The 142,368-nt window shown below is 47.3% G+C and overlaps 3 protein-coding genes and 1 non-coding gene across 7 annotated transcripts; all 4 read right to left on the reverse strand.

Moving 5' to 3' along the window:
- Window positions 1-15,256: 15,256 nt before the first annotated feature.
- C5H12orf57 (chromosome 5 C12orf57 homolog) lies at window positions 15,257-17,882 on the reverse strand. The gene is made up of 3 exons (XM_075352207.1): window positions 17,674-17,882; window positions 16,013-16,189; window positions 15,257-15,487 (listed from the first exon to the last, which is right to left on the reverse strand). Exons 1-3 carry the CDS (start codon window positions 17,738-17,740, stop codon window positions 15,345-15,347), a joined length of 387 nt encoding a protein of 128 aa, XP_075208322.1. The 5' UTR covers window positions 17,741-17,882; the 3' UTR covers window positions 15,257-15,344.
- A 1,326-nt stretch (window positions 17,883-19,208) lies between these two features.
- On the reverse strand, window positions 19,209-19,264 carry LOC142313585 (U7 small nuclear RNA). The gene has a single exon (XR_012754572.1). It is a non-coding gene; the product is annotated as a U7 small nuclear RNA (small nuclear RNA).
- Window positions 19,265-30,479: 11,215 nt separating this feature from the next.
- Window positions 30,480-97,784, reverse strand: ATN1 (atrophin 1). Of its 4 annotated transcripts, none has more exons than XM_075348289.1 (10): window positions 97,463-97,784; window positions 53,667-53,814; window positions 53,285-53,425; window positions 53,091-53,201; window positions 49,349-51,057; window positions 49,027-49,219; window positions 48,029-48,836; window positions 47,797-47,940; window positions 45,718-45,898; window positions 30,480-36,683 (listed from the first exon to the last, which is right to left on the reverse strand). In XM_075348289.1, the coding sequence occupies exons 2-10, from the start codon at window positions 53,691-53,693 to the stop codon at window positions 36,650-36,652; spliced, it is 3,348 nt and encodes a 1,115-aa protein (XP_075204404.1). In that variant the 5' UTR covers window positions 53,694-53,814; window positions 97,463-97,784; the 3' UTR covers window positions 30,480-36,649. The 4 variants fall into 4 exon arrangements, with proteins under 4 accessions (XP_075204404.1, XP_075204405.1, XP_075204402.1 ...); XM_075348290.1 differs by having other exon boundaries at window positions 53,285-53,422; window positions 53,667-53,818; XM_075348287.1 differs by having other exon boundaries at window positions 53,667-53,818.
- Window positions 97,785-113,880: 16,096 nt separating this feature from the next.
- On the reverse strand, window positions 113,881-120,504 carry LRRC23 (leucine rich repeat containing 23). The gene is made up of 8 exons (XM_075348292.1): window positions 120,424-120,504; window positions 117,923-118,075; window positions 117,694-117,806; window positions 116,282-116,538; window positions 115,946-116,076; window positions 115,696-115,832; window positions 115,396-115,615; window positions 113,881-115,304 (listed from the first exon to the last, which is right to left on the reverse strand). The coding sequence occupies exons 2-8, from the start codon at window positions 118,073-118,075 to the stop codon at window positions 115,290-115,292; spliced, it is 1,026 nt and encodes a 341-aa protein (XP_075204407.1). The 5' UTR covers window positions 120,424-120,504; the 3' UTR covers window positions 113,881-115,289.
- Between the last annotated feature and the right edge of the window lie 21,864 nt (window positions 120,505-142,368).

Genomic DNA, 142,368 nt, shown 5'->3' on the forward strand with positions numbered 1-142,368 from the left:
AGGGGCAGTATTATAGTAGATATATTCTTGTACATAGGGGCAGTATTATAGTAGTTATATTCTTGTACATAGTAGCAGTATTATAGTAGTTATATTCTTGTACATAGGAGCAGTATTATAGTAGTTATATTCTTGTACATAGGGGGCAGTATTATAGCAGTTATATTCTTGTACATAGGAGCAGTATTATAGTAGTTATATTCTTGTACATAGGGGCAGTATTATAGTAGTTATATTCTTGTACATAGGAGCAGTATTATAGTAGTTATATTCTTGTAAATAGGGGGCAGTATTATAGTAATTATATTCTTGTACATAGGGCGCAGTATTATAGTAGTTATATTCTTGTACATAGGAGCAGTATTATAGTAGTTATAGTCTTGTAGATAGGAGCAGTATTATAGTAGTTATATTCTTGTACATAGGAGCAGTATTATAGTAGTTATATTCTTGTACATAGGGGCAGTATTATAGTAGTTATATTCTTGTACATAGGGGCAGTATTATAGTAGTTATATTCTTGTACATAGGGGCAGTATTATAGTAGTTATATTCTTGTACATAGGAGCAGTATTATAGAGGTTATATTCTTGTACATAGGAGCAGTATTATAATAGTTATATTCTTGTACATAGGGGCAGTATTATAGTAGTTATATTCTTGTACATAGGGGCAGTATTATAGTAGTTATATTCTTGTACATAGGAGCAGTATTATAGTAGTTATATTCTTGTACATAGGGGCAGTATTATAGTAGTTATATTCTTGTACATAGGAGCAGTATTATAGTAGTTATAGTCTTGTATATAGGAGCAGTATTATAGTAGTTATATTCTTGTACATAGGAGCAGTATCATAGTAGTTATATTCTTGTACATAGGGGCAGTATTATAATAGTTATATTCTTTACATAGGGGCAGTATTATAGTAGATATATTCTTGTAGATAGGGGCAGTATTATAGTAGTTATATTCTTGTACATAGGGGGCAGTATTATAGTAGTTATATTCTTGTAGATAGGGGCAGTATTATAGTAGTTATATTCTTGTACATAGGGGCAGTATTATAGTAGTTATATTCCTGTACATAGGGGCAGTATTATAGTAGATATATTCTTGTACATAGTAGCAGTATTATAGTAGTTATATTCTTGTACATAGGGGCAGTATTATAGTAGTTATATTCTTGTACATAGTAGCAGTATTATAGTAGTTATATTCTTGTACATAGGAGCAGTATTATAGTAGTTATATTCTTGTACAGAGGAGCAGTATTATAGTAGTTATATTCTTGTAAATAGGAGCAGTATCATAGTAGTTATATTCTTGTACATAGGGGCAGTATTATAATAGTTATATTCTTTACATAGGGGCAGTATTATAGTAGATATATTCTTGTAGATAGGGGCAGTATGATAGTTGTTATATTCTTGTACATAGGAGCAGTATTATAGTAGTGATATTCTTGTATATAGGGGCAGTATTATAGTAGTTATAGTCTTGTACATAGGGCGCAGTATTATAGTAGTTATATTCTTGTACATAGGGGCAGTATTATAGTAGTTATATTCTTGTACCTAGGGGCAGTATTATAGTAGTTATATTCTTGTACATAGTAGCAGTATTATAGTAGTTATATTCTTGTACATAGGAGCAGTATTATAGTAGTTATATTCTTGTACATAGGGGGCAGTATTATAGCAGTTATATTCTTGTACATAGGAGCAGTATTATAGTAGTTATATTCTTGTACAGAGGAGCAGTATTATAGTAGTTATATTCTTGTAAATAGGGGCAGTATTATAGTAGTTATATTCTTGTACATAGTAGCAGTATTATAGCAGTTATATTCTTGTACATAGGAGCAGTATTGTAGTAGTTATATTCTTGTACATAGGGGGCAGTATTATAGCAGTTATATTCTTGTACATAGGAGCAGTATTATAGTAGTTATATTCTTGTACATAGGGGCAGTATTATAGTAGTTATATTCTTGTACATAGGAGCAGTATTATAGTAGTTATATTCTTGTAAATAGGGGGCAGTATTATAGTAATTATATTCTTGTACATAGGGCGCAGTATTATAGTAGTTATATTCTTGTACATAGGGGCAGTATTATAGTAGTTATATTCTTGTACATAGTAGCAGTATTATAGTAGTTATAGTCTTGTACATAGGGCGCAGTATTATAGTAGTTATATTCTTGTACATAGGGGGCAGTATTATAGTAGTTATATTCTTGTACATAGTAGCAGTATTATAGTAGTTATATTCTTGTACATAGTAGCAGTATTATAGTAGTTATAGTCTTGTACATAGGGCGCAGTATTATAGTAGTTATATTCTTGTACATAGGAACAGTATTATAGTAGTTATATTCTTGTACATAGGGGCAGTATTATAGTAGTTATATTCTTGTACATAGAGGGCAGTATTATAGTAGTTATATTCTTGTACATAGGGGCAGTATTATAGTAGTTATATTCTTGTACATAGAGGGCAGTATTATAGTAGTTATATTCTTGTACATAGGGGCACTATTATAGTAGTTATATTCTTGTACATAGGGGGCAGTATTATAGTAGTTATATTCTTGTACATAGGAGCAGTATTATAGTAGATATATTCTTGTAGATAGGGGCAGTATTATAGTAGTTATATTCTTGTACATAGGGGCAGTATTATAGTAGTTATATTCTTGTACATAGAGGGCAGTATTATAGTAGTTATATTCTTGTACATAGGGGGCAGTATTATAGTAGTTATATTCTTGTACATAGAGGGCAGTATTATAGTAGTTATATTCTTGTACATAGGGGCAGTATTATAGTAGTTATATTTTTGTACATAGGGGGCAGTATTATAGTAGTTATATTCTTGTACATAGGGGGCAGTATTATAGTAGTTATATTCTTGTACATAGGAGCAGTATTATATTAGTTATATTCTTGTACATAGGGGCAGTATTATAGTAGTTATATTCTTGTACATAGGAGCAGTATTATATTAGTTATATTCTTGTACATAGGGGCAGTATTATAGTAGTTATATTCTTGTACATAGGGGCAGTATTATAGTAGTTATATTCTTGTAGATAGGAGCAGTATTATAGTAGTTATATTCTTGTATATAGGGGCAGTATTATAGTAGTTATATTCTTGTACATAGGAGCAGTATTATAGTAGTTATATTCTTGTACATAGGGGGCAGTATTATAGTAGTTATATTTTTGTATATAGGGGCAGTATTATAGTAGTTATATTCCTGTACATAGGGGCAGTATTATAGTAGTTATATTCTTGTACATAGGAGCAGTATTATAGTAGTTATATTCTTGTACATAGGGGCAGTATTATAGTAGTTATATTCCTGTATATAGGCTGTAAGTGTATTGCACAGGCTGAGGGGAAGATTATGACAGAAGCTCATTGTTGATCTATGGTTCCAGCTCAGGTTTCGCTTCCTCGGTACATAACATATCTGTATCACTTTATACTTCTTTATCACACTTTGTGTCTATGATTAGTTGATCTACACGGTTTATTTTCAGATAATAAAAATCGCTCTTAGCCACAATAAGTGAGAAATTCCTGCACACTGATGGTGTAAACTCCTCAAATCCAGCACCTTAGCAGTTAAATCAGCTGCACATGGCCCCGGCCAGCTTTGCCTTGTATCAATATGAAGCCATTGTGATCTCTGTGGAGAGGGACGGGTGTGTCAGGATTATCTCGCCAGTGTATGAAAATCGTAGCAGAACAGAAATTGTTCCACATAGATGTCTATGCAAATGACCAGACAAGACCAGACAATTGTCTCAAATGTCCTCCATCTGCAACCCCCAGTTCTCTACCGAACTATAAAGGTGGTCTATGTCGCTGCTATATGGCCAAAGGGTAGGGATGAAACTAAATTTAAGTAAAAAGTTTGGTTCGGTACCCGGACTTTTCTCCGGACCCAATATAAGTCAATGGTAACCAGAACTTTGGTGTTCTAAAATGATCGTAGTAAGGGCTAGGGGGCTGCAAAAGGAGGAAAAAAATTGTTTAAGAGCAGGACAATTGCCCTGTGAACAAATAAGGATAGGTAAATAATTAAAAAAAATAAAAGGGGTAGGTCTCCCCTATTTTTGATAACCAGCACAGGTAAAGCAGACAGCTGGGGGCTGGTATTATCAGGCTGGGGAGGCTCATGGTTATTTGGCCCTCCCCAGCCAAAAAAATAGCAGCCTACAGCCACCCCAGAATTGACATCCATTAGATGCTCCAATTCTCGTGCTTCACCCCGCCTCTTCCTGATTTGCCTGGTGCAGTGGCAATCGGAGTAATATTTTTAGGGTTGATATAAGCCATATATAGTCAGCTCGCATCACGCCCAGGGGTTAATAATGGAGAGGCGTGTATCAAACACACCCATTACCAACCCGTTAGGTGTAAAGTAAAAAAAAAAAACAACACACACATAGGAAGAAATAGTTTGAGTAAAGACACCCCCACACTTCCTCGTTCACCAATTAACTTAAAGAAGCTACCCAAGTTCCGACGTATTCCAGTGGGGTAACGTCCTATGACATCCATTGAATCCTATGGAGCTTCATTCTCTCAGTCACACTTGTGAGAAATTCCGTGCTACCGCTGACCGCGAGTGACTGATAAAGCATCGTTCTCAGAACAAAGCTCCATAGGAATTGATGGGTGTTGTGGGACATTACACCATTAAGGCCCTGTCACACACAGATAAATATGCGGCAGATCTGTGGTTGCAGTGAAATTGTGGACAATCAGTGCCAGGTTTGTGGCTGTGTACAAATGGAACTATATGTCCAGGATTTCACTGCAACCACAGATCTGCCAAAGATTTATCTCTGTGTGTAACAGGGCCTTTAGACGTGTGGGGGGAGTCCTTATTTGAATAAATTACTTTTCCATGTCTGTTTTTTTTCTTTACACTTATCCGGTTAGTAATGGGGTGTCTGATAGACCCTCTCCATTAATAACCTCTGGGCTTGATGTCAGTTGACAATTCACATATAACATCAACCCCGAAACCATTACCCTGATTGCCATCACACCAGGGTAAAAGGGAAGAGCCAAGTACAGCGAAAGAATTAGAGCATCTAATATGATGCGCCACTTCTGGAGCAGCTGTGGGCTGCTGCTTTTAGACTGGGAAGGGCCAAATCACTATGGACCTTCCCAGCCTGATAATAATAGCCCCCAGCTGTCTGCCTTTCCTTGGCTGATTGTCGGCTGCTACTTTTAGACTGGGAAGGCCAAATCACTATGGACCTTCCCACTCTGATAATACCAGCCCCCAGCTGTCTGCTTTTACTGGCTGATTGTCAGCTGCTACTTTTAGATTGGGAGGGCCAAATCACTATGGATCTTACCAGCCTGATGATACCAGCTCCCAGCTGTCTGTTTTTCCTTGGCTGATTATCGAAAATAGGGACTCCACACCATTTTTTTTTAATTATGTTTTTATTTTGTTCCCAGCAGTGTACAGGCCCCATGCAGATAAGCTTGTTGATTGGCTACACTGCAGCCTTTCAACAAGCTTTATTCAGCATCCGAACTCCACCACTGACTTCTGTGAGATGTCTGTGTTTGAGCCCCGGGAACTAAGTGTCCGGTATAAACCCCGAACTTTAGAGTTTGAATTTGCTCATCCCTACCCAAGGGTTTCCCATACTCGTCCACATGCAACAGATAGCAAAGGACAACACTAGCTTCAGGGCTTGTTCACACTGGCCGACCTGTGATGGTAACTGACCGATCGGCGGTGGATTCATATTTTTTTTTTTACGATGTGCACAGAATGATCTAATTCATTTTGCAGATCTTACCCAAATGAAAGGTGCAGATTCCAGATATAAAGTAAAAAAAAAATGCCAGAAGGGTGGGGGTTGTCATGCTGTAATCTCCAGCAGTAGTCAGCCGTCTTGTTTGTGCTCGTGCCTGTTATATTTACCATAGAGAAGTAGAAGCCACTCACATGGTTTGAGGCTCTAGCCACAAATGTCACAGAATATACCAGGATTATTCCTGCACCGTCCACGAACTGTTCGAGTGTTGGACTAAATACTCAACTAAAACCTTTTAACTGAGTTAAATTTCCTGCAGCTTGTAAGCCTCTTGAATGACTGAATGATGCCGTCAATTTTCATGCTGCTTATATAGACATAAAATTCCCAGGTTAGTTTGATCAGTCATTCCGATTGCAAAATCATCAAATCTATATAATTAAACTTATATATACTGTTAAAGTAATAAACTCAGAGTTCCTTAGCTTTTTGCAGAATAAACAGACGTGATTGGAGGAAGCGGACGTGATTTTCCGATTCAGCTCAATAAAATTCATAAAGATCACGTTACATTGTTCCCGGCAGCGCCTGTGCACACAGGACGATGTGCTGCCGAGAATAATGACTTAAGCTGCTCCATGTGCATTTACACTGCAGGATTATCACCCCGAGCATGGTAGTGCCCACTCATCACTAGTTACGAGTACTGAGCACCCGAGCATGGTAGTGCCCACTCATCACTAGTTACGAGTACTGAGCACCCGAGCATGGTAGTGCACGCGCTCATCACTAGTTACTAGTACTGAGCACCCGAGCATGGTAGTGCCCGCTCATCACTAGTTACTAGTACTGAGCACCTGAGCATGGTAGTGCCCACTCATCACTAGTTACCAGTACTGAGCACCTGAGCATGGTAGTGCCCGCTCATCACTAGTTACCAGTACTGAGCACCTGAGCATGGTAGTGCTCACTCATCACTAGTTACCAGTACTGAGCACCTGAGCATGGTAGTGCCCGCTCATCACTAGTTACTAGTACTGAGCACCCGAGCATGGTAGTGCCCGCTCATCACTAGTTACTAGTACTGAGCACCTGAGCATGGTAGTGCCCGCTCATCACTAGTTACTAGTACTGAGCACCTGAGCATGGTAGTGCCCGCTCATCACTAGTTACCAGTACTGAGCACCCGAGCATGGTAGTGCTCGCTCATCACTAGTTACCAGTACTAAGCACCCGAGCATGGTAGTGCCCACTCATCACTAGTTACCAGTACTGAGCACCTGAGCATGGTAGTGCTCACTCATCACTAGTTACCAGTACTGAGCACCTGAGCATGGTAGTGCCCACTCATCACTAGTTACGAGTACTGAGCACCTGAGCATGGTAGTGCCCGCTCATCACTAGTTACTAGTACTGAGCACCTGAGCATGGTGGTGCCCGCTCATCACTAGTTACCAGTACTAAGCACCTGAGCATGGTAGTGCTCGCTCATCACTAGTTACGAGTACTGAGCACCTGAGCATGGTAGTGCTCGCTCATCACTAGTTACGAGTACTGAGCACCTGAGCATGGTAGTGCCCGCTCATCACTAGTTACGAGTACTGAGCACCCGAGCATGGTAGTGCCCGCTCATCACTAGTTACGAGTACTGAGCACCTGAGCATGGTAGTGCTCGCTCATCACTAGTTACGAGTACTGAGCACCCGAGCATGGTAGTGCCCGCTCATCACTAGTTACGAGTACTGAGCACCTGAGCATGGTAGTGCTCACTCATCACTAGTTATGAGTACTGAGCACCCGAGCATGGTAGTGCTTGCTCATCACTAGTTACCAGTACGGAGCACCCGAGCATGGTAGTGCCCGCTCATCACTAGTTACGAGTACTGATCACCTGAGCATGGTAGTGCCCGCTCATCACTAGTTACCAGTACCGAGCACCTGAGCATGGTAGTGCCTGGTCATCACTAGTTATGAGTACTGAGCACCTGAGCATGGTAGTGCCCGCTCATCACTAGTTACCAGTACCGAGCACCTGAGCATGGTAGTGCCTGGTCATCACTAGTTATGAGTACTGAGCACCCGAGCATGGTAGTGCCCGCTCATCACTAGTTACTAGTACTGAGCACCTGAGCATGGTAGTGCCTGCTCATCACTAGTTACCAGTACTGAGCACCTGAGCATGGTGGTGCCCGCTCATCACTAGTTACCAGTACTAAGCACCTGAGCATGGTAGTGCTCGCTCATCACTAGTTACGAGTACTGAGCACCTGAGCATGGTAGTGCTCGCTCATCACTAGTTACGAGTACTGAGCACCTGAGCATGGTAGTGCCCGCTCATCACTAGTTACGAGTACTGAGCACCCGAGCATGGTAGTGCCCGCTCATCACTAGTTACGAGTACTGAGCACCTGAGCATGGTAGTGCTCGCTCATCACTAGTTACGAGTACTGAGCACCCGAGCATGGTAGTGCCCGCTCATCACTAGTTACGAGTACTGAGCACCTGAGCATGGTAGTGCTCACTCATCACTAGTTATGAGTACTGAGCACCCGAGCATGGTAGTGCTTGCTCATCACTAGTTACCAGTACGGAGCACCCGAGCATGGTAGTGCCCGCTCATCACTAGTTACGAGTACTGATCACCTGAGCATGGTAGTGCCCGCTCATCACTAGTTACCAGTACCGAGCACCTGAGCATGGTAGTGCCTGGTCATCACTAGTTATGAGTACTGAGCACCTGAGCATGGTAGTGCCCGCTCATCACTAGTTACCAGTACCGAGCACCTGAGCATGGTAGTGCCTGGTCATCACTAGTTATGAGTACTGAGCACCCGAGCATGGTAGTGCCCGCTCATCACTAGTTACTAGTACTGAGCACCCAAGCATGGTAGTGCCTGCTCATCACTAGTTACGAGTACCGAGCACCCAAGCATGGTAGTGCCCGCTCATCACTAGTTACGAGTACCGAGCACCGGAGCATGGTAGTGCCCGCTCATCACTAGTTACGAGTACCGAGCACCGGAGCATGGTAGTGCTCGCTCATCACTAGTTACTAGTACTGAGCACCTGAGCATGGTAGTGCCTGCTCATCACTAGTTACCAGTACTGAGCACCTGAGCATGGTAGTGCCCGCTCATCACTAGTTACAAGTACTGAGCACCCTTATGCATAAGCCACCCTGCTATTATCTGCTCCATGCAACTGTCACTCAAAAAGATGAATTTCTAAACGTCACTTTCTTGGATTTGAATAGCTAAACATCCGTGCTGCCCACTAATGGTATGTATAGACTCAGCCTGATAGCTTATATACGAAAATCCTGATAATCGGTTCCCTTTAACCCCTTAACGACCGCAGGCAGTAATATTACATCCTAGCGGTCATAGTGTTACTGCCTGTGGTCTGCCGCCGGCAGCTTGCCACGATCGGCGCACATCTCAGCTGATTTTCAAAGCTGAGATGTGTGCCTGCTAGGCACAAGCAGAATCCTTATCTGCCCGTGCCGTTTAACCCCTTAAATGGCGCTGTCAATATGTGACAGCACCATTATAATGGCATGGGCGCCAAACTTTTACTTATCGGCTGATACCGGAAGTCCCGTGACATGATCACGTGACTTCCAGTGATTGTCATGGTAGCACAGGGTCATGTGATGACTTCTGTAGCTCACATGAGTTACTTTCGGTTTCACCTGGCCGCGAGCTGTGTGAGGCAGAAAATGAGCATATCTGCTGTTCACAGCTGTGTAGCAGTGATCAGCAGATATTGCAGAGCTGATCAATATAGCCCCCTAAAGGGACTAGTAAAATAAAAAATAAAAAAAGTTTTAAAAAAATTAAACAAAAATGAAAAAAACCTTAAAAGTTTAAATCACCACCCCTTATGCACCATTGAAAATGAAAGGGTTAAAAAAATAAACAATACACCCATTTGGTATCGCCGCGTTCAGAAATGCCCGATCTATAAAAATCTAAAATCAATTAAAGAAGTTGTCCAGTTACCAAAACTGATTTTTTTTTTTCTGATAAATCTTGCTAATATGTGCCCCTCAACACATCTATTATGTTTTTTCAGCAAAATTACCTTTCATTGTGCACTAGCAGCACATGCTCATTGCTGGCTCCAGCTCTGATGGGGTTAATCTCTCCTCTGACTTCCTGTGTTCAGTTCCTACAAGTCCCAGAATTCTTTGTGGCTCTAGGGCGGTGTCTGGCTTATCTAACACACCCATTGTGTCTAATACACCCACTCTGCTCCCACCCAAACCCTCCTCCCTGCCTCTTCCCAGTGGATGTGCACTCAGAGAAATCACAGATACAGCAGCTCTGCACAGCCAGGGGAAGAAAGTGTGTGCGCGTGTATATACAGTGTGTGTGTGTATATACAGTGTGTGAGTGAGTGTGTATGTGAGTGTGTATGTCATACTCACCTGTCTGCAGGGTCCGGGTGCCATGCCTGCTTCCAGCCCCTGTCTCGGTCCCGCCGCTTCGGCTGTGTGCAGTCTCCCCGGGGCAGGACCTGGCCGTGGATCACCTGATGCAGTCACCTGACGCATCAGCTGATCGTAGTCTCGCCGGCTTTTTCTTGCCCGGCCGGCTATCAGCTGATCCTGCTGTCAGGGGACTTCATCAGCTGATTACCGGCAGCTCCTGCAGTGATGGGCCAGGATCAGACTCCGCTCCAGGAGCTGCCGGTCATCAGCACAGACGTGAGTATTTATTTATTTATTTTTTTTTTTTGCACTGATGCATCTGCTGATTGTATAATCGGCTTTTATACAATCAGCTGATGTGTGATGTGATTCACATCCTTTATCCTGACACATCATCTGATCGGTATGCCTTCCAGCAAACCGATCAGATGATATTGGATCCGGATTGGACGGCGCGGGACCCTGACCCAGGATTACTGCGGAGGGGGGTTTATTTCAATAAAGATGGAGTCACTAATTGTGTTGTGTTTTATTTCTAATAAAAATATTTTTCTGTGTGTTGTGTTTTTTTTTTTTTTTATCATCACTAGAAATTCATGGTGGCCATGTCTAATATTGGCGTGACACCATGAATTTCGGGCTTAGGGCTAGCTGATAATATACAGCTAGTCCTAACTCCATTATTACCCGGCTAGCCACCTGGCATCAGGGCAGCTGGAAGAGTTGGATACAGCACCAGAAGATGGCGCTTCTATGAAAGCGCCATTTTCTGGGGTGGCTGCGGACTGCAATTCGCAGTGGGGGTGCCCAGAAAGCATGGGCACCCTTCACTGTGGATTCCAATCCCCAGCTGCCTAGTTGTACCCGGCTGGACACCAAAATTAGGCGAAGCTCACGTCATTTTTTTTTAAAATTATTTCATGAAATTCATGAAATAATTAAAAAAAAAAAAGGGCTTCTCTATATTTTTGGTTCCCAGCCGAGTACAACTAGGCAGCTGGGGGTTGGGGGCAGCCCGTACCTGCCTGCTGTACCCGGCTAGCATACAAAAATATGGCGAAGCCCACGTCATTTTTTTTTTCTTTTTGGGTAAAAAACTACATACAGTCCTGGATGGAGGATGCTGAGCCTTGTAGTTCTGCAGCTGCTGTCTGCTCTCCTGCATACAATGAACATTTTGAATAAGGAAATGACATCAGACCTTTTTTATTTTTTTCATCAACAATCTTTAATGGCATTGTGCACTGATTAAAAACGCAGTGAGCAAAAACGCAGCAAAAAAGGCACCAAATCGCGGCAAAAACGTGACATGCAGCATCCGGTCACCTGCACTACAAGTGCCAGAGTGGAGAAAGATAGTGACATGCAGCACACTATGTGTCAGAGCAGAGCATGTCACTGTCTCCACTCCGCTGACCTCACAGCCCGTACACGCTGCGATGGATGCAGGGGGACACAGAACAAGTAATCGGCCGACACTGGAGTCATCTGATTACTTGGGATGAATTGAGCAGTAAAATGCTCTGGTGCTCGATGGGCGAAGCCCATGCCGTTTTTTTTAAAAAAAAATTAATTAAAAATAAAAAATAAAAAAAATCACATTGTTTGTGGGCTCCCGCTGCATTTTCTGTTGCTAAGGGTAACCAAAGCAGCTACTGGCTGCTAACCCCCGCTGCTTGGTGTTACTTTCACTGGCAATAGAAATGCAGGGAAGCATTTTTTTTTTTTTTTATAAAGGTTTTTCCCTGAAAACGTTTTTAAGAAAATGACGTGGGCTTCGCCATATTTTTGTATGCTAGCCAGGTACAGCAGGCAGCTACGGGCTGCCCCCAACCCCCAGCTGCCTAGTTGTACCCGGCTGGGAACCAAAAATATAGAGAAGCCCTTTTTTTTTTTTTTATTTCATGAATTTCATGAAATAATTAGAAAAAAAAATGACATGGGCTTCGCCGAATTTTTGAGTCCAGCCAGGTACAACTAGGCAGCTGGGGATTGGAATCCGCAGTGAAGGGTGCCCAAACTTTCTGGGCCCCCCGCTGCGAATTGCAGTCCACAGCCGCCCCAGAAAATGGCGCTTTTATAGAAGCGCCATCTTCTGGCGCTGTGTCCAACTCTTCCAGTGGCCCTGGTGGCAGGTGGCACGCTGGGTAATAAGGGGTTAATACCAGCTATGTTTTACCCGCTGGTATAAAGCCCGAGATTCTAAATGTCAGGCCAAGGTTGACCTGGCCATTAAGAATCTCCAATAAAGGGTTAAAAAAAAAAAGACCACACAGAGAAAAATACTTTATTAGAAATAAATACACAGACACAGTAGGGACTCCATGTTTATTACTCCCTCTCACCCCTCCACGATGGAGAGATTTCTGTACTGACCATGCCAGGAGAGAGCGAGGGAAAAGAGAGCGAGCAAGGGGGGGGAGGAAAAGAAAGCGAGCGGGGGGGGGGGAAGAGAGCGAGCGGGGGGGGGGAAAAGAGAGCGAGCGGGGGGGGGGGGAAAGAGAGCGAGCGGGGGGGGGGGGAAAGAGAGCGAGCGGGGGGGAGAAGAGAGCGAGGGGGGAGGAAAAGAGAGCGAGGGGGGAGGAAAAGAGAGCGAGGGGGGAGGAAAAGAGAGCGAGGGGGGAGGAAAAGAGAGCGAGGGGGGAGGAAAAGAGAGCGAGGGGGGGAAAAGAGAGCGAGGGGGGAGGAAAAAAAGAGAGCGCGGGAGGAAAAAAAGAGAGCGCGGGAGGAAAAAAAGAGAGCGCGGGAGGAAAAAAAGAGAGCGCGGGAGGAAAAAAAGAGCGCGGGAGGAAAAAAGAGCGCAGGGGGGAGGAAAAGAGAGCGAGGGGGGAGGAAAAGAGAGCGAGGGGGGAGGAAAAGAGAGCGAGGGGGGAGGAAAAGAGAGCGAGGGGGGAGGAAAAGAGAGCGAGGGGGGAGGAAAAGAGAGCGAGGGGGGAGGAAAAGAGAGCGAGGGGGGAGGAAAAGAGAGCGAGGGGGGAGGAAAAGAGAGCGAGGGGGGAGGAAAAGAGAGCGAGGGGGGAGGAAAAGAGAGCGAGGGGGGAGGAAAAGAGCGAGGGGGGAGGAAAAAAGAGCGAGGGGGGAGGAAAAAAGAGCGAGGGGGGAGGAAAAGAGAGCGCAGGGGGGAAGAGAGCGAGGGAAAAGAGAGGGGAGGGGAGAGAGGGATAAGAGGGGAGAGAGGGATAAGAGGGGGGCAGAGAAGAGGGGGAAGAGTGGGGGGAGAGAAGAGTGGGGGGAGAGAAGAGAGTGGGGAAAGAACAGGGGGGGGCAGAGGTGCTCTGTCACCAACTGTCTCCACTCTGTGACTTGTGGTGCAGGTGACAGAGTGCAGACAGTTGGTCCCATGCAGCAGGACAGATGGCAGAGCACAGCGGTGACATGCCTGCCAGTGTCTTGCTGCTGGGAGGAGCAGATGATCACACTGCCCGACACCGGCCGCTCTCCTGACATCGCAGCAGAGCGGGCGGGTGGACAGTGTGATCACATACTTACGTGCAGGGGGGGATTCAGCTAAAGACCCCCCCTGTACTGCACCCTGGCGCCCCATGCCTCAGCCTCTCTGCAGGACGCCGGCTCCACACAGTGACGTCCTCCGGCTCCTCCCCTCGATGCTGGGCTGTGATGTGCAGTAGTTACCGCCCACAGCCCTGTCACTCAATCTGAGTGGCGCCGGCATCCTGTGACGTACCCATCTTGTTTGAGAGCCCGGAAATGCCGGGACGTCAGAGGATGCCGGCGGCCACAGCTCCAGGGGGTCATGTGACAGGCACTGAGCGTGCAGGATAGCGCCGCTCAGTGCCAGAACTGGAAACAGAAGGCAATGGAGAAGACGCCTAGAAAGGTAAGTATAGCTCATACAGAAAATAAAAAAAATGGGTGAACCACCCCTTTAATCCGATCGGAAAACGGCGTAGCGGCAAAAAAATTCCAAACGCCAATATTATGTTTTTTGGTCACCACAAATTTTGCGCAAAAATAACAGGCGATCAAAACGTAGAATCTGCGCAAAAATGGTATCGTTAAAAACGTCAGCTCGAGGCGCAAAAAATAAGTAGTCACTGAGCCATAGATCCCGAAAAATGAGACCGCTACGGGTCACGGAATATGGCGTAAAACGTGCGCCACTTTTTTCGGACAAACGTTTGATTTTTTTTAACCCCTTATATAAAAGTTATGGCTCTCGGAAGAAAATTGGCAAAAAAACCCCAAAAATCGGAAAGCGAAAAATTGGCTGATCGTGAAGGGGTTAAATGACCGTTGATCAGTAACAGTCCTCCGATTAGCAGTAATTTAGTGCCACCGCTCTGTACCCCTAAATGTGCTCTTGGGCTTTTTGTGTTTTGTTCAATCCTTTCTTTCCTCCAGAGATAAGTGTACCCGGCAGCCCCTTATATTACCACTTACTGACAGCATACACAAGGAGCAGATGGAGGTCATGTGAGCTGAAACGCTATTGGTTGGGAATTTGCCTAGACCTGTGAAGATTAATACAATCTTTTGTTTTCTGCTATCAGCCACTCCACTTATGACGCTCCTGCACTGTTCATAGACGTTTTCAATCGCGATTCAGTCAACAAGCGGCCGCCTCATCTAGTGACAGGTCCACTGCAGCAAAGTCTGACGGCAATGACAAATTATGTCACAAAACGCACGACTTTTCTTCCCTTTTTACTATGTATAAAGGGTTTTCTAATAGAGCAGCGCCATCTAGAGGATATTTGTGGTATTACATGTGCACAGGATGCAACTTGGAGCCTATCAGTGAGATCCCTCCTGCAAACGAATTAATGTATGCGCCCCTCAGCGGCTGGTCATACTAAATTATTAATACAAGTAGCTCCCTACTAAAAACGGGGCAGCGCTATGTGGATGATAATAGCTCAGTACATTTCTATTTTGGTAGAGCCCCCCCTTTAACGCTCCCCTACATTACCCTGCACGCAGCGTTTCCCTGTTCTGCGCTGTTGATGTTCGGGAGGGAACGTTGGAGATTTCATACCATCTAATACACAGACACCTTCGTAAAAAAAAACAGAAATACATTTAATATTAGACGATATAACAGCAGTGCGAGACGTGGCGGCACAGTCCTGTGCGCGGGGGAGCGGTCCTATAATGAGGGGATGGGCAGCCCGGCGTGAGGGGGCAGAGGCAGGGGCGGAAGGAAGAAGGATTTCAGCTTGTTGGACATGGCCGCGATCTCCGGATCCTGGGACTCGAAGGATTTCACCAGACGAGCGAAGCGGAGGACACCTGTAACAAGACCCAGAGCGGAAGTGAAGGAGTCGACTCCACCATGAATTAACCCCTGCCTGGCCATGAGGTCGAGACGCTGCTCCCCACAGTTCATGGTCTTCTGTGGTGACATCATGCAATCAAGTGACATCATCAGTAGAAGATGGGGGTTGTCTAAGCTCAGATCAATTACTTTACAGGCGTTGGATAATAAATATATCAATACGAGATCAGTGGGGGTCTGAAACCAGCACCCCCGACCAATCAGCTGCCTGCACCCCCTCTGCGGTTGCCGATCAGCACAGGACCGGACCCCGTATAGTTGCCGTTCTCGGGTATTGCAGCCTAGATCATTCAGTTTAATGGGAACTGAGCTGCAGTAGCAGGGAATGACCACTACACGGTGTCCGGCGCTGTCCTGCTCCATTGTACATTGCACCCCAGTAATCTGATACTGATGACCGGTCCCAAGAGAAGATCCCCCTATCTCAGTCCAGCACAGCCCCTCTGATTGATTGTTCTTCACCCCAAGAAGACACGTACCCTCCCCGTCTGGGCTGAATCCGTAGTTCTGCAGCACCTCTTGTTGGATCTGTACCGCTGCGGGGAGCAGAAGCTGCAGCACCTTCCCCAGGTCATTCCCTGAATTCTCTCTGGCTTCTTCCAGGCGGGCGCTGCCGGTGGGAGACTGCAAAGCGTCCAGCACCTCCCCTAACGCCTCTGCAAGGGAAATAAGAGTCAGTCAGGGGGGGAAGGGGGAAAGAGAGGGGGGACAGAGACCGAGAGGGGGGACAGAAATGGGGACAGAGGAGGGGGGCAGACACGGTGAAGGGGATAGAGACCGAGAGGGGGACAGAGAAAGAGAGACAGAGACAGGGACCGAGAAGGAGAGAGGGGGACTGAGACTGTGAAGGGGACAGAGACGGGGAACAGAGATGGAGTCAGGGACAGAGACGGTGGGGAAAGAGAGAGGGACCAAGAGGGGGACAGAAAAAAGAGAGGGACAGAGAGAGGGGGGAGACTGAAACAGTGAAAGGGACAGAGATGGAGCCAGGCACAGTGAGGGGGACAAAGGCCAAGAAAGGGACAGAGACAGGGGACAGAGATGAAGCGAGGGACAGAGAGGGAGACAGAGATGGAGCGAGGGACAGACTGGGAGAGAGATGGAGCGAGGGACAGAGAGGGGGACAGAGACGGAGAAAGGGACAGAGACTGGGGACAGAGATGGCGCGAGGGACAGAGATGGAGCGAGGGACAGACTGGGAGAGGGACAGAGAGGGGGACAGAGATGGAGCGAGGGACAGAGATGAAGCGAGGGACAGAGAGGGGGACAGAGATGGAGCGAGGGACAGACTGGGAGAGGGACAGAGAGGGGGACAGAGATGGAGCGAGGGACAGAGATGAAGCGAGGGACAGAGAGGGGGACAGAGATGGAGCGAGGGACAGAGATGAAGCGAGGGACAGAGAGGGGGACAGAGATGGAGCGAGGGACAGACTGGGAGAGGGACAGAGAGGGGGACAGAGATGGAGCGAGGGACAGACTGGGAGAGGGACAGAGAGGGGGACAGAGATGGAGCGAGGGACAGACTGGGAGAGGGACAGAGAGGGGGACAGAGATGGAGCGAGGGACAGACTGGGAGAGGGACAGAGAGGGGGACAGAGATGGAGCGAGGGACAGAGATGAAGCGAGGGACAGAGAGGGGGACAGAGATGGAGCGAGGGACAGACTGGGAGAGGGACAGAGAGGGGGACAGAGATGGAGCGAGGGACAGACTGGGAGAGGGACAGAGATGGGGACAGAGATGAAGCGAGGGACAGAGATGAAGCGAGGGACAGACTGGGAGGGAGACAGAGAGGGAGACAGAGAGGGAGACAGATGGGGACAGAGATGGAGCGAGGGACAGAGAGGGGGTTGAGGACAGATAGAGGAGATCTAGATTTTTTTCATTTGGCTTTCATTAAAAATGTGACACTGCCTTCTGTATCTTATGCGCTGATGGGATATATTGCTGCCTATAAGGTGAGGTAACTGAGGACACGTCAGTGAGCGTCTTCTGCTCGTCTGACAGATTGTTATTTTTTATTTTTCTGATCTGGGAGGCGCTCACTAGACTCCCCAATATTGGAAACGACTGATGGCGTCACCCCCAAAGCAGAGGGGCGGCCACACGCCGATACGCCCCATCACACGTCACCTCACCGACCTTTCACCTGCTCCAGGCTGAGGGTGACATTCTGTGCGGGGGCGGCCGGTCTCTGCAGGCTGGACATGGCGCTGCCCTGAGGACTGCAGCCGCTGCTGTGGAGATCTGATGGGCGCTCCAGCTTATCTCACCCGCCGGCTCTGTGCAGTGTGTGTATACCGGAGCGGCCCTCAGCTCTATGGTGTCACAACGACCGGGGGAGACGCAGCGAGAGAGCGCCCTCTAGCGACAGGAGGAGCAGCTGCAGCTGTAAATAGCGACAGAAGAGAGGAATGTGAGCGCGCCCTCTGCCGGCGGGAGGTGGAGCTGCACCTGTAAATAGTGACAGAAGTGAGCGCGCCCTCTGCCGGCGGGAGATGGAGCTGCACCTGTAAATAGTGACAGAAGAGAGGAGAAACGTGAGCGCGCCCTCTAGCGACAGGAGGAGCAGCTGCAGCTGTAAATAGCGAGAGAAGAGAGGAGAAACGTGAGCGCGCCCTCTAGCGACAGGAGGAGGAGCTGCAGCTGTAAATAGCGAGAGAAGAGAGGAGAAACGTGAGCGCGCCCTCTAGCGACAGGAGGAGGAGCTGCAGCTGTAAATAGAGGAGAAACGTGAGCGCGCCCTCTGCCGGCGGAAGGTGGAGCTGCACCTGTAAATAGAGGAGAAACGTGAGCGCGCCCTCTGCCGACAGGAGGAGGAGCTGTACCTGTAAATAGTGACAGAAGAGAAACGTGAGCGCGCCCTCTGCCGACAGGAGGAGGAGCTGCACCTGTAAATAGCGAGAGGAGAGAGAAAGGTGAGCGCGCCCTCTGCCGGCGGGAGGAGGAGCTGCACCTGTAAATAGTGACAGAAGAGAGGAGAAACGTGATCGCGCCCTCTGGCGGCGGGAGGAGGAGCTGCACCTGTAAATAGTGACAGAAGAGAGGAGAAACGTGAGCGCGCCCTCTAGCGACAGGAGGAGGAGCTGCAGCTGTAAATAGAGGAGAAACGTGAGCGCGCCCTCTGCCGACAGGAGGAGGAGCTGCACCTGTAAATAGTGACAGAAGAGAGGAGAAACGTGATCGCGCCCTCTAGCGACAGGAGGAGGAGCTGCACCTGTAAATAGCGAGAGAAGAGAGGAGAAACGTGAGCGCGCCCTCTGCCGGCGGGAGGAGGAGCTGCACCTGTAAATAGCGAGAGAAGAGAGGAGAAACGTGAGCGCGCCCTCTGGCGGCGGGAGGAGGAGCTGCACCTGTAAATAGTGACAGATGAGAGGAGAAACGTGAGCGCGCCCTCTGCCGGCGGGAGGTGGAGCTGCACCTGTAAATAGTGACAGATGAGAGGAGAAACGTGAGCGCGCCCTCTGCCGGCGGGAGGTGGAGCTGCACCTGTAAATAGTGACAGAGGAGAGGAGAAACGTGAGCGCGCCCTCTGGCGGCGGGAGGTGGACTCAGCACCAGTTGCGGGATGACGTCACTCTGCTGCACATCACTGCGGGGAGAGACTGTAGAGTCAGACGCTTGCAGCAATCATTCATATTAATGGAGAAATGCAGTTCTATTTTTCACCAGTAGAGGGCGGCTCCTGTTTCCAGGAACCTTCTAGACAAATAGCAAAAGAGCTATAAAACCTGCAGCGCCTGCTACAGGCCGCGACCCAGGGAAGGACACCACCTAGCTAAGCCGCGGAGACTGCACATTAGGACGCGGCTGTCCATAGAGGCTCCCTCACTGTCTCTATGGAGCCGGCCGCCATGATTTCAATGATAAATGTAGGAAGAAATATCAAATATAGGGTGAAAAATTGCTGCAGAATCATCCGGGATCATATGCAGATTACTAAGCGCTCATTGGCTGTTCAAAATGGTGGGCGTTCCTGTCTGTCGGCCGAGAATGCAGGCGTGTCTTCTCGTTCTGTTGCTAGGAGACGGGAGCAGGACCTCCTGCGGCAGAGGGGCGGGGCCTGTCCTCGCGTGACTTGTCTCCGCCGGCGGCTCCTGAGCAGATAGTGTCACTGCTGAGCACGGCCCGGAGGACTACAACTCCCAGCATTCCCTCACTCCTGATATTACACTGTTCACTGGAGAACAAGTACTCGCACTATGCTCCACAGTGTAGATAAACAAGTATGATAAAATGACTCGGGCCAGGCATGATGGGAGTTGTAGGTGCAGCAGGTTGGAACACAGAGACTTGAGGTTCACTGAGACCCCCACACTCAATAAGGGGGTCCCACATCCCCTACTAGACCGCATGTTATAGGGGATCTGTGGATGATGCTCTGTTATGGGGGATCTGCGGATGACGCTCTGTTATGGGGGATCTGTGGATGACGCTCTGTTATGGGGGATCTGCGGATGATGCTCTGTTATGGGGGATCTGTGGATGACGCTCTGTTATGGGGGATCTATGGATGATGCTCTGTTATGGGGGATCTGTGGATGATGCTCTGTTATGGGGGATCTATGGATGATGCTCTGTTATGGGGGATCTGTGGATGATGCTCTGTTATGGGGGATCTGTGGATGATGCTCTGTTATGGGGGATCTGTGGATGATGCTCTGTTATGGGGGATCTGTGGATGATGCTCTGTTATGGGGGATCTGTGGATGACGCTCTGTTATGGGGGATCTGTGGATGACGCTCTGTTATAGGGGATCTGTGGATGACGCTCTGTTATGGAGGATCTGTGGATGACGCTCTGTTATGGGGGATCTGTGGCTGACACTCTGTTATGGGGGATCTGTGGATGACGCTCTTTTATGGGGGATCTATGGATGATGCTCTGTTATGGGGGATCTGTGGATGATGCTCTGTTATGGGGGATCTGTGGATGACGCTCTGTTATAGGGGATCTGTGGATGACGCTCTGTTATGGGGGATCTGTGGATGACGCTCTGTTATGGGGGATCTGTGGATGATGCTCTGTTATAGGGGATCTGTGGATGACGCTCTGTTTTGGGGGATCTGTGGATGACGCTCTGTTATGGGGGATCTGCAGATGACGCTCTGTTATGGGGGATCTGCAGATGACGCTCTGTTATGGGGGATCTGTGGATGACGCTCTGTTATGGGGGATCTGCGGGTGACGCTCTGTTATGGGGGATCTGCGGGTGACGCTCTGTTATGGGGGATCTGTGGATGACGCTCTGTTATAGGGGATCTGTGGATGACGCTCTGTTATAGGGGATCTGCGGGTGACGCTCTGTTATGGGGGATCTGCGGGTGACGCTCTGTTATGGGGGATCTGCGGGTGACGCTCTGTTATGGGGGATCTGTGGATGACGCTCTGTTATGGGGATCTGTGGATGATGCTCTGTTATGGGGGATCTGCGGGTGACGCTCTGTTATGGGGGATCTGCGGGTGACGCTCTGTTATGGGGGATCTGTGGATGACGCTCTGTTATGGGGGATCTGTGGATGATGCTCTGTTATGGGGGATCTGTGGATGACGCTCTGGTATGGGGGATCTGTGGATGAAGCTCTTATGGCGGATCTGTGGATGACGCTCTGTTATGGGGGATCTGTGGATGACGCTCTGTTATGGGGGATCTGTGGATGACGCTCTGTTATGGGGGATCTGTGGATGACGCTCTGTTATGGGGGATCTGTGGAGGACGATGTTATGGGGGATCTGTGGATGACGCTCTGTTATGGGGGATCTGTGGATGACGCTCTGTTATGGGGGATCTGTGGATGATGCTCTGTTATGGGGGATCTGTGGCTGACGCTCTGTTATGGCGGATCTGTGGATGATGCTCTGTTATGGGGGATCTGTGGATGACGATCTGTTATGGGGGATCTGTGGAGGACGCTGTTATGGGGATCTGAGGATGACGCTCTGTTATGGGGGATCTGTGGATGACGCTCTGTTATGGGGGATCTGTGGAGGACGCTGTTATGGGGATCTGTGGATGACGCTCTGTTATGGGGGATCTGGATGACGCTCTGTTATGGGGGATCTGGGGATGACGCTCTCTTATGGGGGATCTGTGGATGACGCTCTCTTATGGGGGATCTGGGGATGACGCTCTGTTATGGGGGATCTGCGGGTGACGCTCTGTTATGGGGGATCTGCGGGTGACGCTCTGTTATGGGGGATCTGCGGGTGACGCTCTGTTATGGGGGATCTGCGGGTGACGCTCTGTTATGGGGGAATCTGTGGATGACGCTCTGTTATGGAGGATCTGTGGATGACGCTCTGTTATGGGGGATCTGTGGATGACGCTCTGGTATGGGGGATCTGTGGATGAAGCTCTTATGGGGGATCTATGGATGATGCTCTGTTATGGGGGATCTGTGGATGATGCTCTGTTATGGGTGATCTGTGGATGTTGCTCTGTTATGGCGGATCTGTGGATGATGCTCTGTTATGGGTGATCTGTAGATGACGCTCTGTTATGGGGGATCTGTAGATGACGCTCTGTTATGGGGATCTGTGGATGACGTTCTGTTATGGGGGATCTGTAGATGACGCTCTGTTATGGGGGATCTATGGATGACGCTCTGTTATGGGGGATCTGTAGATGACGCTCTGTTATGGGGGATCTGCGGGTGACGTTCTGTTATGGCGGATCTGTGGATGACGCTCTGTTATGGGGGATCTGTGGAGGACGATGTTATGGGGGATCTGTGGATGACGCTCTGTTATGGGGGATCTGTGGATGACGCTCTATTATGGGGGATCTGTGGATGACGCTCTGTTATGGGGGATCTGTGGCTGACGCTCTGTTATGGGGGACCTGTGGATGACGCTATGTTATGGGGGATCTGTGGAGGACGCTGTTATGGGGATCTGTGGATGACGCTCTGTTATGGGGGATCTGTGGATGACGCTCTGTTATGGGGGATCTGTGGAGGACGCTGTTATGGGGATCTGTGGATGACGCTCTGTTATGGGGGATCTGGATGACGCTCTGTTATGGGGGATCTGGGGATGACGCTCTCTTATGGGGGATCTGTGGATGACGCTCTCTTATGGGGGATCTGGGGATGACGCTCTGTTATGGGGGATCTGTGGATGACGCTCTGTTATGGGGGATCTGGATGACGCTTTGTTATGGGGGATCTGGGGATGACGCTCTCTTATGGGGGATCTGTGGATGACGCTCTCTTATGGGGGATCTGTGGATGATGCTCTGTTATGGGAGATCTGTGGATGACGCTCTCTTATGGGGGATCTGTGGATGACGCTCTCTTATGGGGGATCTGTGGATGACGCTCTCTTATGGGGGATCTGTGGATGACGCTCTCTTATGGGGATCTGTGGATGACGCTCTCTTATGGGGGATCTGTGGATGACGCTCTCTTATGGGGGATCTGTGGATGACGCTCTGTTATGGGGGATCTGTGGAGGACGATGTTATGGGGGATCTGTGGATGACGCTCTGTTATGGGGGATCTGTGGATGACGCTCTCTTATGGGGGATCTGTGGATGACGCTCTCTTATGGGGGATCTGTGGATGACGCTCTCTTATGGGGGATCTGGGGATGAACCAAGTGTGGGGGTCATTTTATGTTTTCATGTGTGCATCCTGATGGGTTTTCTTCTTGATCTGGATGTGCCCTGGTCCTTTATTTTCATTAGTCTTAGTATAATTATTCTGTAGCCGATCACCACCTCATTACATAGTTATATATGATGAAAAAAGACATTGATCCCATCCTTCCATTAACCCTTTTTTCACCAGTTATACATTCTTTATCGCTAGATTATATATAACCCATAATGCCATTTCTTGTGAGAAGTCGCTGCTTCCACTCGCAGTGAGTGCCCCCTGGTCCTTAGTATCGTCTTTGGAAGGAATAAGTCATGAGCCAGTCCTTTTTATTGACCGCACATGTACAAATGAGATCTTCTCTGAGACGTCTTTTTTCTAAGCTAAACAAGCTCAATTTTTCCAACCTCTCATCATACGGGCGGCCTCCATTCCTCATCATACGGGCGGCCTCCATTCCTCATCATACGGGAGGCCTCCATTCCCCATCATACGGGAGGCCTCCATTCCTCATCATACGGGAGGCCTCCATTCCTCATCATACGGGCGGCCTCCATTCCTCATCATACGGGAGGCCTCCATTCCTCATCATACGGGCGGCCTCCATTCCTCATCATACGGGAGGCCTACATTCCTCATCATACGGGCGGCCTCCATTCCTCATCATACGGCCGGCCTCCATTCCTCATCATACGGGCGGCCTCCATTCCTCATCATACGGGAGGCCTCCATTCCTCATCATACGGGAGGCCTCCATTCCTCATCATACGGGAGGCCTCCATTCCTCATCATACGGGAGGCCTCCATTCCTCATCATACGGTAGGCCTACATTCCTCATCATACGGGAGGCCTCCATTCCTCATCATACGGGCGGCCTCCATTCTTCATCATACGGGAGGCCTCCATTCCTCATCATACGGGACGCCTCCATTCCTCATCATACGGGAGGCCTCCATTCCTCATCATACGGGAGGCCTCCATTCCTCATCATACGGGAGGCCTCCATTCCTCATCATACGGGAGGCCTCCATTCCTCATCATACGGGAGGCCTCCATTCCTCATCATACGGGAGGCCTCCATTTCTCATCATACGGGCGGCCTCCATTCCTCATCATACGGGCGGCCTCCATTCCTCATCATACGGGCGGCCTCCATTCCTCATCATACGGGAGGCCTCCATTCCTCATCATACGAGAGGCCTCCATTCCTCATCATACGGGCGGCCTCCATTCCTCATCATACGGGAGGCCTCCATTCCTCATCATACGGGAGGCCTCCATTACTTGTAATAATCTAGTTGCCGTTTTTGAACTCACTAATGTCCCAATATTATTTTTAAAATGTGTAGCCTAAAACTGGATCCCATATCCCAGATGTGGCCTTACAAGTGATTTATAGAGGGTAAGAATACGTTGGGATCACAGGATCTAATCTCTCTTTTTATTCATGCTAAAATCTTTTTTGCTTTAGCAGCTGCTGCCTGACATTGAGTGCTGCAGCTCAGCTTACTTATAACCAGATGCCCCCGGTCTTTCTCCTGTTCTTTAATCCTGAGTATATTTCCATGTAACGTATATGCAGCCATACACCTCATCAGTCAACTGTTTGCCCGTGCAGATATTTTATCTAGATCCTTTTGTAATATCTTACAATCTAGCTCAGTTTGATTATCATACATAGTTTTGTGTTATAAGAAAAGGCTGACACTACTCTCAATCCCATCCATAAGGTCAATAATAAAAAGATTTTAAATATTCAGACCTAACACAGATCCTTGTTGCCCCACTCCTCCCAGTATGGATCCTTGTGGTCACCACTGCTCCCAGTATGGAACCTTGTGGTCCTCGCTACTCCCAGTATTGATCCTTATGGTCCTCGCTGCTCCCGGTATTGATCCTTGTGGTCCCAACTGCTTCCAGTACTGATACCTGCGGTCCCCACTGTTCCATGTACTGATTCTTGTGGTCCCCACTTCTCCATGTACTGATCCTTGTGGTCCCCACTGCACCAGCTACAGATCCTTTTGGTCCCTATTGCTCCCACTACTGATCCTTGTGGTCTCCACTGCTCCCAGTATGGATACTTGTGGTTGTCGCTGCTCCCGGTATTGATCCTTGTGGTCCTCGCTGTTCCCGGTATTAATCCTTGCGGTCCTCGATGCTCCGGGTATTGATCCCTGTGGTCCCCACTGTTCCATGTACTGATCCTTTGTGGTCCCCACTTCTCCATGTACTGATCCTTATTGTCCCTATTGCTCCCACTACTGATCCTTGTGGTTCGCACTGCTTCCAATACTGATCCGTGTGGTCCTCAGTGTTCCATGTACTGATCCTTGTGGTCACCACTACTCCAGCTACACAAGCTCATGGTCCCCATTACTCCTACTACTGATCATTGTGGTCCCCACTGCTCCAGGTAATGAACCTTGTGGTCCCCCAAAGCTCCCAGTACTGATCCTTGTTTTCCCCCACAGCTGGCAGTATTGATCTTTGTGGTCCCCATTGCTCCCAGTATTTATCCTTATGGTCCCCACTGCTCCCAGTACTGAACCTTGTGGTGACCACTGCTCCTGGTACTGATCCTTGTAGACCCCCAATGTTCTAGATACAGACTAGTGATGGGCAGTCGGATCTTTTTGTTGATCCGGCTCACATGGCTCTGTTCACCAAAAATAGCCGGTTCTTTTGGCTCCTAAATGGATCCTATATTTAAAATGATATTAATGACACCAAAACCTCACCCACCAGCTGCTAAACCCCTCCTACTCACAATGGACCAATTCAATTGTTGAAGGGGCGTGGTTTCGTCCACTGAACACCCGACTTTTTCGCCCAGTGAGAACCATTAAGGGAATTTAGTGGCTGTCACTGGGGTTCAGGCTGCTATCAGTCACAGCAGGAAGCCGGATCTTTGTGTTGGATCGTTGGCGACCAACACATCACTAAAACGGACCCTTGTGCTCCCCACTGCTGCCGCTACAGATCCTTATGGACTCTACTGCTCCCTCTACAAATCCTTGCCATCTCCACTGCTTATATTACTGACTCTTGTGGTCCCCACTGCTCCTAGTGCTAATCCCTCTGGTCCCCACTGCTTCGAGTATAGATCCTTGTGGTCTCTAATACTCAGAGTACTGATCCTTGTAGTCACCACTGCTCCTGGTACTTATTTTTGTGGTTTCCACTGCTCCCAGTACTGATCCTTGCGGTCAGCAAGACTGCTGGTACTGATCCTTGTGATACCTACTGCTCACAATATAAATCCTTGTGATGTTCAATGCTTGTGGTAGTGAATCTATTAGTCCCCCTCCACCACTCCTAGTACTGATCGTTGTGGTACGCACTACTACCGTTACTGAACCTTGTGGTCCCCACTGCTCCTAGTGCTAATCCCTCTGGTCCCCACTGCTTCCAGTATAGATCCTTGTGGTCTCTAATACTCAGAGTACTGATCCTTGTAGTCACCACTGCTCCTGGTACTTATTTTTGTGGTTTCCACTGCTCCCAGTACTGATCCTTGCCGTCAGCAATACTGCTGGTACTGATCCTTGTGATACCTACTGCTCACAATATAAATCTTTGTGATGTTCAATGCTCGTGGTAGTGAATCTATTAGTCCCCCTCCACCACTCCTAGTACTGATCGTTGTGGTACGCACTACTACCGTTACTGAACCTTGTGGTTCCCACTGGTCCCAGCACAGATCCTTGTAATCTCCACTGCTCTCAGAACTGGGCCTTGGGGGCCATACTACCGACTTTAGCCCATTTAGAGAATGTACCATCTTCCACAACTGTTTGTTTCCTTTCCCCTTAACTATTTTTTTACTCATGTGCATATAGTTTCTCCTAGTCCTTGCTTCTGACGCCTCAGTATAAGGCTACTATGTGGTTTAGTATCGAATGCCTTTGCAAGGTCCAGATAAATCACATCAGCTGCATTACCAATATCCAAATTTGTACTCACCTGCTCACAGAAACCAGCATGTTGATCAGACACGACTTATCTGTCGTGAACCCATGCTGATTGATAGTTATATTATTCTCTGCAATATATTTTTGCAGATCATCCCTTATAATGCCCTTATATATGTTGCACACCACTGATATCAAACATACTGGACGGTAGTTGCCTGGATCCACCCTCTTACCTTTCTTAAATATCGGTACCATATCAGCAATCCTCCAATTCTGAGGCACCAACCTTGTTACAAGAGAGTCTAAGAAGATGAGACACAGCAGTCTGTCAATTACTGAGCGCAACTCCCTCAATATCAGTGGATGAGTGCCATCTGGTCCAAGTGCTTTGTCAATGTTTAATTTGCTCAGATGCAGCCGTACTTCTACTTGTGTTGATTTAGTTATAGTGGATGATGAACTTTGATTTCTGTTTTGTTGAACGATCCCTGGTACAGTCAATTTATTTGTGATGAAAAGTGCATGTTTAATATCTCGGCCTTTTCTTTGTCCTCTACAATTCCATTGCTATGAACATCTTTTAAGGACCCGATGGCGTCCGATTTTTTCCTTTTTGGCATTAATACAGTGTCGGAGGATTGGAATAATAATTTCAGAAACTAAATTACACATAAAAAAAAACTCACCACATATAGAGTGTAAGTGCCTTTTCACTTTATTCCAACCCCCCCTCCGCGCGTTACAACGGTGGCCGTGCAGAGTCATCGTGCAAAGGCGCCAGAGGAGGCGGAGAGTACAAAAGGGGTGGGGCTTGGGTGGATGAAGGAGTGTAATATCCATATATATTTGTACAGTTATATTCCATAGGCTCTCACTCTCCCCCATCTCTCTCGCAAACATATGTACATATACAAGGCCACACCCATATGTACAAATACACACATGTCTCTCAGATATAAATACAGGGTTTACAGTCACGCTCTCTACTTACATACGTCATTTATAAAATGAGGAGTAGAGAAGATTTATGTTTTACTTCATAGCTGAATATATGAAAGACTCTCATCCATAGGTGGAGATGATGAACAACGCGCACTTATATATGTCCAAGCTCTCGCCATCATTTTTCATCTTCATACATTTGTGCTAAAGTAAAAGAAAGTACATCTAAGGATCAAAACATGGACGACTGAACTTCTTTTTGGTAATTTTTAGACACTCTTCAGGTCCTATAGAGGTGGCCCCTTTTCAGAAAATAATAGTCTAATAGTCTGCTCATTTTATTTATATATATATATATATATATATATATATATATATATATACATATATATATAAAAACAATATAACAAAAAGTGCTTTAGTTCCCCTCCCCAGGTCCAACACTGAGTCTCCACTGCTGCTCCTGGTGTCTTTTATTGTCTGCAGCCAATCAGTGAATTCAGTGGCTATGCCCATGAACCCCAAAATGCAAGACTAAAAAGAGTGACACATGTGGCCCCCTCTCCATTCACAGAGACGCAAAAAAGTGCCGCATTCTCAAGACAAGTGCCTCTCCCAGATGTATGACCATTAGAATATCCTTTTATCAACTGTGTTGCACCAAACCACCACATTTGAAAAATTTAGGCAACACTTTCCCCCCCCCCCCCACCCCAGCAAGCCATAGCTGACAGTGGAGGTCCAGATTTAAGGACCTTCCAAAAGACAATCCCTTCTGCAATATGAATACTGGTGAGGTTTTTCTTTAAAGCAGATCAGACACTTCATACATTATTAAACAGATCTCATTGACCTTATGAGACTGGTGTACTTACTATGAAAATCCCTGTCAGAATAGGGGCTTTCAATAAAGGTAAGCATTTTAGGAGTCCAGCTAGATCTGGACTCCTAAAATGCTTACTTTATTATCAGGCAGGAAGCTTTCACAAAGGATTATGGAAGCCATTCTGACATGGATTTCCAAAGTAAGTCCACCAGTCTCACCAAGTCTAAAAGATGTTGTGAAACTGAAATGACAAAGAAGGGGGTGCAAATGGTGTCTTATCCGGTGGTACCAGAAAGAATTTTAAAGGTGCACTAACCTGGTGCAGTCCACCATAACCACATGTTGAGGAAGGCTGTTGCAGAACCCAGGTAGATGGCGTTGAGGAGATGGAAGAAAAGGATCTATCCGCACTGCCCGAAGAAGATCACTGAAGATCAATGGGGATTAAGACATTGGATTTTATTATTCTACACGTTTCAGAGCTGTAAAACCCCTTCCTCAGGAACAAAAATCAAGGGGATGTACATTATTGATTTTTGTTCCTGAAAAAGGGGTTTTACAGCTCAGAAACGCGTTGAATAATAAAATCCGATGTCTTAAACCCCGTTGATCTTCAGTGATCATCTTCTGGCAGCGCGGATAGATCCCTTTCTTCCATCTCCTCCAATGCCAAGTCTAAAAGATCATTTGATAATGCGAACCATTTATAATGTGAAATCCAATGACAGATAGAAATTATTTTTCCCTGCCGCTCATTATTAAATTCAATAATGCATAGGGAGGTCTTTAATCACCACTAATAGGTAGCCTTTATAGTTACATACCGTAGGTTGAAAAAACACAGGTCCATCCAGTTCAACCTTCCTCCACCAATTATACATTTTGTCACTAAATAATGTATGACCGACAATGTTGTGTGTACTGAGGAAATCACCCAGCCCTTTTTTATTAGTTGTTATAGTATCTGCCATTACTACCTCTTGTGGTCGGCATTCCACAGTCTGACTGCTCTAACTGTAAAGAACCCTTTCCTATTTAGCTGCCGGAATTGCTTTTTTTCCACTCGGAGTGAGTTCCCCCTGGTCCTTAGTATTGTCTTTTGAAGGAATAAGTCATGTGCCCGTCCTTTGTATTATAATTACATAAGATGATAAAGGGCTTATTAAGGGCTAAAATATTTGGAAACCTGGGGATGAGGTCCTTAACCAAGACCTCATTTCCCTACATTTCTATGTAATTTCTTTTTTTTGTCCACCATGTAGTTACTGTTGGTGGGGATGCTTTAGAATCCACACACACATATATGTATATGTATATATATATATATATATATATATATATATATGTACATATATATATATACACATATCTATATATATATATATATATATATATATACATACATACATACAGGGTGGTCCAAAAGTAGGTGGACAGTATGTGTAATAGGGTTATGAAGGGGACGATTTATCAAGCATGGTGTAAAGTGAAACTGACTCAGCTGCCCTTAGCAACCAATCAGATTCCACATTTAATTCTTCTAAGACTCTTTGGAAAATGAAAGGTGGAATCTGATTGGTTGCTAAGGGCAGCTGAGTCAGTTTCACTTTACACCATGTTTGATAAATCTCCCCCTTCATAACCCTGTTACACATACTGTTCACCTACTTTTGGACCACTATATATATATATATATATGCACTAAACCCCTAAACCCCTCCCTTTTGTCAATGAGATTACAGAAAAAAAAAAAAGAAAATTAAATGAATACTTAAAAATTAAACTTTACTAAGATAATATGTCCTCTACCACTGAACCACACACATCATGGGGGGGGGGGTACTGGTTCTCCTTGAAGAGATGAAGGTGGCGTTGGAAGTCTTACTAACAATGCTCAGTGTGAAAGTATGCAAATGAGGTCCCCTGTAATAAGGTATTAATATCTAGTGTTGTTACCCCTACCTATTAATTATGATAAAAGTGTCATGTCCCTTCCTTCAGTTCCTCTTTAAAGTCCTAAACCACTTCATGAGGGTTTGGACGTTTTTGTTGTTCAATATTTCAGATCTCAAACTTGGAGATATAAATTCATCAACTTCAGAGTTTTCCACTGATGGAAAAACCAGAGCAGCGGTTATTTTGTGTAAGCACCACTCTGAGAATTGGACTCGTAGATGTCAATTTTCTTGTGAATTAATAAAAAAAATCTGATTACTAACACAAAATCAGATAAGGAAAAATTTGGAGTTAATAGATATCAAAATATATTTCCCAATCTTTACTGTTAGACACTGCTAATCCAGCTTTGAGGTTCACGCCAAGAAACACCATTAATTAGATTTTGGTAAGAGTATTATTAATGATTAGAAAAATCTGATTAGTAATGCAGAAACAGAACTGAGATAGACTGGGAGAGAAGGATCGCAAAACCCACACTCTACATTACTTAGATATTATGAATAGTGATGAGCGAGTATGCGTGTTACTACTCGGTACTCGCACGAGTATCAATGTACTCGGGCTACTCGGCGGGGACCGAGTAATCTCGCAATACTCGTGCTGTACTCGTGGTCTTCATGTTGGCGCTCTTTTTACAGCCATCCCTTATGCAGGGATTGGCTGGCAGACCACTGCAATGCCACAGCCCTGTTACTTGTTGAATTGCAGTGATTGGCCGGCCCGCACAGCATGACCGTGCCTTTAGCCCGACACTTCCCCGCTCGGCTACGGCCCCTCCCGCACTCCACTCCGCGTGTATATATATATGCACGCTTACACACACACGCACGTTTTTTTTTATAATTTACAGTTTTATGGTTTCTACATGCTGCCGGGGGTCATTTCAGAATAATACTCGGGTCTCCCATAGGATAACATTGGGCTCGGTGCTCGGGCCGAGTACACGAGTATTTTGAGATGCTCGACCCGAGCCTCGAGCTCCCGAGCATTTTAGTACTCGCTCATCACTAATTATGAATTATCTTTGACCTGAAAGTAGGGAATGGCCAAGCTTAGAATAATCTGATTAATAATTAATAAAGAGATAGTGATCTGAGACAGAATGGATATGAATCCACAGAATGGATATTATCCAAGCCTTTTATCCGTTCTTTCTTAAATTACGCCAATATTGAGCAGAATTGACTCTGACCTGGGAGCAGAGGAGCTTGACAGTAATCATACCACTTTTCCCTCTATCTCCTGGTGCCCTATAATTCAGATTTTAGTAAAAATACAATTACATTTTAGAATAATCTGTATAATAACACAGACAGAATTGGGAACCTGAGGTAGACCGGATGCTATCGATATACTTCCAGCCTTTTATACATTCTTTATAACATTACTCAGAAGAGCAGGGAAGGGGCCAGGATTCTTCATAGTAATCATACCACTTTTTCATTCTGCCCTATTAATCAGATTTTATTAAAAATACTACTCATTTTATGAATAATCTGATTAATATTACCAACAGAATTGGGCACCTTAGATAGACTAGTTGCTAGGAATACACGTCCATTGATTTATACAGTCCTTATATTACTCAGATATTGAGAAGATTTGCCTCTGACCTTAGAGAAGGGGTCAGGGTGGCACGGCAGTAAATATACCATATTTGCTCCTCTCCTGCTGCCTTATTAATCAGATTCTGGTAAAAACACAATTCATTTTTTAGAATAATCTGATTAATAACGTAGAGAGAGAGATCTGATAATTATCTCTAACTGGAAAGAAGAGAAGGGTAAGCTTGGCAGTAATCAGTAATTATACTACCTTTTTGTTTCTATCCATTGCCGCCTTATTAATCAGATTTTGATAAAAACAACTAATTGTTAGAATAATCTGATTAATAATACTAATGAAATTAAGCACTGAAGACTGACCAGATGTTACAGATACGATTCCATCCTCTTACACAGTTTATCTCACATCACTAAGGTATTGAGTACATTTTTCTCATTTTTCTTTCACCTCACAACATGGCAGTAAAGATGTCATATTTGCCTTCATCTCCTGTTGCCCTATTAATCAGATTTTGGTATAAACGCAATTCATTTTTGGAATAATGTTATAATGGAGATCTGAGACTGACTGATTGCTATGGATGCACTTTTAGGCTTTTATACATTTTTCTCTTACACTACATAGGTATTAAGTTGAATTATCTCTGACCAGAAAGTAAGGAAGGGGCAGGGAAGCTTGACAGCAACCATGTTATTTTTTTTCTTATTTGTTGCTGCCCTATTAATCAGATTTTGGTAAAAAAAAAATACAATTAATTTTTTAAATAATCTGATTAATAAGGCAAACTGAGATGGGAATCTGAGACAGCTATGGATGCACCTTTAGGCTTTTATCCTTTTTATCTCTTATACTACATAGGTATTAAATTGAATTATCTCTGACCAGAAAGTAACGAAGGGGCAAGAAAGCTTGACTTCAATCATGTTATTTTTTTTCTTATCTGTTGCTGCCCTACTAATCAGATTTTGGTAAAAAAATACAATTGATTTTTAAAATAATCTGATTAATAAGGCAAACTGAGATGGGAACTTGGAGGCATTGGCAGTAAAGATGTCATATTTGCCTTCATCTTCTGTTGCCCTAAATACCAGATTTTAGTAAAAATGCAATTATTTTTTGGAATAATCTTATAGTGGAGATCTGAGACAGACTGATTGCTATGGATGCCCTTTTAGGCTTTTATACTTTTTATTTTCTCTTACACTACATAGGTATTAAATTGAATTATCTCTGACCAAAAAGTAATGAAGGGGCAGGGAAGCTTGACAACAATCATGTTATTTTTTTTTCTTATCTGTTGCTGCCCTATTAATCAGATTTTGGTAAAAAAGTACAATTGATTTTTAAAATAATCTGATTAATAAGGCAAACTGCGATGGGAACATGGAGGCATTGGCAGTAAAGATGTCATATTTGCCTTCATCTTCTGCTGCCCTAAATACCAGATTTTAGTAAAAATGCAATTATTTTTGGGAATAATCTTATAGTGGAGATCTGCGACAGACTGATTGCTACGGGTACACTTATAGGCTTTTATACTTTTTTTTCTCAAACTACAAGGGTATTAAATTGAATAATCTCTGATCAGAAAGTAATGAAGGTGCAGGGAAGCTTGACAACAATCATGTTATTTTTTTTCTTATCTGTTGCTGCCCTATTAATCAGATTTTCGTAAAAAACACAATAGATTTTTTTTTTAATAAACTGATTAATAAGGCAAACTGAGATGGGACCATGGAGGCATTGGCAGTAAAGATGTCATATTTGCCTTCATTTCCTGTTGCCCTATTAATCAGATTTTGGTAAAACCACAATTCATTTTTGGAATAATCTTACAATGGAAAAAAAACCCCAATTTAGATCCATAGAACATATAGATAGATAATATAGGAAGGGAAAAATACACCTGCCATATACTGCAGAAGGCATATCCACAGATATAATCTATACACGGGGTTCAAATATATGTATATACAACTAAGAAAAACTTCAGTCATCACCAGTATATACATAAAAATATATATACGTACACGCTCACACATACTTGACCCTAAAAACGCAGCGCTCACCGTTATATACAGGTTTACAACACCCTGTTATAGACTCACGCTAATATATATACAAAGTGACAAGAACGGACATCCTCGCACACATACGGGTATATACAAGGTAAGCTAGAGCCATACGTACTTATATATATGTACATTCATACTCGGATATATACAGGGGCTGCGAGGTACATGGGTGACGGTTTTAGTTCACCTGACCAATCACCTGGTTGTTCCATTATGATGTCATCATCCCTGATTAGCAGGGTCAAATGACATCACAGGGAAGCTGATCATAAAGAGTTAATGATTACCCATCCATGGTCTAAATTATGTTCATTGATCAAAACTGAATAACAAGAAAGTCTGACCTTGTTGCCCATAGCAACCAGTCAGGACTAAACTTCCATTTCTTGACCTGCTCTAAGCTAAGCTCTGATTGGTCGCTATGGGAAACAAGGACATACTTGTTGTTAGAGAGTTTAGATACCGCTGGGTCTAGATTGATCAAAACTGTATAAAAGGAAAACCAGTCTATGTTGACATGCCATTCTGAAATATGTCTACTTAAAATGGCCGACATCCTTAAATTAATGCAACTTTAGCAAAATGGCGGCCTTGTAAAATGGTTGCCGTTGAAAACAGTTTACAAAATGGCGGCTAGGCATAGTAGGCCTCATTTAGCCAAACTGTCAAAATGAAAGACAACATCTTGGCAGCCCAAAGTAACCAATCACTGTGCAGTTTTCCCTTTACCATAGCTATTTTATAAATGAAAGCTGAGTCCTGATTGGTTGCTATTAGCAGCAAAGGCAGTTTTCCCTTTTGATAAGGAGCAATTTTGTAAACTGTCCTCAACAAGTATACCCAGCAGGCCTCATATATTAAAAATGTCTAAAGAAAAGACTGTCTTTGCAGTCGATAGCAACCAATTAGAGCTCAGCTTTCATTTTTAAAACAGCTATGGTAAAGTGAAAACTGCTCTGTGATTGGTTGCTATGGGCCACAAAGATGTTTCTTTCATTTTGACAGTATTGATAAATGAGGCCTACTATGCCTAGCCGCCATTTTGTAAACTGTTCGCAACAGCAACGTTATGATTGGTTACTATAGGCAACAAATACATTTTGTTTTCGGAGGGATAGTTTAGATAAATGAAGCCCACTATGTCTAGCAGCCATTTTGTAAACTGTTCTCAACAAGATAACTACACGTTTACAAGGCGGCCATTTTGTCACAAGTTTTCGGCCATATTTAGGCAGAAATGTTTCACAATATGAGGGGTTTTTTTAGCTAAAAATTGAAGAGAAAGAACAAAGTATGTCCAGTTATGGAAGCCATGAGCTTGAAACAGAACTGAGGCATGTGAATGTCAGCAGTTTTTGTCACAAAATGGCCGCCGTCGTGTTGTAAATGAACATACCCGCCATCTATGTACCTGCGCCTCAGTGCGAACATTCAGTTATAATATCAGACAGACAGACATGTGCGGGGGAGAGCCGAGCTCAGTCACATCCAGACGAACAATTAGTGACACGTTACATACAAAAAAAAAATCATGTCCATTAGATGTCAGGTTAATGGAGCAAGCGGTCTCGGTCTATAACTACGTGGTCTCTCTATTCCAGGATGTCTCTCTGCCGGGAAGGAAATCTCTATCTGTGTCACATAAATTAATATCACTGATGCTATCCTATGATGTCTCTTTCCCATAGGAAGTGTCTCTTTTTGCAGAAGGCATTGGCCTCTGTCACAAGTGCTTCCGTCAGTCGTGGGGCTGTCTCTAACTTAGTCTATAGAAGTTCTCACAGTGTACTTCCCGCGAGAGGGTCACGGACTGTCACAGGACGTCTCCGGTGTTACAGGGCATCTCTTTCTACATAAGGATCTCAATATGTTCAAGGTGCAGTGCGTTAAGTGAAGGGGTGTCTCACTGTAACGGGGGGGGTCTATATTTCCCGGAGAATCACTCTCGGGGGCTGTTTTCCACACGGTGTCTCACTCTCACGAGATGTCACGGATACAGTATGTCTCTTGGCACAGATTTGGTATCCAGGAGTATCTTTCATACAGTCTCCAATACTCTATGGAAGCATGTCTCTCTTGCTACCATCTTTCGGGATTTATTTTTTTTTGGTCGCTATAAATATTACTCCCTTTTCGGGCAGCAGAGTCGCCATGTCTGGAGCTGTGATGTCATCCTGTCTCGTCCAATCAGAAGCCTACGATGAGTGAGATGACCTCCGACGTCACGACTTCATTACAGGGTTTTATCGGTTTCTTTCTTCAAGTGACTGTAAAAATGATAGCAGAAATTTTACAAGGAGTCTTATTTATGCTTTTGCTTTTACAATTTAGAAAAATCTGATTAATATGGCAGATTGAGATGGCAGTAGCAAAGATCTAACTGTAACCCGACGGCTGTTTCTTCTCTGCTGTCATTGTTTAAAAAAATCTTCACTATCGGAGATAGACTGGTTGTCTGGGATAAAAAAATGGGCCGACATCACCACCAGGGAAATCTAGGCAGATCACCTAGGCTGTTGAATAGGAGTATGGTGTATATACATTCGCTATGCTTGTCAAGCTGAAACTGGCATGGTAGTGCCCACTCATCACTAGTAATGAGTACTGAGCACCCGAGCATGGTAGTGCCCACTCATCACTAGTTACGAGAACTGAGCACCCGAGCATGGTAGTGCTCACGCATCACTAGTTACGAGTACTGAGAACCCGAGCATGGTAGTGCCCGCTCATTACTTGTTACGAGTACCGAGCACCCGAGCATGGTAGTGCCCGCTCAGCACTAGTTACAAGTACCAAGCACCCGAGCATGGTGGTGCCCGCTCATCACTAGTTACGAGTACCGAGCACCCGAGCATGTTAGTACCCGCTTGTGAGGCAAATCCCGGGATATGAAGATGAATTATGACTCCAGTCATAATCCCTCATCACTCCCTGGCAGTGCCCCCTCCCTTCTTGTTCTCAGTGTTCCACTTACACCTCCATGGCCATGTCCTGTGATATGGAAATGAGGTGGTGTGGGAACAATGGACACAGGATGACTCCCTGCCGTCACCCTGTAGTGGGGGCTGCTAGCTAGTTAGCAAGGCTATGGAAATAGCCAGACAGAACGACTCCAGTAAAAAATGGTTCATATCTCGCAAGCCATATTTCCGATAAATATGGCAACCATAAAAATGGTGTCTCCGCATGTGGACGATGCCGGCACACCCTTTTTATGGGAGCAGGACATTGGGAAATGCCCCAGGCGTGATATCAGCCAATGGGGAACTGGCAGACAGGTCATGAGTCCCCTCGTTCTGTAGCTAAATTCATAACTGTCACAATGAGAGCATTGGCGTCCGCCTACGACGCTCCCAGGCAAAGTTATGGCCAATATCCCCTTTGCTGGATAATTCTGATCCATGCAGGGGGAGTAGCAGTGCTCCCTGTGAGGTCACGAAGGTAGGAGGGGACCTGGACTTGCCCAGGTTGATAACCCTACTTCGGCCATTTTCCAGGGGTCTTTTCGCTGGGGGCACGTGTAGGAAACATCTGTGGGAAGGATCCTAGAAACCTGGCCTACAGCGCCCCCCTGTGGCCAGACGCACAAGGTAACTGATTGAATTGCATACCTGTTTGAAAACCATGCTTTATCTGTAACTGTACTCTGACATATGTATATTCTGTAGATTCCCTATTGTATATATTGTAGTTTCTAGTGTGCTTTAGGCTGATTAAATTATATAATTAATCTTGGGCTGTTCTGTTATCTCGATCTTGAATCCCACGTCTGTGTGTTCGGCTAATAGTTACCGTAAATCGGTTGGTGGCAGCGAATTGTGCCAAGGATTATTGTGGGGAGGCCAGTGAGATTCGGGGAGATTTTATATATTCCGCCCGCGGAGGTCGGGGGAATATATACCTTACTCTCACCGGGGACCCTTCAATAATCGGCATAAGTAGTATAGCGGCCTCCTTGCTTATGGTCGGGCAATTCCATAATTGGCCTGACTATAAGAGGGGCGCTAGAGAGCGCGTCACGTGCTCTGTCTGTCGGTCGGGAGGTATAAAGGAGGGGTGACCCCCACTTGTTACCCCCCGATTGTGACGTACTGGTAGCCAGCGCGGGGGATTTCTGAGTGACCCCCCCGGTGGTTTGTGACATATTGGTGGCATAGCGGTGGGATCGAGATAATAGTGTGTGTGAGTGTGAGACCCATACTCCCAGACACTAAAGACTGCCTGCAGCAGCTGTGGCTGCTGGGGTCTTCAGACTAGCTCAACACTAGAGTGTCAGAGTGCAGATACTGTAAGGTGTGTGGAGGCATCAGGTGTCAGTTCTGTGTCAGTGACCAAAAGTCTGCAAGAATGGCTGATGGCACCAGGAGCAGAGCTATGCAACTGGCCAATGCTAAGGCAGGAGCCGAAGAGAGGGAGGACGGTGCTGTGGACAGCAATGAGGAGGTTGCCCACGAGTCCTCCAGGAGCTCGACGCCAGAAAACCGTTCTGCCGAGGACATTGCGCAACCTGGCACTGCTGGACAAGATGAGGAGGAGCTCACCCAAGGTTCCTCAACGAGCCAGATGCCAGCCCTCCGCTCTGAAAGGGACAGTGAATCGCCTAGCTCTGCAGCGTGCCGCAGATCACCACGTGCCATTCCACCGAGCCTGGGAGGCTCGGATAGCCTTCTTCAAATGGCTATGGCCCTTCTCCAGGCTGGAGACCAGAAGGGCTACAAGGAACTCCTGGCAGAGCGCAGGGCAGAGCGGCACGCAGAGCGTGAGGCTGCGGAGCGAGAGCGGCAGGCAGCGCGTGAAGAGCGAGAGCGACAGGCAGACCGTGACTACCAGCTGCAGCTAGCTCAGCTCCGGCCCTCATCAGCCACATGTGACCTTCAAAACACCAAACTTCCAAAGGTCCGTGTTGAGGACTTCCCAGTGCTGGAGAAGGATGGAGACTTGGACTCTTTCTTGACTGCTTTTGAACGGACTTGCTTGCAGCACCATCTGGACAAGGACCAGTGGGCCAAATACCTGACCCCCCGTTTAAGGGGTAAGGCCCTGGATATCCTTGGGGACTTGCCTGCTGAGGCAGATCAGGGCTACGACACCATCAAGCGGGCCCTGATCCAACAGTACAACCTCACTCCAGAGTCCTACCGCAAGAAGTTCCGGAGCCTACAGAAGGGACCAAAGGACTCCTGGGCTGACCACCGGCGGGCACTTGCCCGAGCTGCCGACCACTGGACCCAAGGCCTGCAGCTTTCCACCGGACCGGAGATCCTGGACTTGTTCATCACGGAGCAACTCTTGTGGAACTGCCCTGAGGATCTCCGCCAGTTCATCCGAGACCAGAAGCCAAAGGGGTCCACGGCTACAGCTGCCCTTGCCGATGACTACACCAACAACCGGGCCCCTGAGGCCAGGAGAGCGGCCACCAGCAGCACCTGGAGAGGGGGTAAGATGAATTCTGCGACTGCCCCACCTGCCCCTAGACTGCAGGGGGTGTCCCCCTCAACTCCCCTCTCCAGGCCCGTGGCGGAACCAAGACGGTGCCACCAGTGCAACCTACCTGGACACTTCAAGGCCATGTGCCCTCAGCGTCCCAAGGCCCCGGCTCCGTCCCCGTCCCAAGGGCCGCCCAAGGTGTATTGTGTGGGTGGGGGTGGTGGTAGGTCCCTGGACAGCTTCCAACCCGTCACCGTCGGCCGGTCTGTGACCATAGGACTGCGAGACAGCGCCTCGGAGGTGACTCTGGTGCGGCCTGAGATGGTGTCCCCCCAAGACTTGATCCCTGGAAAAACCCTCGCTGTCTCCGGGATTGGAGGCACTGACCCGGCGCTGCCTGTTGCTGACATTTATGTGGGCTGGGGCGCAGGGCGAGGGGTGAGGGAGGTGGGGGTAACTGATCGGATCCCTGCAAACGTGCTACTTGGGACAGATTTGGGGCAGATAACCTCCCAGTTTGGGCCCCCCCCAAGGGCTGAACCTTCAGCCCGTACTGACATGACTCCTAACAATGTTAATGTGTTATCTATGAATGATGTAAGGGAGGAGGGAGTGAACTCTGATATTTCTGCTTGCATAGACACCATAGACACACACTCAGCTGCAGCTGTGACAGGGGAGGGGGTCAGAGAAAGGTGTGACAATGCCTCTACAAGTAACCAGCCTGTGAGCTGGGATCTGTTGCCCTCTGCAGGGATAAGCAGAGAGCAGGGTGCTGCAGGGGGAGGACCAGTGTGTGGGGTGGGGGCTACCACAGCAAATGTGGGGTCCCCAGAGATTTCACAGCGGGGTTCTGTTGCTGCAGGGGGGGAACAGGCAGGTGAGATTGGGGCCGGTCCAGGAGCGGAAGTGCTCCCAGGTAAGATCTCGGTGCATGGTTCCCCCACAACCGGGGTGTCAGGAAGCCAGGTAGGTCTGCCTGAACCGGCGACTTGGTCAGGAACGGAGGAGGAGCAGGCACGACCCACGGTCGCAGCGGCTGTGGCCGCTGTCACCCGCAGTGGGAGTGCTGGAAGCCAAGGGGCCTCCCGGAGGTCCGATAGCTCTTGCCCTTCTGACCAAGTGGCAGCCGAGTCAGGTGGAGGCCAGGACACAGGTCCCGGGGTACTGACTGAAGATGTGACAGTCTCGTCGATTCTGGCCACATCTAGTCAGGGGTTTCAGGCAGCGTTAGAAGCTGACGACAGCCTGAAAGCTCTTAAGGAGCAGGCGGCACAGCCTCCCTCGGACTCGGACCCGGAGCGAGTGGTCTGGGACCAAGGACGGCTGTACCGGGCCACGGTCCAGCAGGGTTCACCGGAGGCGTGGCCCAGGGACCGACAGTTGGTGGTACCCTATCCGTTCCGGACGGAGTTGTTGCGGATCGCACATGAGATTCCGATGGCCGGACACCTAGGGATCGCTAAGACCAAGGCCAGGTTAAACCAGCATTTCTACTGGCCAAAAATGGGGGCCGATGTGGCTGCCTACTGCCGTTCGTGTGAAACCTGTCAGAGAGTGGGGAAGGCGGGGCCACGCCCCAAAGCCCCACTAGTATCTCTGCCAATCATCGATGAGCCTTTCAGGAGGGTGGCTGTGGATCTGGTCGGCCCGCTGGCCATCCCCAGCAGCTCCGGGAAACGCTTCCTACTGACGGTAGTGGACTATGCCACCCGGTACCCAGAAGCAGTGGCCTTGTCGTCCATTCGGGCTGACAAGGTGGCCACCGCATTGCTGGAGATTTTCTCCCGAGTGGGTTTTCCCCAGGAAATGCTCACTGACCGGGGGACCCAATTCATGTCCCAGCTGATGGAGGCCCTCTGTAAGCAAGTCCAGGTGCGACATCTGGTGGCCAGCCCGTACCATCCACAGACTAATGGCCTGTGCGAGCGGTTCAATGGCACCTTAAAGCAGATGCTTAAGATGTTGGTCGACTCCCATGGGCGTGACTGGGAGCGGTATCTCCCACACCTGTTATTTGCTTACCGGGAGGTTCCACAGGCCTCAACAGGATTCTCACCGTTTGAGCTCCTGTACGGGCGACGTGTGCGGGGCCCCCTGGCTCTGGTGAAAGAGGCTTGGGAAGGGGATTTGGCCACCCCTGGAGTGTCGGTTATCGAGTATGTCATGCGCTTCCGGGACAAAATGCAGGCCTTGACGCAACTGGTACACGACAATATGGCTCAAGCCCAGGCCGATCAGAAGCGTTGGTACGACCAGAACGCTTGTGAGAGGACCTACCAAGTGGGTCAAGAGGTGTGGGTACTGGTCCCCGTACCACAGGACAAGCTTCAGGCAGCCTGGGAAGGCCCATACCTCGTGTACCAGCAGCTCAACCCTGTGACGTACCTGGTCACCCTGGACCCTGCCCGTGGAAGGCGGAAGCCCTTCCATGTGAACATGATGAAGGCACATCATGAGCGGGAGGCATGTGCGCTCCCCGTGTGCAACCTGCCCGAGGAGGGAGAAGCGGAAACCCTCTTGGATATGCTAGCCCAGGTTAGGGCAGGCGGATCCATTGAGGATGTGGAGGTTGGCCACCAGCTCTTGGAGGACCAACGGTCCCAGCTGTGGGCCACCCTACACCCCTTCCGGGGGTTGTTTACCAACCAGCCCGGAAGGACTGACTTGGCTGTCCATCACGTGGACACTGGGGATCATCCCCCGATCCGGCGTTCGGCATATCGGGTCTCCCTGGAGGTGCAGCAACACATGCGCCAGGAGATTGACGAGATGCTGAAGCTGGGGGTGATCCAGGCATCCAACAGCGCTTGGGCCTCGCCTGTAGTCCTCGTCCCTAAGAAGGACCGAACCACTCGGTTCTGCGTGGACTACAGGGGGCTCAATGCGGTCACGGTCGCCGATGCGTACCCAATGCCACGCATCGATGACCTGCTCGATCAGTTGGCCGGGGCTCAGTACCTGACCATCATGGATCTGAGCCGGGGATATTGGCAGATCCCCCTGACTCGCAAGGCCAGGGAACGCTCTGCCTTTATTACCCCATTTGGACTGTACGAGTCCACGGTGATGCCATTCGGGATGAGGAATGCCCCTGCCACTTTCCAGCGGATGGTCAACACCCTGCTCAAGGGACTTGAAGGGTACGCGGCCGCGTACCTGGATGACATTGCCGTCTTCAGTCCCACCTGGGAGGACCACCTAGAGCATCTGGCACAGGTGCTCAGGCGGATCCACCGGGCAGGTTTGACCATCAAGCCGGGAAAGTGTCAGCTGGCCATGAGCGAGGTCCAGTACCTCGGTCACCGGGTAGGCGGGAGAACACTGAAGCCCGAGCCTGAGAAAGTGGAAGCCATCGCATCCTGGCCCACCCCCAGGACCAAGAAGCAGGTGATGTCCTTCTTGGGGACCGCTGGGTACTATAGGAGGTTTGTTCCATGCTATAGTAGCCTGGCAAAGCCCTTGACGGACCTCACCAAGAAGAAGCTGCCCTCTGCAGTCGATTGGACAATGGACTGCGAGACAGCCTTCCGGGCCCTAAAGGACGCCCTGTCCAGCCCGCCCGTGCTACAGGCAGCCGACTTCACGCGGCCGTTTGTAGTACAGACCGACGCCAGTGACTTCGGCCTCGGTGCGGTGCTCAGCCAGGTGGACTCTGCGAGCCAAGAGCACCCAGTCTTGTACCTGAGCAGGAAGCTGTTACCAAGGGAAGTTGCCTATTCCACGATGGAGAAGGAGTGCCTGGCCATAGTGTGGGCCCTGCAGCGTCTGTAACCCTATCTATACGGGCGCCACTTCATCGTGGAGACGGACCACAATCCCCTCAGCTGGTTGCACACCGTCTCTGGGACGAATGGGCGATTGTTGCGATGGAGCCTTGCGCTCCAGCAATACAACTTCACCATTCGCCACAAAAGGGGCCGTGACCACGGTAACGCAGACGGGCTGTCCCGACAAGGAGAGGTCGCGGACGGGCGCACGGGGGAACACCGGAGTGTGCTGCCCCCTAGCGCCCTCAAAAGGGGGGAGGTGTGAGGCAAATCCCGGGATATGAAGATGAATTATGACTCCAGTCATAATCCCTCATCACTCCCTGGCAGTGCCCCCTCCCTTCTTGTTCTCAGTGTTCCACTTACACCTCCATGGCCATGTCCTGTGATATGGAAATGAGGTGGTGTGGGAACAATGGACACAGGATGACTCCCTGCCGTCACCCTGTAGTGGGGGCTGCTAGCTAGTTAGCAAGGCTATGGAAATAGCCAGACAGAACGACTCCAGTAAAAAATGGTTCATATCTCGCAAGCCATATTTCCGATAAATATGGCAACCATAAAAATGGTGTCTCCGCATGTGGACGATGCCGGCACACCCTTTTTATGGGAGCAGGACATTGGGAAATGCCCCAGGCGTGATATCAGCCAATGGGGAACTGGCAGACAGGTCATGAGTCCCCTCGTTCTGTAGCTAAATTCATAACTGTCACAATGAGAGCATTGGCGTCCGCCTACGACGCTCCCAGGCAAAGTTATGGCCAATATCCCCTTTGCTGGATAATTCTGATCCATGCAGGGGGAGTAGCAGTGCTCCCTGTGAGGTCACGAAGGTAGGAGGGGACCTGGACTTGCCCAGGTTGATAACCCTACTTCGGCCATTTTCCAGGGGTCTTTTCGCTGGGGGCACGTGTAGGAAACATCTGTGGGAAGGATCCTAGAAACCTGGCCTACAGCGCCCCCCTGTGGCCAGACGCACAAGGTAACTGATTGAATTGCATACCTGTTTGAAAACCATGCTTTATCTGTAACTGTACTCTGACATATGTATATTCTGTAGATTCCCTATTGTATATATTGTAGTTTCTAGTGTGCTTTAGGCTGATTAAATTATATAATTAATCTTGGGCTGTTCTGTTATCTCGATCTTGAATCCCACGTCTGTGTGTTCGGCTAATAGTTACCGTAAATCGGTTGGTGGCAGCGAATTGTGCCAAGGATTATTGTGGGGAGGCCAGTGAGATTCGGGGAGATTTTATATATTCCGCCCGCGGAGGTCAGGGGAATATATACCTTACTCTCACCGGGGACCCTTCAATAATCGGCATAAGTAGTATAGCGGCCTCCTTGCTTATGGTCGGGCAATTCCATAATTGGCCTGACTATAAGAGGGGCGCTAGAGAGCGCGTCACGTGCTCTGTCTGTCGGTCGGGAGGTATAAAGGAGGGGTGACCCCCACTTGTTACCCCCCGATTGTGACGTACTGGTAGCCAGCGCGGGGGATTTCTGAGTGACCCCCCCGGTGGTTTGTGACACCGCTCATCACTAGTTACGAGTACCGAGCACCCGAGCATGGTAGTGCCCGCTCAGCACTAGTTACGAGTACCAAGCACCCGAGCATGGTGGTGCCCGCTCATCACTAGTTACGAGTACTGAGCACCCGAGCATGTTAGTACCCGCTCATCACTAGTTACGAGTACCGAGCACCCGAGCATGGTAATGCTCGCTCATCACTAGTTACGAGTACTGAGCACCCGAGCATGGTAGTGCCCGCTCATCACTAGTTACGAGTACTGAGCACCCGAGCATGGTAGTGCCCGCTCATCACTAGTTACGAGTACCGAGCACCTGAGCATGGTAGTGCTCGCTCATCACTAGTTACGAGTACCGAGAACCTGAGCATGGTAGGGCCCGCTCATCACTAGTTACGAGTACTGAGCACCCGAGCATGGTAGTGCCCGCTCATCACTAGTTACGAGTACTGAGCACCCGAGCATGGTAGTGCTCGCTCTACACTACTAAGTACTAAAAGACTTACTTTCATGTTACAATATGTAAATGTGGTTTTTAGCCTCTTAAAGGCTCTTAAGCCTCAAAAACTCACCTGTAATAGTCTTCTTGTCCAGGAAGGGGAACTCCCTGCAGAGGATGGTGGGTCTGCAGCCAGTGCTGCTGCTCCAGGGCCAGGCGCTGCAGCTCTGCAGACTGAGCGTGCATAGCCTGTAACTGGTGAGCGGCCGAGAGTGGGGCGGCAAGAGAGGAAGGGAGGTCTCTGTAAGGAGAGGCTGATGGGGTGAAAACGGAAAAAAAGAAACAATGAAAGGATCAGTAATGCATTCTCCTCTTGGCCATATTGGCACATGGGAATATTTTCACTCAAGAGACCATGACCTACAGTAAGGTATAACTTTTTTTGTTTGTTTGTTTTATAAGTGGCGGAAGGCAAATATTTGCAGATGGCAATTTTCAGCATTACTTTTCTTTATATTTTACACTAAACCTTTTAAATATTATTATATATTATATATCCTCTTTATTTTTGTTCTAAGCACAATAAATGCATTTTGTACTAGTTATGCACAATATATATATATTTATTTTTATTTTTTTTAATTTTTTTTTTTAATCATCTTTATTTTAAAAAGGATCTGTCAACAGTCTGCCCTGTACCAGTCACAGGACACTGTTATATCATGTGACCGCTGCAGCCAATCAGCGGTGGTCAATCGGCGGCAGCCTCTCAGTATTCCATCAAAGTGGACATTACTGAAACGGCGCCAGTCCAGGAGGTGAGAATGCGGGTTTTTTTATTTTATCAACGCCATTTTAACAGTTAAGATGAGGTTGTCCAATAGTTAACCCCTTGAAATCAATGTGACTGGGCAGGTGTATTTAATGAGCATTTTATAAGTTCAGCTAGCGAGTAAGAGGCTCAAGAGCCCAATTCACTCTCTGCCCACCCAGTCTGACTGACAGCTGCAGCCTGTACTGAGCAGTGTGAGATCTCAGCAACAGCAGGGAGGTGTGACACTGAGGTGCTGTGAATTAGACTAGGTAGGCAGAGATTGAGCTGCAGCAGGGAGGAGGGGCACTGAGGAGCTATGAATTAGACTAGGTGGGCAGAGATTGAGCTGCAGCAGGGAGGAGGGTCACTGAGGAGCTGTCAATCAGAGTAGGTGGGCAGAGATTGAGCTGCAGCAGGGAAGAGGGACACTGAGGAGCTATGAAACAAGCTAGATGGGCAAAGGCTTTGTAGCAGGGAGGAGGGACACTGAGAAGTTGTCAATTAGACTAGGTGGGCAGAGATTGTGCTGCAGCAGGGAGGAGGGACACTGAGGCACTGTCAATCAGATTAGGTGGGCAGAGACTGAGCTACAGCAGGGAGGAGGGACACTGAGGAGCTGTCAATCGGACTAGATGGGCAGAGATTGAGATGCAGCAGGGAGGAGGGACACTGAGGTGCTGTCAATAAGTCTAGATGGGCAGAGATTGAGATGCAGCAGGGAGGAGGGACACTGAGGCGCTGTCAATAAGTCTAGATGGGCAGAGATTGAGATGCAGCAGGGAGGAGGGACACTGAGGCGCTGTCAATAAGTCTAGATGGACAGAGATTGAGATGCAGCAGGGAGGAGGGACACTGAGGCGCTGTCAATAAGACTAGATGGGCAGAGATTGAAATGCAGCAGGGAGGAGGGACACTGAGGAGCTGTCAATCAGACTAGATGGGCAGAGATTGAGATGCAGCAGGGAGGAGGGACACTGAGGAGCTGCAATCAGACTAGGTGGGCAGAGATTGAGCTGCAACAGGGAGGAGGGTCATGAGGAGCTGTCAATCATACTAGGTGGGCAGAGACTGAGCTACAGCAGGGAGGAGGGACACTGAGGAGCTATGAATCAAGCTAAGCTAGATGGGCAAAGGCTTAGCAGCAAGGAAGAGGGACACTGAGGAGCTTGCTCCACTAAGTGAATAGATGGTCAATAAGGGGCTAAATACAAGTAGCATGCAGTAAATTTCCACTAGTTGTGGGCGCACCTAGGTCTATGCTGAGACTTTGGAGATTTGCATTCTAGGCAGATATGACCATTACAAAGAAATATTGGAAAATTAGGCAGCACAGGAATTTGATCCAATAATAGTTTAAATGGATATCGCAGAATTGGAAATCAGTGCTGTGGCACTTACCAAATATCTGCTGTCGAAGGACGTCGCTATCATGCAGAGGGTGAGGAATCAGAGGATTTTGGAGGGCGGCTGCCGGGTAAGGGATCCGTGCCAGGTGGGAACCTGACGTAAGTGGATCCATCAGTGGGTGCACAGCGGCAGAAGCTGAGGAAGCAAATGGGGAAAGTTTTGAAAGTCTGTACAATGTAATGATATTTATTTCTGAATACAAAGCCAGGACCCTCGGACTTACCTGCATGTATGGCGTCCTGCTGGTGTAGGTGTAGGTGTGAATGGATGTGGGAATGCTGGTGATGATGCGGGGTAACGTTCAACATTTGGAGTCTGGTCAACGGGTCACCACTAAGTGCGGCCACTCTTTCGGCGTGCTGTCGTTCTGCGGCCAGTCGCTCAGCGTAGGAGAGCTCTCCTCGGGCCGCCACAGCTGCTCCAGAGCCTCCTGGTCCACCTCCAGGACCTGCGGCCGCCAGTGCCATCCTTTCCCTCTCCAGGGCATGTGCGTGAGAGTGCTGCCCGTGGTGGTATTGGAAGGCAGGGTGCAATCCCATTTGTGGAGGGACACCAGCAGCAGAAGGAGGTGGTTGTGGAGGGGGTTGGTGATGCGGCGGTGGAGGCTGCAGGGGAAGTGTAGCTGCGTGAAGAGAGTCTAGCTCTCCTGGCTTCATTTCATACCCAGGTTTCAGCCGTTCTCGCAGCTCCCTTTCTGCACGGGCTGGGTCGCTGGCGAACACAGCGGGCAAATTGTATGCAAGAAGAGGATCTCCAAGCGGTAAATAAAATGGGTGGTGAGGAGGGTGGCCAGGTTGAGGCGCTCTCCCAGCTGGTGAAAGTACATGAGGACGGGCATATTCACTCAAGGTACGAAGAGCAGGAGTGTCAGGTCCTAAATATGGAGGAACGGCAGCTACAGCTCCAGGGGGCTCAAAGTGAGGTGGACGAGGCTGGGCCGAAGACGGAGAAGGTAAAGCCAAAGAGGGATGGTGATGAGGGGGCTGAGGACACAACTGAGGACAGTCGTGAGATCGAGACTCCAATTTTTGCTAAAATACAATAGAAAGATAAAGATATACAAGATTATATTTGTGGTCTTGATCATGTCACCAGATTTTTGGGCACATTAGGAAACTGGGTAGGTCTTCTGCCATGGATACGGGAGCTTTCTCACTCTGGTTAATAGCTGGGGAATGGTAAACTTAGAACCAAATTTATGGGCGATGGACGGACTCTTACCACGTTCCTCTCCAGTTCGCGTTCCCGCTCACGTTCTCTGTCACGTTCCTCTCGGGCCCTCTGCTCGCTCTCTCGTCGCGCTCTCTCAATCTGCTCCGATCTCTTCTTAGAAAGCTTTGACCCTTCCAAGGGCACAAAATACAAATCGGTTCGGCAGCAAGAGTTGTAGCCTCGATCCAAGTGTTTGTTAAACCTGTAGGTGCATGAAGCGCGATTAGCTTATGGATGAAGAGATAGATGAAGAGACAGCCATTGTGGTCCCAAGAGCTCGTCCATGAAACATATGTAATATCAGAAAAAGACACACTTGATATAATTCTACCTTGCAGATTGGCTGGCATGACTTGGCGTGTCCACAATCTTGGGTGGAGGTGAGGGGCTGTTGACAGGAGGAACAGGACTATCACCCTCTGCCTCGCACTCCTCAATTGGCTCCTGTTTTATCTGCACAGGGGCTGGTGCTGGTGGAGGAGCTGCAGGCGGAGGGACCGGTGGGGGTGCAGTCGTAGGAGCAGAAGGTGAAGAGTCTTTAAAACTCTGGTTGGAGACAGGTGGAGGAGTTGAAACAGGAAGAGTTCCCGCCTTATAAGGTGGTGGAGGCCCACTTTTATAAGGTGGCGCTGCTGGAGGAGCTCCTTTGTAGCCTTGGAATGGGTAGTTAGGATAAGCCTGAGTGTTTGGAGGATGATGGCAACCAGACGAAGTTGAGTGGTTTTGATAAACGGTATGTGTTGATTGAGGATTCTGGGGCTCCACTTGGGCGGAGTAACCCGAATTCCCTCCTGTAGATGGGGGCTGAGATGAGAGATGAGACGTATTTGGGGGCACAGGCGATTGTCCACCACCATTTCCCGACCCGGGAGTTGAAATCTGAGCGTTGTTCTGATGGTGTGAACTTGGAGATAAAATGCCACCAGGCATAACATGAGGGGGGTGATGGCTGGATTGTGGGGCCACTCCTGGTGGTTGGCCACTTTGTGGGGTAGGAGAGCGTCCTCTGTTAGGTAGAATATGAGGATGGTGAGAATTATTTGAATTATGGTTCGGCGACTGATTCTGTCCACCTGGTGGCCCTCCATGAGGTTGGAGAACACTGCTTTGGGATGCTGGAGGTTGAATAGTGCCTTGGTTAGGCATTGTGTGAGGGGGGTGGTTATTATGAGGAGATTGAGCACGTGTGCTTGTGTGATGAGGGGCAACAAATCCGCCTACATGGTTCTGCCCTCCACCTACTTGTCCATTTTGAGGAGGAGGTTGAGGGTAACGAGGAGCTCCTTCATTCCGTCCATAATTTAGTCCACCTTGGCCCCAAGACGGATGGGGTCCTTGCTGAGGCTGTCCATACTTCCCTTGTGTAGGGTACTGATGAGGATAACCAGGTGGGTATTGTCCTGGGTAAGGAGGATATCGAAGTGTACAAGTAGACGAAGGTAGAGGTTGACTAGTTTTTTCTCCAACCTGAGATTGCAGTCCTGGAGATGCATTGAGAGGACGCAAAGCTGGAGGTGGAGGCAGGTTGTGGGAAACATGGGGGTATGAGGCTGTGGATGAAGAACCGGTGGGTAAAGAGGGAGGAGGGGCTGTAGGAGATGCCAATGGCCTTGGAGAACCCAACCCTGCTATTGGGGTGGTGGGTGGAGGCTTGGCTTGAGAAGTCTGTGTAGGCCCAGATTTTACCATCCCAACACTACTGGGATATAATTGTGGAAGATGGGGAGCCGGGTATGATCTAGCAGCCTGAGGCTCATTTGGTGCAGGCAGCTGAGATGTCTGGGGTGGTGGTGGCAACACAGAATTTTCAGCAACTGGTGAAGCAGGAGGTGGGGGAGAACCAGGACCCCTGTACAAAGAAGGAAACGATTTTGGTGATGGGACAGAAGACGCGTCACTTTCACTGTCCCCGCTGTGCAAGCTCGGAGACGTGCTGCGGTTATCCTGGTCAATATCGCGGGGGTCGCTCCCGCCATCTTCATTCCCACTTTGCCCGTCTAAGCTTTCTTCATCGGGAGGCGGACGGGGAACTTCAGGAGACTGTGGATTAATAAGAATTATGAAAATTACATTCAAGTATTATGTTATAAAGGTGTTGTCCAGGTTTTGGATGGGTAGTGCATAATTTTACAACACCTACAATCCAGAATACATTTGGTGTAAATGTACTCATAGTTATAGATTTCAGTCTTAACCCTCTCAACCATAACTTTTCCTTTTGATCCTGAAGAAGAGGTGCGGACTTCTATTACAAACATTGGGAACTGATTGGTGTAACATTTACATCAATTTTTTAAACATTTAAAGAGGACCAACCAGCAGATTTTGCTATATGAAATAAAGGCAGAGCCATACCTGCAGTAAGATGCTGAATCCAGACATATCAGTTATAGAAAGATCGGATGCTTGGTTGATGAAATATCTTTAATCAAAGTTGCAGAAATGCCCTGCACTTTGATTGATCTGTGCATCAGAGGCGGGCCTTTGTGGATGGGGTCCTCGTGTTTATTCCTCCTCCGGCATCCTCCTGGCTTGCCCCCTTTTCTTTATTTGAATATCACGACATACCTCCATTGCTGTTGTTGCTGTTGGCAGCATGTGCGCATTGATACAACAATCTCTTTTGCCTGCTACAGGCTTCCGTAGCCTGTCCTGAGCCCTGTGACGTCATACGCTCCTTCACACGCACGCGTCTAGGTATCCAGGGAAGCCGCCGGCCGGGGCTCCTGGATACAGACGCCAGCTCCGACTCGCATCCTTTCCACAGGGTCACCTCTTACCCCGTAAAGCCCGCACGCAGAACACTGCCAGTCCGTACACCCACTGGGAAGAAGCTGCTGCCAACAACAGCAATGGCAGCATGGTGCGATATTCAAATAAAGAAAAGGGGGCAAGCCAGGAGGACACCGGAGAAGGAATAAACGCTGAGGACCCAACCCATAAAGGCCTGCCCCCGTTGCACTTGTCAACCAAAATTCAGTGCATTTCTGCAACTTTGATTAAAGATATTTTTGCAACCAAGAATCCGATCTCGCTAAAACAGGTATGCCTGGATTCAGCATCTCACTGCCTGTATGTCGCTGCCTTTACCTCAAATCACAAAATCCTGGTGGTTGGATCTCTTTAAGGGGGTTTTCCAAAACCCTACCTTTTTTTTTCAGTATGAAACCAGAGAAAAAATTGTAGAATACTTTTGCCGCTTGCCATCAGCACAATGCTTGTTCATAGGCATGTCACCATTCATTGTAGCATAGAAATGACAACAGGAATCATATGGGGACACAATGTGCCAGAAAGGGTTATTTTATTTTTTTTTTTAGAATTTTTATGGGTTGGAAAATAAAGAGCTTCGAAAAAAAACTACATAATACGACATGTCTGAAAGCAGTATAAATATACAAAAAGACTGACCTGCACATCCAACAGATGTGAACAGGTCAGATAGTGGCATTACAGGTTAGGTTCCCAGTATTTAGAGATCACCTTGCTGTGGTGACTGGGCTCAGTCTTTTTGTATATTTATAGTGCATCTCTTTCTGATTGAGCACGCCGCCCTATGACCAGGCTGTGTTCACTCCCCTTTATATCTGTAATCTAGCTGCCCAGACATGGAGGTTTTCAACCCAGATAGTGGCATTACAGGTTAGGTTCCTGGCATACAAAGATTACCTTGCCGTGGTGACCGGGCTCACATGCATTGGCCAATACATATACTAAATATCTCTTTTTTTCAAATATTCCTATAGCAGTAATGCAATACCAGAGTTTACTTATTCATTGTTAGCATTTCAGTGTACAGTTGTATATGTTTCAGTGATAGACAAAAAACTATTTTTAGAAAAATCTTAATAATAATGCAGACTGAAGTGGAAAACTGCTGGGCATAGATCACCTAGCAGATACTGACATTTATAAGGAGATATCAAGTAACGCATCCCATTCCCTAACAATTGTCTGATGACCAAACCCAAGGCTGGCTCCAAGGAGAAAGCAGCACTCAAGGAGGCTCAGCTGTGCTCCAACCGGGCTGTAGTAATCAGATTTTTGGAAAAATAGAATGATGAGCCTCTCACCTCCATCTTGGCTTTCTTCTGACTTTTCCCTGCTTCTCCCTCACTCTCGGAGGAGTCTTTTACTCTTTCCCGTTTACTATTCTTAGGGACAGAATCATCCATGCGGCCCTTCTGTGGGAGAAAAGATGGGGAAGATTGAAAAAATAAATAAATGGCGGACGTCTCTAACCAGAATGTCCAAAGAGATCCTTCACCTTTGCACTCGGTCGGCCCTTCTCGCTCTTGCTATCGCTGCTGGATGTGCTGATTGCACCGGGAGATGCCCTCCCCCTCGCCCTGCGCTCCTCCCGCGGACCCACGCTCTCCTTTTTCCTTCCACTCCTCATCGACATCTTCTTGGGGACAAATAAATCAAAGGACAAGTCATATTGGTTGGGTATCCAAAGAAAACAGAGACATTTTGAAAATGAGGGAGCTTATTTTTTTTTTTTTAGGTGGGAGCGAGGACAGGAATGGGGTGAGGTTGTAGAAAACAGACTCAGAGCTAGACGGCAAAGTAGGGGCTCTGCAGCACAAAGCATTTTAGGAGAGAAGTTTGATGTGTTCAGCCTCGTACCTACATTATTTGGTACTCACCGAGTCTTTGTTCTGTCGCGTTTTCATATTGTAGGGTGCACAGGCCCCATCTCCTTGCAGTTAACAGATACCATGAATTGCCCCTCCGACAGTGCCAGGAGGGGGGAGGGCTACGGGAAGGGGGCAAAAATATCCGGCAATGCGAGTCCTACCTGAAAAAAATGAAAGAAAAAAGTGAATTATGAACATAAACAAAAATCACCAGATTTCACAACACGATCATCGAGCTCAGACCTGATGAGGCTGGTTTATTTGCGGTGAAAAAGCCATGTCATAATACCAATAATAAATGTAGACTGGAGGAGCAGAAGGAGGTATTACTTCGCTGCCCGTGACAGGAAAAATACAAAAAAAATTTTGTATGGTAAATTAAAATTGTCGTTAGAAAAACAAACATAAAACACTCCCCTTAAAATGGTACCACACAGATTAAGGGAAAAGAGGTAAGGATACAAGGCTACCGGACCCGGTCAATATTAGACCTAAATTGCCCTGCTACTGCCCCTAATAGACTGCCCTACCTGGCTGCGGAGGTTGGCACCCTGATTAGCGCAAATATCACCCCCGCTCACTGTCGATACTCCCTTAGGAGTCCCTGAAACCTGTACTTATCTCGCCATATGCATACCAAAACACAACTAAAGGGCACTTTACACGCTGCGATATCGCTATCGATATCGCTAGCAAGCGTACCCGCCCCCGTCGGTTGTGCGTCACCCGTCACATAGACTTACCTGCCTAGCGACATCGCTGTGGCCGGCGAACCACCTCCTTTCTAAGGGGGCGGTTCGTTTGGCGTCACAGCGACGTCACTAAGCGGCCGCCCAATAGAAGCGGAGGGGCAGAGATGAGCGGGACAAACATCCCGCCCACCTCCTTCCTTCCTCATTGCGGTCGGCCGGAGGTACGAGGTTGTTCCTTATTCCTGCGGTGTCACACATAGCGATGTGTGCTGCCGCAGCAACGACGAACAACCTACGTCCTGCAATAGCAACGATATTTGGGAATGGAACGACGCGTCAACGATCAACGATAAGGTAATTTTGATTGTTAACGGTCATTCGTGCGTGTCACACGCAACGACGTCGCTAACGAGGCCGGATGTGCGTCACGAATTCCGTGACCCCCAACGTCATCTCGTTAGCGATGTTGTTGCGTGTAAAGCGGCCTTTATCCACATAAACAAAACCAGGAACATCTCTAGGACCCCACTATACAACCAGGTTCCTGACCCCAGCATGATACTATATATACTAGCCTTGTATACATACCTTCTTTTGCCCTTAACCTGCCCCTACTGTATGGTACCATTTTAAGGGGAGTGTTTTTGTGTTTGTGTGTCGCCCTGGGCAAGCCAGGGGACACAGGTCACAACACCACCACACCCCACACTCCAGGTAGGCACATCTGCTAACCAGAAATCCTTGTTGCCTTCCTCCAGGAGTCTGTTGATGCACACCAGGGGGTGGGCCAGGCGGTTGGCTCCGCCCACCAAGGAGCTCACAACTCTGGAGGCAGGAAGTTACCAGGCAGATAGCCCCGGGCAGGGGAAGAGTGCAGTCTAGCTGAGGGGCTAGAGTAAACAACCAAGAAGTGAAAGTGGAGGAAAGAAAAGGAGTAAGGGTACCTTCACACTTAGCGATGCAGCAGCGATCCGACCAGCGATCTGACCTGGTCAGGATCGCTGCTGCATCGCTACATGGTCGCTGGTGAGCTGTCAAACAGGCAGATCTCACCAGCGACCAGTGACCAGCCCCCAGCCAGCAGCGACGTGCAAGCGACGTTGCGCTTGCACGGAGCCGCCGTCTGGAAGCTGCGGAGACTGGTAACTAAGGTAAACATCGGGTATGGTTACCCGATGTTTACATTAGTTACCAGTGTGAGCAGGGAGCAGGGAGCCGCGCACACTAAGCGCTGGCTCCTTGCTCTCCTAGCTACAGTACACATCGGGTTAATTAACCCGATGTGTACAGCAGCTACATGTGCAGAGAGCCGGAGCCGGCAGCACAGGCAGCGTGAGAGCTGCGGAGGCTGGTAACTAAGGTAAATATCGGGTAACCACCTTGGTTACCCGATGTTTATCTTGGATACAGCTTACCTCAGCTGTCAGACGCCGGCTCCTGCTCCCTGCTCGCTTCATTTGTCGCTCTCTTGCTGTCACACACAGCGATCTGTGTGTCACAGCAGGAGAGCGGCTTTGAAGAAAACGAACCAGGGCTGTGTGTAACGAGCAGCGATCTCGCAGCAGGGGCCAGATCGCTGCTCAGTGTCACACACAGCGAGATCGCTAATGAGGTCACTGCTGCGTCACAAAAAGCGTGACTCAGCAGCGATCTCGGCAGCGAGCTCGCTGTGTGTGAAGCACCCCTAAAGGAGGAAAGCAAGAAGAGGTGACAGAGCAAAGAGTGAGCAAGCCTGAGAGCCCAGCTTTGTGTAGGGCTAGAACAGCAAGGTCAGCGACGGCGGTGACTGTCCGGAGGGGGACCGTTTGGAAGTTCCTGGAAGGACCCCGTTGGCTGTGTGCCCGGTGGTCTGGAGCAGTGTTCCGAAAGACAGTCAGCACCAGGGCAGGGGCCTCTCGGACCCCGGCAAGGCTAGGAGTCGCCCAATTTGCCGAATCCGTCAGTGAAGGGGACGTAGATTCCCCCAACAACCAAGTCCCGATAGAAGGCAACAGTCCAACCTGTACAACAGAGGCACCGCCACCGCCAGGGCACCAGTCTCTGAGGGCCAGCGCCTGCGGGCAAAGTGTAGTGCTCCTCCGGCCCAGCTTGAAGCCGGGGAGCGGGTTACCGGTGGGGACCCATCGCAACCATCCGTACATACAGGTGCAAGGAAGAGGGACATCACCGTCACCTACCGGGGAAGCAAAGCAGCCGTCTGTGGGACCGTCCTACCAGCCGTTTGGTTTACCGTACAAACTGTGTCCAAGTCTCAGGCTGAGTGAGTACCATAGTGCCGCAAGGCACAGCGCTGCCCCCGCGTCCCTGCGCCCACCAGGCCCTGCACCTCACAAGCCATCACCGGGCCCCGGGATCACCAACCCCTACCCACGGAGGGGCAACACAACACCTGGCTGCTCCCCATCACCATCCCCGGGATCCCCGCATTGAGCAGCGGTGGTGCTACACATCACCACAACCGTGGGTGGCGTCACGGACATTATCCCAACACCCCAAACAACCCCCCTTTCACTCACGGGCGAGGAGTGCCGCTCGAGAAACCCCGGGATCCGGCCCACCGCTCGAGCCACCACTGAGCAGCTGCTGGACCCGAGCAGAAGGGGTGAGCGCGGTGTGCTGACACCCTCCTCCCCGCCCGCGACAACTTGGCGTCACGAACAGGATCTTACCGCTCTGCCATCAGGTAGAGGTGCGCCTTGTTACCGCCGGAGGTATCCGGCAGAAAAATTTCAGAAGCCGCCATCTTTGGCGCGAAAAGTTCCCGCTCGAGCGTCTTCTCGAGCAGTAGAGGCGCGAAGGCCAAAACCCCGCCCCGAGAGAGGAGGGGCCGGAAAGAGCTAAGGGGGACGAAATGGCGGCTGGCCGCATGTAGCCGCGGCTACAGAAGCAGGGACGCCAGGACTCTGCGGCCATTTACTGGTTCCTGGAAGAAGCCGCTGCTAAAGATGCTGAGTCCGACCAACAACACCGTGGTCCCCGCGCCTTGCATCGCGGCGCGGGTGGAAGTCCGGACCGTCCAGCTAAGCAGCCGTCTGCAGGTCCACATGCAGCTCCTCCTGGAGGAGTGGGAGGCCGACATGGTGGAAGTGGTGGCTGCTATGTGGAGATGCGAGGTGGAGGAAGATTTGGAGGAACGGGTAAGAGACCCACGTCCCTGTATTCCCGAGGGATCGGCCGCTGCGGCTGAGGGGCCCGGCTTACACCCGTTCACCCTGCTGCCTCTCCCGCTACCCGCGTTAGCTGCTGCTGCCCCGCCACTAGGCCCGCTACCACCACCACCGGTAGCGGTACCCTGCCAATCCGCCCCGGCGGACCGACCTGCAGCAGAAGCTCATGACCACCCTGAACCGCTTCTATGGAAGAAGCCAAAGGCTGAGCCCGTCAGCAAAGATGCACCGGAGGCACGGCGGGGATGCAGCTGCCAGGAGGCAGAGGAGGCCATGTCACAGCGGGGTCCCTCATTACTGAAGGTGCCGGTCGTAGCCGACACGGAGGGACTCTGGCTGGGTCCGTCCCCCGCACACGCTGAACCGGAGCAAACAGAAAGTACTCCCGGCTGGGAGCGGCGGCAACAGCAGCTGCGCAGGGAGATCGATGCCCGAGAGGGGTGTAGAGCGGATGTGCATGCCCGCATGAATATGGAAGAAGATCGCCTGCAGCGAGCTACCATTGGGGTCCAGAGCGGTGCACCGTGTGAAGGTGGCACTAGAGCCCCACGAGTGAGAATGGACTGCTGAGCCGCAAAAGGCAGCGGAGTGCCGCTGCACAGTCCCCGTTGGGACCACCTTGCTTGTTGAAAAAGTTTGAAAGTTTGCCAAAGTTGAAAGATGATGAAAAAATGATTATCCGAGTTTTCACCTGATTTGTTGTTGATTTGCAACCGGCTGGAGCCGGCACCGTTGTCCCCGTGGGGACCGTTTAAAGTTTAAAAATGCATGGGAACTATCCATGGACAAGCCCGTGAACTCTGCAGGGCAACCACAAACGTTAGTGGCTTGTAAATATGTTGGGTACCGTTACCGTTTCCGCATGCCGCCTCCGGAGAGGCAGGTTGGAGGGAGGGCCCTCAGCAGAGCAGGCTGGGGCCCAGCCACCAAAGAAACCGGTGGCTACCCTCTGGAGGGAAGGACAGATCCCGCTCGGGTACCGTGTGCTGGACTGTGGGTCAAGGGGTGCTGCCTGGGTTTTAGGGGCAGCATCAGGGCCAGGTTACTTGGGTGGGAGAGAGCGGAAACCGTAACCGTATACCGTTGAAACGTTAAAAATAAATGTGCCTCCCGTCTTGGGAAGAAGTTATTAAAAATGTCATTATTGTTTTGTTTAACCCTGTTATCCCCTTTTTACAGAAAAATAAAACCGGTGTAGGACGGCAGCCCGCGGACGGTCTGCGTTTTGCTAAGGGGGAATGTGTCGCCCTGGGCAAGCCAGGGGACACAGGTCACAACACCACCACACCCCACACTCCAGGTAGGCACATCTGCTAACCAGAAATCCTTGTTGCCTTCCTCCAGGAGTCTGTTGATGCACACCAGGGGGTGGGCCAGGCGGTTGGCTCCGCCCACCAAGGAGCTCACAACTCTGGAGGCAGGAAGTTACCAGGCAGATAGCCCCGGGCAGGGGAAGAGTGCAGTCTAGCTGAGGGGCTAGAGTAAACAACCAAGAAGTGAAAGTGGAGGAAAGAAAAGGAGTAAAGGAGGAAAGCAAGAAGAGGTGACAGAGCAAAGAGTGAGCAAGCCTGAGAGCCCAGCTTTGTGTAGGGCTAGAACAGCAAGGTCAGCGACGGCGGTGACTGTCCGGAGGGGGACCGTTTGGAAGTTCCTGGAAGGACCCCGTTGGCTGTGTGCCCGGTGGTCTGGAGCAGTGTTCCGAAAGACAGTCAGCACCAGGGCAGGGGCCTCTCGGACCCCGGCAAGGCTAGGAGTCGCCCAATTTGCCGAATCCGTCAGTGAAGGGGACGTAGATTCCCCCAACAACCAAGTCCCGATAGAAGGCAACAGTCCAACCTGTACAACAGAGGCACCGCCACCGCCACCGCCAGGGCACCAGTCTCTGAGGGCCAGCGCCTGCGGGCAAAGTGTAGTGCTCCTCCGGCCCAGCTTGAAGCCGGGGAGCGGGTTACCGGTGGGGACCCATCGCAACCATCCGTACATACAGGTGCAAGGAAGAGGGACATCACCGTCACCTACCGGGGAAGCAAAGCAGCCGTCTGTGGGACCGTCCGACCAGCCGTTTGGTTTACCGTACAAACTGTGTCCAAGTCTCAGGCTGAGTGAGTACCATAGTGCCGCAAGGCACAGCGCTGCCCCCGCGTCCCTGCGCCCACCAGGCCCTGCACCTCACAAGCCATCACCGGGCCCCGGGATCACCAACCCCTACCCACGGAGGGGCAACACAACACCTGGCTGCTCCCCATCACCATCCCCGGGATCCCCGCATTGAGCAGCGGTGGTGCTACACATCACCACAACCGTGGGTGGCGTCACGGACATTATCCCAACACCCCAAACAACCCCCCTTTCACTCACGGGCGAGGAGTGCCGCTCGAGAAACCCCGGGATCCGGCCCACCGCTCGAGCCACCACTGAGCAGCTGCCGGACCCGAGCAGAAGGGGTGAGCGCGGTGTGCTGACACCCTCCTCCCCGCCCGCGACATTTGTTTATCTAACGACAGTTTTAATGCATATTGAATAAATTGATATTTCAGGATTTTTTTTTGTTAATTCCAATCTTCGAATTCCTGGACTATTCTTATGCACTTAGCTACAATTATGGTAATACTTTTGGGGTTGATGTCAGCTGTGAATTGACAGCTGGCATCAAGCCCTGGTGTTAGTAATGGAGAAGCATCTATCAGACACCCCCATTACTAACCCAGGAAGTTAAAAGAAAATAACACACAAAAATAGTTTATTTGAAAAAAAAAAAAAGCCCAAAAAACTCCCCAACTCTTTTCCAGGTTCACCAATGTATTAAAAAAAGGGCTATGCAGGTCCGATGTAGTTCAGGGATTCACAGTGATGAGGGAATTCACAGCGATGAGCGGTAATATTTCTGACATCACCGCTCAGTGTCCCGGGTGCCACAAAGCACAGCGTGAGCCGGGGGTGGCTGCTGATCAAAGTCTATGGAGCCTAAAGCGGGCTTTACACGCTGCGACATCGCTAGCGATGTCGCGAGTGATAGCACCCACCCACGTCGATGGCGCGTCACGGGGTGATCGCTGTCGTAGCGAACAATATCGCTACGGCAGCGTCACACACAATTACGTGTTCACTGACGTCGCTCTGGACGCCGAACAATCTCTCTTTTAAGGGGGAAGTTCGTGCGGCATCACAGCGGCATCACTAAGCGGCCGCCCAATAGAGGCGGAGGGGCAGCGATGAGCGGCCGGAACATCCCGCCCACCTCCTTCCTCATTGCCGGCGGCTGCAGGTACGATGTGTGCTGCCACAGGAACGACAAACAACCTGCGTTCCAAACGAGGAACGATTTTTTAAAAATGGACGACGTGTACACGATGAACGATTTGACACCTTTTTTCGATCGTTACTGATCGCAAAAAGGTAAGACAAAGAATATACCAATACGGGATCACCACAAGGTTAAGGTTCATATAAAGAATTCACTTTATTATACAAAAAAAACAAAAAAACACACATGCCCTCAGCAGAGGTATAGTACACACAGAAGATAATAAAAACACTTAAAAAAGCCTATGGCATATGAAAACCTGTCCCGTTGGGAAACAATGCATACAATAAATGCCAAGTATATCAATACAATATTAGACAATCAGAACAATCTCCCCTCATGCACCATACAGATGTTAAATTACATTGCTGTTTTACTGTCCAGAAGACATAAGTACGAGGCACTGTGTTAGCACCAAATAAACAGGGTTACGGTCTAAGATCACAGACCATTAATTGGCTGCATGACTCTATTTGTAAAGGAAAGACATGTAAACAGAATGGCCAATAGAGTAGTCCTGCACCAAACCTAACACAATATATATACCCCTGAGGAAGCCACCCTTAGAGGCGGCGATACGCGTGGGGTTATCCCTTGGGAAACTCTCTCCTCATGCTACCCTGACTTTGCATGGTGCTTTTCCATCTTGCTGGTATTATACTGTTAGTGAGTATAGACTGAGGGTATATATATTGTGTTAGGTTTGGTGCAGGACTACTCTATTGGCCATTCTGTTTACATGTCTTTCCTTTACAAATAGAGTCATGCAGCCAATTAATGGTCTTAAAGACCTGAATGTTTTTTTGCTAAATAAAATGGTGAACCAGGGAAAGTGTGATGGAGTGTTTTTTTCAGATAAACTATTTTTCTGTGGGGTTTTTTTTCTTTTTACTTACTCAGTTACTAATGGGGATGTCAGATAGATGCCTCTCCTTTACTAACCTAACCACTGGGCTTGATGCCAGCTGACACTACACAGCTGACATTAACCACATACACCATTAGACTGATTGCCACCACACCAGGGCAATCGGGAATAGGCATCTCATGTGATGTGATGTGCTAATTCTGGGGCGGCTGCGGGCTGCTATTTTTAGGCTGGGAAGGACCCAATAACCATGGACCTTCCCAGACTGATAATATCAGCCCCCAGCTGTCTGCTTTACCTTGGCTGGTTATCAAAAATAGGGGGACCTAACGTTGATTTTTTTTTAACTTATGTATTTATTTTTTAGGTTTAATACAGCTAAACTCCCTTTAGTGCCACATGAAAGGCACTAAAGGGTGCAAGTTTATAATATGTAGGGGGGTGGAAAATTATAAATCTGCAGGATATCTATCTAATATATTTCTATCATTTATCTATCTATATCTTTATTTTTTTTTGTCTGTATACGTGTGTTTGTGTGTATTGGGACGTGGGCGTTTATAGTTTTTCTTATGGGATGATGAAGGTTATAATTATGTCGGATTTTATACCACTATAATCTGTAATAATAAACTTGTTTTTTTTGCTTTGGACAATTTCCTTTTTATTCTGTTGTCTACGATTCAACCAACTTTATTGAAATGAAAAAAAACCCACATGAACAGCAAACGCACACAAAAACACAAGGAAAACACGTAAGTAAACCATGGAAAGGAATTGGTGCATAAATTCTGCAGCGTCAAAAACTCAACAAACACTGATCGTGGGAACGGAGTGCACACGACATTTTATTTTTCCACATGGAAGAAGAGGCAATATATCAATTCTTGAAGAGTTTCTGCTGTAATTTATTCACTGGCTCAATTGAAGCAGAATAAAAAGGCACTTTGCTGTTTTCACTTAACTGAAAAAAGAAAAGAAAAAAAATGCCCCAAACAAACAAAAAACACACCAAAAACACGCATATTATAAAGTGGTTACAGTTTGCTCTTATTTAATATCTGTTTCTGTTGCACCCCTGAATATTTTTCTTTCCTTTTTTTTTTTTTTTAATTGTCATACAGTACCATGCATACAGCCTTTTTATTTAATCCTAATTTTTCCAGATTTTTCCAAGGGGGCAGAGTTCACAAGGTAATTATGTAGACCAGCCTAAAGACAAACCCCGAGGATCCATAATTTTAAACTTTTGACTTTCAGGCTCTATATCTCACCATCCACTTCAGCTTTGAACATTAGACAACCTTCATTTTATAGACAATCATCTTGGCTATCTTATACATAAATGTGACTTGTATCTATTTAGCATATGATTAGTTATGCAGAATCTTGTCATGTCACTGCATTGTTACTGTTTTGCTCCTGATGGTGGAATAATCTTTTTCTTCATGTATACTACAAATTACAACCTGTTCTCACATTCCCTAATAGCTCAGTGTGTAATTAGGTTGAGTCACAAGTGAAAGGTCACAAGTTCGGATCGAGGATCCGCCATGAAGAAGATTTCCCAAGAAAAGAGACAGCATCATCCAGATCATCGATAGCGGTCTCTCTTGGCCAAGAACATTGGCAAACTGCATCATGTGAGGCCATGACAGCTGGAAAAATAAGAAATGAAGTCCGTCCATTCAAAAGCCAAGAGGTGACGTCCAGGCAAAATATTGGAGGCAACAAATCGCTCATCACAAGGTCTATCAGTTCTGGGGACACCTGGCAGTGGAGGCGGCTCGTCTGCTCCATAATAGTGAGATCACAGACATCCATGGAAGTGTGGCGCCCTGGACTAGCCAGGTAGCCACAGACAAAACACACACACACACCCACCCCCGGACAGTTACATTAGTCAGACACAAAACCCTTGTTGCCTCCCTCCAGGGTCTGATGTCCACACCAAATGGGGCGGAGCCAGGCGGTTGGCCCCGCCCACCGAGGAGTTCACAGGCCTGGAGGCGGGAAAAGCAGTCAGTTGAAGTTAGAGTTTGGAGAGTACAGTCTAGGAGGTGAAAGTGAGAGGTCACGTACGGCGAGTGTCTGGGTTGGAGCCCAGGCACAGAGAGCAAGGTTGGCAGACGGTGGTGGCCGTCTACAGGAGTTGGTGGAACTCTGCAGAGCCATAAGGACCGGGGCTGGGCGGTGGCCCACCGGTACCGGACCGGGGAACGGAGTGAAGCTAAGCACACAAGCAGGGCCATCGGACCCCGACCAGGCTTGGAGCCGCCGTCAATAGTCAAATCCGAATGTGACAGGAACCCCCGGGGTTCCCTAACAACCAAGTCCCGATTGAAGGCAATCACTCACACCGTGAGGATATACAGCCACCGCCACCGGCTAGAAATCCAAGGGCCAGCGCCTGCGGGCAAAACGGGCTCCTCCGGTATCTATACACCGAGGAGCGGACTACCGTTGGGAAGCCATTGGAGTCCACTCAGTACACAAAGGTGCAGGGAGAGACAGCCACCATCACCTGTCCGGAGAGAGACACTGCAGCCAGCTGCGGGACCCGTCCATCCAGCCGTTTGGTTTACCGGAGACTTTGTGCATCTTTTGCTGAGTGAGTACACCCGTGCCATCCGGCACCGCGCCGCACTGTCCCTGCAACCCTGGACCTCACCGACCCTGCCTCCCTGTCACACCACCGGGCCCCGGGACCATCAACCCCTACCCACGGAGGGGGAAAACATCCCAGCTACTCCCTACCATCGCTCCCGGGATCCCCGTCACCAGCAGCGGTGGTGCCCATCTTCACCACAACCCGTGGGTGGCATCACGGACTAAATCCCCAAACAAACCACCCCCTTTTCACTCACGGGCGAGGAGCGCCACTCGCGGCAGAAGCACCGAGCGACGCGCGTTACACAAGTCTGGAATGGTGGCCCGAAAAAAGGAGAAGACTCAACTTCATTATCATCATAAGAAGCAACGGCTCAAGTTTTCAAAAAAGTACGAAAAGTAGAAAGATTGGAAACGGGGGATTTGGAGCATTGAGATGAAAGTCAATAGACATCTCTGATGGGGCAAATGGGTCTGGAAGAAGCAAGGGAAAAAGGGGCTACCGGATGAAGAGATTGAAGGAACTGTCAAGTTTGGGGGAGGAAGCCTGATAATATGGGGGGTTTTACACTCAAAGGATACTTCACCAGGATGGATGGTGGTCTCAATGCTGAGCTATATGTGAGGATCCTGCAAGATGAGTTACTTCATACACTTAAGTACTATGGGTATGAAGAGGACAACATAGTGTTCCAGCAGGACAACGACCCGAAGCATACGACGAGATTGGAGAAGAAATGGTGCAATGACAATGAAGTAGAGGAGCTGGATTATCCCCCCAGGTCCCCAGACCTCAACCCAATCAAACACTTGTGGGTAGAGATGAGGAAAAATCTGTATACATTCCCAAGTGACCCGACCAATATAGACCAACACTGAGGACGTGTAGAAGAGACCTGGGTTCAGATTTTAGTTGACTCATGCTTCAATCTGATCAAGAACCTAGAAGGATTCAGGCAGAGCTGAAAGCCAAAGGTAGATTTACAAAATACTAACAAAATACAAATTTACATTTTTAGGAGCAAAACAGTAACAATGCAGAGACATGACAAGAATCTGCATAACTAATCACTTGTCACTATATATATATATATATATATATATATATATATATATATATATATATATATATATATACACAGTTAGGTCCAGGAATATTTGGACAGTGACACAATTTTCGCGAGTTGGGCTCTGCATGCCACCACATTGGATTTGAAATGAAACCTCTACAACAGAGTTCAAGTGCAGATTGTAACGTTTAATTTGAAGGTTTGAACAAAAATATCTGATAGAAATTGTAGGAATTGTACACATTTCTTTACAAACACTCCACATTTTAGGAGGTCAAAAGTAATTGGACAAATAAACCAAACCCAAACAAAATATTTTTATTTTCAATATTTTGTTGCGAATCCTTTGGAGGCAATCACTGCCTTAAGTCTGGAACCCATGGACATCACCAAACGCTGGGTTTCCTCCTTCTTAATGCTTTGCCAGGCCTTTACAGCCGCAGCCTTCAGGTCTTGCTTGTTTGTGGGTCTTTCAGTCTTAAGTCTGGATTTGAGCAAGTGAAATGCATGCTCAATTGGGTTAAGATCTGGTGATTGACTTGGCCATTGCAGAATGTTCCACTTTTTTGCACTCATGAACTCCTGGGTAGCTTTGGCTGTATGCTTGGGGTCATTGTCCATCTGTACTATGAAGCGCCGTCCGATCAACTTTGCGGCATTTGGCTGAATCTGGGCTGAAAGTATATCCCGGTACACTTCAGAATTCATCCAGCTACTCTTGTCTGCTGTTATGTCATCAATAAACACAAGTGACCCAGTGCCATTGAAAGCCATGCATGCCCATGCCATCACGTTGCCTCCACCATGTTTTACAGAGGATGTGGTGTGCCTTGGATCATGTGCTGTTCCCTTTCTTCTCCAAACTTTTTTCTTCCCATCATTCTGGTACAGGTTGATCTTTGTCTCATCTGTCCATAGAATACTTTTCCAGAACTGAGCTGGCTTTATGAGGTGTTTTTCAGCAAATGTAACTCTGGCCTGTCTATTTTTGGAATTGATGAATGGTTTGCATCTAGATGTGAACCCTTTGTATTTACTTTCATGGAGTCTTCTCTTTACTGTTGACTTAGAGACAGATACACCTACTTCACTGAGAGTGTTCTGGACTTCAGTTGATGTTGTGAACGGGTTCTTCTTCACCAAAGAAAGTATGCGGCGATCATCCACCACTGTTGTCATCCGTGGACGCCCAGGCCTTTTTGAGTTCCCAAGCTCACCAGTCAATTCCTTTTTTCTCAGAATGTACCCGACTGTTGATTTTGCTACTCCAAGCATGTCTGCTATCTCTCTGATGGATTTTTTTTTTTTTTCAGCCTCAGGATGTTCTGCTTCACCTCAATTGAGAGTTCCTTAGACCGCATGTTGTCTGGTCACAGCAACAGCTTCCAAATGCAAAACCACACACCTGTAATCAACCCCAGACCTTTTAACTACTTCATTGATTACAGGTTAACGAGGGAGACGCCTTCAGAGTTAATTGCAGCCCTTAGAGTCCCTTGTCCAATTACTTTTGGTCCCTTGAAAAAGAGAAGGCTATGCATTACAGAGCTATGATTCCTAAACCCTTTCTCCGATTTGGATGTGAAAACTCTCATATTGCAGCTGGGAGTGTGCACTTTCAGCCCATATTATATATATAATTGTATTTCTGAACATGTTTTTGTAAACAGCTAAAATAACAAAACTTGTGTCACTGTCCAAATATTTCTGGCCCTGACTGTACATATATATATATATATATATACACTGAAGATCAAAATTAGAGAGCAACACACAATCTCCTAAATGTTGTGGTCATTGTGTCCTCCTATGTAATTATATCCAAACATGCGGAAACTCGTAGTATTTTAAGCTTATTTCATACATTGAATTTATTGTAAAGCACATAATAACAATGTACATAAGATAAATGAAAGAGAAACTGATCAAAATTACAGAACACTTTCAGATCCCTGCAAGTTATCGGTGTTAATCTGGCACCTGGTGCTAATTTCCTTAATTATCTGACAAACCCTATGTAACTGGCGCCTAACTTTCCAGTTTGCACTGACTTTGTCAAAATGGTGTGCATTCCAAAGTGACTGAAACCCTCCAGCAGCAGGTTGTCCAGATGAAGGCCAAAGGGGTGACCATATCAGGCATAGCAAGAGAAGTTGGTCGTTCCAAGTCTGTGATTTTATGAATTTTGCATCTTTAGAACATCACAAACTCTTTCAAGTCCCCCAAGAAGGCTGGTCACCCTTGAAAGACAAATGCAAGAGAGGACAGGATAATGCAGAGAATCGTTCCCACATTGCAGCTGGAATTGCTCACCAGTTCAGCACTGAACAGGGTAAGGATCTGTCTCATCATATAGTGTCACAATATTTAAGAGCATTTGGACTGAAAGCGCACTCTGCAGTGACCAAACCTCTCATTAGCGGAAAGAATCACAAGGCTAGACTCACCTTTGGTGAGGAGCATGTTGTATGGACAGAGGAGAAATGTCCACAGTTCATTTTAGTGATGAAAGCAAGTTTAATTTATTTGGGTCTGATGGGAAACATTATGTTCATCGACAAACTGGGGAAAGACTGAACCTAAGTTAAGAAGTCAGTGAAAGGTGGTGGAGGAAGGGTCCTGGTTTGGGGAATGTTTTCTGCAGCTGGAGTTGGACCTCTCCTACAGCTACATGGCAGAGTGAATGCAAGTGTGGATCAGAACCTTCTCCACAACACGTGGTTCATTACTTGTGTTCACCTCTCAATCAGCAGCAATTTTCATGCAGGACAATACCCCCTGTCACACAGCAAAACAAGAAAACAGATCCTGGAAACAATGAAATGGCCACAGCCCACAGTCCTGATCTAAACCCAATAGAAAACCTCTGGAAAATCCTTGGTGACAAAGTTATGACCAAGAAACCCACAACAAGGAACTGTGGAAGAGACTGAGAGAAGAGTGGACCAAAATCCCCCCAGAGCAGTGTGGGAGGCTAGTGATGTCCTGTGGCCGTAGAAGTGCTGAAGTCATTCACAGCGACGGCCGGTGCACGTCCTACTGATTGTGACTGTTGTTACCTGCAGAACATTTACTGATCATCTCTCTCTGTGCTACAGTCATTGCTGGTCTCTAATTATCAGCAACATGTTTTGGGCAAAATACAGTGGTACCTTGCTTAACGAGAACAATCCGTTCTGGGACTGTTTGTTAATCAAGGTACTCATTCAGCAAAGCAAGATTTCCCATAGGAAATCATTGCAATGCTGACGATCCGTTCCACAATGTGTTCAATGTCCCATCCTGGTCCCCTATTCTATCATTCCACACATGCACAAACACACACACACATATTATATGCTCACCTTACCTTCCGTTCCATCGCCGCTCTGCTGGGACTTGCTGTTCTCTGGTACGGGGCCGGGCTGAGTAACGCGTTACCATAACGACGAGGCAGGAAGTTCCCGGTCAGCGCTCTGCCTTTCATTAGCGGTGACAGGAAGTTCCTCCCTCGTCGCTATGGAGGCAGAGACACAGCGTGGACTGGAGCGCAGCGGCGCACTACAGCACCCAGGAGGCCGGCGATGGAACGAAAGGTAAACATATTATGTTATATTATATGCTCACCTTACCTTCCGTTCCATTGCAATCCTCCTGGGTCTTGTAGTTCGCCGCAAGGACGTCGCGATGTACCCGGGAACTACAAGAACCATGAGGCCGGAGGTGGAACAGAAGGTAAGGTGAGCATAATACTGTATGTGTGTGCGTGCGTGTGTGTGTGTCTGTTTGTGTGAACTGCAAGTGCGGGTCAGAGTGTGGTGGATGGACGAAACCGAAAGTGTGTGCGGTGAGGATTTCGCTCGTCCAGCAAAGCTTTCTCGTAAAGCGGGTTATAAATTTACAGAAAGCTTTGCTTGTTAAGCGAAATTCTCGTTAAGAGGGTTACTCGTTAAGCGAGGTACCTCTGTAAAGGTTTTATGGTGATAAACTTTGGATCTTTTGTAAAACCCTGTTCTAGTGGCATGGTGCACCCCTTACCCTGCTCTAGTGGCATGGTGCACCCCTTACCCTGCTCTAGTGGCATGGTGCACCCCTTACCCTGCTCTAGTGGCATGGTGCACCCCTTACCCTGCTCTAGTGGCATGGTGCGCTCCTTACCCTGCTCTAGTGGCATGGTGCGCCCCTTACCCTGCTCTAGTGGCATGGTGCACCCCTTACCCTACTCTAGTGGCATGGTGCACCCTTACCCTGCTCTAGTGGCATGGTGCACCCCTTACCCTGATCTAGTGGCATGGTGCACCCTTACCCTGCTCTAGTGGCATGGTGCACCCCTTACCCTGCTCTAGTGGCATGGTACACCCCTTACCCTGCTCTAGTGGCATGGTGCAGCCCTTACACTGCTCTAGTGGCATGGTGCACCCCTTACCCTGCTCTAGTGGCATGGTGCACCCCTTACCCTGCTCTAGTGGCATGGTACACCCCTTACCCTGCTCTAGTGGCATAGTGCAGCCCTTACACTGCTCTAGTGGCATGGTGCACCCTTACCCTGCTCTAGTGGCATGGTGCACCCTTACCCTGCTCTAGTGGCATGGTGCACCCTTACCCTGCTCTAGTGGCATGGTGCACCCCTTACCCTGCTCTAGTGGCATGGTGCAGCCCTTACACTGCTCTAGTGGCATGGTGCGCCCCTTACCCTACTCTAGTGACATGGTGCACCCTTACCCTGCTCTAGTGGCATGGTGCACCCCTTACCCTGCTCTAGTGGCATGGTGCACCCCTTACCCTACTCTAGTGGCATGGTGCGCCCCTTACCCTGCTCTAGTGGCATGGTGCACCCCTTACCCTGCTCTAGTGGCATGGTGCACCCCTTAACCTGCTCTAGTGGCATGGTGCACCCCTTACCCTGCTCTAGTGGCATGGTGCACCCCTTACCCTACTCTAGTGGCATGGTGCGCCCCTTACCCTGCTCTAGTGGCATGGTGCACCCCTTACCCTACTCTAGTGGCATGGTGCACCCTTACCCTGCTCTAGTGGCATGGTGCAGCCCTTACACTGCTCTAGTGGCATGGTGCACCCCTTACCCTGCTCTAGTGGCATGGTGCACCCCTTACCCTGCTCTAGTGGCATGGTGCACCCCTTACCCTGCTCTAGTGGCATGGTGCACCCCTTACCCTGCTCTAGTGGCATGGTGCGCCCCTTACCCTGCTCTAGTGGCATGGTGCACCCCTTACCCTGCTCTAGTGGCATGGTGCGCCCCTTACCCTGCTCTAGTGGCATGGTGCACCCCTTACCCTGCTCTAGTGGCATGGTGCACTCCTTACCCTGCTCTAGTGGCATGGTGCACCCCTTAACCTGCTCTAGTGGCATGGTGCGCCCCTTACCCTGCTCTAGTGGCATGGTGCGCCCCTTACCCTGCTCTAGTGGCATGGTGCAGCCCTTACACTGCTCTAGTGGCATGGTGCGCCCCTTAACCTGCTCTAGTGGCATGGTGCGCCCCTTAACCTTCTCTAGTGGCATGGTGCAGCCCTTATACAAAAGCGGAGCATGGTCATCAATATAGATTACATTATGTCTGAAAAAAGCAAGTGATCAGGCAGTGTTCTCTAATTTTGATCTCCAGTGTATATATAAACAGTATGTGAAGGTGCACGGATTGGATTGCAATCTGCGCTTTTGAGCCATGTTTATCACCATAATTCTACCTAATCTAAACCCCGCACCTGGATGTGGTCATACCGGCCCTCACCGGCCACACAGCCTCCAAGGACAGAGAGCGGGGACTTCATAAACCTGCAGCAGAGACTCTATTGTGAATGGGGATCTCTGCGTCCACGCACAATGACCTTACACGTAACATCCTTCTGCTGCAGAATTTCAGGTAAAACAAAAAGTATGTGCACCCTTCTCCGGTGGTTTGTACTCACCCTGCGTGCTGGAAGATGAGCTGTGCAGCCGGCCGGTCATGCGAGCCTTGCAGGAAGAGAGTCCTCCGCAGGTGGAGAGCTGCTCGGGTTTCACATTTTCCCAGGTTATTGATTGAATAGTGGAGAGGACACTGCGGCCTATGGACGTTGGTGCCGCATTTACTGATGATACTAAATATAACTTGTATTTTTTTTTTTCGTTTCGTTGACAGTGACAGCGCCTATCTTGTGGGTACAATGCGGGATCTGAACAGTCAAGCTGAGTAAATAAGGTGCTTCTTTAATTTCGGGCTTATCTCACTGAATCCCGCTGTACGGTGCCTCGGTACGGCACTGCGTGCCTCGGTACGGCACTGTGTGCCTCGGTACGGCTCTGTGTGCCTCGGTACGGCTCTGTGCCTCGGTACGGCACTGTGTGCCTCGGTACGGCTCTGTGTGCCTCGGTACGGCACTGTGTGCCACGGTACGACACTGTGTGCCTCGGTACGGCACTGTGTGCCTCGGTACGGCTCTGTGTGCCTCGGTACGGCACTGTGTGCCTCGGTACGGCTCTGTGTGCCTCGGTACGGCACTGTGTGCCTCGGTACGGCACCTGTGTGCCTCGGTACGGCACTGTGTGCCTCGGTACGGCTCTGTGTGCCTCGGTACGGCACCTGTGTGCCTCGGTACGGCACTGTGTGCCTCGGTACGGCTCTGTGTGCCTCGGTACGGCTCTGTGTGCCTCGGTACGGCACTGTGTGCCTCGGTACGGCTCTGTGTGCCTCGGTACGGCACTGTGTGCCTCGGTACGGCTCTGTGTGCATCGGTACGGCTGTGTGCCTCGGTACGACACTGTGTGCCTCGGTACGGCACTGTGTGCCTCGGTACGACACTGTGTGCCTCGGTACGGCTCTGTGTGCCTCGGTACGGCTCTGTGTGCCTCGGTACGGCACTGTGTGCCTCGGTACGGCTCTGTGTGCCTCGGTACGGCTCTGTGTGCCTCGGTACGGCACTGTGTGCCTCGGTATGGCTATGGCTCTGTGTGCCTCGGTACGGCACTGTGTGCCTCGGTACGGCTCTGTGTGCCTCGGTACGGCACTGTGTGCCTCCGTACGGCACCTGTGTGCCTCGGTACGGCACTGTGTGACGGAGATATTCTCCCCTGGAATAATTCTTTTACATACCTCTATACACACACGGGACGGATTCATCATTACTCTACCTGTTTTTCATTTGCCCCTTCTTTTGCGCCCTATTAAAGTCTATTTTATGTGTTCGCCTATTTTGGGTTTAGGTTATTTTGTCATCGTGGGTTTGGTGCTTTTTGGGTTTTCCAGATTTCTTCAGTTGACTCATCAATTGCTTTTGAAAAAGTCACAAAATGTATGAGCTGATCCACTCCAGATATACCCTGCAATGATCTTATCTATGCTTGGGATTTTTCATGCAAATTTTGCAGCATTTTAGAGGAACATGCAACTTTTTGAGCTAAAAAGGTAAAAAAAAAAATACAGATCATTTTTGCTTTTGCGCAGAAATCATGAACCGAATGCGCCTTTTTGAAGAATATGGAACAAAAACCATCAACAGTACCACAAGACAAAAAGAAGTGACTTAAAAAAACATATATGATGAATATTACTAATGAGCAAGCACTACCATGCTGGGGTGCTCGCCACAAGCAGTTGGATGCTCGAATGGGCGCCACTTGAGAATAATGGAAGTCAATGGAGGACTCAAGCATTTTTCCGAGCATGGTAGTTGTGAGGTAAATCCGGAGATATGACGATAAATCATGATATTCAAGTTATGTCAGGAAGCCCTCTCCTGGTGTCACCCCCCCTTTCCTTCACACAACTTGTTTAGCAACCCATCCCATGGCCATCTCCTGTGATATGGAAATTAGGTGATGTGGGAACAAAGGACACAGGATGACTCCCTGCCGTCACCCTGTAACAAGAGTTGTATCTCATTATAAGGCTCTGGAACTAGCCAGACAGAACGACTCCAGTAAAAAATGGTTCATATCTCGCAAGCCATATTTCCGATAAATACGGCAACCATAAAAATGGTGTTTTCGCATGCGGACGATGCTGGCACACCCTTTTTTATGGGAGCGGGAGCTTGGGAAATACCCCAGGCGTGATATCAGCCAATGTGGAACTAGTAGACAAGTCATGAAACCTCTCATTCTGTAGCTAAATTCATAGCTGTCACAATGAGAGCGTTGGCGTCCGCCTACGACGCTCCCAGGCCAAGTTATGGCCATATTCCATGTTGTGGATTTTGTCCATAACTCCAGCCAGGGGTGGAGCAGTGCTCCCTCTGAGGTCACGAAGGTAGGAGGGGACCTGGATTTGCCCAGGTTGATAACCCTACTTCGGCCATTTTCCAGTGTTCTTTCGCTGGGGGTCACGTGTAGGAAACATCTGTGGGAGTTCCTGGAAACCTGGTCTACAGCGCCCCCCTGTGGCCAGACGCACAAGGTAACTGATTGAATTGCATACCTGTTTGTAAAACATGCTTTATCTGTAACTGTACTCTGACATATGTATATTCTGTAGATTCCCTATTGTATATATTGTAGTTTCTAGTGTGCTTTAGGCTGATTAAATTATATAATTAATCTTGGGCTGTTCTGTTATCTCGATCTTGAATCCCACGTCTGTGTGTTCGGCTAATAGTTACCGTGAAGCGGTTGGTGGCAGCGAGTTGTGCCAAGGATTATTGTGGGGAGGCCAGTGAGATTCAGGGAGGTTTTATATATTCCGCCCGCGGAGGTCGGGGGAATATATACCCTACTCTCACCGGGGACCCTTCAATAAATCGGCATAAGTAGTATAGCGGCCTCCTTGCTTATTGTCGGGCAATTCCATAATTGGCCTGACTATAAGAGGGGCGCTAGAGAGCGCGTCACGTGCTCTGTCTGTCGGTCGGGAGGTATAAAGGAGGGGTGACCCCCACTTGTTACCCCCCGATTGTGACGTACTGGTAGCCAGCGCGGGGGATTTCTGAGTGACCCCCCCGGTGGTTTGTGACATATTGGTGGCATAGCGGTGGGATCGAGATAATAGTGTGTGTGAGTGTGAGACCCATACTCCCAGACACTAAAGACTGCCTGCAGCAGCTGTGGCTGCTGGGGTCTTCAGACCAGCTCAACACTAGAGTGTCAGAGTGCAGATACTGTAAGGTGTGTGGAGGCATCAGGTGTCAGTTCTGTGTCAGTGACCAAAAGTCTGCAAGAATGGCTGATGGCACCAGGAGCAGAGCTATGCAACTGGCCCATGCTAAGGCAGGAGCCGAAGAGAGGGAGGACGGTGCTGTGGACAGTAATGAGGAGGTTGCCCACGAGTCCTCCAGGAGCTCGACGCCAGAAAACAGCTCTGCAGAGGACATTGCACAACCTAGCAATTATGGACAAGATGAGGAGCAGCTCACCCAAGGGTCCTCAACGAGCCAGATGCCAGCCCTCCGCTCTGCAATGGACAGTGAAGCACCAGGCTCCGCAGCGGGCCGCAGATCACCACGTGCCATTCCACCGAGCCTGGGAGGCTCGGATAGCCTTCTTCAAATGGCTATGGCCCTTCTCCAGGCTGGAGACCAGAAGGGCTACAAGGAACTCCTGGCAGAGCGCAGTGCAGAGCGGCAGGCAGCGCGTGATGCTGAGGCTGCGGAGCGGCAAGCAGCGCGTGAAGAGCGCCAGGCAGAGCGTGAGGCTGCGGAGCGACAGGCAGACCGTGACTACCAGCTGCATCTAGCCAAGCTCCAGCCCTCATCAGCCACACGTGACCTTCAAGACACCAAACTTCCAAAGGTCCGTGTTGAGGACTTCCCAGTGCTGGAGAAGGATGGAGACTTGGACTCTTTCTTGACTGCTTTTGAACGGACTTGCTTGCAGCACCATCTGGACAAGGACCAGTGGGCCAAATACCTGACCCCCCGTTTAAGGGGTAAGGCCCTGGAAATCCTTGGGGACTTGCCTGCTGAGGCAGATCAGGGCTACGACACCATCAGGACTCCTGGGCTGACCACCGGCGGGCACTTGCCCGAGCTGCCGACCACTGGACCCAAGGCCTGCAGCTTTCCACCGGACCAGAGATCCTGGACTTGGTCATCACGGAGCAACTCTTGTGGAACTGCCCTGAGGATCTCCGCCAGTTCATCCGAGACCAGAAGCCAAAGGGGTCCACGGCTACAGCTGCCCTGGCCGATGACTACACCAACAATCGGGCTCCTGAAGCCAGGAGAGCAGCCACCAGCAGCACCTGGAGAGGGGGTAAGATGAACTCTGCGACTGCCCCACCTGCCCCTAGACTGCAGGGGGTGTCCCCCTCAACTCCCCTCTCCAGGCCCGTGGCAGAACCAAGACGGTGCCACCAGTGCAACCTACCTGGACACTTCAAGGCCATGTGCCCTCAGCGTCCCAAGGCCCCGGCTCCGTCCCCGTCCCAAGGGCCGCCCAAGGTGTATTGTGTGGGTGGGGGTGGTGGTAGGTCCCTGGACAGCTTCCAACCTGTCACCGTCGGCCGGTCTGTGACCATAGGACTGCGAGACAGCGCCTCGGAGGTGACTCTGGTGCGGCCTGAGATGGTGTCCCCCCAAGACTTGATCCCTGGGAAAACCCTCGCTGTCTCCGGGATTGGAGGCATTGACCCGGCGCTGCCTGTTGCTGACATTTATGTGGACTGGGGCGCAGGGCGAGGGGTGAGGGAGGTGGGGGTAACTGATCGGATCCCCGCAAACGTGCTACTTGGGACAGATTTGGGGCAGATAACCTCCCAGTTTGGGCCCCAACCAAGGGCTGAACCTTCAGCCAGTACTGACATGCCTCCGGACAATGTTAATGTGTTATCTATGAATGATGTAAGGGAGGAGGGAGTGAACTCTGATATTTCTGCTTGCATAGACACCATAGACACACACACAGCTGCAGCTGTGACAGGGGAGGGGGTCAGAGAAAGGTGTGACAATGCCTCTACAAGTAATCAGCCTGTGAGCTGGTATCTGTTGCCCTCTGCAGGGATAAGCAGAGAGCAGGGTGCTGCAGGGGGAGGACCAGTGTGTGGGGTGGGGGCTACCACAGCAAATGTGGGGTCCCCAGAGATTTCACAGCGGGGTTCTGTTGCTGCAGGAGGGGAACAGGCAGGTGAGATTGGGGCCGGTCCAGGAGCGGAAGTGCTCCCAGGTAAGATCTCGGTACATGGTTCCCCCACAACCGGGGTGTCAGGAAGCCAGGTAGGTCTGCCTGAACCGGCGACTTGGTCAGGAACGGAGGAGGAGCAGGCACGACCCACGGTCGCAGCGGCTGTGGCCGCTGTCACCCGCAGTGGGAGTGCTGGAAGCCAAGGGGCCTCCCGGAGGTCCGATAGCTCTTCCCCTTCTGACCAAGTGGCAGCCGAGTCAGGTGGAGGCCAGGACACAGGTCCCGGGGTACTGACCGAAGATGTGACAGTCTCGTCGATTCTGGCCACATCTAGTCAGGGGTTTCAGGCAGCGTTAGAAGCTGACGACAGCCTGAAAGCTCTAAAGGTGCAGGCGGCACAGCCTCCCTCGGACTCGGACCCGGAGCGAGTGGTCTGGGACCAAGGACGGCTGTACCGGGTCACGGTCCAGCAGGGTTCACCGGAGGCGTGGCCCAGGGACCGACAGTTAGTGGTACCCTATCCGTTCCGGACGGAGTTGTTGCGGATCGCACATGAGATTCCGATGGCCGGACACCTAGGGATCGCTAAGACCAAGGCCAGGTTAAACCAGCATTTCTACTGGCCAAAAATGGGGGCCGATGTGGCTGCCTACTGCCGTTCGTGTGAAACCTGTCAGAGAGTGGGGAAGGCGGGGCCACGCCCCAAAGCCCCACTGGTATCTCTGCCCATCATCGATGAGCCTTTCAGGAGGGTGGCTGTGGATCTGGTCGGCCCGCTGGCCATCCCCAGCAGCTCCGGGAAACGCTTCATACTGACGGTAGTGGACTATGCCACCCGGTACCCAGAAGCAGTGGCCTTGTCGTCCATTCGGGCTGACAAGGTGGCCACCGCATTGCTGGAGATTTTCTCCCGAGTGGGTTTTCCCCAGGAAATGCTCACTGACCGGGGGACCCAATTCATGTCCCAGCTGATGGAGGCCCTCTGTAAGCAAGTCCAGGTGCGACATCTGGTGGCCAGCCCGTACCATCCACAGACTAATGGCCTGTGCGAGCGGTTTAATGGCACCTTAAAGCAGATGCTTAAGATGTTGGTCGACTCCCATGGGCGTGACTGGGAGCGGTATCTCCCACACCTGTTATTTGCTTACCGGGAGGTTCCACAGGCCTCAACAGGATTCTCACCGTTTGAGCTCCTGTACGGGCGACGTGTGCGGGGCCCCCTGGCTCTGGTGAAAGAGGCTTGGGAAGGGGATTTGGCCACCCCTGGAGTGTCGGTTATCGAGTATGTCATGCGCTTCCGGGACAAAATGCAGGCCTTGACGCAACTGGTACACGACAATATGGCTCAAGCCCAGGCCGATCAGAAGCGTTGGTACGACCAGAACGCTTGTGAGAGGACCTACCAAGTGGGTCAAAAGGTGTGGGTACTGGTCCCCGTACCACAGGACAAGCTTCAGGCAGCCTGGGAAGGCCCATACCTCGTGTACCAGCAGCTCAACCCTGTGACGTACCTGGTCACCCTGGACCCTGCCCGTGGAAGGCGGAAGCCCTTCCATGTGAACATGATGAAGGCACATCATGAGCGGGAGGCATGTGCGCTCCCCGTGTGCAACCTGCCCGAGGAGGGAGAAGCGGAAACCCTCTTGGATATGCTAGCCCAGGTTAGGGCAGGCGGATCCATTGAGGATGTGGAGGTTGGCCACCAGCTCTTGGAGGACCAACGGTCCCAGCTGTGGGCCACCCTACACCCCTTCCGGGGGTTGTTTACCAACCAGCCCGGAAGGACTGACTTGGCTGTCCATCACGTGGACACTGGGGATCATCCCCCGATCCGGCGTTCAGCATATCGGGTCTCCCTGGAGGTGCAGCAACACATGCGCCAGGAGATTGACGAGATGCTGAAGCTGGGGGTGATCCAGGCATCCAACAGCGCTTGGGCCTCGCCTGTAGTCCTCGTCCCTAAGAAGGACCGAACCACTCGGTTCTGCGTGGACTACAGGGGGCTCAATGCTGTCACAGTCGCCGATGCGTACCCAATGCCACGCATCGATGACCTGCTCGATCAGTTGGCCGGGGCTCAGTACCTGACCATCATGGATCTGAGCCGGGGATATTGGCAGATCCCCCTGACTCGCAAGGCCAGGGAACGCTCTGCCTTTATTACCCCATTTGGACTGTACGAGTCCACGGTGATGCCATTCGGGATGAGGAATGCCCCTGCCACTTTCCAGCGGATGGTCAACACCCTGCTCAAGGGACTTGAAGGGTACGCGGCCGCGTACCTGGATGACATTGCCGTCTTCAGTCCCACCTGGGAAGATCACCTAGAGCATCTAGCACAGGTGCTCAGGCGGGTCCACCGGGCAGGTTTGACCATCAAGCCGGGCAAGTGTCAGCTGGCCATGAGCGAGGTCCAGTACCTCGGTCACCGGGTAGGCGGGGGAACACTGAAGCCCGAGCCTGAGAAAGTGGAGGCCATCGCATCCTGGCCCACCCCCAGGACCAAGAAGCAGGTGATGTCCTTCTTGGGGACCGCTGGGTACTATAGGAGGTTTGTTCCATGCTATAGTAGCCTGGCAAAGCCCCTGACGGACCTCACCAAGAAGAAGCTGGCCTCTGCAGTCGATTGGACAATGGACTGCGAGACAGCCTTCCGGGCCCTAAAGGACGCCCTGTCCAGCCCGCCCGTGCTACAGGCAGCCGACTTCACGCGGCCGTTTGTAGTACAGACCGACGCCAGTGACTTCGGCCTCGGTGCGGTACTCAGCCAGGTGGACTCTGCGAGCCAAGAGCACCCGGTCTTGTACCTGAGCAGGAAGCTGTTACCAAGGGAAGTGGCCTATTCCACGATGGAGAAGGAGTGCCTGGCCATAGTGTGGGCCCTGCAGCGTCTGCAACCCTATCTATACGGGCGCCACTTCATCGTGGAGACGGACCACAATCCCCTCAGCTGGTTGCACACCGTCTCTGGGACGAATGGGCGACTGTTGCGATGGAGCCTTGCGCTCCAGCAATACAACTTCACCATTCGCCAAAAAAGGGGCCGTGACCACGGTAACGCAGACGGGCTGTCCCGACAAGGAGAGGTCGCGGACGGGCGCACGGGGGAACACCGGAGTGTGCTGCCCCCTAGCGCCCTCAAAAGGGGGGAGGTGTGAGGTAAATCCGGAGATATGACGATAAATCATGATATTCAAGTTATGTCAGGAAGCCCTCTCCTGGTGTCACCCCCCCTTTCCTTCACACAACTTGTTTAGCAACCCATCCCATGGCCATCTCCTGTGATATGGAAATTAGGTGATGTGGGAACAAAGGACACAGGATGACTCCCTGCCGTCACCCTGTAACAAGAGTTGTATCTCATTATAAGGCTCTGGAACTAGCCAGACAGAACGACTCCAGTAAAAAATGGTTCATATCTCGCAAGCCATATTTCCGATAAATACGGCAACCATAAAAATGGTGTTTTCGCATGCGGACGATGCTGGCACACCCTTTTTTATGGGAGCGGGAGCTTGGGAAATACCCCAGGCGTGATATCAGCCAATGTGGAACTAGTAGACAAGTCATGAAACCTCTCATTCTGTAGCTAAATTCATAGCTGTCACAATGAGAGCGTTGGCGTCCGCCTACGACGCTCCCAGGCCAAGTTATGGCCATATTCCATGTTGTGGATTTTGTCCATAACTCCAGCCAGGGGTGGAGCAGTGCTCCCTCTGAGGTCACGAAGGTAGGAGGGGACCTGGATTTGCCCAGGTTGATAACCCTACTTCGGCCATTTTCCAGTGTTCTTTCGCTGGGGGTCACGTGTAGGAAACATCTGTGGGAGTTCCTGGAAACCTGGTCTACAGCGCCCCCCTGTGGCCAGACGCACAAGGTAACTGATTGAATTGCATACCTGTTTGTAAAACATGCTTTATCTGTAACTGTACTCTGACATATGTATATTCTGTAGATTCCCTATTGTATATATTGTAGTTTCTAGTGTGCTTTAGGCTGATTAAATTATATAATTAATCTTGGGCTGTTCTGTTATCTCGATCTTGAATCCCACGTCTGTGTGTTCGGCTAATAGTTACCGTGAAGCGGTTGGTGGCAGCGAGTTGTGCCAAGGATTATTGTGGGGAGGCCAGTGAGATTCAGGGAGGTTTTATATATTCCGCCCGCGGAGGTCGGGGGAATATATACCCTACTCTCACCGGGGACCCTTCAATAATCGGCATAAGTAGTATAGCGGCCTCCTTGCTTATTGTCGGGCAATTCCATAATTGGCCTGACTATAAGAGGGGCGCTAGAGAGCGCGTCACGTGCTCTGTCTGTCGGTCGGGAGGTATAAAGGAGGGGTGACCCCCACTTGTTACCCCCCGATTGTGACGTACTGGTAGCCAGCGCGGGGGATTTCTGAGTGACCCCCCCGGTGGTTTGTGACAGTAGTGCTCGCTCATCACTAGTTACCAGTACCGAGCACCCGAGCATGGTAGTGCCCGCTCATCACTAGTTACGTGTACTGAGCACCTGAGCATGGTAGAGCCCGCTCATCACTAGTTACGAGTACCGAGCACCCGAGCATGGTAGTGCCCGCTCATCACTAGTTACGTGTACTGAGCACCTGAGCATGGTAGAGCCCGCTCATCACTAGTTACGAGTACCGAGCACCCGAGCATGGTAGTGCCCGCTCATCACTAGTTACGACTACTGAGCAACCGAGCATGGTAGTGCCCGCTCATCACTAGTTACGACTACTGAGCACCCGAGCATGGTAGTGCCCACTCATCACTAGTTACGACTACTGAGCACCCGAGCATGGTAGTGCCCGCTCATCACTAGTTACGACTACTGAGCACCCGAGCATGGTAGTGCCCACTCATCACTAGTTACGACTACTGAGCACCCGAGCATGGTAGTGCCCGCTCATCACTAGTTACGACTACTGAGCACCCGAGCATGGTAGTGCCCGCTCATCACTAGTTACGAGTACCGAGCACCCGAGCATGATAGTGCCCGCTCATCACTAGTTACCAGTACTGAGCACCTGAGCATGGTAGTGCCCACTCATCACTAGTTACCAGTACTGAGCACCTGAGCATGGTAGTGCCCGCTCATCACTAGTTACCAGTACTGAGCACCCGAGCATGGTAGTGCCCGCTCATCACTAGTTACCAGTACTGAGCACCCGAGTATGGTAGTGCCCGCTCATCACTAGTTACCAGTACTGAGCACCCGAGCATGGTAGTGCCCGCTCAGCACTAGTTACGAGTACTGAGCACCCAAGCATGGTAGTGCCCGCTCATCACTAGTTACAAGTACCGAGCACCCAAGCATGGTAGTGTCCGCTCATCACTAGTTACGAGTACCGAGCACCTGAGCATGGTAGTGCTCGCTCATCACTAGTTACCAGTACTGAGCACCCGAGCATGGTAGTGCCCGCTCATCACTAGTTACAAGTACCGAGCACCCAAGCATGGTAGTGTCCGCTCATCACTAGTTACGAGTACCGAGCACCTGAGCATGGTAGTGCCCGCTCATCACTAGTTACCAGTACTGAGCACCCGAGCATGGTAGTGCCCGCTCATCACTAGTTACCAGTACTGAGCACCCGAGTATGGTAGTGCCCGCTCAGCACTAGTTACGAGTACTGAGCACCCAAGCATGGTAGTGCCCGCTCATCACTAGTTACAAGTACCGAGCACCCAAGCATGGTAGTGTCCGCTCATCACTAGTTACGAGTACCGAGCACCTGAGCATGGTAGTGCTCGCTCATCACTAGTTACCAGTACTGAGCACCCGAGCATGGTAGTGCCCGCTCATCACTAGTTACAAGTACCGAGCACCCAAGCATGGTAGTGTCCGCTCATCACTAGTTACGAGTACCGAGCACCTGAGCATGGTAGTGCTCGCTCATCACTAGTTACGAGTACTGAGCACCCGAGCATGGTAGTGCCCGCTCACCACTAGTTACGAGTACTGAGCACCCAAGCATGGTAGTGCCCACTCATCACTAGTTACGAGTACCGAGCACCCGAGCACGGTAGTGTTCACTCATGACTAGTTACAAGTACTGAGCACCTGAGCATGGTAGTGCCCGCTCACCACTAGTTACGAGTACTGAGCACCCGAGCATGGTAGTGCCCGCTCACCACTAGTTACGAGTACTGAGCACCCAAGCATGGTAGTGCCCACTCATCACTAGTTACGATTACCGAGCACTCAAGCATGGCAGTGCTCGCTCCTCACTAATGGTCATCTCTCCATCGGCAGCAGTGCAATAAGGAGCCCCTTTCTCAAGACATGTGGGCGTTTCAGAAGGATTCTGTTTAGCAGACACGCATCATTTAAAGGGTAAACAGTTTTGATGGCATCTGTGATTTTCTGTGAAGAATTCTGTAAAAACAAAATTACACTGAAATCTTTAATTTGGGGTTGTGTATCTTTTTAAGATTGAAAAGTGTGGTTTAGTCGACAAGTCCATCTAAAATAATTGAGTGTTTATACAAAAGCTGCGATGTCCCTGTGGTGCCGTGGCAGCAATCACGTTACACCATTCCCCACCTCACCTTGGAGCAGTAATTAGATTTTTTTTTAAATATACAATACTGTGAAAAAGTAAGAATGCCTAAAAAAAAATGGGAAGTATTAATAGTTTATAATTCTAAATAAACAAAAGAGAAATCTAAATCAAATCAATATTTGCTGACCGTCCTTTGCTTTCATCAATTGACATGTACTAGCTACATTTGCGTAAAATCAGGAATTATATAGGATTAGGGCTCGTTCACACTACTGTATTTTTAGTCCAAGTGCGGTCTGTGAAAAAATCGGACAGCACTCGGACCAATATAATGAAACATAGTCATTAATTGAAGTAGAAACAACTGTGCTTAAAACTGGGTGAGGAACTGACAAACTTTGCTAAAAAGGTGAGGTTGTGGAAGACAGTTTCATCTCACAGGTCATACCCGACAGCAAGACTGAGTACAGCAACTAGACACAAGTAGTTATACTGCATCAGAAAGGTGTCTCCCAGGCAAAGATTTCACAGCAGACTGGGGTCTCAAGTTTTGCTGTTTAAGGTCTTTTGAAGAGGCACCAAAAAATCTGCAATGTTGAGGATTGTAGCCTCAGTGGTCGGCCAAAACAACTTTCACACTACGTTTTTTTAACATGCGTCCTGAACGTTTTAACGCAAAAACGGATCCAGTGCAAATGCACTTTCATTTCAATGCATTTGCAATGGTCTCGTGTCAATATGCGTTCACATGCATTTGCGTGCGTTATAGTGAGGATCCAGCGTCTTGCAGTTCTTTAACTTTTTTCAAAAACGCTACTTGTAACGTTTTTGAGCTGCGTCCAACTACTGCAAATTGCTGGATCCTGACTATACTGCACGCAAATGCATGTGAACGCTGGCATACTGATAGACAGGATCCTGCTTGCTCTACTGAGCATGCCCAGAAACCAGCCTGGCGTGATCAGTCTCTCTCTCTCCCTACCTCTCTCCGCCTCCCTCTCTCCCCCTCCCTCTCTCCGCCCACCTGCGAGCTGCGGAGGCTCGTAACCAAGGTAAACATCGGGTAACTTGCTTGGATACCCGATGTTTACCTTGGTTACGTGTGCGGGGAGCCGGCTCCTAGCAGCTGCAGACACTCGTAACCAAGGTAAATATCGGGTATCCAAGCAAGTTACCCGATGTTTACCTTGGTTACCAGCGTCCGCAGCTGTCAGATGCCGCCTCCCAGTCTCACGTTCAGTTCCCCTCACTCCCGATCACATGACTCCAATGCCCGCCCATAAACTTCAAGTGACAGGATCCTGCAAAATAACACATGCGTTTGCATGCGTTTTTCTCTGCAAAAACAGGATCCGCTTTTGCAGCAAAAAAACGTTCATGACGCATGCTAAAAAAACGTAGTGTGAAAGCAGCCTTAGTGCAGCAGATGAAAGACACATCTTGCGTACGCCCCTTCTAAATCAGAAGATATCCAGCAGTGCCATCAGCACAGAAGTAGCAGGGACCAGTGGAACCAGCTACACCCATCTATTATTCGGAGAAGTTTGTCCAGAATTGGTCTTTATGGGAGAATTAATGCCAAAGCGTCAAACCTTTAACATGAAAACAAGGGCAAGGGCCTCAACTATATACAAAACCATAGGAACTGGGCTACAGAAAAATGGCAGCAGCTGCTCTGGAATTATGAGTCAAAAATGTGAAATATCTGGCGGTGACAGAAGACAATAAGTTCAAAGCAGACTGGAAAGCGGCACAATGAGTGACTGCAGGAACCAAGGAGCACAGTGGAGTGTCCCTCCAAGTTTAAAGCAAAATTAGTTGTGGATTTGGTCAAGATAAATGGTTCTTCAATGCTAAGAAATCCAGGCAGATACTTCTCTATCATGTGACACCATCAGGGAGGTGTCTGACGGGCTCCAAAGTTATTATGCAGCCAAAGAACTAACCCAAACCTCCAGCCCATGTCTGTAAAGATAAGGAGTCCTGGAGGTGATCATCCAGCCCCCGCAGAGCCCTGATCTCATATTATCCCGGCTGCCTGGGATCAGGAGACAGAAGGATCCGTGTAAGCCTAATACACAGAAGATCTGTGGTCAAGTTTCCAAGATGTTTGGAACAAGCTCCTGTGGCGCCCTGGACTAGCCAGGACGTCACAGGTACTGCAACACACACACACACCCCGAGACAGGCACATCAGCCAGACACAAAATCCTTGCTGCCTCCCTCCAGGGGCTGATGTCCACACCAGGCGGGGTGGAGCCAGGCGGTTGGCCCCACCCACTGAGGAGTTCACAGTCCTGGAGGTGGGAAAAGGAAAAGAGTTCAGTTAGGGAAGTGCAAGTGTGAGGAGTGAAGAGGAGTGTGGGAGTAAACTGACCGTGTCCGGGTGTGTGGCCCGGGCACTAAGAGCAAGGTTGGCAGACGGTGGTGGCCGTCTGCAGGAGAGGCAGATCAACGCGGAACCATAGGACCAGGGTCGGGCGGTGGCCCGCTGGTACCGAACCGGGGAGCGAAGTGAAGCCAGCACACACAGGCAGGGCCAGCGGACCCCGACCAGGCTTGGAGTCGCCATTAATAGGTCAAATCCGTTAGTGACCGGAACCCCAGGGGTTTCCTAACATCCAAGACCCGATAGAAGGCAACCGTCCGACCAGTAGAAGGAAATACAGCTACCGCCACAGCTAGAGTTCCAAGGGCCAGAGCCTGCGGGCAAAAGGGCTCCTCCGGCACATATACACGCTGGGGAGTGGGTTACCATTGGGAATCCATCGGGACCGAACATACACAAAGGTGCAGGGAAAGGCAGCCACTACCAATCGTCCGGGAGAAACCACAGCAGCCAGCTGCGGGACCCGTCCATCCAGCCGTTTGGTTTACCAGAGACTTTGCGTACATTTGTGGCTGAGTGAGTACAATCGTGCCATCCGGCACTGCGCTGCGCAGTCCAGGCGACCCTGTACCTCGCCAACCCTGCCTCCTCGTCACCTCACCGGGCCCCGGGACCACCAACCCCTACCCACGGAGGGGGGAAAACAACATCCCAGCTGCTCCCTACCATCGCTCCCGGGATCCCCGTCACCAGCAGCGGTGGTGCTGAACCTCACCACAACCCGTGAGTGGCGTCACGGACTAAAATCCCCCAAACCAACCACCCCTTTCACTCATGGGCGAGGAGCGCCGCTCGAGTCCCCGGATCCGGCCCACCGATCGAGCCACCAAGCAGCCATCGCAGCAGCGCCGGACCCGAGCGTTAGCGAGCGCAGCGCAGTGGCATCCTCCCCGCCCGCGACACTCCTTCTGAACTCCTCCCTAACCTGTGTACAAGTGATGAGAAGAAGTGATGGGTGGTCACCGAATACTGAGGATGGTGGCGATGGGCGGTCACCGAATACAGAGGACGGAGATGACAGGCTGTCACCGATTACTGAGGACGGAGGAGACGGGCAGTCACCGAATACTGAGGATGGAGGAGCCAGGCAATCACCAGATGCTGAGGATGGAAACGACAGGCTTTCACCGAATACCGAATACTGAGGACGGAGGAGACGGGCGGTCACCAAATACTGAGGATGAAGGCGATAGGTGGTCACCAAATACTGACGATAGAGGCAACAGGTGGCCACCGAATACTGAGGATGGAGGCGACAGGCAGCCACCAAATACTGAGGACAGAGGAGAAGGGCGGTCACCAAATACTGAGGATGGAGGTGATGGGCGGTCACAGGATACTGAGGACAGAGGATACGTGCAGTCACCAAATACTGAGGATAGAGGCGAGGGGTGGTCACCGGATACTGAGGATGGAGGTGACGGGCGGTCACCAAATACTGAGGGGATTTAGCTGCCTGTTTTGTTGACGTGCACAGTAATTTATATTTATCTGTTGTTGTTTTGTTTAAATACATGTAGCCCTGGACAATCTATCGTATATTGCATATATTCTGCATCTTTGCACGTGGAAAAAATGTGCAATACAAGACAGGTGCAGCAAAGTGGATGAAATTCCTACAAATCTTATTTAAAGCTTGAAGACTCAAAAAGAGACCAGAAGCGCAGCTGAAAAAATGTGATAAGAAAAAAAAACATGTAAAAAACTGAATTAAAACATCATAAAATTCCCTAAACAAGCCAATTGGTGCAAAAATGCTGCTAAAAATCCGCAATGTGGGAACTCAACTTAATTGCTCATTTTTTTTATATAGGCCCTTAGATGGTTCAGAAAGAGTCAAGGATTAGTTGTGCTCCGCTCACTTCCGCATCCAGATGGGACAGGTGCCGGATATCCCATCGCACACGTCCCGGCAGAGCTCTGTAGTGTGACGTCACCTGCCCCGCTCCCTTTTCGATGCAAATGCAATCAGAGGACGATTAACCCTTTAACTATTCTCTGAGGCCCCGATTCATCATTCTTTTTGTGTCTTTTTTTCAGCTAATATTTGTATTTTAGACATTATTTTTTGCTTCAAAATCAGCGAAAGAAAATAAAGAAATAGCTTTTGTGCCATTTTTACACAGGCTTTTTTTTTCTTTCGTACCCCAGTGGAATTGAAAAGTTGTCTAATTTATGTTTTACCCATTTTGCTGTAAAAAGGCACAATAAAGGGAAGAAAAAAAGAATCTTTCAATTTGCACCAAAATGAATCAAACATTGTGCGCCATTTCTATTTTGATAAATTCGGCACAAAGTTGACCTTAGAAAGCAGAAGGACAAGACTGAAAGAATGAAATCCACCATACATTAAAGAAATAATACCTCCATACACTGTATAAATATTACTACCATACAGTGCCCTTTTTCATACTGTACTCACATAATAATATTTAAATAATACCGCCATTCAATGCGTAAATAATACTGCCATAAACTACAATATTCAGCTCACATGGAGGAGTCTCTTGGATGGAATTTTCCTTCTTGCTATTAATGATTGATTAATATTCGTAAAACAAAAAATAATCATAGGCCCTAATGCCCTGCGGTTTGATTTGCGTTAAAGGGGCATTCCGCATCGGGAATATTGCTGCCAGACGAGGCTGCATTGATACTTTTTGTGGCGCTACTGGATTGTCCTTCATCGGGAGGGGTGACTCGTTTCTTCTAGGCCAGTTTTCTGGTGCAAAAAGTTTGCAAATTATGTTGAACATTGTTTCCTTTTTGTAACATAATCTGGTAGGCGGAGCTTAGTGAAGGGGGCGTGGTCATCATCGCAGCCTGAAAAATTCATTATAATATTCCATCAGATTCCGCTAATTAGATCTTCTGGTGCACGGACTTCCACAGATGTGCTTAATTTATAGGTAGGCTTGTAAAGACAAACTACTACAATATACTCTGTATGAAGACCAGCGCATAAAATACCGGCCTTCCCTCCACTGAGTTATATACAACATTGTGGTCTGCAACTGTCACTAGTTTGGTACAAGCAATTAGCAGCGCTAAAAAGTCTAAGGAGACCTGCCATAAACTGCAGCTTCCCTGCTCCTGTCACTCTGCAGCATCCCTGCTCCTGTTACTCTGCAGCATCCCTGCTCCTGTTACTCTGCAGCATCCCTGCTCCTGTCACTCTGCAGCATCCCTGCTCCTGTTACTCTGCAGCATCCCTGCTCCTGTTACTCTGCAGCATCCCTGCTCCTGTTACTCTGCAGCATCCCTGTTCCTGTTACTCTACAGCATCCCTGCTCCTGTTACTCTACAGCATCCCTGTTCCTGTTACTCTACAGCATCCCTGCTCCTGTTACTCTGCAGCTTCCCTGCTCCTGTTACTCTGCAGCATCCCTGCTCCTGTTACTCTGCAGCATCCCTGCTCCTGTTACTCTGCAGCATCCCTGTTCCTGTTACTCTACAGCATCCCTGCTCCTGTTACTCTACAGCATCCCTGCTCCTGTTACTCTACAGCATCCCTGCTCCTGTTACTCTGCAGCTTCCCTGCTCCTGTTACTCTGCAGCATCCCTGCTCCTGTTACTCTGCAGCATCCCTGTTCCTGTTACTCTACAGCATCCCTGCTCCTGTTACTCTGCAGCATCCCTGCTCCTGTTACTCTGCAGCATCCCTGTTCCTGTTACTCTACAGCATCCCTGCTCCTGTTACTCTACAGCATCCCTGCTCCTGTCACTCTGCAGCATCCCTGCTCCTGTCACTCTGCAGCATCCCTGCTCCTGTCACTCTGCAGCATCCCTGCTCCTGTTACTCTGCAGCATCCCTGCTCCTGTTACTCTGCAGCATCCCTGCTCCTGTTACTCTGCAGCTTCCCTGCTCCTGTTACTCTGCAGCTTCCCTGCTCCTGTTACTCTGCAGCATCCCTGTTCCTGTTACTCTACAGCATCCCTGTTCCTGTTACTCTACAGCATCCCTGCTCCTGTTACTCTACAGCATCCCTGCTCCTGTCACTCTGCAGCATCCCTGCTCCTGTCACTCTGCAGCTTCCCTGCTCCTGTTACTCTGCAGCTTCCCTGCTCCTGTTACTCTGCAGCTTCCCTGCTCCTGTTACTCTGCAGCTTCCCTGCTTCTGTTACTCTGCAGCATCCCTGCTCCTGTTACTCTACAGCATCCCTGCTCCTGTCACTCTGCAGCATCCCTGCTCCTGTTACTCTGCAGCTTCCCTGCTCCTGTCACTCTGCAGCATCCCTGCTCCTGTCACTCTGCAGCTTCCCTGCTCCTGTTACTCTGCAGCTTCCCTGCTCCTGTTACTCTGCAGCATCCCTGCTCCTGTTACTCTGCAGCATCCCTGCTCCTGTTACTCTGCAACTTCCCTGCTCCTGTTACTCTGCAGCATCCCTGTTCCTGTTACTCTACAGCATCCCTGCTCCTGTTACTCTGCAGCATCCCTGCTCCTGTTACTCTGCAGCATCCCTGCTCCTGTTACTCTGCAGCATCCCTGCTCCTGTTACTCTACAGCATCCCTGCTACTGTTACTCTGCAGCATCCCTGCTCCTGTTACTCTGCAGCATCCCTGCTCCTGTTACTCTGCAGCTTCCCTGCTCCTGTTACGCTGCAGCATCCCTGCTCCTGTTACTCTGCAGCATCCCTGCTCCTGTTACTCTGCAGCTTCCCTGCTCCTGTTACTCTGCAGCATCACTGCTCCTGTTACTCTGCAGCATCCCTGCTCCTGTTACTCTGCAGCATCCCTGCTCCTGTTACTCTGCAGCATCCCTGCTCCTGTTACTCTGCAGCATCCCTGCTCCTGTTACTCTGCAGCATCACTGCTCCTGTTACTCTGCAGCATCCCTGCTCCTGTTACTCTGCAGCATCACTGCTCCTGTTACTCTGCAGCATCCCTGCTCCTGTTACTCTGCAGCATCCCTGTTCCTGTTACTCTACAGCATCCCTGCTCCTGTTACTCTGCAGCATCCCTGCTCCTGTCACTCTGCAGCATCCCTGCTCCTGTCACTCTGCAGCATCCCTGCTCCTGTTACTCTGCGGCATCCCTGCTCCTGTTACTCTGCAGCATCACTGCTCCTGTTACTCTGCAGCACCCCTGCTTCTGTTACTCTGCAGCACCCCTGCTTCTGTTACCCTGCAGCAGCCCTGTTCTGGATACTCTGCGGTATCCCTGCTCCTGTTACTCTGCAGCATCCCTGCTCCTGTCACTGCGCAGCATCCCTGCTCCTGTCACTCTGCAGCATCCCTGCTCCTGTTACTCTGCAGCATCCCTGCTCCTGTTACTCTGCAGCTTCCCTGCTCCTGTCACTCTGCAGCATCCCTGCTCCTGTCACTCTGCAGCATCCCTGCTCCTGTTACTCTACAGCATCCCTGCTCCTGTTACTCTGCAGCTTCCCTGCTCCTGTTACTCTGCAGCTTCCCTGCTCCTGTTACTCTGCAGCATCCCTGCTCCTGTTACTCTGCAGCATCCCTGCTCCTGTCACTCTGCAGCATCACTGCTTCTGTTACTCTGCAGCATCCCTGCTCCTGTTACTCTGCAGCATCACTGCTCCTGTTACTATGCAGCATCCCTGCTTCTGTTACTTTGCAGCACCCCTGCTTCTGTTACCCTGCAGCAGCCCTGTTCTGGATACTCTGCGTCATCCCTGCTCCTGTTACTCTGCAGCTTCCCTGCTCCTGTTACTCTGCAGCTTCCCTGCTCCTGTTACTCTGCAGGATCACTGCTCCTGATACTCTGCAGCATCCCTGCTCCAGATACTCTGCGGCATCCCTTCTCCTGATATTCTGCAGCATTCCTGTTCCTGATACTGTGCAGCATCCCTGCTCCTCTTACTATGCAGCATCCCTGCTCCTCTAACTGTGCAGTTTCCCTGCTCCTGTCACTGTGCAGCATTTCTACTCCTGGTACTCTGCAGCAGTTTGCTCCTGTTACTCTGCAGAATCCCTGCTCCTGTCACTCTGCAGCATCCTTGCTCATGTTACTCTGCAGCATCCCTGCTCCTGTTACTCTACAGCATCCCTGCTCCTGTTACTCTGCAGCATCCCTGCTCCTGTTACTCTGCAGCATCCCTGCTCCTGTTACTCTGCAGCATCCTTGCTCATGTTACTCTGCAGCATCCCTGCTCCTGATACTCTGCAACTTTCCTGCTTCTGTTACTCTGCAGCACCCCTGCTTCTGTTACTCTGTAGCATTCTTAATACCGTTGCTTTGCTGCATCCCTGCTCTTCTTTACTGTGCATCATTCCTGCTCCTGTCACTGTGCAGCATTTCTACTCCTGCTACTCTGCAGCATTTTGCTCCTGTTACTCTGCAGAATCCCTACTCCGCTTCCTCGGCAGCATCCCTGCTCATGTCACTGTGCGGCATTTCTGCTTCTGTTACTCTGTAGCATTCTTAACCCTGTTACTTTGCTGTATCATTGCTCCTTTTACTGTCCAGTATTCCTGCTCCTGTTACTCTGCAGTGTTTATGCTCCTGTCACTGTGCAGCATTCCTGCTCCTGTCACTGTGCAGAATCCCTGCTCCTGTCACTGTGCATTTCTGCAACATTTCTCCTCCTGGTACTCTACAGCATCCTTGCTCCTGTCACTGTGTAGCATTCCTGCTCCTGTCACTGTGTAGCATTCCTGCTCCTGTCACTGTGCAGCATTCCTGCTCCTGTCACTGTGCAGCATCCCTGCTCATGTCACTGTGCAGCATCCCTGCTCCTGTCACTGTGCAGCATCCCTGCTCCTGTCACTGTGCAGCATCCCTGCTCCTGTCACTGTGCAGCATTCCTGCTCCTGTCACTGTGCAGCATTCCTGCTCCTGTCACTGTGCAGCATTCCTGCTCCTGTCACTGTGCAGCATTCCTGCTCCTGTCATTGTGCAGCATTCCTGCTCCTGTCACTGTGCAGCATTCCTGCTCCTGTCACTGTGCAGCATTCCTGCTCCTGTCACTATGCAGCATTCCTGCTCCTGTCACTGTGCAATTCTGCAGCATTTCTGCTCCTGGTACTCTGCAGCATTTCTGCTCCTGTCACTGTGCAGCATTCCTGCTCCTGTCACTGTGCAGCATTCCTGCTCCTGTCACTGTGCAGCATTCCTGCTCCTGTCACTGTGCAGCATTCCTGCTCCTGTCATTGTGCAACATTCCTGCTCCTGTCACTGTGCAATTCTGCAGCATATCTGCTCCTGGTACTCTGCAGCATTTCTGCTCCTGGTACTCAGCAGCATTTCTGCTCCTGGTACTCAGCAGCATTTCTGCTGCTGGTACTCTGCATCTTGTTACTTCTCCAATACTGTTACTGTGCGACATCCCTACTACTGTCAATTACAATACAGTCCTTTTGGAAAAATTTGCTCAGCTATATATTTACTAAATAATTTCAGACAATACCAATATCTATAGAAAACAATTCTTCAAAAAACCATACATTGCAAAAATAGCAGTATCCAGCAGTGTCCAAATAACCTAAATCGTACCTCCAGTATCATCATACACAGCCCATCCTATAATTATAATATTGATTTTCACTAAATATATATGTGAATGCAGGAAACCTGTATGTCCTAAATCTTCCCACCTCCTGCAGCTTGTAGTTGCCCTTTCCCTGTCTATAACATCTCACTAAATACTGTAATCAAAATCGTAGTCACCAAAAAATCTACCTAAATTCATATAGTGAATGGCAAATATAAAGGAGGGGGATGCAGCTGAAGTTTCCCTCTCTCTGTGTCTGTAAGACTGCAAGCGGAGGAGGAGCAGCAATGAGGAGACATCTGATTGGATCAAAGCATCACATGATGTTTAAATGAAGGAGGAGCAGATGTGGGGAGACATCTGACTGGATCAAAGCATCACATGGTGTGAGATGGAAGGAGGAGCAGAAAGACATCTGATTGGATCAAAGCATCACATGCTGGGAGATGGGAGGAAGAGCAGAAGTGGGGAGACATCTGATTGGATAAGAGCATCAAATGCTGTGAGAGGGAAAGAGGAGCAAAAGTGGGGAGACATCTGATTGGATCAGAGCTTTACATGCTGAGAGAGGGGAGGAGGAGCAGAAGTGGGGAGACATCTGATTGGATAAGAGCATCAAATGTTGTGAGAGGGAAAGAGGAGCAAAAGTGTAGAGACATCTGATTGGATCAGAGCATCACATGCTGTGAGAGCAGTGAAGAGGAGCAGAAGTGGGGAGACATCTGATAAAATCAGAGCATCACATGCTGTGAGAGGGGAGAAAAAGCAGAAGTGGGGAGACATCTGATTGGACCAGAGCATCATATGCTGTGAGAGGGGAGGAAGGGCAGAAGTGGGGAGACATCTGATTGGATCAGAGCATCACATGCTGTGAGAGGGGAGGAAGGGCAGAAGTGGGGAGACATCTGATTGGATCAAAGCATCACATGCTGTGAGAGCAGTGAAGAGGAGCAGAAGTGGGGAGACATCTGATTGAATCACAGCATCACATGCTGTGAGAGGGCAGAAAGAGCAGAAGTGAGGAGACATCTGATTGAATCACAGCATCACATGCTGTTAGAGGGGAGGAAGAGCAGAAGTGGGGAGACATCTGATTTTACCAGAGCATCACATGCTGTGAGAGCAGAGAAGAGGAGCAGAAGTGGGGAGACATCTGACTGGACCAGAACATCACATACTGTGAGAGCAGAGAAGAGGAACAGAAGTGGGGAGACATCTGACTGGACCAGAACATCACATACTGTGAGAGCAGAGAAGAGGAACAGAAGTGGGGAGACATCTGACTGGACCAGAACGTCACATACTGTGAGAGCAGAGAAGAGGAACAGAAGTGGGGAGACATCTGACTGGACCAGAACATCACATACTGTGAGAGCAGAGAAGAGGAACAGAAGTGGGGAGACATCTGACTGGACCAGAACATCACATACTGTGAGAGCAGAGAAGAGGAGCAGAAGTGGGGAGACATCTGACTGGACCAGAACATCACATACTGTGAGAGCAGAGAAGAGGAACAGAAGTGGGGAGACATCTGACTGGACCAGAACATCACATACTGTGAGAGCAGAGAAGAGGAGCAGAAGTGGGGAGACATCTGACTGGACCAGAGCATCACATACTGTGAGAGCAGAGAAGAGGAACAGAAGTGGGGAGACATCTGACTGGACCAGAGCATCACATGCTGTGAAAGCAGAGAAGAGGAGCAGAAGTGGGAAGACATCTAATTTGATCATAGTTTCACATTACAAATATGTATATGTCAAAGAAGTATAGAAAAGAACAAAATACACAAAAAAGTAGACATAATATTCCCCTGTTCTTCTCCCTCTCCCCTCTCCCAGCATGCAAAGCAAAGTGAGTGAGACTGCAGCTTAATACTGAATTTTACTCATGTGATTATTTGCTGGTGTCCCCACTCGTTTCGAGAATGTGGGCTCCAGTTCCTCATTTTTAATGAATGTGTGGAAACTCTTTAATGAAGGGGAACGCAATGAGGGGTGTAACTATAAGGAATTGGGGTTGCATCAGGGTCATGGAATCTAAATCCCCGTGCCCCATGTAAGGAGACCAGTGTTGCATCTGGGCCTACAAATAGCATGTAACACCTATATAAGCTATTATCCACGTTTGAACTTTGAGGATGGGTGGGCCTAGCTGTTGTACCCCCCAAAAGTCTTTATAAGAAGGAAGACCTCTACCTCACTCTTGCTGGAAAATTGGACATTGGGCAGTGAAAACATCTACTGAGAATGAAAAATGGGGCCCCCTATATTCCAAGGTCTTAGTAACTGGAAGTTTTGATAGCCCCCCAACGACATCAGTAAAAGAGGTTACCACAATTTGGGGTTTATTTTCCCCCACCAGTCACATTTTTGCTATTTTGCTATAACCTAAAGCTCAGGATCCCAATGCAATATCTCCAACGGGGTCCCCATTTATCACAGGTTTCAATATTATTAGTCTTCTCATATGGCCCAAAGAGGACTTTTGGGCCCCACTAGGCTAAGGCCCGAGCGCAACTACAACCACCTCTTCCACCGTAATTACACCCCTGGCACATACACGAGGGCAAAAAAAAATGGTATCTGTAGGGTGGAATCCAAATTAGACATCACCTGACTAATGTCATCCCGCATATGAACAAATGAGGGCCCAAAGGTGATGAGAGCCCCTCCTCTTCCTAAAGTGAGGTCGTAGTCGATTACGTGCCCCATGTAAGGAGACCAGTGTTGCATCTGGGCCTACAAATAGCATGTAACACCTACCATATATAAGCTATTATCCACGTTTGAACTTTGAGGATGGGTGGGCCTAGCTGTTGTTCCCCCCCAAAAGTCTTTATAAGAAGGAAGACCTCTACCTCACTCTTGCTGGAAAATTGGACATTGGGCAGTGAGAACATCTACTGAGAATGAAAAATGGGGCCCCCTATATTCCAAGGTCTTAGTAACTGGAGGTTTTGATAGGCCCCCAACGACATCAGTAAAAGAGGCTACCACAATTTGGGGTTTATTTTCCCCCACCAGTCACATTTTTGCTATTTTGCTATAACCTAAACCTCAGGATCCCAATGCAATATCTCCAACGGGGTCCCCAATTATCACAGGTTTCAATATTATTAGTCTTCTCATATGGCCCAAAGAGGACTTTTGGGCCCCACAAGGCTTCAAGGCCCGAGCGCAACTACAACCACCTCTGTCACCGTAAATACACCCCTGGCACATACACGAGGGCAAAAAAAATGGTATCTGTAGGGTGGAATCCAAATTAGACATCACCTGACTAATGTCATCCCGCATATGAGCAAATGAGGGCCCAAAGGTGATGAGAGCCCCTCCTCTTCCTAAAGTGAGGTCGTAGTCGATTACCCAATATTGGAGGATATCTAATTTTTCAATATCAGAGAAATCCTTCATTTTTGGGGTGATGATTGGTTAAGAAAAAGGGTAGCGATATACATGAATAAGTATGTATTCTATACGTAAAGAATCATGAGTGTCAGACAACAACAAAAAAGTGTACAGTATCTACCATAACATAATAGAAATATCTGTACTGCCTACAATTTTGGGAGAGCTGGGCGATAATCAATCTGACAAATCTGCCTATATAGCTGGAGATTTAGGAGTAGATGTGCCATTCAGGAGTACAGGAAAGCTGGGTGGCCCTCTCTGTAGGGTATGTGACGGCCGCCATATTGATCGTCACTCAGCTTTCCCAGAAAGTGATGGAGAGCTGAGCAGAAGAGGACAACGCAAGGACTTGAATATTAACTGGGAATTTTTTTTAATATATATATATATATATATATATATATATATATATTTATATATATATATATATATATATATATATATATATAAATATATATATAAATATATATATAAATATATATATTATATATATATTCTCGATATTTTTATATTCCAACATGACATTTAGTCCCAACTGTACAAAGCTTAGTTGACCTCCAAAGAAGTAAAATATATCTTTGTACCGTGTTAACCAGTAGATATAAAAAAAGAAGTGATATATATATTAACCCTTTCAATTATTTGCATGAGATTCCACATCCAGCAATACAATCGTGAAGGCAGTGCATAGGGTACATCGACGATCTGACATTTCATTACATAGTCGTACACGATTCTAATCCTGTATATATATCTATAGCTATATATATAGTGAAACACACAACATGGTGGAATAGCTTAGCACGTCTTAAAGAAACAGTACGCATTTAAAAGCAAGAACCCTTCAGCAGTATTCCAAAAATGTAGCAATACCTGCTCCCCTTGGTAGGCCTCTCCCGTGTTCTCTCCATGTAGACTGCAAGCTGTTGAGCACAGGGGTGCACACGTTACTCCTCCATGTGTACTGCGCAGTTGTGTATGTTGGTGCCGGGGGTGTGTACATGGAGGGGATCCCACCGGAGAGGGGTGTGTGTGTATTTTTGTCTGTGTGTGTGTTCAATGTCTCTTCCCGTCCACCTCTACGATGGATGGCTTCATATGTGTGTCATGTAGCGTGTCGCCTGCGTCCGTCCCCTCCTCGGCTTTGGATGCCTACATGGATACGTGCGTGTGTGTGTGTGCGTGTGTAAATCCAAATAATTTTGTTTCTCTCACAGAGAGCAATCAATCATGTGTAAATCTCCTAACACCTCCATCTCAACCTCGGCTCGCGAATATCTGGAAAGATCCAGAATGGCACCCACCTAACAAAAGGATTGGGGGGCGCAGGAGGCTGTGAATCCTCATGTATGTCCCTCTCTCTCGCCTTTAAATATCCAGCTTCTCGGATCCCTTCGTTCGCAATCATCCAGGGCCGAGCGGGACATCGGAGTGGGAGCCCCAGCGAATCATTGTGCCCGAGGTTTCTGTGCCTGCGATACTGGCTGAGGCCAAAAAGGAAAAAAAAGTGGGTGCGCAAGAAACCAGCCACACGGCAGAAAGAATAAAAAAAAAGCTTTTTTTTTTAGCCTTTTTTGCTTTTTTTTTTTTTTAATCCGTTGTGCAGTGAAAATCCCACAAAAGACGATTTTTTTTTTTTTTTTACCTTCTCCTCCCCCCCTCCTAAACTGCTCCCTCCTTTCCCCCCTCCTGCTGCTGGTTACTCCCCCTGCCTCGTTACCTCCCTCTCTTTCTCTGCGTCTCCCTGTCTGTCTAACCCTCCCTCTCTCTGTTACTCTCTTCCTTGAGGTCTCAGAAAACAGCAGCAAGGAGCAAAACTGGAGGGTGGAGGGGGATGATAGAGATGAGGGTGAAGGGTGCAAAGTTGGCTTTTTAGGGGCCTGAGATGTCTCATGTCTCCTTCATATGTAGGAGGGAGGAGAGACAGGAATGTTTTCGTTCTCCCACTAGCTGTCTCTCTCTTTCTCGCCCCCTCCTCGCTTTTCTCTCCCCCTGCTCTTCCTGTAATTTCTGACACAAAAGGGGGGGGGGATTTATCTGCAGGACGAGAAAGTAACTGTGTGCGTGCTAGGTATTACATTGGATGTATGCGCGCCGTGTTGTGCAGGGTGCAAGGCCTCGTTCTCGGGTTTTTACTAAAATTGCATTTGTGTACGACTAACCCTGCAAATACTTTTAGCAATTGCGTTGCTTAAATGTTGTAAAACATGTAAAAAAATTATTTAAATTTTATTAGTCCTCAGTGGTTGATGCCTTTTAATGGCTAACTGAAAAGATGGTAATAATAGCAGCTTTCGAGACTACTCAGGTCTCTTCTTCAGGCTCAATATAACACAAAATCTGAAGAGTCACATATTTATACACAACAGGATATAGAATAGAGCAGTAAAGAAGACAATAACAAATGTAGCACGTTATTAAATGCATATATCATGCAAGAGTCTGTACAGGTAAACCGGGGGGCTGTCAAGTGTTAGGGCCCATGCACAAGCTGTACCTGAAAGGGCCTCCCATGTGTCAGGGAGGCCACTGAAACCCCTGCGATGTCTGCTCCCCCTCCAGACACAGCTATGGCCTCATTTACGTAATTGTAGATTAAAGGGGTATTCCCATTTTATAAAGTTTATGATTAGTGGGGTTCTGATCTCTTAGGCTATGTGTCCACGCTGCGGAAAATGCGCGGATTTTGCCGCGGATTTCTCGCGGAAAAGCCGCGGATTTCCCAAAAATCTGCAGCAGCGGCACTTCCCAGCCATTTCTATGGCATTTTGGAAATGCTGTGCCCACGCTGTGGATTTTTCCGCTGCGGATTTGCCGCGGATTTTGATCCGGAAAAATCTGCAACATGTCAATTATTGTTGCGGATTTTGATCCGGATTTTGGCTTCAGAATTGGGGAAAAAAAAAAAGAATCCGCACCAAAATCCGCAGCAATTCCGCGGTAAATCCGCTGCAAATCCGCACCTTTGAAAAGGTGCGGATTTGCCGGGAAAGTCGCGGATTTTCATGCAGAAAAATCCGCAGCAACATTCTACCGTGGACACATAGCCTTAGAATGTAGAGGAGCAGCTCTGGTTTAAGGCTATGTATCCACGGGAGAATGTAGCTGCGGATTTTTCTGCATCAAAATCCGCAGCTTTCCCGCAAAATCCGCACCTTTTCAAAGGTGCGGAATTGCCGCGGATTTGATGCGGATTTTGGTGCGGATTTTTTTTTTCTTTTTCACAATTTTGAAGCCAAAAATCCGGATGAAAATCCGCAACAATAATTGACATGTTGCAGATTTTTCCGGATCAAAATCCGCACGAAATCCGCTGCGTAAAAATCCACAGCGTGGGCACAGCATTTCCAAAATGCCATAGAAATGGCTGGGAAGTGCCTGAGCTGCAGATTTTCGGGAAATCCGCGGCTTTTCCGCAAGAAATCCGCGGCAAAATCCGCGCATTTTCCGCAGCGTGGGCACGTAGCCTAACACAGCACTCCATTCACAGTAGTAGTGTTACTATTTGCGAATGCATAATATTTTTGTATCCTATAGAATGTAGGGTCCTCTTCCCTCTATACCAGTCTGTCTACTGTAACTTGTATATGTATTCTGTATGTAACCCCTTCTCATGTACAGCACCATGGAATCAATGGTGCTCTATAAATACATACTAATAGTAATAGGGCAGCACGGTGGCTCAGTGGTTAGCACTGCAGTCTTATGGTGGCTCAGTGGTTAGCACTGCAGCCTTGCAGCGCTGGGGTCCTGGGTTCTAGTCCCACGAAGGACAACATCTGTAAGGAGTTTGTATGTTCTCCCCATGTTTGCGTGGGTTTCCTCCAGTTTCCTCCCACACTCCAAAAACATACTGATAGGGAATTTAGATTGTGAGCCCCAATGGGGACAGTGTTGCCAATGTATGTAAAACACTGTGGAATTAACAGCGCTATATAAATGAATAAATATTATAATATTATTATAATAACATACTCCAGAGCTGCCTTTACAATTCTGCAGGTGAAAGTTATTGTCACCAAAAGGTTTTTACAAACATCTGTGGACACTACAGATTCTGGCATTGTGCCTGCTGACTTCTCTGATGTCTGTGATCAGCACAGGCAGACTCGGGTGTCGACCCACAAACTTGTAGTTCATAGGCAGGTTAGCAAAAACTAATCTCTGCTGGGCTGCTTGTTAATCTCCTTTGATCACATGTTGTGGGGAAGCCAGTCACATTTGCTTCCCTCCTATGTATGCTGGCTGGACACTTCCTTTAATGCCAGCTATAGCTTCTCCATACTGGTCTGGTGAGCTCTTGTGATCCACACTTACTAGTACGTCATTGCTGTGAGTGCTGGTGGTGTTAACAGTTGTCCTTTTGTTGCTGCCTTACTTCTCTTGCTTTTCTCCTTACTTTCTTACTGTTTGTTCCTGTGAGTTTGCAGTGTGTCAGATTTTGTTTTTTTTCCCTGTCCATCTTTATCTGTGTTGCCATCACACTCCTGCCTCTTCCTTCCTTGGGTGGGGGGTACAGGTAAGTTCTGGTTAGGAGTAGAGATGAGTGAACCCGAGGTTTGGTGTTTGTACCAAACACAGACTTTACAAAAAAAAAAAAATAGAGTGCAACTTCGGAGTTTAGGGGTGCTTTATATATAAACAACACTCAAGCAACCATCAATTTCCTCGGGTACACTTGGTGCTCAACCCAGTGCAAGCCACTTGCAGTGCTTGAATGGCTCGCATTGACTCGGGGGTAATAACAGCATGATCAGATGTAGTGTGCAGCAAAAAAAATATTGGAAAAACCCCGCTCACATGCCACTGGAAGTGGTCTGTTTATGGCTGGCTGTATGTAGGTGGAGACCCAAACTGCCCAATTAGTGACTTCAATTCGGATTCAGGTAAAGTCCGGGTCCCAAACTGAACCTTATCTAAAGTCCAGATGAACCCGCCGAATCGAACTTCAATGAGTCCGCTCATGTATAGTCAGGAGAATAGTAAGGCACAGGACTCCAGCATCTCTACTATCAAGGGTAATCGGGAGGTTAGGAATAGCCTAGGGTCCCCTAGTGTGAAGGACAGTATAGGAGCCCCTCTCCCTCGCTGTCCTACAATCACATCCTTACAGTTATGCTGCATGCTACATCATCTGGTCTGGTCATTTTGACGGTGAGACAGTCATGGCCTGGGTGGACATATTCTTGGAGGATTGCACATCAATGCCCTGGCTGCTTTAGATACCAGGATGAAATTCTCAGATCAGGTGCCATTGGCCCTGGGTTCCTCTTGGTGCAGACAATTTCCCCAATGACCTGTAGAATAAAAGGCTTTGGGCCATGGTCTGCATCCACGGTTTCTTACTGAACTCAGCCATGTTATTGCTGAGTCCTTGTACATAAGCTTTAGAGACTCTAGTGTTTCGTACTGTGCCGAGTAACGTGGTGCCCATTAACAAAAAGAGCTCCAAGTCTTTCCCGGGTAAACTTAAACATCCATTGTGGGAAAAATATTCGAGGGGCTTGTAAGGGACTATATACAAGAGTAGTAATAGACAATAGGCCTTTAAATGTTCTAAAGAGAGTAAAACTAGGAGAGTGATTTGTAGAGAAGGATCTGAGTATAATAACGTCAGAGCGTCTTATGTTTTAGGGGGGAGTAAAACTAGGAGAGTCACTTGTAAAGAAAGATCTGAGTATAATAACCTGAAAGCAGCATATGTTATAGGGGGAGTAAAACTAAGTGAGTCGAAAAAAATCTGAGTGAAATAAACTAAGGGCATCATATGTTGTAGGGGTAGTAAAAATAGTAGTCGATTGTAGAGAAGGATATGGGTGTAATAACCTGGAAGCACCATAAGTTCTAGAGGGGGATTAAAATGGAGAGCCGAGAAAGATCTGGGTGTAATAAAATTAGGGCAACATGTGTTCTAGGGGGAGTAAAGATAGCAGAGTCAATTATAGAGAAGGTTTTGGGTGTAATAACCTGAGAACATCATATGTTCTAAGGGGGAGTAAAACTAGGAGAGTCACTTGAATAGAAGGAACTGGGTGTATTTGTATAGACTAAAAAGCAGCTAGCAAGTCTAACTAACCTGGTCTTTTAGGGCAGACGGGTCTTGCATTATGGATTTACCTATACCCCTTCCCTTTATCCTTTACGTTACCTCGATTGAACTTGATTGACATGTATCTTTTCTTTCAACTATGTAACTATGGCTGTAACTCCAGTTTAGTGCTTTGTCCCCTTCTAAGGGGTACTTTGCACGTTGCGACAGCGCTACTGCGATATCGTCGGGGTCAAATCGACAGTGACGCACATCCGGCGCCGGTAACGACGTCGCAACGTGTAAAGCCTAGAAGAGAAGATGAACGAGCGTGAAACAGTCAAAAATCGGTGATCTGTGCAGTGTCGGTCATTTCCATAATGCCGGTGCAGCGACAGGTACGATGTTGTTCCTCGCTCCTGCGGCAGCACACATCGCTGTGTATGAAGCCGCAGGAGCGAGGAACGTCTCCTTACCTGCCTCCACCGGCAATGTGGAAGGAAGGAGGTGGGCGGGGTGTTTATGTCCCGCTCATCTCCGCCCCTCCGCTTCTATTGGCCGCCTGCCGTGTGACGTCGCTGTGACGCCGCACGACCCGCCCCCTTAGGAAGGAGGCGGATCGCCGGCCAGAGCGACGTCGCAGGGCAGGTAAGTGCGTGTGAAGCTGGCGTAGCGATAATGTTCGCTATGGCAGCTATCACAAGATATCGCATCTGCGACGGGGGCGGGGACTATCGCGCTCAGCATCGCTACAATCGCCTAGCGATGTCGCAGCGTGCAAAGTATCCCTAAGTGTTCCTTGCAGAGTTACCGGCCATCCAACTGTGCAGGTAACTGCAGTCAGGTCAATACCAGTTATTAGGGAGAGTTGCAGTTCCCTGCACAGGCAGACGACTGGGAGTGTTGCTGTGCAGGAACAGTACACTGGAGCTACATTGCCTTTATTGTAGAGATCAGACCCCCAACTGATCCTAAAGAGATTTACCACTGCAGTTTGTCATAAAAAAAAAAAACAAGTTGTACTGTACTCACCCTCCCCAGGTCCAACTACGAGTCTCCACCGCTTCTCCGGTGTCTGTTTTTGTACTTAGTGCTGACATCACGTTGACAGCGCTGCACACAATCAGTTGGCTCAGTGACTTGTGCTGATGCGCTCAGTGATTGGCTGCAGCGCTATCAAGGTGACAATAAGTGCTGCAGACAATAACAGACATTGGGAGCAGCATCACAGGCTCAACTCTGGACCTGAGGAAGGGGAGTTTTTAAACTACCTGAAGCCGAGAAAGATTGGTTTTTCAAAACTGGAAAAGTCCTTTAAATAGGTAAATTTTATTCCCTGACCCTTTCTCACAATGGAAGAGTGAGGTGAGATGTGTCAGCAATATAGAAATGATATTCTCACCAAGCCTAAACAGTCTAACCAGTACAAGCTATATTCACAGGGGATACTAAGCGTGACTGGCAATGTAATGAGGGAAATACATACATCCAGCAATATTATGTGACACTAGGAACGGCAATGTTATGGGGACAAAGGCTATGGTACTGTTATTGGGACACTATGGTCTGCAATGTTATGCAGCACTGACTGTCTATAGTTGGCAATATTATGCAGGCACTATCTATAACCGACAATATTATGGGGGCAATGTCTATGGTAATATTATGTGAAACTATGACCGGCAATATTATGGGGACAATGGCTATAGTAATGTTATCGGGACACTATGGCCTACAATGTTATGAAGCACTGACTGTAGCTGTCAATATTATGCAGGCACTATCTATAACCGGCAATGTTATGGGAGCAATGTCTATGGTAATATTATGTGAAACTATGACCGGCAATATTATGGGGACAATGGCTATGGTAATGTTATCGGGACACTATAGCCTACAATGTTATGAAGCATTGACTGTAGCTGTCAATATTATGTAGGGACTATCTATAACTGGCAATGTTATGGGGACAAAGACTATGTAAATGTTATCAGAACACTATGGCCTACAATGTTATGAAGCACGGACTCTCTATAGTTGGCAATATTATGTTGGAACTATCTATAACCGGCAATGTTATTGGGATAATGACTTTGGTAATATTATTGGGACACTATGTCCTGCAATGTTATGAAGCATGACTATAGCTGGCAATATTATGTAGGCATTATCTATAACCGGCAATGTTATGAGGACAATGACTATGTCTTGCAATGTTATGGGAGCAATGTCTATGGTAATATTATGTGAAACTATGACCGGCAATATTATGGGGACAATGGCTATGGTAATGTTATCGGGACACTATAGCCTACAATGTTATGAAGCATGACTATAGCTGTCAATATTATGTAGGGACTATCTATAACTGGCAATGTTATGAGGACAATGACTATGTCTTGCAATGTTATGAAGCACTGACTGACTGTAGCTGGCAATATTATGTGGGCACTATATATACCCAGCAATGTTATGGGGACACTATGGCCTGCCATGTGTATTATGTGGACAATGGCTATGGTAATGTTATTGGGACACTGTTTTGCAATGTTATGCAGCACTGACTGTCTATAGATGGCAATATTATGCAGGCACTATCTATAACCGGCAATATTATGGGAGCAATGTCTATGGTAATATTATGTGGCACTATGACCGGCAATATTATGGGGACAATGGCTCTAGTAATGTTATCGGGACACTATGGCCTACAATGTTATGAAGCACTGACTGTCTATAGCTGGCAATATTATGTGGGGACTATCTATAACCGGCAATGTTATGGGACAATGACTACGGTAATGTTATTGGGACACTATGGCCTGCAATGTTATGAAGCATGACTATAGCTGGCAATATTATGTAGGCATTATCTATAACTGGCAATATTATGTAGGCACTATCTATAATGAGCAATATTATGGTGGCAATGTCTATGGTAAAATTATGTGACAATATGACCGGCAATGTAATGGGGACAATGGCTATGGTACTGTTATCGGGACACTATAGCCTACAATGTTATGAAGCACCGATTGACTATAGCTGGCAATATTATGTAGGCATTATCTATAACTGGCAATATTATGTAGGCACTATCTATAACGGGCAATATTATGTAGGCACTATCTATAACGGGCAATATTATGGGGGCAATGTCTATGGTAAAATTATGTGACAATATGACCGGCAATGTAATGGGGACAATGGCTGTGGTACTGTTATCGGGACACTATAGCCTACAATGTTATGAAGCACCGATTGACTATAGCTGGCAATATTATGTAGGCACTATCTATAACCGGCAATGTTATGGGACACTGACTATGACTGGAACTGACTGTGACTGAGAATGTTACGGGGGCACTGACTATGACTGAATATTACGGGGCACTGGCTGGTTTACCATGTTGCGGGGCACTAAATATGATTTTGAATGTTATGGGGATAAGGGCTATGGCTGTCAATGCTATCCCATACAGATGAGCTCAGGACATCTGTATTTGGAGTATAGCACATATAGGGCATATAATACATATAGGATACATACAGGATACACAATGCTTACATACAGGGAAGCTCGGGGCTTCGGGTTCTCCTATGCTTTAGGGCAGGGGGTCACAGCCAGTTTCCCCATAACCGGGCCTTCAGGAGCGTACTGTATATATAGTGAAAATGAATGTATAAGATTAAGTAAGGGGCAGCGAGCCCCCCGTGCTCCTCCGTCAGCCCACTCCCCGTACCTCCCCCATAGGCAGACACTGCTCCTGTGATGTATATATATCTGAGCACTGTGTCAGTCCATTTATATAGTGTCACCCTGACTAGGCCCCTGGCAGTCGCTCTGCCCCCTCCTCCTGCCGACGTCTGCACAGTGCGGCACGTGGAGCCTCCAGAAAATGGATCAGAGAGATTCTGTATCCCGTGTGCACCCCTCCCCCGTTACAGTAATACCAGATATAAATGTCAGCCGCTTATTCCTCTGCATTATCCACTCCTCTCTATTTTACTCTCATCTTTAGGCCTTTATTATGTCGTGGACCAAAAACATTCACATCTGTAATCATGTTACACCGGGGGGCACAAGCTCTGACACTATTAAAGGGCCGGTGCTGAAGATTTTACCCAACTGATCTTTCAGATTCTTACCAGGCTCAAGACCTCTGCTTGCAGTCAGTGAATGGGAACATTCCGGGGATTAAACACCATTATGGAATTACATAATTCACTAACATTAGGAGTTAAGCAAAATGATTTGCAGGACCCCGATTCAGCGGCCGTGTCGGTGGTCCAAGCCCCACGAAAACAATTTTAGAGTTCAGAAAAAAAAAAAAAAAAAGATCCAATGAGCGATAACCGCTTCTTACCAGACACATAATTTTTTTTTTTGCCGTCCTTATTTTTTTTTATTTGAGGGGCGACTTGTAACTTGTAGAATAACATCATTCATTTTACCATTTAATGTACTGAGATAAGGGGGAAAAAAAACTCCAAGTGCGGTGAAAGAAATGCAACTCTGACCTTTTTTTTTTTCGGTTTGGGTTTTATGACCTTTTTTGTGCGGTAAAAATAAAGATATCAGCACGATTCACCAGGCCAGTCCGGTGATACCAAACTTTTTTTTTTTTTTTTTTTTTTAAAAAAAAATAAATTACATAAGATAATTGAGACATTTGTGAAAAGAAAAAAAAAAAAGTTTGGTTTGTGTTACCATTTTCTGAGATTCGTAACTTTCTTTTAATGTTTCCATCGATGGAGCTGTGCGACGGCTTGTGGCGGGATGACACTTTTTTTCTCGGGGGGGGGGAGGGGGATATTAATGCTAGAATTTCATTTTATATGCAATATATACAGTGTGTCCACCCATATCCTGTCCACCGCCATTTACTTGAGAACGGCAGCAGCTATAGGCATAGAAGTGGTGTCTACAGTCATGGCCAAAAGTTTTGAGAATGCTACAAATATTAAATTTTTACAACGTCTACTGCTTAAGTTTTCTAATGGCAATTTGCATATACTCCAGAATTTCATAAAGAGTGATCAGCTTAACAGCAATTACTTGCAAAGTCAATATTGGCTAAGAAAATTAACTTCAACCCACAAAACACATTTCAACATCATTGCATTCCTGCCTTAAAAGGAGCAGCTAACATTGTTTTAGTGATTGTTCCATTTACACAGGTGTGGGTGTTGATGAGGACAGGGCTGGCGATCAATCAGTCATGATTAAGTAAGAATGACACCACTGGACACTTTAAAAGGAGGCTGGTGCTTGGTATCATTGTTTCTCTTCAGTTAACCATGGTTATCTCTAAAGAAACACGTGCAGCCATCATTGCTCTGCACAAAAATAGCCTAACAGGGAAGAGTATCACAGCTACAAAGATTGCACCTCAGTCACCAATCTATCGCATCATCAAGAACTTCAAGGAGAGCGCTTCCATTGTTGCCAAAAAGGCTCCAGGGCGCCCAAGAAGGACCAGCAAACACCAGGACCGTATCTTAAAACTGTTTCAGCTGCGGGATGGGACAACCAGCAGTGGCGAGCTAGCTCAGCAATGGCAGCAGGCTGGTGTGAGTGCTTCTGCACGCACTGTGAGGCGGAGACTGCTTGAGCAAGGCCTGGTTTCAAGGAGGGCAGCAAAGAAGCCACTTCTCTCCAGAAAAAACATCAGGGACCGACTGATATTCTGCAAAAGGTACAGGGAGTGGACGCTGAGGACTGGGGTAAAGTCATTTTCTCAGATGAATCCCCTTTTCGATTGTTTGGGACATCTGGAAAACAGCTTATTAGGAGAAGAAGAGGTGAGCGCTAGCACCAGTCTTGTCTCATGCCAACTGTTAAGCATCCGGAAACCATTCATGTGTGTGGTTGCTTCTCAGCCAAGGGAATCGCACCACTCACAGTCTTGCCTAAAAACACAGCCATGAATAAAGAATGGCACCAGAATGTCCTCCAAGAGCAACTTCTCCCAACTGTCCAAGAGCAGTTTGGCCCCAACAATGCCTTTTCCAGCATGATGGAGCACCTTGCCATAAAGCAAAGGTGATCACTAAATGGCTCATGGAACAAAACATAGAGATTTTGGGTCCATGGCCTGGAAACTCCCCAGATCTTAATCCCATTGAGAACTTGTGGGCAATCATCAAGAGACGGGTGGACAAACAAAAACCAACAAATTCTGGCAAAATGCAAGCATTGCTTATGCAAGAATGGACAGCGATCAGTCAGGATTTGCTCCAGAAGGTGATTGACAGCATGCCAGGGAGACTTGCAGAGGTCCTGAAGAAGAAGGGTCAACACTACAAGTATTCACTTGCTGCATTAACTCATTCTAATGTCAATAGAACCTTCTGGTCTCATAATATGATTGCAATTATATTTCTGTATGTGATGTAAACATCAGACAAACACAAATAAAAACCAGAGGGCAACAGATCATGTGAAAATAGCATTTTGGTGTCATTCTCAAAACTTTTGGCCAAGACTGTAGGTATAGTAAAGTATCCATGCGCTACGCAATGAAACCACCTATAGCGCCACCTGGTGGAAAACAATGGAGTTAGTATTTTTATCTTGAAAACAGAACGAGATAGAGAAGAAAAGTGAATTACAAAGTTGTAGGGCATCATCAATTCAATACGAATCGACACCTTGCATACAGAAATGCTATGATATGAAACCCATGACCCCCCCAAAACACTGAATGCTGGTCACGCATATGGCGCTCATTTAACTTTGATGCTCATAGTGTCCCCCGTCAGCTGCAATGCACATCTGGCCTCTGCACAGCATACTGTATCTTGCTGCAATGCACATCTGGACTCTGCACAGCATACTGTATCTTGCTGCACGTTGTGCAATATGGTAGGTGACACGGTTGCACAAGCATCTGTGATACGTCGTCGTAGGTCCTGCAATGTTGGTGGAGGGGTCACATACACCTGCTGTTTGATGTCACCTCACAGAAAGAAGTCCAATGGGGTCAGCTCAGGTGAGCGTGGAGGCCACTGCACACAGCCACCATACCCAATGACTTGTAGGAAGGTCTCCATGAGGTATCGCTTCACGTCCGCAGCCTTGTGAGTGTTACACGTTCTAATCATAGCATTTCTGTATGCAAGGTGTCGATTCGTGTTGAATTGATGATGCCCTACAACTTTGTAATTCACTTTTTTTCTTTATCTCGTTCCGTTTTTGAGATAAAAATGCTAACTCCGTTGTTTTCCACCAGATGGCGCTATAGGTGGTTTCATTGCGTAGCGCATTGATACTTTACTAGACCTAGACACCACTTCTATGCCTATAGCTGCCGCCGTTCTCAAGTTAAAGGCGGTGGACAGGATATGGGTGGACACACTGTATATATATCCTCTGCCGATTGAGCCACCTACACAGAATGGAGCGATCTGTAATTTTTTATCGTAGGTAACTTCAATTGTGACAGAAAATAAATAAAAATCCAGAAAATCACATTGTATAGTTTTTAAGTATTTCATGCACTGAAATGCAAATTATTTGATCAGCGACCAACCAGCTTTTGGCTCTCACAGACCAGTTATTTTTTCTCCTCCTCTGCACTCATTACCTGTATTAATTGCACCTGTGTGACCTCGTTAGTTTTATTGTGTGGAAACCTGTCCACACAATCAATCACACTCCAACTTCTCCACCATGGGCATGACCAAAGAGTTCCTGTCTAAGGAAGCCAGGGACAAATTTATAGACCTGCACAAGGCTGGGATGGGCTACAGGACAATAGGCAAGCAGCTTGGTGAGAAGGCAACAACTGTTGGCACAATTATTAGAAGATGGAAGAAACACAGGATGGCTGTCAATATAGCTGTCTATCTGGGGCTCGATACAAGATCTCACCTCGTGGTGCAAGGATGATTCTGAGAAAGGTCAGGAATCAGCCCAGAACTACACAGGAGGACCTGGTCAATGCCCTGAAGAAAGCTGGGACCACAGTCTCAAAGATTACAGTTAGTAACACAATACACGGTCATGGATTAAAATCCTGCAGGGCACGCAAGGTCCTCCTCCTCCTCACACCAGCACATGTCCAGGCCTGTTTGAAGTTCACCAATGACCATCTGGATGATCCACAGGAGGCATGGGAGAAGGTCATGTGGTCAGATGAGACCAAAATAGGACTTTTTGGTATGAACTCCACTCGCCATGTTTGGAGGAAGAAGTAGGATGAGCACAACCCCAAGAACACAGTCCCAACTGTGAAGCATGGGGCTAGAAACATCATACTTTTGTAGGAATTTTCTGCAAAGGGGACAGGATGACTGCACCTTATTGAAGGGAGGATGGATAGGATCATGTATCACAAGATTTTGGCCAACAAACTCCTTCCCTCAGTAAGAGTATTGAAGATGGGTCGTAGCTGTGTTTTGCAGCATGACAATGACCCAAAACACACAGCCAGGGCATCTAAGGAGCGGCTCCATAAGAAGCATTTCAAGATCCTGGAGTGGCATAGCCAGTCTCCAGACCTGAACCTAATAGAAAATCTTTGGAGGAGCTGAAACTCAATGTTACCCAGCAACAGCCTCAAAACCTGAAAGATCGGGAGATCTGTATGGAGGAGTGACCTGAAAGATCTCTATGGAGGAGTGGGCCAAAATCCCTGCTGCAGTGTGTGCAAACCCGGTTAAGAACTAGAACTACTAGAGCAGAGTCTGGCTTTGTTATTGCAGCCTTGCAGCTTCCGTAGTCAGGCCGATCTCTCCCTATGTCTGTGTATAGATATAGATAACATTATATACAGTAGATAACGCTGTAGAAGAGTCAAGCATTGGGCACAGGGTTTCATGAGACATTATTTCAAATAAGGTATTTCCAATCGAGCATTTATAGACATTCATTAAAGTGGACCTGTCGTCAGATGACTTATCAAAGGCCAAAGTTCCCACCATTTTTCACCAGTTTTCCCACTTGCAGGTTCTATCTCTGGTTTTCAGTTGTCTCTGAGCTGGGGGAGGGAGAGCAGCTGCTCTGATGTCTCCCATACTCAGCACACACCGACATGAGGGATTCCAGCTCTCATGTCTCTATGTAACAAATGTTCAGAGACATCAGCAGCAGCATGGAGGACAGTATGCAGTTGTACTGAGCAGTGGAGCTGTGAATCCAACACTGGGGTGGGATAAACAATAACAAAAAGCAACATCATGGAGGATAGAATACAGCAGTACTTAGCAGAATAACTGTGAATTTAGTTTCAGTTGAGATAAAACACTTACTAGAAATCAGCAGCACAGAGGACAATATACAAAAGTACTGAGCAGAGTACTGTGAATCCAGCTCCATGGTGAAAAACTTACTATTAAACACAAGCACCTTCTCTCTCTATTCTTTAATAGAAGCTGTAATCTGATCCCTCAGTTCATCTTGTCCTGATATAAGCAGTTATTTATTTTTTTTTAAGTGATTGTTGATTGTAGGGGGCAGGTGAGAGAAGAGGCTCACAAGTGGATAAAAAAGTGATAAGATATATTGCAAAGCTTAATAGATTTGCTTGATCTATTGATATCTATTGATATATTAAAAAAAGGTGTATATTTATAATGGCCCTACCAAAGGCCAGGAGTATATAGCAGTATATAGCATCCTCCACTGAACTACTAAGGTATTGTCCACATTTCTCAAAAAAAAAGAAGCTGCGAGAGGGATGCGGGGGGGGAAGAGGTGTAATCCCCGAAACTTCAGGCAGTGTAGACAGTCTTCAGCAATGCCTGCTGGTAGATACCATCCATACCCTTCTCTTCATCACTCTTTTCTTACACCTTGGTGATCAGAAGTATGTCGGCAAGGGCGGCACGGTGGCTCAGTGGTTAGCACTGCAGTCTTCTGGTGGCTCAGTGGTTAGCACTGCAGTCTTGCAGCGCTGGGGTCCTGGGTTCTAGTCCCACTAAGTACAACATCTGCAAGGAGTTTGTATGTTCTCCCCGTGTTTGCGTGGGTTTCCTCCGGGGTCTCCGGTTTCCTCCCACACTCCAAGAAACATACTGATTGATAGGGAATTTAGATTGTGAGCCCCAATGGGGACAGTGCTGCCAATGTATGTAAAGCGCTGTGGAATTAATAGCGCTATATAAGTGAATAAATATATATTATGTGTGTTGTGAATGTCATCCGAGGGGGTGATGGTTTGGAGCTCCCTCTGGTGGTCAGGACTGGGGGTAAAGCTGACTGTGACTCAACAGGTGTGGGAGGTAATTGGGAGTTTGGGAAGCCCAATTGCAGATCAGCCTGGGTTATATAGCAGAGCAGTGTCTGCTGGCTGGGGTAGGTTATAGATGTTTTTCCTCTGTCTTTGTATTGGCTTGGAGTTTGTCCTTCCATTTATCCTGTGCCTGTCCCGTTCCAGATAAGTTGCAAGTAATTTGCTTAATTGCCTGATCCACACCTAAGGATGTTTATATTTCATTTAATTTCGCTTAAAATCTGTTTTCTTGCAGGAGAGGAATTGTCTTTCTGTTTTGATGAGCATGGGGGTTCTCCCTCTGCAGGTTTCACTGCAAGAAAAGGGAGATTCTCCCTGATCTATTTGATCTTTTGTATTTCTTGTGGGTTTTTTGGTATTTTTTTCTCCCATTATTTACAAGAGTACCTGATATAGTGGGGAAGAGTCCGTGTGGTCTCAGTATTTTTCTTATCAGGAGATTGGTATTTTTCCGCAGGGTTTTGCACTGACCACAATCACTTATCTGTCCTGTCCTATCTAGGAAGTCGGGCCTCGCCTTGGCTAATCTAGATTTCCTGTGTATTATGTCTTTTTACATCACAGTTGGCTTTATATGTTGGGGGCTTGCTATTCCTTTGGGGACTACTCTGAGGCAAGATAGGTTTCCTCATTTCTATCTGTGAGGTGTAGTAAGTTCCTCCGGCTGTGATGTGGCATCTAGGTGTGTTTAGGAATGCTCCACGGCTACTTCTAGAGTGGTCTGACAGATAGGAGATTGCGGTCAGCTCAGGTTCCAACTAATCTTGTGGTTTTTCTGCTGATGGGATTTTTGTGATCATCCATGGTGACAAGATCATAACATACGTGACAATGATCGGAGTATTGATCATTAGCTCTATTGTTTGACATTCTCCTGCCACCAATTGTGGAAGAATTATATCTTTCATTACGTAGCCGGAAAAGGGTTTAGAAACTGGATTAATTATGTTTTTTTTCCCTGCTATGTATAGTGAAATACTCATTACAGACCTTGGTAGATGCTGTGGGACACGAGTTACCCCTCACAATATAATAAGTGGCTGTTCATGCCTAGTTCTCTACCTATGATACACATGGAAGACTTGCACTATGTCTTGTCAGTCAGCAGGTGGCGACATTCACCTGTAGGTGCTGGAGACGGATAACATAAAATTGCATTGCTGAGGACGGGCGCCGGGTGTTGGTGCTAGTTTGGGGGGGATCAGGAAATCGTGGTTAGAGGGTGTTTGTTCCCTGAATAGGTTGAGAATCACATCCAGCTATAAAGCCTGCGGTGTTAGTATATATCAGCTGTATAGACAGACATTGGCGGTATAGGAGAGTCCTCATCATTGTCACAGGATCTGGTACAAAGAACCAAAGATAAATATATAGATTATGCAGCAATAAAAAAAAGACAGAGACATCAAAAGATAAAAACAGGATTTACTGGAAAAAAAACCCTGAACACTAAAGTCCTCCTGATGGGCGTACAGATCATTACAGGACGGCCTCTCTTACGGAGAATCCTGCAATATATAGAGGGCAGCGGACGCCAACATTTGCTCCCTACTTACGGCACTTGCAGAGTATAATGGCGGGGTGGTCAATAATATTGCAGGACAGCCCACCCCACCCGTCCGCAATCTGAAAAATAAGTCAGCAAGGCACAACCAACCTTCTGACACTTAGGGGTACTATGCACGTTGCGACATCGCTACTGCGATATGGTCGGGGTCAAATCGAAAGTGACGCACATCCGGCGCCAGTAACTATGTCGCAACGTGTAAAGCCTAGAAGCGCCGATCGCAAAAGCGTCATAAATCGGTGATCTGTGTAGTGTCGGACATTTCCATAATGTCGCACCAATAGGAGATACGATGCTGTTCCTCGTTCCTGCGGCAGCACACATCGCTGTGTATGAAGCCGCAGGAGCGAGGAACATCTCCTTATCTGCCTCCGACTATGCAGAAGGAAGGAGGTGGGCGGGATATTTACGTCCCGCTCATCTCCGCCCCTCCGCTTCTATTGGCCGCCTGCAGTGTGACGTCACTGTGACGCCGCATGACCCACCCCCTTAGGAAGGAGGCGGGTCACCGGCCAGAGCGATGTCGCAGGGCAGGTAAGTGCGTGTGACGCTGCCGTAGCGATAATGTTCGCTACGGCAGCTAACACAAGATATCGCATGTGCAACGGGGGCGGGCACTATCGCGCTCTGCATCGCTAACAATGTCGCAGTGTGCAAAGTACCCTTAAGGGTATGTGCACACAGTGCGTTTTTCGTGGCGTTTTTGGCCTCAAAACTGCATGACTTTGCTTCCCCAGCAAAGTCTATGAGTTTTCATTTTTGCTGTCCGCACACAACTTTTTTTTTAAGCTGCGTTTTTGAGCTGAAAAATAAAAAATGGACATGTCAATTCTTTCCTACGTTTTTCTGCGTTTTCCCCCCATGCAATGCATTGGAAAAACGCAGAGAAACGCAAAAATCAAAAATGCAGCAAAAGGCAACCAAAAACGCACCAAAACGCGGTAAAAACGCATGCGTTTTTTTGCCGTTTTTAGCGGCCAAAAACATATAAAAACGCAGCGTCAAAAAAACGCAGCGTGTGCACATAGCCTAATAGTGTTTTCATCTGAAACTGTCAGAATATAGACCCCCCCATAATGAAAAACAGTATTGAAAGAGACAATTTCCAAAACTACGCTCGACACCCTCCCCTAAACCTGCCCATGTACCATATACCAGAGCGTGGCTCCTTCAATCAGCCGCTCCCTCAGCGATCAGATATTGATGGTTTATTATGAGGCCACCAATGTTAAAGTCCAGGAATGTTACCCCATGCGGTCATCCCAGGACATTTTTCTTTGGCAAACTTTGGGAATATTTTACGACTCAACAATCTGAAAAAAGAGAAGACCGAGGTGTAACCATCTCCGTACCCCTCCACCTAACAGAACGCTGCAGCCTCATTTCCCGATTCTCTGGACTCACCCCGTCCTCCGCTCTCGATCTCTGCGTCTCTGTGGCCTCTGTCCTTTCTTCCTCCTCAAAAAAGTCTTTATCGAGTCTCTCCAGGTGAGGCAGGGCGATCAGAGTCTCCAGGCGGTAGCCATCTTCCTCCTCGCACGGGTTCTCCCTCAAAACCAGCGCCCGCAGCATGGGCAGCACCTTGAGCTTCTCCACCTCCTGAAGTCTGGGTATGAGGTTACCTCTGCACAGGAGTATTGCAGTCAGTCAGGTGATGGACAGACTCACCAAGACCGGCAGAAGACATCTACAGGAGATACAAACCTGAGGTTGAGATATTGTAAGGCCCGCATATTCTCCGAGAAGCCATCCAGAGTCTCCAGCTGGTTATCCCTCAGGTGGAGGCTGGTGAGATGTACCAGCTGCTCTAGTCCTTCCAATGTCTTCAGGGTATTCTGGGCCTAATGGTGCAAAAGTCATGGTCAACTAGAAGTGTGAATAAGACATAATCAACGGGTAATAACACAGCAGGCACAACCTACTGACTTCTGCGGCAGTAATACTTGGCACTCACCAGGTAAAGCTCCCGCAGGTTGGGCAGGTGGAGTCCGGCTGTGCCCTGCAGTTTATTCCCTCGTAGCTCCAAAGTGTGCAAACTATACAGACTGGAGGAGTCCAGACTTTCCAAGGAGCGGAGCTCGTTACCTACCGGCCAGAGAGAGGATACACAGAACATGAAGTACGGACAGGCATTACAGATAACATCTGGACTCATCGGCTGTTTTTGGGAAGCCTCTGTGACAATGAAGGACTTGGTATTAATGCCCTATCCATAAGAGAAGCCTTCAATATAAGGCAGCTAATACCTGGAGCCACAGAGGCCCCTGAGAATATGAGCATCAGCACCAACCGATCAGATTGAGGGACTCCAGACTCGGGTGTGCGATTCCTTGAAGGTCCTGAATACGGTTCTGGGCCAGACTTGCTTGTTGTAGGTAAGGAAGCTCCCCCAGTCCATCCACACTGACCAGCTGGTTGTGGTCCACACGCAGAGACAGCAGATGGGTGAGGAACCGGAGCGGAGACACATCTCTAAGGGAATTCTGAGATAAATCCACATAACGCAGATGTATGAAAGACTCCAGAATAGAGATGTCTGTGATCTCCCTGCAAGAGACGCACAACAGGTACACTACACAATGCATGATACATACTACAGGTCACCCGGCCACCGGGGGGACATATTCTCCAGCAAACAGCTAGAGCAACTCTACACAAAAAGGTGAGTATATATTACAGATATTGTATACTCCAGAGCTGCTCTCACTATTTTGCTAGTGCAGTCACTGTGTACATACATTACATTTCTGATCCTGAGTTACCTCCTGTATTATACTCCAGAGCTGCACTCACTATTCTTCTGGTGGAGTCACTGTGTACATACATTACATTACTGATCCTGTACTGCTCCTGAGTTACATTCTTTATTATACTCCAGAGCTGCACTCACTATTCGGCTGGTGGAGTCACTGTGTACATACATTACATTACTGATCCTGTACTGCTCCTGAATTACATACTGTATTATACTCCAGAGCTGCACTCACTATTCGGCTGGTGGAGTCACTGTGTACATACATTACATTACTGATCCTGTACTGCTCCTGAATTACATGCTGTATTATACTCCAGAGCTGCACTCACTATTCTGCTGATGCAGTCACTGTGTACATACATTACATTACTGATCCTGAGTTACCTCCTGTATTATACTCCAGAGCTGCACTCACTATTCTGCTGGTGGAGTCACTGTGAATACACATTACATTACTGATCCTGTACTGACCCTGAGTTACATCCTGAACTATACTCCAGAGCTGCACTCACTATTCTGCTGGTACGGTTACTGTCTACATACATTACATTACTTATCCTGAGTTACACCCTGTATTATACTCCAGAGCTGCACTCACTATTCTGTTGGTGCAGTCACTGTGTACATATATTACATTACTGATCCTGAGTTACCTCCTGTATTATACTCCAGAGCTGCACTCATTATTCTGCTGGTATGGTCACTGTGTACATACATTACATTACTGCTCCTGTACTGATCATGAGATACATCCTGTATTATTCTCCAGAGCTGCACTCACTATTCTGCTGGTACAGTCACTGTGTACATGCATTACATCACCGATCCTGTCCTAATGCTGAGTTACATACTCCAGAGCTGCGATCACTATTTTGTAACTGCAGTAGGTTTGGTTCTCCAGTAGATACTGATAAGTCACCGCCGTGCACACAGAATATTGGACTTACTTGTCTTTCACCTCTAGTTTGACGTAGGCGTGGGCCAGGCCATTCCCCGTTTTGCACAGTAGGGACAATCCTTCTTCCATCATCTCTTTAGTCAGTGGCACATGAGGAGGCGGCTGAAATATGGTAAAAAGTTAACTACAAGGAGCACTTTCCCATAGAGATCATTGGACCGGCCGGTGGCATCGTCATCTGCCGTCCCGTAGTCGTGTAGAATATACTTCCTCCTCACCTCTTCCTTTTCAGGCTCTTCTTCTTCTCCTTCTTTTTCCTCCATCTCTTCTTTTTCATCTTCCCCCTCTTCTGCTTCTTCTTCATTTTCCTCTACTAGGGCTTCTCCTCCGTCCTGCTCCTCATCCAGAACATCATCTTCTACATCCGACATCTCCTCAAAAAGTGTAAAACATTTAGTTTGTCATAACTCTCTGATATTTGTGGCCCCAGGGTCCAGATTATCACACTTTTATAAATGCACATTTTAGCTGTTCATCGGCGGCATGTCCACAGCATGTCATGTCCAGGGGATTAGCGCTGATATTACTGCAGTACATGCAGGTACCACCACCATAGGCTGCCACGCTGGCCGACAACATCAGCGCTTCGAGCTGGAGTCCTCAAGATGCAGCCCCACCGTCAATCAAACATGGATCGTAGTAACCACCCTGATCAAATATGGGTCGTAGTAACCACCCTGATCAAATATGGGTCATAGTGACCACCCTGATCAAATATGGGTCATAGTGACCACCCTGATCAAATATGGGTCGTAGTGACCACCCTGATCAAATATGGGTCATAGTGACCACCCTGATCAAATATGGATCGTAGTGACCACCCTGATCAAATATGGGTCGTAGTGACCACCCTGATTAAATATGGGTCGTAGTGACCACCCTGATCAAATATGGGTCGTAGTGACCACCCTGATCAAATATGGGTCGTAGTGACCACCCTGATCAAATATGGGTCGTAGTGACCACCCTGATCAAATATGGGTCGTAGTGACCACCCTGATCATATATGGGTCGTAGTGACCACCCTGATCAAATATGGATCGTAGTGACCACCCTGATCAAATATGGATCGTAGGGACCACCCTGATCAAATATGGATGGTAGTGACCACCCTGATCAAATATGGATGGTAGTGACCACCCTGATCAAATATGGATGGTAATAACCACCCTGATCAAATATGGATGGTAGTGACCACCCTGATCAAATATGGATGGTAGTGACCACCCTGATCAAATATGGATGGTAGTGACCACCCTGATCAAATATGGATCGTAGTGACCACCCTGATCAAATATGGGTCATAGTGACCACCCTGATCAAATATGGGTCATAGTGACCACCCTGATCAAATATGGATCGTAGTGACCACCCTGATCAAATATGGATCGCAGTGACCACCCTGATCAAATATGGATCGTAGTGACCACCCTGATCAAATATGGATCGTAGTGACCACCCTGATCAAATATGGATCGTAGTGACCACCCTGATCAAATATGGATCGTAGTGACCACCCTGATCAAATATGGATCGTAGTGACCACCCTGATCAAATATGGATCATAGTGACCACCCTGATCAAATATGGATCATAGTGACCACCCTGATCAAATATGGATCGTAGTGACCACCCTGATCAAATATGGATCGCAGTGACCACCCTGATCAAATATGGATCGTAGTGACCAACCTGATCAAATATGGATCGTAGTGACCACCCTGATCAAATATGGATCGTAGTGACCACCCTGATCAAATATGGATCATAGTGACCACCCTGATCAAATATGGGTCATAGTGACCACCCTGATCAAATATGGGTCATAGTGACCACCCTGATCAAATATGGGTCATAGTGACCACCCTGATCAAATATGGATCGTAGTGACCATCCTGATCAAATATGGATCGTAGTGACCATCCTGATCAAATATGGGTCATAGTGACCACCCTGATCAAATATGGGTCATAGTGACCACCCTGATCAAATATGGATCGTAGTGACCATCCTGATCAAATATGGGTCATAGTGACCACCCTGATCAAATATGGATCGTAGTGACCACCCTGATCAAATATGGATCGTAGTGACCACCCTGATCAAATATGGATCGTAGTGACCACCCTGATCAAATATGGATCGTAGTGACCACCCTGATCAAATATGGATCGTAGTGACCACCCTGATCAAATATGGATCGTAGTGACCACCCTGATCAAATATGGGTCATAGTGACCACCCTGATCAAATATGGATGGTAGGGACCACCCTGATCAAATATGGATGGTAGGGACCACCCTGATCAAATATAGGTCGCAGTGATCTCCCCTCCCCGATCAAACATTGGTCGTAGTGACAACCCAGATCAAGCCTAGGTTGTAGTGCCCCCCTGATCAAACATGGGTCATAGTGGCCACCCCACCAAGAATGAGTTGCAGCCCCCCCCCATCGTAGGATATAGTGATCCCCAGATCAAACATGGGTCGTGGTGCTCCACTGATCAAACATGGTTCACAGTGGTCCCCCCCAAACTGTTGTAGTGACTCCCCCCGATCACACATTGGTTGTAGTGCCCCTCCGAGCACTCATGCCTGAAGTGTGCACTCACATCACACACTCCTATATGGAGGCAGCAATATTCATGTATTATTCAGCACTATATGGCGGTGTGTCAGAGGAGCCCGCACACCGGAGCCGCAGGACGGGCATCACTCACCTCTCCGCTGTAGCAACACTCAACACCGGAAACCCGAGATAGCGGTACTTAGTTGTCATAGAAACCGCCGGAAGTGTATAAGCTCAAACTGGTCTCCATGACGACGCGTTTGCTCTCAGGTGACTCCATAGCTCCTCCCTCGCTGCTGCTCTGTCAGGTTTTGCGCGCGCGGCGGCCATTTTGTCAGACTTTTTACCTCAGAGATGTCTGATGTGTAATGTAGAGAAAGGAGGACGCCGTGAACTGACAGGAAAGTGCAACGTGCTGCTCCGGCGACATGTGCCGGATACATACAGTGATGGGTGATCCGTCCACAGAGCGTCCATAGGTGCCACATACATACAGTGATGTATAATCCGTCTACAGAGCGTCCATACACACCAGATACATACAGTGATGGATGATCCGTCTACAGAGCGTCCATAGGTGCCACATACATATAGTGATGTATAATCTGTCTACAGAGCGTCCATACATACCAGATACATACAGTGATGGATGATCCGTCTACAGAGCGTCCATACATACCAGATACATACAGTGATGGATGATCCGTCTACAGAGCGTCCATACATACCAGATACATACAGCGATGTATAATCCGTCTACAGAGCGTCCATACATACCAGATACATACAGTGATGTATAATCCGTCTACAGAGCGTCCATACATACCAGATACATACAGTGATGTATAATCCGTCTACAGAGCGTCCATACATACCAGATACATACAGTGATGTATAATCCATCTACAGAGCGTCCATACATACCAGATACATACAGTAATGTATAATCCGTCTACAGAGCGTCCATACATACCAGATGCATACAGTGATGTATAATCTGTCTACAGAGCGTCCATACATACCAGATGCATACAGTAATGTATAATCCGTCTACAGAGCGTCCATACATACCAGATGCATACAGTAATGTATAATCCGTCTACAGAGCGTCCATACATACCAGATACATACAGTGATGTATAATCTGTCTACAGAGCGTCCATACATACCAGATACATACAGTGATGTATAATCCGTCTACAGAGCGTCCATACATACCAGATACATACAGTGATGGATGATCCGTCTACAGAGCGTCCATACACACCAGATACATACAGTGATGTATAATCCGTCTACAGAGCGTCCATACATACCAGATACATACAGTGATGGATGATCCGTCTACAGAGCGTCCATACACACCAGATACATACAGTAATGTATAATCCGTCTACAGAGCGTCCATACATACCAGATACATACAGTGATGTATAATCCGTCTACAGAGCGTCCATACATACCAGATACATACAGTAATGTATAATCCGTCTACAGAGCGTCCATACACACCAGATACATACAGTGATGTATAATCCGTCTACAGAGCGTCCATACATACCAGATACATACAGTGATGGATGATCCGTCTACAGAGCGTCCATACATACCAGATACATACAGTGATGTATAATCCATCTACAGAGCGTCCATACATACCAGATACATACAGTGATGTATAATCCGTCTACAGAGCGTCCATACATACCAGATACATACAGTGATGGATGATCCGTCTACAGAGCGTCCATACATACCAGATACATACAGTGATGTATAATCCATCTACAGAGCGTCCATACATACCAGATACATACAGTGATGTATAATCCGTCTACAGAGCGTCCATACATCCCAGATACATACAGTGATGTATAATCCGTCTACAGAGCGTCCATACATACCAGATACATACAGTGATGTATAATCCGTCTACAGAGCGTCCATACATACCAGATACATACAGTGATGTATAATCCATCTACAGAACGTCCATACATACCAGATACATACAGTGATGTACAATCCATCTACAGAGCGTCCATACATACCAGATACATACAGTGATGGATGATCCGTCTACAGAGCGTCCATACACACCAGATACATACAGTGATGTATAATCCGTCTACAGAGCGTCCATACATACCAGATACATACAGTGATGTATAATCCGTCTACAGAGCGTCCATACACACCAGATACATACAGTGATGTATAATCCGTCTACAGAGCGTCCATACATACCAGATACATACAGTGATGTATAATCCGTCTACAGAGCGTCCATACATACCAGATACATACAGTGATGTATAATCCGTCTACAGAGCGTCCTTACATACCAGATACATACAGTGATGTATAATCCGTCTACAGAGCGTCCTTACATACCAGATACATACAGTGATGTATAATCCGTCTACAGAGCGTCCATACATACCAGATACATACAGTGATGTATAATCCGTCTACAGAGCGTCCATACATACCAGATACATACAGTGATGTATAATCCGTCTACAGAGCGTCCATACATACCAGATACACACAGTGATGTATAATCCGTCTACAGAGCGTCCTTACATACCAGATACATACAGTGATGGATGATCCGTCTACAGAGCGTCCATACATACCAGATACATACAGTGATGTATAATCCGTCTACAGAGCGTCCATACATACCAGATACATACAGTGATAGATGATCCGTCTACAGTGCGTCCATACATACCAGATACATACAGTGATGTATAATCCGTCTACAGAGCGTCCATACATACCAGATACATACAGTGATGTATAATCCGTCTACAGAGCGTCCATACACACCAGATACATACAGTGATGGATGATCCGTCTACAGAGCGTCCATACATACCAGATACATACAGTGATGTATAATCCGTCTACAGAGCGTCCATACACACCAGACATATACAGTGATGTATAATCCGTCTACAGAGCGTCCATACACACCAGATACATACAGTGATGTATAATCCGTCTACAGAGCGTCCATACATACCAGATACATACAGTGATGTATAATCCGTCTACAGAGCGTCCATACATACCAGATACATACAGTGATGTATAATCCATCTACAGAGCGTCCATACACACCAGATACATACAGTGATGTATAATCCGTCTACAGAGCGTCCATACACACCAGACATATACAGTGATGTATAATCCGTCTACAGAGCGTCCATACACACCAGACACATACAGTGATGTATAATCCGTCTACAGAGCGTCCATACACACCAGATACATAGTGATGTATAATCCGTCTACAGAGCGTCCATACATACCAGATACATACAGTGATGTATAATCCATCTACAGAGCGTCCATACATACCAGATACATACAGTGATGTATAATCCATCCACAGAGCGTCCATACATACCAGATACATACAGTGATGTATAATCCGTCTACAGAGCGTCCATACATACCAGATACATACAGTGATGTATAATCCGTCTACAGAGCGTCCATACATACCAGATACATACAGTGATGTATAATCCGTCTACAGAGCGTTCATACATACCAGATACATACAGTGATGTATAATCCGTCTACAGAGCGTCCATACATACCAGATACATACAGTGATGTATAATCCGTCTACAGAGCGTCCATACATACCAGATACATACAGTGATGTATAATCCGTCTACAGAGCGTCCATACACACCAGATACATACAGTGATGTATAATCCGTCTACAGAGTGTCCATACATACCAGATACATACAGTGATGTATAATCCGTCTACAGAGCGTCCATACATACCAGATACATACAGTGATGTATAATCCGTCTACAGAGCGTCCATACATACCAGATACATACAGTGATGTATAATCCATCTACAGAGCGTCCATACATACCAGATACATACAGTGATGTATAATCCGTCTACAGAGCGTCCATACATACCAGATACATACAGTGATGTATAATCCGTCTACAGAGCGTCCATACATACCAGATATATACAGTGATGTATAATCCGTCTACAGAGCGTCCATACACACCAGATACATACAGTGATGTATAATCCGTCTACAGAGTGTCCATACATACCAGATACATACAGTGATGTATATTTCTTCGGCGCTCCATTGGGAGACCCAGACGATTGGGTGTATAGCTACTGCCTCCGGAGGCCACACAAAGCATTACACTAAAAAGTGTAAGGCCCCTCCCCTTCTGGCTATACACCCCCCGTGGGATCACGGGCTGCTCAGTTTTCAAGCTTTGTGCGAAGGAGGTCAGACATCCACGCATAGCTCCACTGTTTAGTCAGCAGCAGCTGCTGACTATGTCGGATGGAAGAAAAGAGGGCCCATACTAGGGCCCCCAGCATGCTCCCTTCTCACCCCACTCTGTGTCGGCGGTGTTTGTTAAGGTTGAGGTACCCATTGCGGGTACGGAGGCTGGAGCCCACATGCTGCTTTCCTTCCCCATCCCCCTGAAGGGCTCTGGGGAAGTGGGATCTTACCGGCCTCCAGACTCTGAGGCCGGGCTCCATCCACAGACCCGGAGATCCTGCTGGATACTGAGCTGAGTGCCGTCAGGGACAAGGCCCTGCAACATTCAGGTACTCTGTGTCCCCGTACAGACAGGCACAGACACACGCCAGAGTTGCTGGGTGTGCTAGTGCGCCGGGGACAGTAGCGCTGCGCGCCTGGGTCTTATTCACTACAGCTTAGCTGAGTGACTTTCTGTGTTGGGAACTACCGCGCCGACCGCCCCTGGAGCGGCGGCGCGGCTGAGACTTGTAGTGCGCCGGGGACTCGCGCTGACCGTGCTTTTACGACGGCAGCGCTCATAAATCTAGTCCCCGGCTTTTGCGGCCTAGCTCCGTTTCGTTCCCGCCCCCAACCCTGTCAATCACGGAAGGGGAGAGACGCTGTACAATCAGTCAGCGCCGAGGGCTGGAGTCTTATTTACATACTCCAGCCCTCTCACTCGGCACAGTGGGACGCCAGTTTCCCGCTCTTGTCTGCAGCACGCCCACGGCCCGCCCCTCTTCACAGGACGCTGGCAGCCATTCCTGCATGCAGTCTGAGCTGGAGAACGGACATAGCCCTGGGAGACCCAGACAAGGGATTCTGGCGACCACACACCCGCTCTTAAGCGGGCGGTAAGCAGCACAAAAGTGCTGTCCCCACTAGTGCCACAGTGTTATTTAGTGTACTTTTTGTCTGTACCTATATATTGCACTGTACGGTCGCTTCTTGGCTTATACCCCATTGCTCTGAGGAGACAACAGCATGTCATCCGCAAAAAGCAAGGGTGCCAAGGCACAGGCTTTATATGCTGCTTGTACCGCATGTGGGGCTGATCTACCGGCAGGTTCCACTGACCCCCATTGTGTGCAATGTTCGGTCCCTGTGCCACTTCGTCAGCCGGAGTCTATGGTGGTAGTGGCCCAGGCAGAGACGCCTGTGAACCCTGCCCCAGTGACGGGGACAGAGTTTGCAGTTTTTGCTGATAAGATGTCTGTGACTATGACAAAAATTCTTGAAACTTTGCTGTCCAGGCCGGTCACTCAGACCATGGACACTGTTGATGCAATGTTCCCCGGTCCCCCTCAGTTGGAACTAGTCCAGGCTACAAGGGGGTCTCAGGCATCACAGGCTGAAGGCTCTGACTCGGACGACAGTCCCAGGCAGCCTAAGCGAGCTCGCTGGGAAAGACCCTCGACGTCATCACACTGGTCAGGGTCTCAGCGAGAGGCTTCTCTGTATGATGAGGCAGAGGTAGTTGATCAGGAGTCTAATCCTGAGACCGCTCTCAATCTGGATACTCCTGATGGTGACGCTATGGTAAATGATCTTATAGCGGCCATCAATAGACTGTTGGATATTTCTCCCCCAGCCCCTTCAGCAGAGGAGGCAGCTGCACAGCAGGAGAAATTCCATTTCAGGTATCCCAAGCGTAAATTGAGTACTTTTCTGGACCACTCTGACTTCAGAGAAGCAGTCCAGAAACACCATACTTATCCAGACAAGCGTTTCTCCAAACGTCTTAAGGATACACGTTATCCCTTTCCCCCTGACGTGGTCAAACGCTGGACCCAGTGTCCAAAAGTGGACCCCCCAATCTCCAGGCTTGCGGCTAGGTCCATAGTTGCAGTGGAAGATGGGGCTTCACTAAAAGATGCCAATGACAGACAGATGGACCTTTGGTTGAAATCTGTCTATGAAGCTATCGGCGCGTCGTTTGCTCCAGCATTCGCGGCCGTGTGGGCACTCCAAGCTATTTCAGCTGGTCTGGAGCAGGTGGACTCTCTCATACGTCCATCAGTGCCGCAAGTGGCGTCCTTAACCTCGCAAATGTCTGCGTTTGCGACTTACGCTATCAATGCGGTCCTAGACTCCACGAGCCGTACCTCAATGGCGTCCGCCAACTCTGTGGTTTTGCGCAGAGCCTTGTGGTTAAAGGAATGGAAAGCAGATTCTGCTTCCAAAAAATGCTTAACCAGTTTGCCATTATCTGGTGACAGACTGTTTGGTGAGCAATTGGCTGAAATCATTAAACAGTCCAAGGGTAAGGATTCTTCCTTACCCCAGCCCAGATCAAGCAAACCTCAACAGAGGAGAGGACAGTCGAGGTTTCGGTCCTTTCGAGGCTCGGGCAGGGCCCAATTCTCCTCGTCCAAGGGGACTCAGAAGGAGCAGAGGAGCTCAGATTCCTGGCGGGCTCACTCACGCCCAAAGAAAGCAACAGTAGGAACCGCTTCCAAGGCGGCTGCCTCATGACTTTCGGCCTCCTCCCTCCGCATCATCGGTCGGTGGCAGACTCTCCCGCTTTTGCGACATTTGGCTGCCACAGGTCAAGGACCGGTGGGTAACAGACGTTTTGTCTCACGGGTACAGGATAGAGTTCAGTTCTCGTCCTCCGCCTCGGTTCTTCAGAACTTCCCCACATCCCGACCGAACCGATGCCCTTCTGCAGGCGGTATGCTCTCTAAGGGCAGAAGGAGTGGTGATCCCTGTTCCTCTTCAGGAACGAGGTCAAGGTTTTTACTCCAATCTGTTTGTGGTGCCAAAAAAGGACGGCTCGTTCCGTCCTGTTCTGGACCTAAAACTGCTCAACAAGCACGTAAAAACCAGGCGGTTCCGGATGGAATCCCTCCGCTCCGTCATTGCCTCAATGTCTCAAGGAGATTTTCTAGCATCAATAGACATCAAAGATGCTTATCTCCACGTGCCGATTGCTCCAGAGCACCAGCGTTTTCTACGCTTCGTGATAGAAGACGACCATCTTCAGTTCGTAGCCCTGCCCTTCGGTCTGGCGACAGCCCCACAGGTTTTCACCAAGGTCATGGCAGCAGTGGTAGCAGTCTTGCACTCTCAGGGACACTCGGTGATCCCTTACTTAGACGATCTGCTTGTCAAGGCACCCTCTCAAGAGGCATGCCAACACAGCATAAACGTTGCGCTGGAGACTCTCCAGACTTTTGGGTGGGTCATCAACTTTTCAAAGTCAAACCTGTCACCGACCCAATCACTGACATACCTTGGCATGGAGTTTCATACTCTCTCAGCGGTAGTGAAGCTTCCGCTGGACAAGCAGCGGTCACTACAGACAGGGGTGCAGTTTCTCCTTCAAGGTCAATCGCACCCCTTAAGACGCCTCATGCACTTCCTGGGGAAGATGGTGGCAGCAATGGAAGCAGTCCCGTTTGCCCAGTTTCATCTGCGCCCACTTCAATGGGACATTCTCCGCCAATGGGACGGGAGGTCGACGTCCTTAGACAAGAAAGTCCTCCTCTCCCAGACGGCCAAGGACTCGCTTCAGTGGTGGCTTCTTCCCACCTCATTATCACAGGGAAGGTCCTTCCTACCCCCTTCCTGGGAGGTGGTCACGACAGACGCGAGTCTGTCAGGGTGGGGAGCAGTTTTTCTCCACCACAGGGCTCAGGGTACGTGGACTCAGCAGGAGTCCACTCTTCAGATCAATGTTCTGGAAATCAGGGCAGTGTATCTGGCCCTACTGGCCTTCCAACAGTGGCTGGAAGGAAAGCAGATCCGAATTCAGTCGGACAACTCAACAGCGGTGGCATACATCAACCACCAAGGCGGGACACGCAGTCGGCAAGCCTTCCAGGAAGTCCGGCGGATTCTGCTGTGGGTGGAAGCCACGGCCTCCACCATATCCGCAGTTCACATTCCGGGCGTAGAAAACTGGGAAGCAGACTTTCTCAGTCGCCAGGGTATGGATGCAGGGGAATGGTCCCTTCACCCGGACGTGTTTCAGGAAATCTGTCGCCGCTGGGGAATGCCGGACGTCGACCTAATGGCGTCTCGGCACAACAACAAGGTTCCGGCCTTCATGGCGCGGTCTCGTGATCAAAGAGCTCTGGCGGCAGACGCCTTAGTGCAGGATTGGTCGCAGTTCCAGCTGCCCTATGTGTTTCCACCTCTGGCACTCTTGCCCAGAGTGCTACGCAAGATCAGGTCCGATTGCCGCCGCGTCATACTCGTCGCCCCAGACTGGCCGAGAAGGTCGTGGTACCCGGATCTGTGGCATCTCACGGTCGGACAACCGTGGGCGCTGCCAGATCGACCAGACTTGCTGTCACAAGGGCCGTTTTTCCATCTGAATTCTTCGGCCCTGAACCTGACTGTGTGGCCATTGAGTCCTGGATCCTAGCGTCTTCAGGATTATCTCAAGGTGTTGTTGCCACCATGAGACAAGCTAGGAAGCCCACGTCTGCTAAGATCTACCACAGAACGTGGAAGATATTCTTATCCTGGTGCTCTGCTCAGGGAGTGTCCCCCTGGCCATTTGCATTACCTACGTTTCTTTCCTTCCTGCAGTCTGGGTTGGAAAAAGGTTTGTCGCTCGGCTCCCTTAAAGGGCAAGTCTCAGCGCTATCTGTATTTTTTCAAAAGCGTCTAGCACGACTTCCTCAGGTACGCACGTTCCTGCAGGGGGTTCGTCACATCGTCCCTCCGTACAAACGGCCGTTAGACCCATGGGATCTGAACAGGGTACTAGTTGCTCTCCAGAAGCCGCCCTTCGAGCCTCTGAGGGATGTTTCACTTTCTCGACTCTCACAGAAAGTGGCCTTTCTAGTAGCGGTCACGTCTCTTCGGAGGGTGTCCGAACTGGCAGCGCTGTCATCTAAAGCTCCCTTCCTGGTGTTTCACCAGGACAAGGTAGTGCTGCGCCCTATCCCGGAGTTTCTCCCTAAGGTGGTATCCTCCTTTCATCTCAATCAGGATATCTCCTTACCTTCTCTTTGTACTCATCCAGTTCATCGGTATGAAAAGGATTTACATTTGTTAGATCTGGTGAGAGCACTCAGAATCTACATTTCCCGCACGGCGCCCCTGCGCCGCTCGGACGCACTCTTTGTCATTGTCGCTGGTCAGCGCAAAGGGTCGCAGGCTTCCAAATCCACCCTGGCTCGATGGATCAAGGAACCAATCCTTGAAGCCTACCGTTCTGCCGGGCTTCCGGTTCCTTCAGGGCTGAAGGCCCATTCTACCAGAGCCGTGGGTGCGTCCTGGGCGTTACGACACCAGGCTACGGCTCAACAGGTGTGCCAGGCAGCTACCTGGTCGAGTCTGCACACTTTCACCAAACATTATCAGGTGCATACCTATGCTTCGGCGGACGCCAGCCTAGGTAGAAGAGTCCTACAGGCGGCGGTTGCCTCCTCGTAGGGAAGGGCTGTTTTTTTTTTGCAGCTCTGACATGAGGTATTAATTTACCCACCCAGGGACTGCTTTTGGACGTCCCAATCGTCTGGGTCTCCCAATGGAGCGCCGAAGAAGAAGGGAATTTTGTTACTTACCGTAAATTCCTTTTCTTCTAGCTCCAATTGGGAGACCCAGCACCCGCCCTGTTTCCTTCGGGACTTTTGGTTTTTTCGGGTACACATGTTGTTCATGTTGAACGGTTTTCAGTTCACCGATGTTCTTCGGATTGAATTTGTTTAAACCAGTTATTGGCTTTCCTCCTTCTTGCTTTGGCACTAAAACTGAGCAGCCCGTGATCCCTCGGGGGGTGTATAGCCAGAAGGGGAGGGGCCTTACACTTTTTAGTGTAATGCTTTGTGTGGCCTCCGGAGGCAGTAGCTATACACCCAATCGTCTGGGTCTCCCAATTGGAGCTAGAAGAAAAGGAATTTACGGTAAGTAACAAAATTCCCTTCTTTGGAGGTAGCTCTTTCCTTTTGAGTTTTTCCTCCTCTGCTTCTCAGAGCTGTCACTTTTTCTATTCTCTGTAGAGCGGTACATTTTATCGTCACCATCTTGGGGTCTGTCTGTAAAAACACTAAAATTAATACATCTAGTTATCAAATATTTCATAGTAAGACATATACGTTCATAGTTCTGTTTATGTTGGAGGGCATAGGTTATTAATAAAGTTTATAAGGGATAAATATTAAAATGCCCATATTGAATATACTTAAGTACTGACATGGAAGGATATATATATAAATCTTTCCCGAAGCTTCCAGAAGGTTACGTAATATGGAACTATATTCAACTATGTTCCACTAGAACACCTTATATGGACTGAACAGCTGGTATATAACACACGATGGAGGGGGCTACTCGCTGGCTCCTCCACATTGCCTGCGGTCAGAAGACTCCTGTGCAAGATGAAGACACGCTGTCCGGCCTAAGAGATGACATCCCCTGCCTTGCCATTCAGGACCCAAAGAGAGATGGGTAAAGACTTCCCATTGATCAAGTATGGACTAAATGAACTCTTTGCGTAAGCTATCAAAGTATATTATTTTTCCTTTCTGTAACTGAACCCTGGCAACCATTTTTAAATAGATAAAATACATTTATTTTTTACATTTTTGAAGTCATTTCTTTCATGCGCTTTTACGTATTTAAAGAAAAATATATTTAAGAGTATATTTTTAACATTTTGGCGAGCTCAGTCATTCGTGTTTTTTTTTTTCTCATTTTTGTGCTTCTCCCTTCACTTTGCATAAGGGGGGACAGACAGAGACATCAGAGATATATGCCTCCGCAAAGTGATAGGGAATCGACAATTTATAAAAATCACGCAGAACCTAGGAAATACGTATAAGTCAAGTTGCATTAATGTTTTTTTTTTAAATGAACTTTAAAGACTTTGTAAAGCCACAGAAGTTAACTTTTGACGTATTTTTTGACGTATTTTTGAGCAAGAAAGATAAAGTCAGTTCATAAGAAGTATTGGACGTGTTGAATAAGGTGAATCAAGTCTTAGAGGATCATCCATAAGATCATCGGATCAGTTCAGGTAAGAAAATGGATTTTATCTCTTCATATGTTAAGCAAAGTAAACTTCAGTTCACTTATTCAGATATTTCTAATGTGGAAGAGCTTTGGTTACGCTTTTATGGGGAGTGTGAACTTGAGAATTCACGTATAGAATGTGCAAGGTCTTTTAATAGAGAGAAACAGAAAATCAGAAATGTCTGTCATTTAGTCTATGATTTTCACAAGTTAATCGTAGAAAAATGTAAAAATGGTGGAAATAGACAACCTGAATTGTCAGGAAAGTCAGTGACAGAGAAATCCAAAGACTGCTTAGAACCTGAAATGTCAGTCAGTGATATTGTGAATTCTGACTGTAATGTTGCAAATGATAAGTCAGATGATTTAGGCTATGTTCACACACTGCGTTTTTTACCTGCGTTTTGGGTCCGTTTTGGGTCCGTTTTTGCTGCAGAAATTTCTTGAGAAATTCTTGTAACCTTTCTGCAGACATTCCCCAGCAAAACCTATGGCAAAAAAAATTAGCTGTGCACACACTGCGTTTTTTTCTTAAGAAAATTCTTTCAGTAGATTTTCTTAAGAAAAAGAATGAGCATGTCACTTCTTTTCTGCAGCTAACTGCGTTTTTTGCCATAGATAATTGGCACAATAACGCAGGGAGCAACCAGCGGTAAAAACGGACCTAAAACGGACCTAAAACGGACCTAAAACGGACCTAAAACGGACCTAAAACGCAGGTGCGTTTTTGGTGCGTTTTTTAACACAGGTGCACTCTTAAGAAATTTCTTAAGAAATTTCTTAAGAAAAATCATTTTTCTAGTGTGAACATAGCCTTAGACTGTAATTCAAATCAAAATCTTGATAATGGCGACAGACACGTGTTACCTAATCAAGGTGCCTTTCAGCATGCTGAGAAAGAAGCAGGAAATGACGTAGTGAAGCCAGAAGGGGGAGGAGCCAGAGTGGGAGACGTGCAGAAAGGACACGTGCAGAGAGAAAATGGCGACGATCAGTTTCTAAAAATAGAACAGGCTAAGTTAGGGATTAAACTTAGAAAAAATTTATTGGACATATGCAAATTAATTCCCGCATATAATCCTAAAATACATGTTTGCACAAATTCAGAGGTATTTGAAAGTTCCATTGAGAAGTTAAATTTAACCAATAGTGAGACGAATCAGTTATTCCGTATGTGGATACCTCAGCAGTTCTTTAGACAATTGGCATTAAAAAAGTCTTCTGACAATGAGACATTTGATTGTTCAAATGATAACGATATCATAAGGCTGAAAAATCTCATCTTCTGTGCAAGGAATGAATCTGATCCAAATTATGAGATGTTGAAGGAATTACAAATTGAACAGAATGAGAGTACGTTCTCATTTATGTCCGTTTTTGAACGTTTGTATAGGGCGGTCATTCCAAATGTCAGATTGGATGGAATGATACGTTTATTCATCAAGAAATTTAATTTCCTTGACAATGCCGCCTGTGCGGTGGCATTAAATAAAAAGTCCCTATTCGAATGTACGACATTTATCGATTTTGTTAGAAGTCGCCAAAGTCAATCAAAACAGAAATTAATTAATTCTGAAAAACCAACAGTGTCTCCCAGATCCAGATATTTTTGTGACAGGGTGTATGAAATTCGAAGGAAGATGCATACGTGTTACAAATCATACATTCCATCCCAATTATCATCTAAAAATCTTTTTTCACAGGAAAAACCCTTGTCTCCAGTGGAGGGATTGGTCACTGGGATTGATGATCCCAGACAAATTCTGAGTAAAAGCTTTGAAAGACAGAAACAGGTGTCTTGTGCAGATTCTTTCCCTGGGTTAGGATTTGATAGTCCGCGACAGCTGGGTGGTCTTTCAGAGAGAGACATTCTCTCTCATTTAACAGAAAACCTTGAATTACATAAGTTCCGAGATTCCTATAAGTTCAAAGTGAATTTAATAAAGCGAATCTTTGAAGAAAAAATTAGGTATGGTCTTCAGTTAAATAAAGTGTATTTCTGGGTAAATTAATTTTATTGTTTGATAAATATGTTTATTCATATACAGTGAATCTATGCATATATATATATATATATATATATATATATATATATATATATATATATATATTAAAGGTAGTGATAGTAAATCAAGGTCATATTTTCATTTAGTAAAATGATAGTTTAATGTTTATAAATTAATAATTTGATCTCTGTATATGAATAATAATATTTAAAATAAAATAATAAGAGAAAGTAACGGATTTTAAGTGTTTCATTTTTATCATAAATATGATAATAATTTTATTCTTTTATTTCCCTCAGAATTTATCAGTAAAACAGATTGATGAAGTATTAACTTTTTATTTATACATATGTTCTTGTCCTCAATCAGGTAACATATATTTTATTGGGTAAGGATAATCGCGAAAGCACGATCAATAATAATTTCTCAGGTACCAATTGCCAGAGAACTATTACTTTAACGTTTCTTTTATGAATATACATACATCTTCTTTAGAGTTATTAGGAATGTAATCTGAGCTTTGGAGTGTAGTAAAACTGCTTGCTGTTTTGGAATGGTGTTCTTTGCACGTAACCAAAGCATGTGACTTGAATTACTAAAGCTAATAATAAATGTTTGTTCCATGGTCATATGTACAGTGTGTAATACATTGGAATTTGTTTTTTTCGAGAAGTACTTCAAATTAGTAACATAATTTTTGAAATGCGCATAGAATAATTGGAAAAAAGGGATATGTGTCTGTCAGGTTCTATGTAGAAGTATGTTAAAGAACCATGACAGTCTTGTGTGCATAGATGTGTCTATGAATGATTGATTGTTTGAGCAGCTGCTAATGTTAATGTTGAGTACTTGGATCCAGAAAAAAAAAAAGGGAATTTTTGTTTTAACTTCGAGGTTATAATATATGTATGTATACTATTAGAATAAATAAGTTATAGTACATAAGTATAAATAATGAAGGAATTTATACAGAATATATATATTATTCTTAGACATATTTCTTTAATATAGAGATGTTAGGATCTTTTGTGTTAGTCACTTCTTTTACTGATACATAGATTGGTAATCATTTTTCTTTTCAAATATGGAAGTGATATTTATAATATGGTCTTGAAGATATACCACAAATTTTAATTTAATTTAATCTAAACATATTAATTTTTATAATATCATATTTCATGATATTGAAAGGGGGAGGTTTGGTCTCAATCGCACATTTATATTTGATAAATATATGTGTTTACAGGATACTTTAATAATTAATATTTCAAGTACAAAGGAAGAATTGGGAATAAAAAAAATATATTTGAAGTATATCATAATGCATTTATATACTAAGAGAAGTGTATTATTTGCAAGGTTACATGATTTAATTATAGGTTGCTGATATGATAGGTATGGTAATCCTATAAGATACTGGTAACATTAAGGTTATGTATTATTAAAGACATAGGTGTTATATACATAGAAGGCCTTATTTTTATTTCAATTTTTATTTTTATTCCGATTTTCATTTTTCCTTTTACCGTATATACTGGCGTATAAGATGACTTTTTACCCCCTTAAAATAATGGCTACAGTGGGGGGTCGTCTTATACGCCGGATATACGGGGGGGGGGGGTGTGTATGTACACTGCAGCGTCCAGGGGAGGTGGGGGCAGCAGCTCTGGAGCACAGGGGAACGCTGCGGCCTGCATCCTTTGATCTCCTGCACCCGCTCATATAATATGCACAGCCGCTGTCCATCTCCAATGGTGCTGAAATCGCACGCAGTGAGGGGCTGGAGCAGCGGTGCATATTCTATGAGCCTGCGTCCCAGTGTGATCGCACATGCCCACCCCTGTGTTAGATTTGGCCCCCAGGCTGCTGCTCATTCTAAAATAAAGAGGGTTTTATTTTACTATGGGCAGCAGCCTAGGGGCCATATCTGACACAGGGGGACTTGTGCGATCTATAGGGGCCATGGGCAGCACTATGGGGGCGATATCTGACACAGGGGGACTTGTGCGATCTATATAGGGGCCATGGGCAGCACTATGGGGGCGATATCTAACACAGGGGGACTTGTGCCCATTATGGGCCCCGGTGAGCTGCTTCTAACCCCCCAGATGTATGCCCTGCCAATCCCCCCCCCGCCGATGCCGCGGGTGCTGTACCCGCCGAGCCGCGGGTGCAGGCCCCACAGAGCAGCAGAGTTGTGTGTATTTGTCTGTATGTAGCAGAGTTGTATGTGTTTGTCTGTATGTAGCAGAGTTGTATGTGTTTGTCTGTATGTAGCAGAGTTGTATGTGTTTGTCTGTATGTAGCAGAGTTGTATGTGTTTGTCTGTATGTAGCAGAGTTGTACGTGTTTGTCTGTATGTAGCAGAGTTGTATGTGTTTTTCTGTATGTAGCAGAGTTGTATGTGTTTGTATGTAGCAGAGTTGTATGTGTTTGTCTGTATGTAGCAGAGTTGTATGTGTTTGTCTGTATGTAGCAGAGTTGTGTGTGTTTGTCTGTATGTAGCAGAGTTGTATGTGTTTGTCTGTATGTAGCAGAGTTGTATGTGTTTGTCTGTATGTAGCAGAGTTGTATGTGTTTGTCTGTATGTAGCAGAGTTGTATGTGTTTGTCTGTATGTAGCAGAGTTGTGTGTGTGTGTTTGTCTGTATGTAGCAGAGTTGTGTGTGTTTGTCTGTATGTAGCAGAGTTGTGTGTGTTTGTCTGTATGTAGCAGAGTTGTGTGTGTGTGTTTGTATGTAGCAGAGTTGTGTGTGTTTGTCTGTATGTAGCAGAGTTGTGTGTGTTTGTCTGTATGTAGCAGAGTTGTGTTTGTTTGTCTGTTTGTAGCAGAGTTGTGTGTGTTTGTCTGTTTGTAGCAGAGTTGTGTGTTTGTCTGTTTGTAGCAGAGTTGTGTGTGTCTGTTTGTAGCAGAGTGTAGTACCATTGTTTCAGTCCAGTTGTGGCTTTATACAGCAGGGAGGAGCATTCCTTGCTGTACTAAGTGAACATTGGAGCAATTGATCTGTCAATGGCCCTTTAAAAACATATTGTACGGCTCTCGCGGAATTAAAATTAACATGTTGCAATCAAAGCAGACTTTTTTTCATTTGGGAGCGGGGTAGTCTTATACAGTGAGTATATCCCAAATTCTATATTTTTAGGGCAGAAGTTGGGGGTCGTCTTATACGCCCAGTCGTCTTATACGCCGGCATATACGGTATTCCTATTTTTTTATATTAATTATTATTTAATATTCACATTTTTAATCAAAATCTTAATTCTACAATTTTTATTTTTTCTTCAGATTTTAAATATCTCAATTGAGAAAACACTTCAATATTTAGTTCAGTAATATCTAATATAAGAATATTACTTTATTAAATATGAATCATATTAAAAGGGAAAAGTTCCATTTTTTGGAAGAAAAGATACTTCCTTCATCAAAATATACAATTGTTTACTTCCTAGTTATACATTATTTTTATATTAGTATGTTAACACAATAAGGATGAAATATTAATTATAGTTACACATTTTCTTATAGTAGGTTATTTAATAAATAATAGACAAATCAAATAAATTAAATTAGAGTAATAAAGATGGAAGATCGAGGTACATCTAGGTTTACCTTCCTATATTTACAATAATATATATTATATTTTTAATCAATAATAATTAATAATGGGTATTATTGTGTTTTGATGGAATCCTCCAGTCTTTTCTAAAAGGTTATTTGCTTTGGTTTATAATTTTACAAGTGATCTAACTAAATAAGCCACATTGTTGCCTTTCATATTTATAATATGATACATGTTATAGGTACACATTATATTATTTCATATTTTATATTATATTTTGGTTACATTCAACACATTGCCACCTATGGGTTTGGAAGGGTATTGCACCAATGACAAAAAAAGGTCATTACATGAGAATACTATTGTCTATACCATTATGCATTATTATTACATCATTCTAAGTATCAATTATATTAATACTTCTACGATAATAATAATGACATGGTATTATAGTATTAGAGTTATGATACGCTGTGACATTTATTAGTGATAGTTATTGCCATATTTGGTATTTAGATTAGGGAATGAAGTCTTCAATCAAGTGTACAGAAGATAAAAAGACTTTATATTTTTCCTAAAGTTAAAAGAGATTCTGTAAAAGGTCCAAAAGGTAACATCTCAAATAAGACTGTGTAACATATAAAATACACTTACCGTGCTTGCATCTCAGAAACATAGTGCTCTTATGGGTCAAGGATGGACAATGACACATGGTCTGTGCATTAAGACCTCCCTAAAGTTACTAAGAAGAGCAATGACGTGTTAAAGTTAACCCCTGTCGTGCTGACCAACAACGTCTTAACATCTGTTCCAGGATTTGACAACAGGCAGCATGGAGGATAAAAGGTGACTAATGTAAATTACACTGCACAGACATCAAAGACTTTTGCTATTCTTCTACACTCATGAACTGTGGTTTATCGACATTGGCTATGGACTTTGTAATAAAAAATAAAGTTTATGGACTTTGATCTAACGATGATAAACGCAATACGGGACTGTATAAATTGGTAACCATTCATTTTTGTCAAAGGATTCATCTCTAAGAGACTGTGTTTATGCCGGATTACATCGGAGATAAGAAGACATCAACTCAGAGGACATCATATGGTGACCGGATTTGTTTTTTGCATTTCTTTTTAGGTCTAGCGAAGTATAGTTATATATTTTTATATGATTGATCAGTCACGGCCTATCATAACAGGAATCAACATTATTATATTATTGAACTTATAACATGAATAATGCAAATTAATTATTATTCATCATTATTATTGATATTAATCCGTTATCGCCAAATAAGGAAAGAAGTTTTGTTATTTTAATGATGTATTAATTTATTTTCGGGGTTGCTCCACCCGCTTCAAGGGGGAATTGTAAAAACACTAAAATTAATACATCTAGTTATCAAATATTTCATAGTAAGACATATACGTTCATAGTTCTGTTTATGTTGGAGGGCATAGGTTATTAATAAAGTTTATAAGGGATAAATATTAAAATGCCCATATTGAATATACTTAAGTACTGACATGGAAGGATATATATATAAATCTTTCCCGAAGCTTCCAGAAGGTTACGTAATATGGAACTATGTTCAACTATGTTCCACTAGAACACCTTATATGGACTGAACAGCTGGTATATAACACACGATGGAGGGGGCTACTCGCTGGCTCCTCCACATTGCCTGCGGTCAGAAGACTCCTGTGCAAGATGAAGACACGCTGTCCGGCCTAAGAGATGACATCCCCTGCCTTGCCATTCAGGACCCAAAGAGAGATGGGTAAAGACTTCCCATTGATCAAGTATGGACTAAATGAACTCTTTGCGTAAGCTATCAAAGTATATTATTTTTCCTTTCTGTAACTGAACCCTGGCAACCATTTTTAAATAGATAAAATACATTTATTTTTTACATTTTTGAAGTCATTTCTTTCATGCGCTTTTACGTATTTAAAGAAAAATATATTTAAGAGTATATTTTTAACACTGTCTGAGTTTTCGATCCTATTTAATTTCTTTTATTTTTTTTTTTTTCATCTTCGGAGAGAAAGTGACTTAAAGAACAGCAATTCTGCCGTTTTAACTGCGTTATATACAATATATATATATATATATATATATATATATATATATATATATATATATATATATATACAGTTCATAAGTTTGGGGTCATCCAGACAATTTTGTCTTTTCCATGAAGAATCACACTTTTATTTATCGCATGAGTTGCATAATGAATAGAGAATATCGTGCAGACAGTGACGAGGTGAGAAATAATGATTTTTACTTGAAATAATAATTTTCTCCCCACACTTTGCTTTCGGCACAGACTGCTCCTTTGTAGCAATTCCAGCTTTGCAGACCTTTGGCATTCTAGCTGTTAATTTGCGGAGGTAATCTGGAGATATGTCGCTTCCCCCCTCCCACAAGTTGGATTGGTACCATACGGTCAAGCTGCTCCCACAACAGCTCTATAGGGTTGAGATCTGGTGACTGGGCGGCGCCTCCATTACAGATAGATACCAGCTGCTGCTTCTTCCCTAAATAGCTCATGCATAATTTGGAGGTGGCTTTGGGTCATTGTCCTGTTGTAGGAAGAAATTGGCTCCAATCAAGCGCTGTCCATAGCCTTCCTTATTCAAAATCCCTTTTTCCTTGTACAAATCTCCCACTTTGCCAGCACCAAAGCAACCCCAGAGCATCACATTACCTCCACCATGCTTGACAGATGGCGTCAGGCACTCTTCCAACATCTTTTCAGTTGTTCTGCGTCTCACAAATGTTCTTCTGTGTGATCCAAACACCTCAAACTTCGATTCATCTGTCCATAACACTTTTCTCCAATCTTCCTCTGTCCAATGTCTGTGAGGTTTTTTGCCCATATTAATCTTTTCCTTTTATTAGCCAGTTTCAGATATGGCTTTTTCTTTGCCATTCTGCCCTGAAGGCCGGCATCCCGGAGTCGCCTCTTCACTGTAGACGGTGACACTGGCGTTTTGCAGGTACTATGTAATGAAGCTGCCAGTTGAGGACCTGTGAGGCGTGGATTTCTCACACTAGAGACTGTAATGTTCTTGTCTTGCTGCTCAGTTGTGCAGCGCGGCCTCCCACTTCTCTTTCTACTCTGGTTAGAGCCTGTTTGTGCTCTCCTCTGAAGGGAGTAGTACACACCGTTGTAGGAAATCTTCAGTTTCTTGGCAATTTCTCACATGGAATAGCCTTCATTTTTAAGAACAAGAATAGACTGTTGAGTTTCACATGAAAGTTCTCTGTTTCTGGCCACTTTGAGAGTTTAATGGCACCAACAAATGTAATAATGCTCCAGATTCTCAACTAACTCAAAGGAAGGTCAGTTTTATAGCTTCTCTAATCAGCAAAACTGTTTTCAGCTGTGCTAACATACTTGCACAAGGGTTTTCATGGGATTTCTAAACATCCATTAGCCTTCCAACACAGCAAACACAATGTACCATTAGACACTTTAGTGGTGGTTGTTGGAAATGGGCCTCCATACACCTATGTAGATATTGCATTAAACACCAGATGTTTGCAGCTAGAATAGTCATTTACCACCTAACAATGTATAGAGGGGATTTCTGTTTAATTTAATCTTAGCCTCATTGAAAAAAAAGTGCTTTTTTTTTTCAAAAATAAGGAAAAATCTAAGTGACCCCAAATGTTTGAACTATAGTGTGTGTGTGTGTGTGTGTGTGTGTGTGTGTGTGTGTGTATATACATATATATATATATATATATATATATATATATATATAACAAAATATATTTTTTATATATATATATATATATTTTTTAAGGGGGAGCTCAGCCGCAAATGGCAATTCTGGATATTTTTTTTATGCAATTTAACTGATGGCAGAAAAATCAGACAATCACTCATCCCAGCACTCTATGCTGTCTACATACACAGAGCCGCCAGACTAGTGATTGGCTGCAGCGGTGATATGACGTCATTAGTGATAAGCGAGCACTACCATACTCTGATTCTCGGTACTCGTAATGAGCAGTCAGACACACGAATAGGTACAACTGAAGTGCCCAATTTTAATGGAAGTCAGTAGGGACTTCAACATTTTTCTAGGGAATCTTCCTAAAAAATGCCCAAGTTTCCCATTGACTGCCATTATACTAGAGTCGTGCCTATCCAAGCTTTAACTGCTCTTTAAGACACCTGAGCACCTGAGCATGGTAGTGCTCGCTCATCACTAGTTACGAGTACTGAGTACCCGAGCATGGTAGTGCCCGCTCATCACTAGTTACCAGTACTGAGCACCCGAGCATGGTAGTGCCCGCTTGTTCTGTCTTCTATTCATTAAATAGGATAAGGGTAATATCGTTTGTTGCCCACAAGAGGTCACTGTTGGCTTTCTTATGTTTTAAGTGTTTTTCTCATACATCTCCACAGTATTTCTGTGGGTTGGAGCCTGTTGCTTTAAGGAAAAGATACTTCCTTGGACCGCCCTTTTCCCTTCCCTTCCTGAGTTAGAGACGCAGATGTCTTGGTGCAGGGGTCAGGAACCTTTTTGGCTAAGAGAGCCGTAAACGCCACATATTTTGAAATATAATTCCGCGAGAGCCGTACAATATGTTTAAAGGGCCATTGACAGATCAATCGCTCCAATGTTCACTTAGTACAGCAAGGAATGCTCCTCCCTGCTGTATAAGGCCTTGTGCGCACTAGGCGTTTTTGCTGCGTTTTTAGCGGCGTTTTTTACCGCGTTTTTGTGCTGAAAACGCAGTGACATTGCTTCCCCAGCAATGTCTATGGGTTTTCAGAAGTGCTGTCCTCACACAGCGTTTTTTTGTAGCTGCGTTTTTGTGGTGACCACAAAAATGCAGCATGTCAATTATTTCTGCGTTTTTCACTGCGTTTTTCACCCATTGAGTTCAATGAGATGTTCAACAACGCAATGAAAAACGCATATAGCTGCGTTTCTATGACTAAAAACGCAGCTATAAACGCAAGGGGTGGGCAGTAAAGTGACGTGTACAGGAAGAGGATTCCTTCTGTTGGTAAACACAGAAGCGTGAATCCTCCCAGTACCGTCACCGCTGCTTCCACCTCCCGTCCTGTGCATGTCAGCTCCGTGCGGCGCCATGTCTGGGCGGGAGGTGGAGGCAGCGGCGAAAACCAAAGTGAACAGTAGAAAAAAAAAAAATGTCATATATACTCACCTGTCTGCAGGGTCCCGGTGCCATGTCCGCTCCTGTCCCGGTCC

Source organism: Anomaloglossus baeobatrachus, chromosome 5 (assembly GCF_048569485.1).
Source record: "Anomaloglossus baeobatrachus isolate aAnoBae1 chromosome 5, aAnoBae1.hap1, whole genome shotgun sequence".
Classification (NCBI taxonomy): domain Eukaryota; kingdom Metazoa; phylum Chordata; class Amphibia; order Anura; family Aromobatidae; genus Anomaloglossus; species Anomaloglossus baeobatrachus.

Coding starts and splice junctions, on each gene's coding strand:
- C5H12orf57 (XM_075352207.1), bottom strand. CDS start 17,740: ATGTCCAGCCTGCAGAGACCGGCCGCCCCCGCACAGAATGTCACCCTC. Junction 16,190..17,673: donor CAGCCTGGAGCAGGTGAAAG/GTCGGTGAGGTG, acceptor TTTCCCTTGCAG/AGGCGTTAGGGGAGGTGCTG. Junction 15,488..16,012: donor ATTCAGCCCAGACGGGGAGG/GTACGTGTCTTC, acceptor GTCTTGTTACAG/GTGTCCTCCGCTTCGCTCGT.
- ATN1 (XM_075348289.1), bottom strand. CDS start 53,693: ATGAAAACGCGACAGAACAAAGACTCG. Junction 51,058..53,090: donor AGAAGAAAGCCAAGATGGAG/GTGAGAGGCTCA, acceptor ATTAATCCACAG/TCTCCTGAAGTTCCCCGTCC. Junction 49,220..49,348: donor CATGCCAGCCAATCTGCAAG/GTAGAATTATAT, acceptor ATGCACCTACAG/GTTTAACAAACACTTGGATC.
- LRRC23 (XM_075348292.1), bottom strand. CDS start 118,075: ATGTCGGATGTAGAAGATGATGTTCTGGATGAGGAGCAGGACGGAGGA. Junction 116,539..117,693: donor AAACTAGAGGTGAAAGACAA/GTAAGTCCAATA, acceptor CGTCTCTTGCAG/GGAGATCACAGACATCTCTA. Junction 115,616..115,695: donor TTACAATATCTCAACCTCAG/GTTTGTATCTCC, acceptor ACTCCTGTGCAG/AGGTAACCTCATACCCAGAC.